This window comes from Nycticebus coucang, chromosome 12, assembly GCF_027406575.1.
Source record: "Nycticebus coucang isolate mNycCou1 chromosome 12, mNycCou1.pri, whole genome shotgun sequence".
Lineage (NCBI taxonomy): Eukaryota > Metazoa > Chordata > Mammalia > Primates > Lorisidae > Nycticebus > Nycticebus coucang.
Window position 1 is genome coordinate 38663643 of NC_069791.1, and position 121896 is coordinate 38785538.

Genomic DNA, 121896 nt, shown 5'->3' on the forward strand with positions numbered 1-121896 from the left:
GCCAACATCTCTGGTCTTGGGATTTTGTGATATGGGCTAATCTTACTGGAGTTAGATGTATCTCAAAGTAGTTTTGATTTGTATTTCTCTGATGATTAAGGATGATGAGCATTTTTTCATATGTCTGTAGGCCGTGCGCCTGTCTTCTTCAGAGAAGTTTCTCTTCAAGTCCCTTGCCCACCCTGTGATGGGATCACTTGTTCTTTTCTTGCTTATACGTTTGAGTTCTCTGTGGATTCTGGTTATTAAACCCTTGTCGGAGATATAACCTGCAAATATCTTCTCCCATTCTGAGGGCTGTCTGCTTGCTTTACTTACTGTGTTCTTGGCTGTGCAGAAGCTTTTTAGTTTGATCAGGTCCCAGTAGTGTATTTTTGAAGCTGCTTCAATTGTCCGGGGGGTCTTCCTCATAAAATATTCGCCCAGACCGATTTCTTCAAGAGTTTTCCCTGCATTTTCTTCTAGTATTTTTATAGTTTCATGTCTTAAGTTTAAATCTTCAATCCAGTGAGAGTCTATCTTAGTTAATGGTGAAAGGTGTGGGTCCAGTTTCAGTCTTCTACAGGTTGCCAGCCAGTTCACCCAGCACCATTTGTTAAATAGGGAATCTTTTCTCCACTGAATGTTTTTAATTAGCTTGTCAAAGATCAAATAACAGTAAGTAGCTGGGTTCATCTCTTGGTTCTCTATTCTGTTCCATACATCCACCTCTCTGTTTCTGAGCCAGTACCATGCTGTTTTGATCACTATCGATTTATAGTATAGTCTGAGGTCCCGTAGCATGATTCCTCCTGCTTTGTTTTTATTTCTTAGTAATGTCTTGGCTATTTGAGGTTTTTTCTGATTCCATATAAAATGAAGTATTGTTTTTTCAAGATGCTTAAAGTATGACAGTGGAGCTTTAATAGGGATTGCATTAAAATTATATATTTCTTTGGGTAGTATGGACATTTTAACAATGTTGATTCTTCCCAGCCACGAGCATGGTATGTTTTTCCATTTGTTAACATTTTCAACTATTTCTTTTCTTAGAGTTTCATAGTTCTCTTTATAGAGATCTTTCATGTCCTTTGTTAGACAAACTCCCAAATATTTTGTCTTCTCTTGCACCACTGTGAATGGAATGGAGTCCTTAACTGTTTTTTCAGCCTGACTATTTTTGGTATATATAAGGGCTATTGATTTATGAATGTTGATTTTGTAACCTGAGATGCTGCTGTATTCCTTGATCACTTCTAAGAGTTTTGTAGTAGAATCCCTGGTGTTTTCCAGATATACAATCATATCATCTGCGAAGAGTGAAAGTTTGCTCTCTTCTGACCCTATGTGGATACCCTTGATCACCTTTTCTTCCCTAATTGCAATGGCTAAAACTTCCATTACAATGTTAATGACAAGTGGAGACAATGGGCAGCCTTGCTTAGTTCCTGATCTGAGTGGAATTGATTTCAATTTAACTCTATTCAATATGATATTGGCTGTGGGTTTGCTGTAGATGGCCTCTATCAGTTTAAGAGATGTCCCTTCTATACCAATTTTCTTAAGTGTTCTGATCATGAAGGGATGCTGGATATTATCAAAAGCTTTTTCTGCATCAGTTGAGAGAATCATACATTCTTTGTTTTTTAATTTGTTTATGTGCTGAATTATATTTATAGATTTACATATATTGAACCAGCCTTGAGACCCTGGGACAAAACCGACTTGGTCATGATGTATAATTTGTTTGATGTGTTGCTGGATTCTGTTTGTTAAGATCTTGTTGAATATTTTTGCATCTATATTCATTAGTGATATTGGTCTATAATTTTCTTTTCTTGTTGGGTCTTTTCCTGATTTGGGGATCAGGGTGATGTTTGCTTCATAGAACGTGTTGGGTAGTCTTCCTTCTTTTTCTATATTTTGGAACAGGTTGAGTAATATAGGTACTAGTTTCTCTTAAAAGGTTTGGTAGAATTCTGACGTGAAGCCATCTGGTCCTGGGCTTTTCTTTTTGGGGAGATTTTGTATGGTTGATGCTATTTCAGGACTTGATATAGGCCTGTCCAATATTTCCACTTGATTCTGGCTAAGTCTTGGAAGGTGACGTGCTTCCAAGTATTGGTCAATTTCCTTCAGATTTTCATATTTCTGAGAATAAAGTTTCTTGTAATATTCATTAAGGATTTTTTGAATTTCTTAGGAGTCTGTTGTTATTTCATCTTTGTAATTTATGATTGATGAAATTAGAGATTTTACTCTTTTTTTCCTGGTTAGATTAGCCAAAGGTTTATATATTTTATTGACCTTTTGGAAAAACTAACTTTTTGATTTATTGATCTTTTGTATAATTCTTTTGTTTTCAATTTCATTTAATTCTGCTCTAATTTTGGTTATTTCTTTTCTTCTACTGGGTTTGGGGTTGGAATGTTCTTCCTTTTCCAGTTGCTTGAGAAGTCCCATTAAGTTGTTAACTTCTTCTCTTTCTGTTCTCTTGAGGAAGGCTTACAATGCTATAAATTTTCCTCTTAGGACTGCCTTTGTGGTATCCCAGAGGTTCTGATAATTCGTGTCTTAATTGTCGTTTTATTCCAAAAAATTGGCAATATCCTTCTTAATCTCATCTATGACCCAGCTATCATTCAGCATAAGGTTATTTAATTTCCATGTTTTTGTATGTGTATGCAGATTCCTGTTGTTACTGAGTTCAATTTTTATTCCATTGTGGTCCGAGAAGATGCAAGGAATAATTTTTATTCCTTTAAATTTACTAAGGTTAGACTTGTGACCTAAGAGGTGATCTGTTTCTGTCCACTGGCCTAGTCAGAGACACGGAGGCAGACACTACAGATGAAATGAATGGTATATTAAGGGATGGCTGGTGCTCGCTCAGGCACAGCAGCAAATGGCTGTCTTTACTCACTTTCTTATATACCCAAAATCATCAGATAGAAATAATCCAAGAACAAGGAAGACAAAAGGTAAAGATTCCTTATCAGAGTTAATCCAGCAGAGTATGTACACACCTTTCTAAACCAAGAATATCTTGTTTAGATATAAACAACAATGGAGATGAACTACAAAGGGCTGGGTTATCTATTCTGTTTGCCTACTTCTCTATATTAACTGAAAGTTTTTGTGTAAATAGAGGTAGGGGATTAAGTGCAATGGTCCCTTGCCCCAGGCAGATGGTCTGTCTGCAGCTATGACTTGGTGAGAGTCCTCTGGGATATTCTTTCCTTTAAGGTGTGACTACCTGCATTTTTCAGCAAAGCCGCGTATGTGAGTTGGGGGAGAATATCCCCCAAAACTCACACTAGCCCAAGTACTGGAAATGTCCCTTCTCAGGGTTTCATGACTTCAAGGAGCACAAATGAGACTGATTCGCCTTCCAAGGGTGCAGTGGACTGTGCCCCTTCATGATTGATTTTGGAGTATGTTCCATGGGCTGATGAGAAGTATGTGTATTCAGTTTTGTTGGGATGAAATGTTCTGTAGATGTCTGCTAAATCCAAATGTTGGATGCTCATCTTCTTATTGGAGGATCTATCCAACACTGCCAAAGAAGTGTTAAAATCTCTGACTATTATGGAGCTAGAGGAAATCAAGTTGCTCATGTCTGTTAGAGTTTCTCTTATAAACTGAGGTGCATTCTGGTTGGGTGCATAAATATTAATAATTGAAATCTCATCATATTATTACCCTTAACAAATGTGAAGTGACCATTCTTATCCTTCCTTACTTTTGTTGATTTAAAGCCTGTTGTATCTGCAAACAGAACTGCAACATCTGTTTTTTTCTGATTTCCATTTGCCTGAAATATGGATGACCATCCTTTCACTCTGAGTCTATATTTATCTTTTAAGGTAAGATGAGATTCTTGTATGCAGCAGATACCTGGCCTGAGTTTTTGTATCCGGTCAGCCAACCTGTGCCTCTTTAGAGGACAGTTTAAGCCGTTCACATTAATGGAGACTATTGATAAACCTGGTAAAATTTTGGGTATTGAGTTTTTTGAAAGTCCAATGGACATTTTAAATCCTTTTGCCACCGTGGAAGTTGGAGTTTGATCAAAAGTTTCTGAGTGAGTTTACTCTTGTGGTAGAGGATTGGGCTGGTCATTATGGAGGATAGGTCTGAGAATATCCTGAAGAGCTGGTTTGGTTATGGCAAATTTCTTCAACATGTGAATGTCATTAAAATATTTAATTTCTCCATCATAAATGAAACTCAGTGTAGCTGGATACAGGATCTGGGGTTGAACGTTATTTTGTTTTAGGAGATTAAAAGTCGCTGACCACCCTCTTCTGGCTTGACAGTTTTCAGCAGAGAGATCTGCAGTCATTCTAATATTCTTCCCTTTGTAGGTTATGGTTTTCTTACGTCTGGCTGCTTTCAGAATTTTCTCCTTCATATCAACTTTAGTGAGGTTAATTATGATGTGCCTAGGGGATGTCTTATTCAGGTTGAGTCATGCTGGGGTTCTGAAACTGTCTGCTATCTGAATTTCAGAATCTCTTGGCATGTCTGGAAAATTCTCTTTCATAATTTCATGGAGAAGAGCTTGTGTGCCTTGTGAAGCTACTTCATCACTTTCATGGATTCCTATGTGGCGAATATTAGCTTTCTTCAAATTATCCCAGAGCTCTCTGAGAGAATGATCCATTTTTGCTCTACATTTCTCTTCCTCTCTGAGAGTTTGGGAGCATTCAAAAGCTTTGTCTTCAATGTCAGAAATCCTTTCTTCTGCTTGCTCCACTCTCTTATTGAGGGATTGTACTGTATTTTTCAGATCTTTGAGGGCTGCAAATTCTTGTCTCAATGTGCCAAAATTTTTGGTAATTTTGTCTTTAAAGTCATTCAATTCTTGAGACAAGTTTTGAATTAATCTTTGAATTACTAATTCTAACTTTTCTCCATTCTATTAATCTTGTTTGCAATTCAAATTCTGAATTTGATTTCTGACATCTTGGCCATCTGTTTATGAATGGGATCGTCAGTTACATCTGCCATATCTTTCCTTGGGGGGGGGGTTGATCTACTCTGGTTATTCATGTTACCAGAGTTTTTCCGCTGATTCCACTCCATGATTATTTTACACTCTTTTATTTGCTAAAAGGAAAATCAAACCTTCCTACAATCACACACCCAGAGTACCACTTGGATAGTCTTTGGTGACTAGCTCAGTTCAAAAGGTCCAAATCAATTGTCTCAGTCAGCACCCGTCTCAGGTGGAAGAGTTTAAATGTGTCTGGCAACTAGATCTCAGGGGTCTGCTGACAACTGAAATATGACTTGCTCCAGTCCTCTGTGAGGTCAGGAGGACCCACCCAGCAAATAGATTAATCTGGGAAGTTTGATGTCTTTTTCCCCACCTTGCACCTCTATCACACCCAGTCACTGATAACCTCGCAGGGCTATGACCCAGTTGCCTCCAATGAGCAGATACTCCAGGGGGTTGCACCTGCCTGAATCACAAGGAGATCTATGTCTCCTCAGCCAGGCTGCTGCTTTCTGCCAGATCTGTTCCGCTGGTGGTTGTCACCTGAGAAGATGCCCAGCCTCCTCTGGTTGCCCAGAGAGACAGGGGGTGTGACTCCGGAATATCCCGGGGTGAGCCCTATTGTTGCCAAATACGCTGCTGCTCTGCGCCTCGGGGCACTGCTGCTCCTGTGTGGTTCCCTCTCAGCCAACCATCCTCTCTTCACTCCCGTGCCACAGAATCAGCACTGGCCAACAGCATTCCAGGCCCTGTCCACACCTCTCGAGAAAACACCCAAGTATCTGGACTCCTGGGGGACAGGCCGCCAGACCTCAGAGTGAGAGTGGATGGTAGTGCTGGGAGCTCAGAATTGCAGGTAGAGTATATATACAGTTTTACAGTATATATACAGTATATATACAGTTTTACAGTATACTAGGGTGCCATGGCCCCCTAGTAGGGGAAGTAGGTCCAGTTTTTAGAGATTTTCTCCCATGGAGTATAATGAGAGGACTTTTGAACTCTACTTGTTTGTTTATGGGGTACTCCGAGATGTTCTCACGGGGGAGGGGACTCCTGTTGGCTTGGTGATGGATTTTGTACCTTTTGTTTGTATCCTTGGGGTTGCAGCTTGCCTCAGGAGGTTTGATGTGCGTTCTTCAACCTTCTCTCTTGGCACAGCTCTAATCTGTCCCAGACACATGGATTTAAACAACTATCCAGGTAAGAAATTACCTTCACAAGAGCTAAGGAAATGTGAACACTTGAGCGAGGCTCTGAAGACTCTTTAGACCACAAAAATAAATAAAATCATAGTTGGATGCTAAGAGACCTTTTCTCTGGACCATGATGCCCCTCACCCCAAACCAGTATGGTGCGATATGTGGAAAATTCCAAGGAGAATTTTCTATACTGGAATAAGTGAGCTGAAGGCAAATATTTGACTTACATATTATCCCAGGACCCTCCACGGGAGACTCACTCCTACATCAGACCAAAAGAATCATGTCAAGAAGGAGTGAAGCTGAATCACCAAAACCCAGCCAAAATAAAAAGAGAGGGTGGAGCTTGTGGCAGCCAGCATGTGGAACTTGGCAGTGGCCGTCTATCCTTGCCAGAGGAGACATCACACCAAAGAGCTTATGTGTGGGGGTGTGTGCTGCAAGAAAAATGGTCCACAGATCCTCTAGACTTCAGGCCCTGGCTGACTCTTTCACTTGGCCTATGTGTCTTATGTGGATCTCCCACAGGCCCATCCAGGTTGGGCAATATGTCAGCAGCAGAACCATCAAGAGACTAGTATCTAACTGGTCTTAGAGCACCCTCTAGTGCTGACATGGAATACAATAATCAGAATGCTTAGATTTTCTAAAAAAGCCCAGTGAAATAGATAACAAGCAAACCTAGATTGTGAAGACTGGAATAAGTGCCTCACTCATCAGTGTATAGCCAGAGATGCCATCTCCAAGCTATAAAAATAGCCTAGGAAAGATGGCTCCACCAAATGGACAAAACAACATGCTAGCAAATGATCCAAAAGACACGAACCACAGATAAAGATTTCAAAATAGCTTTTTAAATGAAATGTGAATAAATCACAGAAAAAACAATTCAGAAATGTATCAGAGAAATTTAACAAAGAAATTGAAATAAAAAATCAAACAAATCTTGGAGCTAAAAATTAGGATAAAATGAAAAAAAAAATGCAGTAGAGGACAAAAGCAGAATTTATGAAGCAGGGGAAATCAGTGAGCTTGAAGCCAGACTGTTTGAAAACATACAGTCAAGGCCAGGTGCAGTGGTTCCTGCCTGTAATCCCAGCACCCTGGAGGCTGAGGAGGGTGGATTGCCTGAGCTCAGGAGTTCAAGACCAGCCTGAGCAAGAGTGAGACCCCATTTCTACTAAAAATAGAAAAACTACCCAGGTATGGTGGTGGGCACCTGTAGTCCCAGCTACTTGGGAGTCTGAGGAAAGAGGATGTCTTAAGCTCAGGAGGTTGAGGTTTCTGTGAGCTTTAGTGTCACCACAGTATTCTACCTGGGGTGACAGAGTGAGGTCTGTCTCAGGAAAAAAAAAAAAGAAAACATACAGTTGGAGAAGAAAAATTGTTTAAAAGTGAGAACACAGGAAGATTTATGAGATCTATGGGACACCATTAAAAGAGCAAATATATGTGTCATTGCCATTAAAGAGAGACTAGGGAATGACAAAGGGTTAGAAAGTTTATTCAAAGAAATAATAACAAAAAGCTTTTCAAGAATAAGGAAAGATACAAATATCCTGGCCCTGGAAGGTCACCAATTAGATCAATCTGAATAAGGCAATGCTTAGACATAACCAAAATTTCAAAGTCAAAAAGAAAAGGGGGATTCTGAGAGTAGCTGGAGAAAAGAAGCAAATAAAACATAAGGGAATTCCAATATGCCTAGAAGTAGATGTCTAAGTGAATACCCTGCAGGCCAAGGAAGAGGGAATAACAAAGCAAAGGGCCAAAGGAAAAGAAATGGGAAAGAAATGGGAATACCCAGCAAAAATACCTTTCAGAAATAAAAGAGAGATAAAAGACATTCCCAGTCAAACAAAAGCTGAGGGAATTTATTGCAACCAGGCTTGCCTGATAAGACATGCTAAGGGGAATTCTCCAAACTGAAAGAAAAAGATGCTAGTATATAAAATGAAAACATGTTGGGTATGTTTGGGGTAAAACAATACCCAGGTAAAAGTAACACCCAGACAAATTCAAAATACTCTAACATGGTAATCAGGGGATTAAATGATGAAATGGATAAAAATAATAGCAACTATAGTAATTTGTTAAGGGATAAGCAACATAAAAAGATGTACTTTGACCACAGAGGACCAAGGCAACAATTAAACAGCTGAGACTGAATTGGACTATCAAAGGGAGAGTTTTGGAGTAATGCATGGAAGTGAAGATGCATCTGTGGTGACTACAAGTTTAGGAGGGCAGGGTAGAGCCATCCAGCCTCTGTAGCCCTGTCTCCCCAGACAGGATCAGATAAGCTCAGAGATAGGGAGGACTTTCCATTGCAGAAAAAAGTAAGCAGTTGATTCTCACCTGTCCCATTATTGCCACAAACACTTACAGTCCTTATAAGAGGATCTCACAGTCCTCACAAGCCCTGAGCCCAGTTTGGAGAGCTTTTGGAAATTCACACACTTCATTGCTCTGGATCAGGAACACCTATGTGCACTTTCTACCACCCAGTCCCCCCCCTCCTCCCCCCAGCCAAGCTGCTGCAGGGCCAATGAGTAAGCCAGGGGCCTGTATGTGGGGTGCTGAAGTGTTGGGACTTGTGCTGTATCTGGAGAGTGCCCTCTTTCTAGGCACCAGTAGCCAGTGAACCTCTCCAGCACTTCAGCTTCATCTTCATTATGCCCAGCTCAAGTAGGTGGCTGAACACCACAATCCCAGCTGCGTGGAGACTGGGCTCAAGATCAGGGAAACTACCCCTTACTGGCACAATTTCAGATGGAGGAATAGGCTGTCAGCCAGTCCCAGAGGGCTTGAGTTCACCCCCTGCATGCCCTCCCTGAAGCAAGAGAAGACCCTTAACGTCTGAGCAGCTGATATATTCCTAGGCCAGTGGAGTGGCAATGTGCCCTCACTCATGATCTGAGAAACAACCCTGCAACACCCCCGCACCCAATACTCATGCCCCTGACTTATTCTATGGCTCTGCATCCCCAATAAAGGCCTGAGAAACAAGCCCAGTCATATCCTCAGGTTAAACCAAGCATCCAAGAGCCCACCTCCTGGACCTGAGAAACAGTCCCACAGACCCCTAGCAGGTATGCCCCTGAGCTGGGCAAGCTGCCCTGCACCTGTGTCCTGGACCTAAGAAAGCCCCTTGGGTTGCCTGTGGCATACATGCTCCCAGGCTGACCGAGAAGATGTGCACACATGCACCAGGCCCCAGAAACAGCCACATGGGCTGCCTCATGTGGGAATGTCCCAAGGCCAACTGAATAGCCCTAAACTTGTGTCCTGGGCCTACAATGTGGTCCTGTCAGCCACCCTGCAGGAACACTCCCAGGCCGACCAAACAGGTATGCAACTGTGGCATGGTCCTGAGAAACAGCACTGAGTCCATTTCTAGCAAACAGGCCTCCAAGCCAGCCAAGCATCTGGCTTCCTGGACCCGAGAAATAGCCTTATGCACCACCCCCCTCCCTGGCAGACATGTCATTGGGCCAGTCTCACAGTCTTACACCCACATGTTGGGCCTGAGAAGCAGCCCTGTAGACTGCCCCTGGCAGACAAGCTCCCTGACCAGCCAATCAACTGTACTTTATGAGTCACAGGAACAGCTTCATGGACTACCCCCAGCAGGCAGGCACCCAAGAGAGCTGAGAAACTGATTCCTGGCCCCCAAGAAACACCCCTGTGGGTTACTCCCAGCAAAGACACCACTAGACCAACTGAACAGCTATGCAGCTATGTGTTGAGTCTGAGAAACAGCCCTGTGGGTCATACAAGCCACATGTGCTTGCAGGGGATTAATACGCAGATTATGCAAGAAACTCAAACAACTCTACAGCAAACAATGGGCAAATTATCTGAACAAATATCTCTCAAAAGAAGGCATATAAGTTTCCAACAAATATATAAAAAGAGCTCTATGTGACTAATCTTTAGGGATATGTAAACCAAAACCATAATGAGGTATACTATCACCCCAGTCAGAATGGCTATTATCACAAGGACGAAAGATAAGAAATGTTGGAGGGAATGCAGAAAAAGGGAACTCATACACTAGTGGTGGTAATGTAAAATAGTACAGCCATGATAGAGAAAGGTATTAAGGTTCAAACAGAACTATATGATCGAGCAATTCCATGACTGGGAGTCTATTCAAGGAAAAGGAAAACATTATATTGAAGAGATATCTGCATCTGCACTCCCATATTTATTGTAGCATTATCCACAATAGCCGAGATATGGAATCAACCTAGTGTATGACAACAGATGAGCAAATAAAGAAAATATGGCCTATGGGCACAATTGAATAATATTCATCTATAAAAAATAATGAAATTCTCTTATTTATGAAAACCTGGGAGGAATCAGAAGATATTATTTTAAGTGAAATAATCCAGGGATGGAATGATAAACACTGCATGTTTCCACTCATATGGGAAGCTAAAACACTGTTGCTCTTGTAGAAATAAAATGTAGAACAGAGGACACAAGAGGTTGGGAAATGTATGGAGAAGAGAGGAATGGCAGAATTTTGCTAAAAGATACAAATTTACATCCATATAGAAGAAATAACTTGTAGCTTTCTGTCCCACTGTAGATGACTATAGTTAACAATAATATATAGTTTTAAATAGCTATTAGAACAATATTAAATACTTCCAACAGGAAGAAATGTTTGAGTTGATTGATAAGCTAATTACTCTGATCTGATTATTTTACATTATATATATCTAAACATCACTATGTATCCCATGAATATGTACAATTATTATTTGTCAATTAAAAAATAAACAAAAAGATGTAAATTATGACTTTAAACATACAAAATGAAGGGATGTAAGGGAATTAGTGTGAGTTTTTCCTTGTTTTTCAATCAAAGTTATCCGTTCAAAATAACTATATGTAAGTTGTCATTGGTAAGTTGTAAGCTTCACAGTAACCACAAATCAAAACTGTTAATAAATATACAATGGAACAAACTAAAGAGCCAGGAAATAAATTCATGCACTGATTTTAACAAAGTGATAAGAACACACTGAGGAAAGAACAGTCTCTTCAATAAATGATGCTGAGAAACTGGATATGAATATACACATACAATAGAATAAAACTCTGCCTCTAACCACATACAAGTCAACTAGAAATGTAATAAGATTTAAATGTAAGACCTGAAACTATTAGAACCAAATATAGGGAAAAGGCTGTAGGACATCATTTGGGCAAGGATTTCTTAGATAAGACCTGAAAAGCACAGGCAACAAAACCAAAAATAAACAAGTGGGATTACATCAAATTAAAAGGTTCTGCATAGCAAAGGAAACAATCAAAAGAGTGAAGAGATGATCTACAGAATGGGAGGAAATATTTCATGTTATACATCTGACAAAGGATTAAAATCCAGAATTTATAAGGCACTCATACAATGCAATAACAAAAGACAAAATAAATAACCTGACTAAAACATAGAAAAAAGACCTGAATAGACATTTCTTCAAAGAAGACATATAAATGGCCAACAGGTGTATGAAAAAATGATCAATACGCTTACAAGTGGGAAATGCAAATGAAAATAAAAATGAGATACCACTTCACTCTAGGTAGAATGGTATTATCAAAAAGACCAAAAATAGCAAATGATGGTTAGGATGTGGAGAAACAAAAACTCTTATATACTATTAGTGAGCATGTAAATTAGTATAGACATTATGGAGAACAGTATAAATGTTCTTCAAAAAAAAAAATAGATCTACCATATGATCTAGCAATCCCACTGATGGGGATATTTCCAAAGGAAATGAAATAAGCATATTGAAGAGTCATTATGCACTCCTGTGTTTATTGCACCATTCACATTATCCAAAGTGTAGAATCAACTTAAATGCCCATCAATGGAAAAGTAGACAAAGACAATGTATTCTATATACACAACAGAATTCTATTCAGCCATAAAAAGGATGAAATTCTGTCACTTGTGACAACACAGATGAATCTGGAGGACATTATGTTAAGTGAAATATGTCAGGTGAAGAAATCCAAGTATTACATGATGTCGCTTATACATGGAATCTAAAAAATAGATCTCACATAAGTTAAGAGCAGAATAATGTTACTAAGGACTGGAGAGAATGGGTTAATGAGGAGAGGTGAGTCAATGAGTATGATATTGCAATTAGGAGGAGGAATAAGCTCTATAAATACTGCACAAGCTCTATAAATACTGCACAGTAGAGTGATTATAGCTAACAATAATGCACTATATATTTCTAAACACTAGGTGAGAAGATTTTGAATGTTCTCAAAGTAAAGAAGCAATACATGTCTAAGGTGATGGATATGCTAATTGTTACAATTTGATCATTACACATTGTACTCTATAAATATGTAGAATTATATATACCATAGGTATCATTATATACATAGTATATAAATATCCATTAAATTAAAAAATGTATATATGATCCTATCACCATCAGATTTGCTATATGATGCTCACTAACTTAGCATGTGGGTGATTTCCCCCCAAATTTCTGTTAGTTTGATTAATGACTCTTTTCTCAGGTCTACAGTCAGGCCAATTCCCAGATTCTAGTAATATCTATGTTGTGTGACTTGGCTATACTCAGGTAATCCTTCTCCTAGCCTGCGGTTTTCTGTCTATCATGGAATCCTACTATCACTTGTGGAATATTTTTTTAAAGAGATATCTAAGCTGTATCACAGATATTTTGACTCAGAATTTCTGGAGCAGATTTAAGATCACATTTCTTTTTTTAAAAAGAAATCATAGTTGATTCTGATGCAAAAAGAATCTTTCAAAACCATTTGAGAATAAAAACTACCAACTCTAGCATTCATTATAACAGAGCTGCTGCCACTAGGAAATGCAATATTTGAATATTTGTTCTCACTCTATTTCTTGGGCTGCTTGTAAAGATATGAAAAATATTTTTTTGTGCACCAAAACCAAACAAATTAAATAAAAAACATGTAATAAGGTGACAGCTGATATATTATCTGGCATAGACTTTATTTCTTCCAGATAATAAACAGATGGAATGAAGACATATCTTTTCAATGAGTATTGCTTTCTAGAGGCAAAGTCAATTTTTCTTACCCCATTTCCATAGGTCCAATAGAAACTTAACACATTCTGTAATATCTTGTCTAACAATCACAGTTTGCAAATATTTGAATATCTCTGTTCCTTTAGCATTTTTTAAATGGGAAGTTGGAAGATATATCAGCATTGCTAGTTAAACACAATTTCAGATTATAAATGTAAAAGTCTGTGAAATATCGCTTCTTGGCCTTTTGGCTAAGATCAAGTATAAAAGTCTGTGAAATATATGATTTAATATAAATAATAGATATCAAAATAGCATAAATTCTGCAGCAGGCTAGATCCCACGCCTGAGTAATATGGTCCAAGTTGGTTTAGAAAAAAAGACATCAGGTTTTTCTCCTTATTTAGACTATTAATCTTTCCTGTTTTTTCTTTTTTTACCCCTACCCATCTTCTAGTCACTGTGACTATTAAGAGTTATAACTACCTGAGCAAATATTTTTACTTCTATTACATATTAATGATGCATCTTGCTTTAAATTTCTATGGATTATATATTTAATCTTAATTTCATAGCTCTACCCTAACAGTGGGCACTCTCATTCCTTTTTATTTATAGTTTATTATAAATTCATAGGCTTATTCACTGTTCCATCATAAGTAAAGAATGTGGGAATTCTCAATGAAAGGAGCAGGAAGTTTCCAATCAACCCAATACAAATACCTAGCAACAGAAGTGGTTTTTTCCCTCAAGCGCATGTTTCAACTTCTGCTACATCAGAAGGTATACAATATTCATTGTTCATTAAAGATTCCTTGTTGGCTTCATTCATGACATTTTTTTCATTTTCTGGTGGCTTGGTATCTTTTCCTTGACATTTTTTCTTCATGAAAAAAATTAATACAATATACAAAAGAAGTGCTGGGCATCTCAAGCTTATAGACAGGCCAATATAGACTTTTCTGTGAAAATAGAATAAAAAGATTATCATTTTATGTTATGTGAAACTTAAACTATTTCTATCCAGTATATAGACCATAAAGGAAAAAAATTAAAATTATACAAAAAATTATTAAGCAGCCACTCTAATGATACTTTTCTTTAGAAAATAAGGAAACTTTTATTATTTTAAAAGGATCATGAAGGCACAAAACCAAACTTCACTTTAAGTCTGTTTCTAAGACCGATTGATATGGTTAAGTGAGGACTTACTGTAGATGAATCTATAACATGTGGATGAATTATGGTTGAATATTTCAACATCCCTCTATGAGAAATGCAAAGTTCTAGCAGTCAAGAATCAGGAAGGACATAGCTGAACTCAATAACACCATCAATCAATAGTATATAATGGACATCTATAGAGTACTTCATCTAAAAACACATTACATTATATTGAGAAGAATACATATTCAAGCTGATATGAAATATTCATCAAGATAAATGACTTTCTATCTTATTTCTAAGATATAAAACGTATCTTAACAAGAGAATAGAAGTAGTACAATGTCTGCTGTCACACAATGGAATTAAACGAGAAGTCGATAAAAGAAAGATAATTGGAAAATCCCCAAATTTGTGATGATGAAACAATACACTTCTAAATAATACCTAAGTCAAAGAAGAAATTTTAAAAAAAAATTTGAAAATATTTTGAACTAAATAAAAATGAAAACTTATCAAAATTTGTGAGATGAAGCAAAAATAGCGCTTACAGGGAAATTTATAAAAAGAGAAATGATCTGAAATCAGTCACCTAAACTTTTACCTTAGAAAATTGGAAATATAAAAGCAAATGAGAACCCAAAATAAGCAGAAAAAAAAAAACAAAGAACAAAAATTAGAGGAAAAAATCAAGGAAATTGAAAACATCAACAGAGAAAATCAACAAAAACTGTTCTTTTGAAAAGATCAATATAATCAATAAGCCTCTTGCCAGGCTAACTATGATAAAAACAGAAGAGACATAATAATAAAAGTAATGAAAAAGGGGACATCACTGCAGATCCCGTAGACATTAAAAGGCTAAGAAAAAGAATATTACGAACACATGATACCCACAATTACAATAATCTAGATGAAATGGACCAAGTACTTAAAAGATTCACACTATTCAAATTCATGTTAGAAAAAATAGACAATGTAAATAGGCCTATATCTATTAAAGAAATTGAATCAATAACTACTAGCATTCTATTAGTCATTACATCTGAAATATCCAATTTGAATAAAAGTTTAGTTTATTATATCTCAAACAAGAAGCAGTGCAATTGGCTCAGCACTTGTAGCACAGTTATTATGGCACCAGCCACATACACTGAGGGTGGTGGGTTTGAATCCGGCCGGGGCCAACTAAACAACTACAACAAAAAATAGCCAGGTGTTGTGGCTGGGTGCCTGTAGTCTCAGCTACTTGGGAGGCTGAGGAAAGAGAATCGTTTAAGCCCAAGAGTTTGAGGTTGCTGTGAACTGTGATGCCAGGGCACTCTACCAAGGGTGACATAGTGAGACTCTGTCTAAAAAAAAAAAAAAAAAAGAGAGAAGCAGTACAATTAATCAAAGTATGCACCTAAACAATCACCACTGATTTGCCATCTTAATAGTAGCTTGTGAATGCCAGAAATGAACAAATCTAGAGACCAAGTGGCAAAGAAATTCTTAAAGGCATTTTTCATAGCTTGTTGAGAATTTAATACTTTTTCTTGCAAGAAGTGGTTCAAAGCCTGGAAGAAATGGTAGTCAATTGGTGCAAGGTATGGTGGATGACAGAGAGTTTTTCTAAATCAAGCTTTTGTAGTTTGAGCAGCATTGTTTGTGCAATAGCATTGTCTTGCAAAAGATCAACCTGTTTCTATTGACCAATATCAGCTGTTTAATCACAAGCATCCTCATCATTTTTACCCATTGGTTGCAGTAGACATTCACTGTAATGGATTGACTAGGTTTCATGAAGCTGCAGCAGATTATGCTAGCCCTGGACAACCAAACCCCATTAGCTTTTTTTGGTGAATATTCAGTTTTGCACTGTGTTTTGACCCTTCATCTTTATCCAACCATTATGCTGGGTGTTTGCAGTTGTCAAAAAGAAGAGTCCATTTTCATCGCATGTAATAATACAGTATAGAAATGGTTCACTTTTATATCATGACAACAAAGAAAAATTGCCTTCTAGGCAATTTCGCTTCTGGTGCTTATTTAATTCATGTGGAACCCATCTATCTGGCTTCTTTATCTTGCTAATTTGTTTCAAATGATCCAATATTACTGAAACAGTAATGCCAAACCTTGCTGCTAATTCACATGAATGTTGAGATGGATTCACTTCCACTATAGCTTTGAGTTCATCATTATCCACATCATTCTCAGGTTACATGAGGCTAATTTTCACGATTAAAATCACCAGAATGGCACTTCGCAGGCCATCAATGTACTGTGAATTCATTAGCCACATCCTTCCCAAACAAATATTTCAACCTGTCTGCACTGCATTGGTTTCATAATGGAACTCATATTAAAAAATAATAACAACTTTTAGGGCGACACCTGTGGCTCAAAGGGGTAGGGTGCTGGCCCCATATGCTGGAGGTGGTGGGTTCAAACCCAGCTGTGGCCAAAAACTGCAAAATAATAATAATAATAATAATAATAACAACAACACAATTTTATAATTTATCCATGGTTTCACAAAAATTACTCTAAAAAAAGTTTGAAATATAATCCCAAGCCAAAATATGCATTCGAAAGAGGATGTACCTTCACAATAAAAATAGAACAAGTGTCAAAGTGAAATATCAAAGATAATCAACTGTCAAACTTAGTACTTAAGGAAATTGGACATTTCATACTTAATAACTTAATAAAATGGGAAGCACCAAGCTCAGATGGGTTCACTGGTGAGTTCTATCAACACTTACAGAAGAAATTATACCAGTTCTCCACAATATCTTTCAGAGGATAGGAGCTGCAAGAAAGCTCCTGTCTCATTCCATGAGGGCAGCACTACCCTAATTCAGAAACCAGACACAGGCTTTACAAGTTAAGAAAACCATAGAGCAATATCCGTTATGAACATAGATGCAAAAAACTAAATGAAATAACAAATTGAATCCAACAATGTAGAAAAATAATTTAAAAATATAATTATACACTATGACCAACTGGGAATCATCTCAACATACAAAAGTCAATTATGTAATTGACTGCAACATACAAAAGTCAATTATGTAATTCATTGCAACAACAGGCTAAGGAAGAAAGAAATCACATGATCACATCCCTAGATGCAAAAGAATGCATTTGATAAAAATCAAACACTCATTTATGATTTAAAACTCTCATTAAAATAGAAACAGAGGAGAACTTCCTTGGTTTGATAAATAAAAAAATTTTCCCCCAACCTACACCTAACATCATACTTAATGGTGAGAAACTCAAAGGTCTCCCAGTAAAGTCAGGAACAATGCAAGAATATCTCCTGCCATCATTATTTTTCAACAGGGTACCAGAAGTCCTAGCTAATGCAATAAAATTATTCTTAAGGGAAAAATAAAACTTTTGTTTTCAGATGACATGAATTTCTATATAGAAAGTTTCAGATAATAGAAAAAAACACTACTGGGACTAAGAAGCAATTATAGCAAGATTGCAGGATAGAAGATAAATATATCAAAGTCAATTTATTCCCATGTGTCACCAATAAGCAAGTGAAATTTGAAATTAAAAACATATTACCATTTACATTGGTACTCCCCTGAATGAAATACTGAGGTATAAATCTAATAAAATATATACAAGAACTATAAGCAGAGAACTATAAAACTCTGATGAGAAGAACTAAATAAAGAGATATTCCAAGTTCACATACGGTGTACAAAGATTCAATATTGTCAGGATGTTAGTTCTTCCCTACTTGACCTATAGACCCCAGGCAAGCCCAGTAAGTTATTTTTTTGGGATATTAACAAACTAATTACAAAGTTTATGGAAAGAAACACAAGAATATCTGAGCGAATACTTAAAGAGAAGACCAAAGTAATAGGACTGATATTACTTGACTTCCAGACTTACTCTAAAGCTGTAGTAATCAAGGCAATGTTATTTTGGTGAATAATAGGAATAGATTGATGGAACAGAATAGACAGCCCAGAAATAGACCCACCCCCATTTAAATATGGGTAACTGATCTTTGATAAAGAACAAGGCAATACAACGGGGAAAAGCTAGGCTTTTCCACAAATGGTGCTGGAACAATTAGACATCCACCTACAAAATGATACGTTTAGACAAGACTCTTCATAGAAATTAAATCAAAATAAATCACAGACTAAATTGTAGAACAAGAAACTATAAAATTCCTATAATCAAGAAGAAAATCTAGATGGCCTAGGGTTTTGTTATGACTTTTCAAGCAATAAAAACACATGGAAGAAACTTAAATACATATTACTAAGTTAAAGAAGCTAGTCTGAAAAGGCCACGTATTGCATAATCCCAACTATGTGACCTGGAAAAAGCAAAACTATAGATACAGTAAAAAGATCAGTAGTTTCCAGGGGAGGGAGGGATAAATAAGCAGAGCATCGAGTAGCTTTACAACAGTGAGACTGTAGTACGGGATACGTGTTGTTATACAATTGCCCAAACCCATAAAAAGTGCAACACCAAGATGGAAGCTATGTACTCTGGGTGATAAAGATGTGACAATACAGGTTTGTCACTTATAACTAATGTATCCCCCTGATGGGAGATACTGATAATGGGGGAGGCTATGCATACATGTGTGGGGGCAGGTGGTTTGGGAAATCACTATACCTTCTCCTCAATGTTGCTATGAACCTAACTGTTCTAAAGAATAAAGCCTACTAAAAAATCATAAGATGATCATTTAATTTTTGTTGCCTTCAGTTGTAAATACACTGCTCTTTTTAAAATTTCCCTTTAGACAATCTAGCAATGAACAAAGATATTCAAAGGAAAGTGATATGGGCCATGAGTGAGGTAGAATGTGCTTTTGAATGTTCTAAAGAGGGGTGGTTATGCAATAGCATACACTTTATGAAAGAAAGGATGTACGCCTGAAGCATGTCCTGGATGTGAAGCCTAAGAGCTGTCTTATTGGGCTGAAATCAAGGTGTTCACAGGGCTCTGTTCCTTTTTGGAAGCTCTAAGAAAGGATCTGTTTCCTTGCCTTTTCCTGCTTCTTAAGGCCACCGACACACTATGACTCCTGGCCACTTTCTGCCATCTTCAAGGCCAGCAACAGGACTGAGTCCTTCTCATGTCCCATCACTCTGACCTCTTCTGCCTCCCTCTTGCATTTGTTAGAATCTCCGTAGTTACATTGGGCCCAACCAAATAATACTCCTATGTTCAAGTCAGCTGATTAGCAACTTTATTCCACAGCATATTGACATGTTAAGACACAGACGACTTTGGGGAGCTGTTTTTCTGCACACTGCATATGTCAATCCACAGATTTCAGAAGCTCACTGATTCTTAAGAAGGATAATTAAGAAGAAATCCATACCTAGACAGCTCATAGTGAAACTGCTGAATACCAAACAGAAAGGGAAGATACTTAAAGAATCAAAATAGAGAAGATAGACTACCTTAAAAGAATAAGAGAAACAGTTAACAGCTAACTTATTACAGCAAAACAGAAATTAGCAGACAATAGAATGATGTCTTCAATATGCCGAGAGAAAACAACTGTCGATTTAGAGTTCTCTACCTTGAATATATGTCTTTTAGATATAAGATTGAAATAAAGACATTTCCCAAATAATTAAAATGGACGATTTGTAACTAAAAGAACACACGAAAAGACATTTTAAAACATCTACTTCGGTCAGAAGGAAAGTAACCCTAGATGGAATATGAGATGCAAGGAGGAATGAAGAGCAAAGAAAGTGGTAAATATGTGAGGAAATGCAGTCACTGATTCTTTAAAGCTTAATAACAATGTTGCAGGGTTGGTCATAACTTAAAGTATACAAGAATAATGTGTGTGTATAATGGTGGCACAAAGGTCTTTGTGTGTAAAAATTTGATTTCATAATATTTGTTCAATGAGAAGAATTAGTTAATAAAAGAATTTAATATTTAAAAAATTCAAATTCTGGCTCAGCACCTATAGCACAGTGGTTACGGCACCAGCCACATACATCAAGGGTGGTGAGTTCGAACTCGGCCTGGGCTAGCTAAAGCAACAATGACAAATGCAACAAAAAAATAGCTGGGTGTTGTGGCGGGTGCCTGTTGTCCCAGCTGCTTGGGAGACTTTGGCAAGAGAATTGCTGAAGTCCAAGAGTTGAGGTTGCTGTGAGCTGTGACACCACAGCACTCTACCGAGGGTGACATAGTGAGACTCTGTTTCAAAAAAAAAGTCAAATTCCATTTTAGTTTTACCTAAGTTTTCACTAGAGAAAAAGGAACTAGTATGGTGAAAAAAATGTTTCTAAGGGTTTATTTTTATTGAAATCAATATAAAGCATCACAAAATGTGTTATGTAAGTGCTTGGACTTGGTGGTAATTGCAGTGAGGAATTTTTAAGGAGCATCTCACCACTTGCCCTGGACACGAGTGATGATTAAAATTAAAAATAAACACTTTCTGAAAATCATTAAGTTAAACTCACTAGGTTTATTTTTGGTAAATTTATTTCCATAATTTTAATTTTAAAAAGTTTTATGGAAAAGTCTGTGAGACAGTGAGTGCTGCCTCAGTAGGAGAACTGCAGAAGAAGCTGGACCTCTATTTGTTGGGGGGTATTAGTGAATTTACACACCAAATAGAAGGATGTATTTTCAGTGAATTCGATCCAGAGGTCCAACCTGAACTGAAAAATTACCACACGTTCACATAAATGATAGCATACTCCCTGGAACTGTTCATGCTTGTATTTCCCGTGACAATATACAGTGAAGAGAGTTCCATATTAATAAGTATTCCTAGAAGTACTGTTGTTGGCTCAAAGTGATATACTTTTGCCAAACGCGGTACATAATCAACATTTTTGTTTGCTGACAATCTGGGTGGGTTTTAATTGTAACCCTGTTGTTATCAATGAATTTGAGCATCTTTTTGTTTGTTTCATAGGCACCAGTCCTTCTTTTTCATTGGAAAATGTTGGATGATTTATCCTTTTCAGATACCTTATTTTTTAAGAGCAATTTTAAGTTTACAGAAAAACTGTACAGCATATGGAGGGCTCCCATATACTCCTTGCCCTACACACATACCCAGTTTCTCCTATTATTAAGATCATGCATTAGTGTGGTACATTCATTACCATTGATAAACAAATATCGATACATTAGTAAATTTATATTATTAAATAAAAATAAATACATATTCTACATTAGAGTTCTCTTATTATGTGGTACAGTCCTGTAGACTTCACAAATACATAATGTTATATGTCTACTATGACTATATATACTATCAGACAGAATAGGTTCAGGCCCTAAAAATGCCCTGTGATCCATGTTTTTGTCTCTTCCTTCTCCCCACTGAGCCACGGAAACCACTGATCTTTTTGTTTTCTTTATAGTTTTGCCTTCTCTAGAAGATCACACAGTTGGAATCACACAGTCTGAAGCTTTTGAAGACTGCCTTCTTTTACCTAGCAATATACATTTTTAAGTTTCCTTCTCATTCTTTTGTAGGTTGATAGCTCATTTATTTTTATTGCTGAATAATATTCTATTGTACGGGTGCACCCTAGTTTGCTTATCCATTCACCTACGGAAGAACACTTTGGATGCTTTCATTTTTTCACATTCAAGTGAAGCTTTTTGTATGGACAAGTTTCTAACCAATTTGGGTAAATACTTAGAAGCATGATTACTTAATCATGTAATAAGTAATAAGCCTATAAGGTTTGACCCATCAGAAACTAACAGATTGTCTGCCAACATGACTGTACCATTTTACATTCCTACTAATGAAACAAGAATTCCTGTTGCTTCATGTCTTTGTCAGATTATGGAAACATTTTTTCCCTTTTATTTCCTTATTGACTTATGACCAGAACCCTTGCTGGTCATTTGGTCATTTTGTATCTTTCCAGAGAAGCCACAGGCAATTCTACCCCCCCACCCCGCCCCACACACACATATTTTAGTATGAGGAAAGGTTTGGAAAGAAAACAGATCCAAGTACAAATCCTAGCTATTTTTCTTTTAGCTGTGTGATTTTTTGGTACAAGTTATTTATTATCCTTGAATCTTAGTTTCTTTATATTTAAGGAAAAAGAAAATATTCATTTCCTACATTTTCTATGAGAATGGAAATGAGATATCAGATTTCCTGATAAAACACTGAATACAAAGTAAGCATTCACTAAATGGTGGTTATCACTATTAATATTATTAAAATGAAAACTTTATCTTTTAGAAATTAATACAGTTGAAGTAAAAAATCAATTAGTGAAATATATTTATGACAACTTACCCAAATAAAGTAGAATTATATATCCTACAAGACCCTTGTTTCCCACAGCTGTTCGTAGACCACTTCATACATGTTCTATCAATCAGAACCCCATAATATATTGGAGCTAGAATTCCTCCTAGAACGTGAGATTAGAAGATGTCAATTCAAGGAACATTTGTCAACTATAACATTTGTCAATTTCATATTGATACATTTTGGAATTTCTTCCATTCTCATAGTCTCATTTCAACCTATCAGAAGGGGTACTAACTACCCAGACTCTATTTTTAGTGTCTGTAGCTTAGGTTCTAGGAGTGAAGTATCTCCATTGAGTATGGAGGTAGACAGCCACCAGCATGTGTACAGGCTGGAAGACGAGAGATACACAAATTGGGAAGAGAGTTGGTGGGAATCTCGAGCACCTCTATCTTCTTCTTTCTTATTTCCTTTTTATTCCTTCATTTCTTACCTTTGAGGATCTGTGATCTTGACCCCAAATACACTTCTTGGACAACCCCTCCATTGTGGTTTTCAAATCTCCATTTGAGTATGGAGTTATATTCTTTTGTTTGCTTGCCAAGAGTCCCAGGGATTGGCTTGCCCTACTTTTCCTTCTGCTACCAGTGGTTGCCTCTGGGTCATAATCAATCCTCTTCCCTAGTCTCAAGATTAAGATACCCTTTTCCTATTTTCCATGAATAAGTATATACTGTTTATTGTTCTTACAAAGGGCATTCACAGGGGCTTGGTTAGAAATTGTTCAACAAGAACAGGCATCTATGTGATATAATTGGCAAATGGCAACAAGAGGGAAAGAATAATTTCCTAAATTCTTTACTTGTCACCTTTGAATATTTGTAAATAGGCCTTTAGCCTCTGGAGTCTTCAGTCCTACCATTTGCCAACATAAACCTCAATCTGCTGAGCTTTCTTTTGTTCAGAACACTCCCTTAATCCAAGATGCCCAGCTGTAGAATCTGAGTTCTCACTGTCTTTTGCATTTTTGATTACTGATAAAGGTTAGCTGCCCAGCCTTCCAGAACTAGTTCATGTCAGCTTCTGTTGTTTTGTACCTCAAACTGGCCAGATTCCCAGGCCTCCCAAGCTGCTTTGGTCCTTCCTTAAATAATATCTTAATTTAGATGGAAGGCCCTTCCCTCTGACAGAGTGGAAGAAACATTCCTCCTATTCATCTGAAAGTGAAAACATTTGGGGAACTGCTTATCTTTCCGTTACAAAGAATATAACACAAATGAGATGATTCCTTGGTCTTTACAGATTGACTTTAACTAGAACTAACAATCAAATTCTCTTTTAGGTCATTCAATCTTTGTTTGTCTCTTACTATTTTGTTTACCACAAAAATAGAAATGATTCTTACTTAGTCTTTTTTCTTTACTTTCTTATAACCAAAACTGAATTACATTTGGTTTTTAAGCTTTGACATGAATATTTATATCTTAAGTTAATAATCTATGTATTTTCCATACCTAGTGATCGTATAACCAGTGCATGGAAACCCATTGCAAGTGATTTCAATTCAGGCTGAACATTCCTGAAATTAGACAAAGGCAAGACAACATTTAACGCTGTTCAAATATCAGACAGAGTTCAATGTTAAAATACTTCTCAGTATTATATTATTGGTCTTCAAAGTAGAATGAAAACCATAAGGTGAATGGTTCATGCTATATAAAGCTATATTTCAATTGTTTTAAAAAGGCAAACACTTTAATGATAATTATTATTCTCTTACGTATTTAATCCATTATGATTTCAAGACACTTTAACATTTTCTCATTTAGTGCTTATGAAAATCCTGTGAGAAAGTATTTGGAATGAACTTGAATAGGGCTGTGAAGAAACTAATTTCATGTGTTCCGTCTGGGCAAGACAGATCATGTCAAAAGAGCAGATTCTGTTACCTACATATACATCTTACTAGACTTCTTTTTACCACCTTATTTCTGTCATCAATGTTAACAAGAAAAGTTTAGTAATATGATTCATAAATTACATAATACAACCAGAGAGCCCCCCCAAATTATCTGTATTTTAGTATCTAGTGCATTTAACTGTGACATCTCTGTGACAACCTAATACATACCAAGTGACATGAATTCATCCCGGCAGTAGTAGCTTGGGTGGGCTGAGACAGGGGAGGTGACTAAGAAGCAGAAACACCACTTTTACTGAAATATTGAATTAACTGATACAAAAGGTGTTTTTGTCTTGAAGATATCTACAGACTGGTACGTTACCACTCCCATAATTCCTTGATGATTTTGGTCCTATGCTCTCTGTCATTTTTTCCAAAACAATTTCTGCCACTTTTTGTCATCACTTTAATATCCACGCAGACCATCCTCCCACTGCTCTGGTCTTCCTGTTTCTTCTCTCCAAGGTCTTACCTGCTCCACCCCCCAGTCAGACCAATCAGGACACACTTTCCTGATTTTTGAGCATGCCCAGCCTCATCAGCACCTCCTGTCTGTTACATGTTCTCACACCTGCTGCAGCACACCTCCGCCCCACAGGGCTCTGCAGGTCCCTGACTCCCCTGATTCCCCACCGGCTATCGCTAGTTTCACCCCTTCTTTTCCTCTCTCACCCTGACCTCATTATAACCACTGCTCTGCACATACTCTGCACTGTTGGTCTCACTCATCCTTCATTATACTAGACAAGCAAAAATCTTTTCATCCAACTCTCTGCCTTCCACATACCTACACCCAAAGAGCTGCACTGCTGAAAGAAGTCACTCGAACGTGCTGACTGCACTCACTTCACATTCACAACCACAAACCTGTGGTGGCCTCCAGTGCAATCCTGATGTATTTTACTAGCCCATTGTCTCATTCAGTGTATTCCTCCAATCTTCAAGTTTACATTTCCTGATCTCCTCTCAAGCCTCTTTCTTTTCTTACTTCTCACACTCAATCGATTACCTTGCTTTCTGTTTAAAAGAGAAAGGAGAATGCAGAAAAGAATTCCAGGGCTCTGATACTACTAAAGCTGCACATTTACCTGCTTTGTACCCACATGGGCAACTTTCCCTTCTACTCCAGGGTAAAGCTCTGTGTACTTGTTATGTACTTGTTCGTTTGTTCCCTTTCCTCTGAAATCACTCCCCTCTTTCCTGCATGATTAACTTCCTTAATCTCTACCTTATCAGTACACAAGCATGCTATTATACTCAGCATTGAACACAGGTACAAGTCTTGATGCTACCACCCTGCTAGCTACCGAATCTCTTCTCTGCTTCCTTTTATAAGTCCCCCAAAGAAGTTTTCCTATTGGCTGTCTGGACTTCCCCTTCTTGATTTGTTCTTGGTTCTTTTCAAAAGAGCCTTTCTTCCCTACCATCTTCTTGCACTACTTTTATTTTGAAATCTAGTGGTCACTTCCTAGTCCCTAAATCCTATGAACTCTCGGGAGCCCTTGACACAAATGATTACTTCCTCCTTCCTGATATAGCCTTCATTTGGCTCTGGGATACCACCCTTCCCTGATTTTTCTCATAACTCAAGGGAATGCTTTCTCAGTTTGCGTCCCTTATTTCTCCTTTTTGATCCTTGATCCCTGAAGTTAGAGTGCCTCCTGGTGTTTAGTTCCAACATCTTGTTTCTATCTGTCTACAGTTCCTAAGAGATCTCATAGTGCCACGGACTTAAATATCATCTGCATGTTCCTGACTCCAAAATTTATGTTTCTGGCTCTGGTTTTTCTCCTGCATGTTGGATTATAGGGTTGATATTGTCACTAGATATCTATTTATAGGAATAGAACAAAGTCTTGCTTCTCTTCCTCCAACCTCCTATTCTTAATCTTTCTCACTTTGTTCAATAGTACTACCATCCTTGTAGAGCTCAGGGCAGAACTTTGAGATCATTCTTAAATTTTCTTCCTCACATGCCACATTCAATCTGTTAGCAAACCCTATTGGCTTTGCCTTGAAAACCAAAAAGATAACAAAACAAAGATCAAGATTCAAATTACTTCCCACTACTACCACCATCGTTAGTCAAGCGCCTATCCTAAACTGATCACAGTCTTCTGTTTTCCCTAATTCCATTCTTGTTCCCCCCAAACAGTTTCCACACATAGCCAGAATGATCTAGTAGGGTGAGTCACTGTGTCGTCCTAATGCATATATCCTTTGAAGTGTCTTAAAACATGTACAATAAACTCCAAAGCCCTTCTTTTGACCCATATGATCAGCACCTTGTAAGCTCTCTGGCTTTGATTCTTACCCCCCTCTTCCTATGCACTTGTTCTGACCATGTACAGCCAGGTGTGCTCCACACCAGAGCCTTTACCCTTGCACTGTTGTCTGGTTTGCTCCTCCAGTTAGCATCACTTGTACCTTCACTCCTTATCTCTTCGTCAGGTCTCTTAACAAATGTAAAATGTCTAAACTGGTATCTCTCACCTATTCCCCCACATGTTTTCTATTTTCTTACTCTGATTTATTTTTTCCTTTTGGTGCTTCATACTTACCCTATTTTACATATTTACTTACTCATTTGCTTATTGTTTCTTCTTCTATATCCATCTATTCCTCCTATTCCCCATTCCCATTAGAAACTAGTGAAGCTTTATCACTTTGTTAATAGTTCCAAACTCAGTGTGCAGAACTGTGTCAGATTAGATAATGAATATATAGAGAATGAGTAAATGTTATCACCCCTGATTAGTCTTGTTTTAACAATAGCTTTATGAGTTCGGTGCCTGTAACACAGTGATTACGGCGCCAGCCACATACACTGAGGGTGGAGGGTTTGAATCCGGCCTGGGCCAGCTAAACAACAACTAAGTAACTGCAATAAAAAATAGCTGGGCATTGTGGGGGACACCTGTAGTCCCAGCTACTTGGGAGGCTGAGGCAAGAGAAAGTTGGAGGTTGTATTATGTTGCCCTTGGTAGAGTGCTGTGGCACTCTACCAAGGGCAACATAATACAACACAAACAAAAAGAACAACAAAAAAATATCCAATAGCTTTATGATGTAAGCATCAGAAAATTATGAATAGACTGAATTTCAAATTTTTACTCCATAGTCAGATTCACAAAAAAGTTTTACTTCAATAAAATAAATGGCTGTGGGAGATTAATAAATGTTCTTGACAAGTGGTAATGTTGATATAACCATTTTCTTAATAAAATAAAATATAATTATCATCAATGATGGAACAGTGTTTTTTTAAATCCCCCATTCTCTTATGAAGGAGCTTAAATTAAGAAGCTAAAACCTGTTGAGAGGCAATCTCATGTGGCATTTGAGGTGATTTTCTAATAGTTAATGCAGCTGTAATTTGGCAAATATGGGAGGCTTCTCCTTTTGAGTAGAAAATAGTTTATATTAAGGTAAAGGTATATCCGTGGGATAAATTCATATGAACAATTTGACAAGATTTGGGGTCACAGTAGAATTTAAACAGCTGTAGACTCAGTTAACAGATCAATAACAAAAGTTAAAAACACATTTGTCCCATTCTATGTCATGCTTTTGGCTGATGAAGCGAACCTGCGATCAACTATGTAGGTTTTAAAAGTATAATTAGATGTTGACCCAGGTCATATGTATACGTGGATACTTTTAAGAGCCACATAAAGTTTTTACATACTTTCATTTTGGGGTGATTGAAGGATTAACTTGCCCTATAGGACTTGTACAATCTATTTTCTCCCTACCTCTCTGACTTTCCAGTGCCATCCCTTCCCCTCTAAGTCAGTATGTTCCAGTCAGCTTGCTTCTGTTGATTCTCAAACACCCTTTCCTTTCTTAAGGCATCAGCACCTAGACCAGTGTTTTCAAGCAGTGTGCCAGAGCACACTGGTGTGGCATGAGAGCATCTTAGGTGTGCTGTGAAAATTTTTAAAGATCATTAATTAAATTATTTTTGAAAGAAGTTCTAAGCACAGGAAGCATATTCATTTTTCACTCTATTTTTTTTTCCTTAATCAACATAACTTAAGTGTGCCACAGAAGTATAACTATAGGTTCAGGTGTGCTGTGAGATATAACAGGTTGAAAAACACTGACCCTAGACTGTGTCCTTGAAAAGCCCTCCATTTTTTAAAATTGTTGTTGTTGTTTGTTTTTCAGTATCTTTTTTTTTTTTTAATTAATGGTTTCAGCTTAATTGGGGGTACAACACATTAGGTTATATTGTTTGTGTTTGTTCAGTAAAGCCCCTCTTATAATTGTGTCCTGTCCCCAAGAGGTATGTCATACACCCTAACATTGTGCCCATTAAGCTGGAACACCCGTCTCCCACCCTCATCCTCTTCCTGCTCCCTCCTTCCTCACCCACCACCTTGTATTGATTAGAGTTTTCCTCTTATGTGCAAAAGCACTTTGTTTGGCTGATTTGTTTTTTAGACCCTTGGTTCCAATGCCATTTCTTTGAGAAGCATTCTCTGAGTCCCCCTTCCCTCACACTTTAGACAGCCGCACATCTCAATCACCAACTTAGGTTTTCCTCCTTTTTTTTCCAGACAAGGTTTTGCTCTGTCAGCCAGGCATTGTAGTGGTGCAATGGTGCAATCATAGACCACTGCTGCAGCCTCAAACTCCTGCAATCATAGATCACTGCTGCAGCCTCAAACCCCTGCAATCATAGATCACTGCTGCAGCCTCAAACCCCTGCAATCATAGATCACTGCTGCAGCCTCAAACTCCTGCAATCATAGACCACTGCTGCAGCCTCAAACTCCTGCAATCATAGATCACTGCTGCAGCCTCAAACCCCTGCAATCATAGATCACTGCTGCAGCCTCAAACCCCTGCAATCATAGATCACTGCTGCAGCCTCAAACCCCTGCAATCATAGATCACTGCTGCAGCCTCAAACTCCTGCAATCATAGACCACTGCTGCAGCCTCAAACTCCTGCAATCATAGATCACTGCTGCAGCCTCAAACCCCTGCAATCATAGATCACTGCTGCAGCCTCAAACCCCTGCAATCATAGATCACTGCTGCAGCCTCAAACTCCTGCAATCATAGATCACTGCTGCAGCCTCAAACTCCTGCAATCATAGATCACTGCTGCAGCCTCAAACCCCTGCAATCATAGATCACTGCTGCAGCCTCAAACTCCTGCAATCATAGATCACTGCTGCAGCCTCAAACTCCTGCAATCATAGATTACTGCTGCAGCGGTGATCCTCCTGCTCTGAGTAACTGGGACTATAGACACATGCCTCCATGCCTGGCAATTTTTTTAGATTATTATTCTTTGTAGAGATGGGGTCTTGCTATATGGCCTTGGCTAGATTCAAACTCCTCCAGGGATCCTCTGTCCTCTCACCTAGGCCTCCCATACAGCTGCCATGAAATACCCTGAACTGCCCTGATATACTTGTCTTGATTACATCCTGGAAGACTAGGCAAAAAGCCAGGCTGTGAGTAGATTAAAAGCTTTGGAGTTTCATTAGAGACTGAAGTTTACATTTTTTTTTTCTTTGTGGAATTTTGTTTTATTTTTATTTTTTTTAATTAAATCATAGCTGTGTACATTGATATAATCATGGGGCATCATTCACTAGCTTCACAGACTATTTACCAACTTTCACATATACCCTTGTAAGATGCACCTTACATTTATGTCTTATTATATCTGACTTTTTTCAATGAAATCAATATATAATTAACCATGACAGGCCCAGCAAGATGCCAGGCAACTTAAATTAAAAGAATCTTAGTAAGAGGAGAAAGGATGGAATCTAGATTTCATGATGGAAGAATCAGAGGCAAAATTATTAATTGTGGCATTAAGTATCACTATAATTCTAAGACAATGCTTTTTCAGTAAATTAAAGTGTAACAAAGTATCAATTTGAGTTCCACGTATGTTATGGAAAAATATGTATAACATTAGGTGTATTTATAATCTAATATACATAAAAATGTTTTAAAAGGTCATACTTACTTAACAGTTAGCAAGATAACTGAGGTGGCTCCAAGTGCAGAGGAAAAAGCATTCAAGACTTGCACTGTTATATAAATGTAAAATTTCTTTGTACAAGCATCCTCTTTTGGGCATTCACCCAAATGGGCAGAGTAATTTTTATTCTGAAAACCAGTTTCTTCCACACAACTACAATTATGAAATACCTAAAAAATAGTTTTTAAAATATCACAGAATACATTTATAAAACACAGCAAGGCTATAAATACATTCCATTATATTTAAGCACATTTTATTCAAACTAAAAGATTTATAGTTCAAACAAATTCTAAAAGTACAGATGATTACTAGTTGAAAGACAAAATAGTCTCATGGATTCTAGAGAAAGTAATTAACTCTTAACATTGAAGTCATTCTCAATTTTAAAATTAGGAATGAAGTGAAGAAATTAAGTGTCTGAAACTCTGTATATAATTTTCATGTTCATATAAATTCTTTTTAGTACTTTTCTCCTACTTATTTTTACTGTCAATAGCACATTTATTTAGCCTTTTAAGCAATGCCTATGAACTGTCAGAGACTGCCCCAGGGAAGGAAAACCCAAAGAATTCAGAAAATATAGCTGTTTAGGAGAGGCTCAAATCTGGAACTAGAGCCACCCATGAGAATAGAACAAACTTTAGGGAAGATAAAGCCAAACAGAGGTGTTGGAGTTCTATTTTAGCAGGCAAAACATTTAAGAGCATGACAGATAATTAAATAGATGCTGTTTTTACCACAGAGTTTCAACAAACAGAGCACCCTGACTAAGGGTTAGATCACAAAAGGGGAAAAACTTATGAACAAGTGATTTTAGAGACTCATCCAGCAGGAAGTTTATGTACATTGGTGGCTTTAATAAAAATGGTGCTTGTTCTAGAACAAATTGAGGTTTAAGAGAAATTCACCTTGAAGCTGTTAGGGCTAAAGATTAATTACTGGGGGGGAATTGTAGAAGAGTTTGAATCCATACTTGTATGGTTCTACCAAGCTTACTTTTTAAATTTTTTACTTTCTTTGTTCACTAAGAATATTATGGAGGAATCCTTTGGTTCCAGCATATGGACTATGAAACCAAACTTTGGTACAAAGAACCTTGTGTTAAGAAGAGATGGTTTATTACTAAAGATTTAGTAAAAAAACTTTGCAGTATCCCCCAAATGGCATTGCCAGTATTAAGAAGATTTCCCCCTAGTAGACAGGGCTCTCCTTGGAAGCCTACATTAGGGGACAGTGTGGGACGTAGATTAAGTGGGAACCCCTCAGTGAAAATTACTACAACCATGAATGTGAAATATGTGCTTTTAATTATAGTTTGGGGGCCATATTTTTGCAAGTTTATTAAAGTTGTGTCCTATCTTCAAAAAACCTAGGGTGTTTTATTCTTCAGAGTTCTCCACACCTATCCATAATACAATTGGTAGGACAATGGGCAAGGGAAAGATGGAAAGTGCTTGAAAATCAAACACGGAATGGTGTGGCAGAGAGCAATAATCAGATCTGATTGTGTCACTAATGTTGGTAATCGGAGAGGAGCCTGACAAGTAGTTACTCAACTTTGTGAGATGTTGAGTGGGCTGAAGGCATGGAAAACACCATATCTGATTCCCAACTATTGGGAATGATTCAGGAGATTGGGAAGAACCTATACTTCACATAGGAAGAAATGTTTGGAGTGAAGATAGAAATAGCATTTTTATGGGATATGTTGACAATAGGTGAAGCAGGATATTAAATTATCTTGGTGGGAGAAATGGCAGCTTTGGGGAAATGAAAATTGGCAGTCAAGAGTTAGGGAGTATGCAAGGTGCGGTGGCTCATGCCTGTAATCCTAGCAATCTGGGAGGCTGAGGTAGGTGGATTGCCTGAGCTAAGAGGTTTGAGACCAGCCTTAGCCAGAGCGAGACACTGCCTCTAAAAACAGCCAGGCATTGTGGTGGGCGCCTGTAGTCCCAGCTACTTGGGAGGCTGAATCAAGAGAATCACTTGAGCCAAAGAGTTAGAGGTTGCTGTGAACTATGATGCCATGGCAATCTACTGAGGGTGACAAAGTGAGACTCTGTCTCAAAAAAGAAAAAAAAAAAAAAAAAAAGAATTTGGCAATGAAGTGAACATGAAGCTTTGATTCATTTCCCGGAAAGTCAAAAGGGTACAGAGCTTAGCGTTACAGCCATCCAAATCTATATATAAATCTGCACATAGATTGTTATAGTGAGGTAGGTAGTGTTGACAAAGGATTAACTCAGAACTTTCCACTAACATCTGATAGGTAAATAATACCAACTTAGTAGAAATCATATTCTTCAGTCAAGTGAGGGGCTTCTTAGAAAGCCGACAAGCATTCAAATGTTAAAAGGTCATATTCTTACAATCTCAAGGTCAAAAGGTGGGGTAATCTCAACATAGAATTTAAGTAACAGAAAAACCTGATTGTATCCTAGGTAGGATTTTGTATGAATCTTTGTTTATATTGTACAACATCACAGCCACGGCAGCAACAGATAATACTGGGATCCTTTTCTTTTATCTTTTTTACTGGGTATCTTAGTTATAGAAAGATTTTTAGGTAATTGTTAAATCTAATCTGTGACTTTGATTAAGAAGACAGAAAGTAAAAACTAATACTCACCATAGACTTTTTATTGCCACTTGAAGACTTACATCCAGCTAGACAAGGTGATAGGTAAGTTACTCCATTGTTCCCACAGACTGGTTCCCATTGACTTTTATCACAATTGCAATCTGAGTTGCAGTTAGAAGGTGGTACATCCAAATGAGATGTCACTGGGTTATTTCTGGAAATATACAATCGACACATATCAAAGAGAGGAGGAGGATGAGAAAGAGGACGAGGAGGAGAAGCAGATGAAGCAGAAGACAGCAGAGGAGGAGAGGGAGGAGAAGTGAAAGAAGAGGTGGGATGGGAAAAGAGAAGGGAAAGAGAAAAGACATAAGAGGAAGTGTTTCCCTTTCATTAGAAAAGTAGATTCTCCAAGGACTAATATATATTTATATATATTTCTTAATTCTACTTTCAATGAGGACAATACCAGAAGAAATAATATGAGCTTGCAGAAAAGGTAAATTGTGTGTGAACGTGTCCCTTTATAAAGATAGTTGGCAAACATTAAAATGAACTACAGATAAAAGTTGTTCAGTCACTTTTGGAGAATGTCCTTTATTACCCTTAAGATCCATTAATGATGGCGATAGTTAATACTGAGTTTTAGAGTCAAAAACACCTAATTTAAATGAAGATCTTAATATTATTAGCCTTATTATTTATTTCCCTAAGTCCCACGTTCCCATCATAAAATGGGGATAAAAGTATCTACCACTCATTATATGTACCCAAGAAATCATAGTTATATTCTTACAACCTGTTTTACTTTTGTAAGGGAAGGAATAGAAGCACTTTTTGAGGTCTTCAGAAATAGACATTTTAAGAATTTATAAATTTCTCCCAGTTAAAAAAGTTTAGTAAAATTGTTTTCTGCCCTATTGTACTAGCACAGTCTTCTAATTGGATAGTTAACATGTTACGCAATTGATATAGTGATATATACATACCCATCATAGGTCAAGGTCAGGCCGGCAACTGATTTGTTTTCACAGATTAGAATAAAATTTAATGCGTAAAAGAGACAGGATACCAAAGAACTAAAAAATGCAAATTTGCCAATTCCAACTAAGGTAAGTTTGAATTTTCTAATGATATATCCTCCTAAAAACATTCCAGTTGCCATGGTAGGTATGGTTATGAATCCTAAAAATAAGAGAAAAAAAAGTTATAATTATATAAATATAGTTTTTCTGATATGGCTTTATATATGAACTACAGTACATATTAACCAAATTCATCTATTCTTGTTACTTCTTAAGTAGAAGGGTCATAGGCCAGGATAGAGATAAGGGACCAATGTAACAAAAAATGGACAAAAGTACTTTGTTCCTGACAATGGTGAAGGTTTGGTTTCCTCAATAGAAAAAGGAAGTTAGTGAGAATAATTTGTGTCCAAACAGATGATTTCTCTGAGGCACCTCTCCCCCATCTTGAAAACAACAACAACAAAAAAAACCATCTTTCTGCTTATGAGACTTTGATCCTATCATCCAAAATCTCTTACATTGCTTCTCAGCCTTTTGGCTAAGATTAAGTGTAAAATCCTTTATGCTTAGTTTTAATATTACGTCTAGTTTTGACTCCCAGTAACTTAATCTTAATTATCAAATTCAGTTATTGGGAGTCAAAACTAATCTTTAGAGTTTAAACCTTTATCTTAAGTTTAAGATAAGGTTTAAGATAAAGGTTTAAACAAGGAGATTATACAGAAGGCTGGCCCATGGCTTCAATACATTCATGTTCTAATTAATATTTTCTTGTTTATATTTAATTTCTAGTCATATACTATTTGATAAATTGTTAATTCTTCTAATATTTATTAGATTTCTACAATATTGGATTTATGGAAAGAAAATTTTTTCTTTAAAAAGCAGGTCTCAATATGCCATTGAATACAGATATGGTAGCAAAATGTATCCTCTAAAATATGCTTTTTTTGAATTATGCATGTTTTAACAATATATTTAAATCAATTCTCCTTTTGCAAACATTGATGTTATATTTTTGTAAGTCACTGGGTCCTGATTTTAAAGTTCATGAACTGTAAGATTATCATGATTATATTATAAAAGGATTTGTCTCAGAATCTCAGCACTAAATTATACAATCCAATTATGCAGATACCAGGTCCACACATTTCATTCGCATGCAACTTTTCCTTTAGGAACTCGTACTTTGTGTAGCACATGATGCAACTTCAAATGCGGAACAATGATGCCACAAGATTGGCCAATTTGATAAAGTTTGAGAAAGAATGAAAGGAAATTATGCTTACGAAGCCATGAAATTGTCATCACCCTACACTATCACTTGGAACACAATTATTCAGTAGTCTGAATAATAGTTCATAGTCTGAACAGTTTATCAAACAAACAAGTAAAAACCTATGTCTTACCCAACAAAACGTTAGTGTGAGATGCTGACTGCCCATACTGTTGCTCGATGTATTTGAAGACATAAGTAAAGGAACCAATAAAGCTGCTTACTTGTAACAATGTCAAAATTACATATAGAACATACAGGGGATTGGTTAGGATGCTTTTCAAAGACTGGAAAAAACCTATAAAATTATAAAAATGAATGAAACATTATAATTTGACATAAATATATATCAATATCTGAATCTTACAAATATGTTAAAATTGCACAAAGACATAACACAGAAATGAATAGCAATCTCTCTTTTAACAGCTTTATAATAATCCTTCAATATTTTCCACAAGTACCTTAATATTTCTCTATTTAGTTCATTTTACCCTCAAATAGGATCACACATAAATGCTATTTTGGAACACGCTTTGTATTCACTTAATACTATTTAGTTACCCTTGCACTTTACCATACTATTGCATACATATTAAATCACTCATTTATTCATTCAACAAATATTTGGCTTTTAATTGACTACCAGGCAACGTGCTAAATGTTCAAGAAACAAAATTGAGTGAGCCATATGATGCCCCTTATCATTAGTATTTAATAATGTAATTATTATAGCAATAATATAATTATTAAATGTAAAGTTAAGAAAGATAGCATATCTAACACTCACAGAAATAAGAACATACGGGTTCAAAAATCTTAAATATCAATTTAGTATGAGGACTCAGACCTTTTGTTTCCGGTTGTACAGCTTTTCTGTCATAAAATACAGCGTCGTTAAATCCTGGTAGTAGTATACATCAGCTGTTTAAGACGCATGAAGGAGAGACTGGAGATAATGATGCTGTGTCTCGATAGCATGACGGTTATTACAACTAACTGCTATGCAGTTAGTGCAAGAATCAATGCCTACAACCTTTTTCTTCTCACTGTATTTTTTAGTTATTTTATCCATTCCCAGTAGGCACATAACTAAGGTTCTCTCTACTAAGCAGGTCACTATCCTACAAACACAGTTGATAATATAGATGATTTTTACAGTTGTCCTATTTTTACATCTTCCTTATCTTCTCCATTTTTGGTGGACTCACAGTCAACCCTGGCCCTTATAAACTTAGACAATCCATTAAATTTTGTAGTTTTATTTGGTAGAGTGGAAGCATAGTATACACAAAACAAAAATTTCTTGGTACGCTATTTTTAGTGTGACTGTTAAATTATAAAAACTTTTAATCCAGTTGTGTGCTGATAAACATTTAACTGACTCTTGTGGAAACATGCCCCCATTTGTAGTATTTCCTAATGTTCATGGTAATAAATGGTGACAAATTCTCTTGTTATGGACAATTTCAAGCTACCAGTATAGCTGAAATTTAACAATCCTCTCTCACGAGCTCCAGTACACTATTACTCTTGAGTTAGCACGATGGAGTAGAAAAAAATAATAAAATGGGTAACTGGAAGAACTAATGAAAGAAAAACCTTGGGCTACACATGAAAATTTGTAATCTTACTTCGAAGAAAACTTGAAAATTTTGCCTAGAGTGTAGGGGTTGCACTGCTTTGGCCTTGACTATTTCATCACTTCTTTCAATCTGAAAACTGCTGTTAAAGCATCATTGTTTAAAAATGAAAAAAGACACTACTACTGATGCCACCAAAATATAAAAGGTCATCAGAAACTATTATAAACAACTATATGCCCACAAACTAGAAATAGATGTATTCTTGGAAACATAAATCCTATCAGGATTGAACCAGAAAGAAATAGAACTCCAGGACAAAGCTACAATAAATCTCCCAACAACGTCAAAAACATTCCCAAGGACAGATGAATTCAAAACTGAATTCTATTAAACATATAAAGAACTAATACCAATCCTCTTGAAACTGTTCCAGAATATTGAGTAGTAGGAGGAAAGTACTTACAATTCATTCTATGAGACTAATGTTAGCCTGATACCCAAACCACACAAAGACACCCAGAAAAAGAAAACTGTACATCAATATCCTGCTGAATATATACACACAAACCCTCAAAAAAAAAAATGCTAGCAAATCAACCCAACAACATATTAAAAAGATAATATGTCATTATCAAGTGGGTTTTATAGCAAGGATATAAGTAGGAATCAACGTACACAAATCAATAAATGTAATACATCACATAAACAGAATTAAGGATAAAATCACATGACCATCTCAATAGACAGAAAAAACGTTTGATAAAATACAAAGGTCAGTAGCATCTCTACATGCTAACACCTGTCTAGCCAAGAAAAGAATCAAGATGGCAATCTCATTTATAATAGCTACAAAAAAATAAAATAAAGAATGGAGAAGCATGAATCCTATGTACTCAATCTTGATATGAGGACAATTAATGACAATTAAGGTTATGGGGGGGGAAGCAGAAAGAGAGAGGGAGGGAGTGGGGTGGGGCCTTAGTGTGTGTCACACTTTATGGGGGCAGGACATGATTGCAAGAGGGACTTTACCTAGCAATTGCAATCAGTGTAACTGGCTTATTGTACCCTCAATGAATCCCCAACAATAAAAAAAAAAAGAAAAAAAAAATAAAAATAAAATAAAATGCCTAGAAATGTATTTAACCAAGGAGGTAAAAGATCTCTAGAAGGAAAACTACAAAATGGTGATGAAAAAAGATTATAGATGACACAAATAAATGGAAAAATATCCTATGCTCATGGATAGGAAAAAGTTAATTTCATTAAAATGACCATACTACCTAAAAAAAGGTATAACTTCCATGCAATCCCTGTCAAAATACTAATGTCATTTTTCACAGAATAGGAAAGAAAAATTCTAAAGTTTATTTGGAATCAAAAACCCCAAAAGCCAAAGCTATCTTGAGCAAAAGGAAGAAGCTGGAGGCATCACCTTGTCTGATTTCAAATTACACTAGAAGGCTATCACAACAAAAACACATGGTACTGGTATAAAAAGAGACACATAAATCAATGGAACAAAATGGAACAAAATAGATAACCCAGAACTAAAACCACATAGTAACATCCAACTATTCTGATTATTTACAAAGTTGAAAGAACATAAATGGGGAAAGGACACCCTTTTCAATAAGTGTTGGCAGGAAAATGGATTGTCAATTTTCTTCTATGAAGAAGAATAAAGAAACTGAACCCCTATCTCTCACCATATACAAAAATTAACTCAAGCTGGATTTGAGCTGAAATTATAAAAGTATTGCAGTCTATGGGCCACATGCAGATTTTCTGAGAACTATTTTATCTGTGTTGTTGTATATTACAAAAAAAAATGCATGGACTTTTTGGTTTTTTGCTCATCAGCTTTTGTATTGTGTATTTAATATATATCCCAAGACAATTCTTATTAAATGTGTGGCAGAAAAGAAAAGAGTTGGACACCCTGGTAGGTTTGGGCAGATATTTCATGATTAAGACCTAAAACTTAAGGGCAACAAAACAAAAATAAACAAATAAGACTTTATTAAACTACATAGCTTCTGTACATCTAAAGAAATAATCAACAGAGTAAACAGAAAACATGAAGAATGGGAATAAATATTTACAAACTATACATCTGACTCAAGACTAATGTCTTGAATTTATAAGAAAATCAAACATCTCGACAACAAAACCTACAATTAAGCCCATAAAAAGTAGGCTAACGACATGAGTAGACATTTTTCAAAAGAAGACCTATTAGTTGCCAAAAAGTATATGAAAAAATGTTCAACATCACTAATCATCAGAGAAATGTAAATTAAAACCACAATGAAATATTATCTTACATCGATCATAATGACTATTTTTAAAAAGATAAAAAATAAGAAGATGCTGGTTGGTAAGGATATGGGAAAAAGGGAATTTATATACTCTGGTGGAAATGCAGATTAGTGTAACCTCTCTTTCACATAGAACTAAAAATAGAACTACCATACAATGCAGCAATTCCACTACTAGGTAGTTACCAAAGGGGGAAAAAATCTGTATAGAAATAAGATATCTATACTAAAATGTTTGTTGCAGCACTATCATAATAGGAAAGCTGTGGAGTCAACCTAAATGTCCATCAACAGAGGATTGGATAAAGAAAGTGTGGTGCATATATGTGTATAAATATATATATGCAATATTCTCAGCTATAAAAAAAAGAATGAAATAACATCTTTTGCATCAACATTCATGGAACTGGAGACCATTATCTTAAGTGAAACTACTCAGATATAGAAAGACAAATACTGCACGTTCTCACTTGTAAGTGGGAGCTAAACAATATGTACACATGGAAGCAGAATGTGTAACGACAATGGAGATTCAAAGGGTTTGGATAATGGGAGGTTACTTGGTGAATACAACACCAGTTCCTTCAGTGATGAATGCACTCAAGGCTCTGACTTCACCATAATGTAATACACCAATGCAACAAAATTCAACTTGTATTCCATGAATATATACAAATAAAGATTAATGATGCGGAGACCCCCCTCTGTTTCAATTATCTTGCTCTTGCTGCTTCTGGATCATTCTCCTGGTCGTTGCTTATTAATGCTTTTTCATTAGCCCCTTGGGCTTATTTTAGAAAGAGAAGGCACTATCAGATGGTGGAGGATCCTAATTTACATTACGGGCTCCAATTCTCTTAATTACCGCTACTATTAACATTTCATTATTGACTCTTTAAGTAAGAAATATATTTATACATATATATGCATAGAGATATGCATTTGATTATGAATAAAAATAATCTTAGCTTATTAGTTATTAGGTAAACTTAAAGTAAGGTGTAATTAAAGTTTACCTAGAGAGAAATGTCTCCTGATGTCCTACTTTTTACTCTATCTCTCCATATGAAAATTTTTAAATGTAATCTTACTGTAGTACCTAAGACACTTTATTGCCATTAACTCTATACTTCTCAGTATCACCCGCTAGGTAGTAAATTCTTGAGAAATAGAGGCATTGTCCTATCACCAGGGCAAAGTATGGTGGCTGGTATCATTTGTTGAATAAATGAATTAATTAACTATTACAATTATTTTAACCCTATATTATTAAACTTTGATAATACATTATATTATATCAAAATAAATACACATTCTTTGGCTTATAAAGAATAGATGGTTTTAGCTTTTGGTTATTTTCTCCCTGCTAAAGAGCACAAACTTCATCCTCATCAGTTTTTTATGTTATCAGGAAATATTTCCTAATTTTAATAGGAGTTCTAGAAAAATAATTCAGCCAAATTTAGTGCAGATGAAAGTTAATTTTATATGTTTTGGGTAAGATTTATTATGGTGGAGTACATAGTCTCCCTTTTCATTAAAATTAACAATTTCAAGTTGACTATGAATATAAAATACTTACCAGTCACACTATTGGTAACACTGTTTTTAAGGTTGGGCAAATTAGCAGACTGATTCCTTTCTTCTTCTGTTTTGAGCAAATGCGAAGATGTTGAAATTCTCCTTTCTTTCTGTGGTGTATGTGGACTTTTGGGCAAGAAAAAGAATGGTATGGAAGAAGTAATGGATATTAGTCCAGACACTAGGAAACCAAGCCACCAAGCACCAACCCAACGAGAGTCTTTAGGAGTTATTCTGATAGTGCCTAGAATAAACAATTAGAAAAAAACAATCAACAATCATTGTGAAAATAGTAAGCTCTGAGAAACAATGGCCACAATTGCTGTTCTCCATAGATGAAGAAAATAAATTATATTTCTAAGACATTTCTTTCTTGTCATATTTTTCCATCTCTGAATCCAAGATAAGTCTAACGTTGGATAACACCTTGCAACTAGTATTGTTAAGGAATCAGTCATAACATTGTTGTCATTGCTTGAGATTGTGGAAATTGGTGACTTTTCTGAATACATAATTGGACAACTGACATCATTAGACACTTAAGCCTATAGAGCATTTAAGAACTATTTATGGAAAGAGTATCAATCCTCACCTCATTCTTGTCTGAAAATGTTTATGGCACTGTCTGTGAAGTCAAGAAAGCACTTTTTGTTGAATAAAATATGAATGAAATAACACAATCCTGTTAACTCTCATTGTTTACATTATATAATATTGAGATGAATATACATTCTTTGGCTTACAAAGAACTGATATTTTTAGTCTTTGGTTTAAACAAAGGTAGTTTGCAAAAAAATCCACCATTAAAGGTCCTCCCACAGAACACCTGCATCTCCATCTCTCTAGACAGTGCAGAGGATGAAAAAAATACACACAATAAAAATTTATGTTTAAAAGTAACCTAGAGGAGTTGAACTCTAAATGTCAGGGATGATGTAACCATTTTATTTCAAATACACTTTCTTTTAAAGCATGCATAAGAGTAATATGTAAATGCTGCATCTCAAGTATAAATGAGCTATTTTAGTAGGTATAAAATAAACATTCTAAGTAAGAAGAAAGTATACCTATCAGCAAGATAGCAGAATAGGAAGCTATCTGCTTCCTATTCTGGACTCCCTCCTCCCACCACCAACACACTGATTAAATAGCAATACGCATATCTATTGCATTTGTGAGAAATCCAGAAACTAGTTGAGAGGTTCCTGTACTTCAGGCAAGTGAAAAATCAGACACATTGAGACTGGGAAATAAATCAGTGACACCCTCTTGCCACAATTCTCCACTCAGCATAGGACCATATAATCAGAAGAACTAGCAATTTGAACTAGTGTGTGGGCACTTGCCACAGCACTTTCCACTGGCTAAACACAGAGTGAGTGGGAAAGAACAAAACAACTCCCAGCTTCTTCCTGGGGAGGGAAAGAGTTGAACTATAATCCAACATTTCAACTTTTACAGGTATTACCCAAGGGACAGGCTCCTATCTCTAAGGACCCAGCATATCCTAGACCTCTGGGGGCTACAGAGAAAAAATGTGGCAGTTGGAACTTGTATGTGGGCACTCAACATAGCTCCTCCCCTCAACTTCTTGTCAAGTTAGCAGGCAACAAAACAAAACAAAGAAACTTAGCTCTCAGTTTCTCTGTGGGTGGGGAAAGATTTTATGTTTTCTAAGTTTTACTCAAGGAACTGGCTTTATCTTGCCTTTTGGGGGCTAGGTGTATGCTGGACCCTTATGGGGGATCCAAAGAACAAAAAGGGTAAACTAGTTATGCGCATTTGTCATATCTCCTCCCAGATCCCAGATCTATGTATGTTAAGGAGGTAAAAACCCTTGGTTCCTAAATTATCCCTGGGAAGGAAAAGAATTGAATGGTATGCCAAAAGTCCAAACTGTTCTGGGAATTGATCATGGGAATGGCTTCCGTCTTAACTGTGTAAAAGTGCTGATAGGATCCTGCACATTCTAGCTGTCTTGGGGCTCCTAAGAAAAAGACTGCAGCTTGGACAAGCATGAAGATTTGAGAGGCCCAGAGAAACTCTGGCTGGGTTGATGAATTAATGTTTTCTACTGTATAAGGCCATTCCATGAAGAGTATTGTTGGGGTGTGTGTGTGTGAATCATTTTAATTCTAATATAAAAATTAAAAGGTGAAATCCTTAAAAGTAAGTATATCTAAAAATACATTAGTGGGTACACAGTATAAATAGATGTAAATGTAAATTCATTAAGATAACTTATGTTAGTAAATATAAAGTTTTTGTATGCAATTGATGTTATTATCAGCTTAAAATAGACTTGTATTTTAAGTGAGTCTCAAGTTAGCCACAAAACAATCTATAGAAGTTATAAAAAAAGGGGGAAAAAAAGAATTAAAGCAACTCGATACAAAAAAATCATGAAATTGTAAAGGAAGACAGCCAAAGAGGGAAGAAAGTACTACAATAAATAGAAACAAACAATTAACAAAATGACAATAGTTAATCCTTTCCCATCAATAATCAGCCTAAATGTAAAGGAATTAAACTCTCTTAAAAAATTCAGTAAAGCTGCAGATACAAAATCACCATAAGAAACAGTGGCATCTCCATACTAATCAGGAGATAGGTGGTTACAGTATATGGCACACCTCTTAGAGGTAGGACATAATTATAAGAGGGACTTTACCTAACAAATGCAATTAGTGTGAACTAATTCTTTGTACCCTCCATGAAATGAAAGATTTATGCACCGAAAACTTCAAAACGTTGGTGAAAGAAATTAAAGAAGCCACAAGCAATTGGAAACACATCCCACATTCATGGACTGAAAAACTTGATAATGCTAAATTTCTATACTATCCAAACATATCTACAGATTCAATGTGACACCTATCAAAATCCTCATGCAAGATGAATAAATTCTAGAAATCTGCTGTACAACATTTTGGCTACAATTCAACATACTGTATCATATGGTTGACCTTTGAACTGTGAGGGGTTTTGTGCCATATCTACAATCTCTTTCATAATTTCCTTGATTGGCTCCATTGTGAATACTGTGAAGTCAAGCACAACTTCCAGACACAGTTTTCCAGAAGAAATTTATTATGTGGGGCCTAATCGTTTTCGTGTTTTTTCTACACAATGCTGCATCTTCAATGGTGTAATCCTTCTAGGCTTTTATGATGTTGTCTCTATCAGTGTTCTCTTCTATAGCATTGACAATCCTTTCAATAAATCTCCTCAATAAATGAAGGGATATGTTAAAGTTCCATATTCCTTCATCCCTGATCTAGAGACTGAATTAGAGATATTGTGTTTGGGGGAAATGCCCTTGGTGTTGAATTGATGGGGCTTTGGGTGATCAGGGGAATTTTCCAATATAAAATACTTTTAAAAGACAGTCCTGTTGGGCAGTGCCTGTGGCTCAGTGAGTAGGGTGTTGGCCCCATGTACTGACGGTGGCAGGTTCAAAACCAGCCCTGGCCAAACTGAATAAAAAAAAAAAAAAAAAAAGACAATCCTGTTTATTTTTGTTGTTGCTGTAATTGCCTTTGGGGGTCTTAGTCATAAATTCTTTGCCTACACTGATATTTAGAAGAACTTTTCTTGTATTTTCTTCTAGAACTGTTGTGGTTTCATGCATTGCATTCAAATATTTTATTTATCTTGAATTAATTTTTGTAAGTGGTAGGAGATAGGGGTCTTGCCTCATTTTACTACATGTGGCTGTCCAAGTCTCCCAGTACTATTGACTGAATAGGGCCTCTTTCCCCCAGTGTATGTTGTTATGCACTTTGTCAAAGATAAGTTGGTTGTAGGTAGATGGTTTTAAATCTAGGGGTTTTTTTTGCTTTTTTTTTTTTGTCTTCCATTGGTCTGTGTCTCAATTTTTGTACCAAAATCATACTGTTTTGGTTATTGAAGCTTTGTAGTATAGTTTGAAGTCTGATAAGATGCTGCCTCCAGATTTTTTCTTTTTGTTTAAGATTGATTTGGCTATTTAGACTCTTTTTTGATTCCAAACATAGACTAGAATTATTTTCCTATAATATTGCATCTTTATATTAGTTTGTATTTCTCTTATTGCCAATGGCATCGTGCATATCAGTATTTTCTGTGTATATATATTGATAAGTTTCTGTATATAATATGGTAGTAAATGGTGAAATAGACTAATGCCCAATATACCCCGTTTCCCCAAAAATAAGACATCCTCCGAATATAAGACCTACTTATAGGAAAGATAAGATGTCCCCTGAAAATAAGACCTAGCGCATCTTCGGGAGCACACCTTAAAATAAGACACTGTCTTATTTTCGGGAAAACAGGGTATTTATTTTTTTAAATCTCTCTATATGTGTCCATGTATAGTTCAAATCTGTGTTGTTCTGAGGTCACTTGTACCTTTGAAATCTGTCAAGAGGTTAGATCTTATGTTAATTGTTCTTCCTACAATAAAATAAAAATCATAAGAAAATATATGCACACAGAAATACACACATACATACACACACCGTCAAAGTTTGGAGCACAATTTAATGGTGCCATTACTCTTTAATCTGTAAGAAAACTCATTAACATGAGAAAACACTGACTTGATTTAAAACTATATAGAAGTAAATTATTATTTTTAAGTATGCACATATCTGTGTTTAAGATTTATTAACATGATTATATATTTAATAATCAACAACAGAGACAGACTTCAGGAAATAAGTGGTTAAATTGGTGACTTTCTCAATGTGCTAAATATTTATTCATCACCTGTCAGAAATGTAATTTTGATGCTATTTTTTTCTGTTCTTTTACTGATCTACACATAAGAACTAAAGATCATAACCTAACTAGATATGATCTGCCAAAATATTTTCCTTTGCTCACACACATCTTAATCATTGGAAAATTCTACATCAAAATATTGGTTTCTGAGTTTTCTTAAAAACTATTCTGAAGAGCTTGTCAATAGTGCCTAAATTTCTGCCTAATATTCTGAAAAGAATATGCCAGGGCTGAGGAGCATACGTGCTTTAGGGTGAACAGGGAAAGCAATGTACTACCACTAATTCTTTCCAGTCTAACCATCACATCCTAATTTCCTATACCTGACACTCTTTACTCATTTATGTTATCTTCGTCATAACATAACAAAGTATAATTTATACTTTTTGTCAAAGTATACTTTATAATAAGTTTGCTTCATATTCATCACTGAATAACAGAAGATGTAATACTGTCTGAAGATTCAGTGGTAGAAACGGAATCATCATGAGTTATAAAATACTGTGATTAATTATTTCTGAACAGAGTAGAGAAGTTACAAAACTATTAACCACCATTTATTTCTACATTCTTAGGGCTAAAAATAATGATTAAATTGGAGGTGAACGAGTAAAAATCTTGTTCATAATGTGTATCCTCTCTACATCACATGTCTAAAACAGAAGACATAAAAGATTTCAACAGGTACTGGCTACTGGCTTTAATTTTGTATCAGCAAACAATTTCAAACTTGTGACTACTGTTGGCCTACCATGAGGTCTACTTCATTTTGGAAATGAATCCTTTGGTATATCTGGAGTGATCTATTGACATCCTGGTGAGATAGAAAATCATATTTGTACTTTCACAAACACTGATCAGTTATCGTATGTTAGGACAAAAACCATTCTGTGATGTTCTAGAAGAGCTGGCAGGTAAGTCCACAAATGTTTATGGCTCATTGTGATAAGGGCTGCTACAAAGCCACACTCTTGGTGATTAATAGGAATACCTAGTTTGGGGCTGATGGGGCTAAAGGTGAGGTAAGGCTTCTCTGAAAAGGAGCCACATTTTGGAAGAGAATTTAGGAAGTATGCAAATGAAAAAGAGAGAAAACAAAAAAGTGTAAGTAAATGTAGAGAAGTGCGAGATTAGAGGGCACATCAAAAGACCTGGGCGGTATGGCTGGGGCCTAAGGTATGTTGTATATTGTCAACATATACAACAGGAGAGAGGTCAATAGTGAAAAAGGGTGAAAAAGATCATAGAGTCACATTGTATATTGTCAACATATACCAACAGGAGAGAGGGCAATAGTAAAAAAGGGTGAGAAAGATCATAGAGTCATGTGTGTCATTCTTAGGAGTTTGGCTCTTATCCTTACACACAGCATGAAGCCATTGAAAGATCTTAAACAAGAAATGACATGGATCAGATTTGCTTAGAAAGATTATTCTGGAAGCAATATGAATAAGAATGGGTAAAACTGGAGGCAGAGAGTTGGGTGAAAGGTTATGCAGTAATTTAGTCAATAATTGAATTAAGGTAAAGATATTCATCTAGAGAGGGAATATAGAGAATAATGTAGGTTTGTGGGTAAAACGATAAGCCCAGAGTTTGACCTGTTGAGTTCCAAGTACTAATAAGACATGTAAGAAGAAAAAATAAGCTAGAACTAGAAATACCATTTAAAACAAATTATAAAAAAGTATCCATTAGGATTAGTAAATCTAGATAGAAATGGATTATGTTTCATCGGGGGTAAATGAAAGATTATAGTGGAATGAGAACTGGATGGGAGGTAAGAAGATGAGATATTTAATTTAAATTATTTTCTTCTAGGTGCTTGGCTCTGGAGAGAAATAGAACAACAGAAGTTTATCCAGAAAGTTGTTTGGAGGTCATAAAAAATTGTCCTAATATTAAAAAAAAAAGATTGAAGGGACTTGAGTGTGTTTGCTTCTGCAACAGAGAAGAGCAGAGATATAGGGGTTGAAGATGCAGGATGTATCAGGCCAAGAATGAACGGCACCAGCTCTTGGAAGAGGCAGGAAGAGGGAGTCTAAACCCCGGGTGTACCTATGAATATTGAGTGAAGATAAATACCTTTTCACTGAGGCAGGAAAAAGAAATATAGATATGACACAGGAATATTTGTCAGAGGAAGGACTGAAGTTAATGATCTTTATTTCTTCTATGAATTAAGAAGGAAAACATGCTCTGAGAGTGAGGAGGAAGATCTGGATGTCATTTTGTGTCCGCTCCTTCTTTCATTTGTGCAATGAGCACTTATTAAATGTTGCCATATGCCATGCCCTCTGCAAGGACCTGATCACAACCGAGGGACACAGTGGAGTCTCTCAAACCACGCCAGACATAAAATGCAGAAGCCACAAGAAGGCTTTAGTAAAGCAGTCTTTGAAGTTCAACATTCAAACCACCAGGAACTGAAAAATAAATTTTACCCGATGGGGCAGTCAGTTATAGGAGAGGGGAATTTTAAATTTGGTTATTTTGGAATGAGTAATCTAAAATAAGTTTGTTAAAATTCACTCATTTTATGCTTATAAAAGCAAGATATGAATAGGAGCTGAATTTTATTTTTTATTCTACTTACTAATGCATTTATTTCCTGCTTGTAACGTTTGAAAGATATTGAGCAAAGGACTATTGAAAGAGTGAATTCAATTATTTGGAAGAATTGTGTCCTGTACTAGATAACTTGTTCTGATTGTACTTACTCAGATCTACAAATCCAACATCCACGTACAGTTTAGCACACAGAGATCCCAGTATAAAGCCAATGATTGGACCAATCATTGCTATTGAATGCAAACAACCTGAAAATATTAACAGAACAACTTTTGACAGATGACAGGGATTCATGAGTCTTATTCAACATGTTTTATATAGTAGTATTACACAATACATGTCTCCAAATAATTGTTCTATTAAGTAAAAGAATGAATTTAGTAACAATGTCATTTCAATGCTACACCAGGGAAAATAATCACATAATATGAGATTTTCTGTACATTACCTATATAGAAAGAAGAATGTCCTTCCCTAGCAAAATCATCAAGGTAGGAAATCCCCAGTGGAGAGATGGGGGTTTCCCCTATTCCACGAAGCATATTCCCCATTAAGACATAGATCCACATGTACGACCCTGATTCCTTTACACAACCTATACAGACAAGAGAGTGTTTTATTTTAAACACTGATTTTAGCATTCCTATTAGAAATCCAGCTAACTTAAATCCTTAATTATTTCATTTAGTTTTTTTTCTAATTATACTTGATTCACATTTACTTGGCAAAGTTTGAAAATACAGAGAAGCACACACCAAAAAAACAATTAAAAATTATCTGCAATCCCATTACATACAGAAGTTGGCTTCAAATGTTGTTAAACATCTTGCACATTGTTACAGCCCAAAAATATGCATCATATTTATCATGTACATTATATACTTAACTATCCCATTCACATTATAATGTGCTTATATAGTTATCAGTATATTATAAAATTTCCCTGTTCAGATTTATTTTATATCAAAAATATTTTTAAATTTTCATTCTGTTAAATAAGGATGTCATGGCTATCATTATAAATAACTCTTTAGCACCCTCCTGGTTGTTTCTTTAAAATAATCAATAAAAGTAGAACTGATAAGTAGGTCGATATATTTTTGTTCTTTTATATTAGAAATTTTAATCTCCAGGAAAGATTATAAAGTTATGCATGTCCAGCAATATATAATACAGGATGGATGTAAAGTTTCTGTGTAATTTACTGTTTTAAACTATTTTAAATTACACATGAACTTAATGTCTACCCTATATTTCTTCTCCACCTGATTTCTTTGTTTTTAATCTTTTCTTATCTAATAGGTAGAAAAAATTTTACATTATACTTTGTAATAATTATTTATGACTTGTGTTAGAATAGGTATAAGATTTTTAGTTGGTATAATATTTTGCGTTGTTCATAAAGGGCAAATTTTACACTATTTACCTATTCCATGTTGCACTTTTCTATTTTAAGTACATGCTATTAGACAATTTTCTACTAAAATCATTCTCCTTTTCGATCTACTCTTTATATAAAATACAGTTATCCCTCCATATGCATTAGAAATTTGTTCCAGGACCACCCATGTGTATCCAAATTCAGACAAAGCCAAATCCTACATTTGGTCTTGTGGAACCCATGTAACAGAAAATAGGCCCTCAGAGTACCCAGGTGGCTTCTGGGGAGTTTGGGTTTTTTTTTTCTGAGACAGTCTCACCTTGTTGCCCAGGCTACACTGCCATGGTATTATCATAGCTTATAGCAACCTTAAACTCCTTGGTTCAAGCCATGCTCCTGTCTCAGCTGCCCGAGTAGCTGTAACTACAGTTGCCTGCCACCATGCACCGCTAGTCTTTTCTATTTTTAGTAGAGAGGGATATTGCTCTTTCTTGGGCTGGTTTTGAACTTTTGAGTTAAAGTCATCCTCCTATCCTGACTTCACAAAGTGCTAGCATTACAGGTATGAGCCACCTTGACTGGTTTGCAGGTTTTGTATCCTGTGAATACGACATTTTTGATTCATGTTTAATTGAAAAATATCTGCATATAAATGGAAGCACACAGTTCAAACTTGTGTTGTTCAAGGGTCAACTGTATTTATTATTACCACTATGATTTGTATGCATGGAAGGGTCAAATGCCTTTCCTATTTTTCAAATCAATTTTGCTAATACATATTACAATAATTTTATAGACATAATTAAATTTATAAATTTTAGAATATTTTTTACTATCACTGTTAATTCTTACCTTTTCCCAGTATCTCAGGTGAGGTTGCATTGAATGGTAAAGTTTGATTAATTAAACAGGTTGCTAAGCTTGATGCTGAATTTTCTGATGTGTCAATATGAGTTTCTCTAGAATACCTGTAACTATAAGAACATCACCGGTTTAACATTTTGCTTATCTACTGAATATTTCCACTTTTTCTAGAAATACCAAGAGATTTTCCCTTTTATCTGTACCATTCTTTTCTCCCAGTTACCAGAATCCTCTTTGTCAGTTTGTCAGCCTATATTTTGAGAAAGGCAAGAGGCAAAAGTGAAAAGGGAGTGTCCACTTAGAAATCTCATTCAATATTCCCCTGATGAGGTGGGTCATCACTTTGTGCTTATATTCTGGCCAAGATATGAAATATCCTTATTTCCTCTACTTTGATTAAAACCATTAACTGTTTCTATTCATCTCTTTGGATTATCTTCAGAGATAGCCAGTCCATCTGATTTTCTTTCTTAGACATTGTTTCTTTCTGATATTCAACTCTTTGAAACTTATTTTTAAAATTCTAAGCTTTTTCCACTTGATGAGGCAGAACTTAATGGAAACAACAGAGACGGAGTCAGAATGGAGACAAATATTGACACTCCCCCAAACACTGAGATATCCTGTGAGCTTCAAAGGCAGCCTACTGTATGTCAGGTGTTAAGTTCAGTTTCAAAGAGCTAGAAATAAAACACATAGTGTTGTACCTAGGGAATTTCATGCTCTCTAAGATAAATGAATATGATAACAGATATAATAGGTTCAATAAATAAGGTACTGAGTTATCATCAAGGAAAAAGAAATATTTATCTGTGCTTGGAGGGGAAGGAGGGTAGATCAGAGAAGACTTCACACTGAGAATGAGTTGTAAAATGAAACATGAAGACGAATAGGAGTTTAATGGGTAGACAAAGGAAGAAAAGCATTCAAGACTGTAGAAACAGCGGGGCAAAGGTGTAACATGGTATGGCACATGTAGAGAACGGTAGGCCTAAAATATGGTCCTCAGTTGTATGAAGTCACAGAAGATGAAGCTGTGGTGGCTGCATTTATAGCATGTTCTACATCTGAACCATGAAGAATAAGAAGGGGATTTAAGGGTCTCTCACCTTATGGTGTCAACAGCAAAAGCAAAAGGTGGACATGAAGAGAAGAGGCCACGAAAACAGGAAATGAATCCAGAGCATTACGATGATGAAAATAAGAAGTACCACAGAAAAGAACATTTTTGTAAGAGTCAAATGTAGGGAAAACATAGAATTTATATTGTGATGAAAAGGTGTGATTGCCGGATTTGGCAAGGAGTAAGTAATTGGTATCTCTGGTAGGAACTGCTCATTGTTCCTCAATATCCCTATTTCTCTCCTTCATAGTATTTTAAGTTGGGATTTTTAACTAGGAACATGGCAACTTGGAAAAAAGTCTTTTTTTTTTTTTATTTAATTAATCCTTGTGTAAAATGCAACTAACATTTGGTCAGTGTGAAGTCTGCAGAGTGTTATGCTTTTGAAAATGTTTCTTAAGCCTCAGGCTGGGTGCACTCTTTGTTTTTTCTTTTTCTCTTTCTCCTTCTCTCCTGTTACCTGGAGACACTTTGCCATAATTCAGACCTCGAGGGCAAGGCCGTGCATGGGAGATCAATATGATGAAAAGAAACCGTATTGTATAACCTTTGGACTGGCTACATTAACTTTTATATGAAAAATATGCATCTATCTTATTTAAGCCATTAAATAAGATAGTTTAATTTTTCTCTCCTGATCATTTGACTCTAATCATAACTACACAGTAACACTAAGAACAACCTCAGTGAAATGGTGGTGGGAAAACCTATGCCAGTGGGTTAGCTGGTGAAATCTTACTGAGTATAATCAAAATCTTATAGGCAAAGACATGAAGTATATTATGTTATACCAAAAAGTGATAAAGAACCTATTTACTCCATATGAAACTGTATACCTTGTCTAGTGTTATTCTTATTTGAAAATCTGTGAAAACCATAATGAATAAAGCAATAACTTACTATTATGTAGAAAATATTCTCCATTTCTATACATACTTAGTATATATAAATATATTTAAATAGGTAGTCAACTTTTGAGAAGAATAGTTGACTGCCTATTTAAAAGGAAAAAATGAAATTCTACTACTGTTTTATAAACAAATGATAATTAATGACACAAAGTTAATTAACACTTACTATCCCATGAAGAAATGTGGTAAGGCAGTCAAAATACTTCCAGTTCCCATAACTAAACAACCAATTCCAATTAACTTGGGTCTGTGCAGTCTGGATCCAAAGTAACTTACAAACACAATGACAAGCAAATTTCCTAGAAAAAGAAGAAAATTATGTTGATCTGATTTAGTCCAATTTTGTGTCTAGTATCTTTGAAAGCCCCACAATGAATGCAAATAGAGCTCAAGACCTTCCCTCAAAAATCATGTAATTTAATTGAGAATTTGAATTCATCTGCATTAAACCACTCACTGAAAAGTTGCACAATCATAGTAAGTAAAATAGGTTTCATGAACAAGAGAAAGTGCTTGAATTATTTGACAATATTAGTGAAATAAATTTTATTGAAGATTTTGGACTTAACTGGGTTGCAATAATTGGAATGGAGAAAAATTGGGAAAAATCTTTATGATATGAAGGAAAGGTAGTCATTCAAACTACCTTATTTATTTATTCTTGCCACTCGTTAAATTTCTATTATTGTAGGTACCTACCATGGTGCTCAGAGCAAGAAATACTAAAACAGAAAACAAAAACATGGTACCTGTCCTCAAGAAACTTACATACTAGTGATGAAAAGTAATAGATACACAGAAAGGGATAGCTTACATTAATTATGGGATTTCAGGAAAGTTCCTTAGATGAGAGTCCACTTATGATTTAATGATGATTATAAATTTTTTAGGTTATAAAGAGGAAGAAGAGGAGGAATCACAACCAGTTCTGATCCATCTGGAGCCTCATGTGTAACCACGAGAGATAGCAATCAAAAATTACTGAATAATTATGGAAGTAATAGCATGAAAAGTACCAAAATGAATCAGCAAATAAATTAACACAAGAAATACTTCAATAAGGATTAAACTAAAAAAAAAGTAGAAAATCAAAAACAAATCCAGTTAGTATTAATATCTGTAGAGGTACAGTAGTATGTTGAATTTCATAAAATCAGAATGGCAGACTGAAAATAACAAGAAAACAATAAAGTATTGTTGTAAATTTAAAATATTATAGAAAAATGTACAAATTAGAACTTGATATAATAAGATGGAATGTGGCATCTGAGAAGATAAATGAAACATAAAGAAAAAAGGTAAAAATTTAGAAGAAAAAAATTAAAGGGAAAAATGACTCCCATACAATATTCAATTCATATTATGTTTCTGAAGGAAAGAAATTAAAAAGGGAGGGCTAAAACAAATAAGAAATAGAAAATAAGTTCACATAGAAGTTTCTACATGTAATGTAAAAGACAATAGTCTTCGATATATACCAGTAAATTTTCTGAGATTCAGAAACAAAGAAGAGATGGTTATTAATGCATGAGAATCATACTTGTAATAATTTCTTATGCACAACCTTGAATGTAATAAAACAGCAGATACATGTTCTGGAAAAAAGATTGAATTTTAATTCTATGCTCAAATTATCACTTGAACATGATAGTAAAGTAAACACTCTTTCCAATAAGCAAGGGCTTATAAAATACGCCATATTTTTTCTTTCTGGAAAAAATAATTACCATTATCCCTCCCTGTCCACAAAGGACTGGTTTTAGGATGCTCAGAAGATATGGAGATTGCAGAAGCTCCAGTGCCTTCTATAAAATGGCATGAGTATACATATATAATCTAAACACATCCTTTTGTACATTTGAAATTACTTCTAAATTACTTACATGCTTATAACACTAATACAATGTAAATGCTATAAATACTATAAATAGTTGTTATGCTGTATTGTTTTTTAATTTGTATTATGTTTATTGTTATATTGCAATTTTTTATTTTTATGTTTTTTGAATATTTTCATCTGTGGTGGCTGAATGACAGATATGGAACCCACAGATAGAGAAGGCTAACTCTACTTGGAGATAGACTCCAAGAAAACCAAAGATGAGACTAAAGTAACAAGATTCAGGAACACAGGTAAGCAAAGAAATCAGTTAAACATAATGCTGTTCAAATAATTGGTTAAAACAATCATGAAATTTTGTAAAGCTATTAAGAATAAATTTCTCAATAAAAAGAGATGTCCAATGAATTAAAATTTAAAATGAATAACATTCTAATTCTAAAATTCTAGATGCTTTCATTAAGCCTGCGTGATGGGAGAGTGAATGCAATATTTTTTGAATCACAAAAATTCAGGATTCATAAGGAAAAGATACAAAGGTCTTCCTTTAAACAATTACTTTTAAAATGCTTATTACTTAAGAATATTTTAAATGAAGTTAAAAGATAAACAGAAAATTTATAGAAAAAATTTGGTGAGTAAACACTAGGCACAATTATGGGGTCCCTCAAATAATTAAAAAGTGAAAAAAAAGAAAAATGGGCAGAGAAAATAAGCTATCAATTCATAAAGAAAAATAATTTTGAATAATTATGTAAAATCTCACTTTTGTTGGAGAAATCCAAATTAAAATGAACACAAGTTTTTCTTAAAAAAAAAAAAAAAAGACTTTAACCCCAGAAGCCTGTACCCCATTTAAAACAGCAGAAATCTAATGTAGGTTGCTTCGAAGTGATTCCTTCCTCCTCAAATCCAAGAATTATAGTCATCTCTCAACCTTTTCTTCACACCAGGGCATCTGAAGAGGGGGAAGGTAAAGCCTCACAAACTGTTAGACTGAAAGCAATGAGTTCATGTCAAATCAAAATTTTCCGACATCTTTGCTATCAACATTTTGGACTAGATGATTCTTTGTTATTGGGTCAGCCCTGTGCATTAAAAAATGTTTAGCAGCATTCCTAGCCTCTAGCTTTAGATACCAGTATCATTTTCTCCCATCCCCTACCCAGTTATGATAACCAAAAATGTCTTCATATATTGCCAAATTGTCTTCAAGAGACAAATTTACCATAATTCAGAACCATAGGTGTAAAGCATTTATGAGGAGGGCTTTTTTAACCTTTGAAAGTTTGGTTATTAAAATAGGAAAAAATATAAATTACCAATTTCAAAGCTTCCATCAATTAAGCCAGCAACAGAAGAGGATATGTCAAATCTCCTTTCTATTTGAGTAATGGAACTTTTCATAACGATTCCACCTAGTGCTTTAGCAATAAAGCTGAATGACAGGGCTGAGAAAAACATCTGGAAAAAAAAAGAGAAAGAAAAGGGAAAATGGTTAATCAAAGAACTGAATAATGTTTATAGTGTATGGATGTAAAGTAGCTTTCCTTCTTTACTTAAAAGAGTTCTTTTTATCATAAAAAGAATACAAAATTTTACCCTATACCAATTGATACTTTTCAGCCCTTTAACATTATTAGCACTGCACTAATAAAACATCATTTTCTAACTTGGTTACATCAGATTATTATAGCAGTACATTTTAGTTTGTTATTTTAAAATTGATGTCATTAACTAATTTCTAGAAGTTAGACATAGTTCCTAGGTAGCCATGATGGCGAGACATTCTTTGTTTGCAAGTGAGTAGCATAGCCTGTGAGGGGAGTGGAAGTATATTCTTAGGGGTAGCATTTCTAGGAACTCACCTGAAAAATTAACTTTAAGGAGGCAAAGGGAAATCCTATGATCAACAAAAAGTGAGTGACATTCAGTCTATGATGCATTGGTTAGAGATTTTCAATTTAATTTTAACAAAATTTATTGATTCATCCTTTCCCCTCCAGCTTACTTCCACATCCATTAGTAAATTTCTTTTGGTTCCACTATTAAAATTTTACCCGGTATGGACTGCATGTTTGTGCCCCTCCTAGACTTATATATTGAAATCTAATTTCCATAGTGATGGTGTCTGTATACGGGGCCCTTGGGAAGTAATTAGGTCAAGAGAGTGGCGCCCTCATGATGAGATTAGTGCCCTTAGAAGAAGAAAATTGAGATCTCTCTCCTCCTCCTCCAGTGCCTCCTCTACTTCTCTCTGTCATGTGAGGAAACAAAAGGAAGATAGCTGTCTGCAAACCAGAAGAAGGCCCTCACCAGAACTCAACCATGCTGGAACCCTGATCTTAGACTTTCCAGCCCGTAGAATAAATTTCTGTTAAGTCACCAAGCCTATGTTGTTCTAGCAGCCTGGATTAACTAGGACACCACTTTTCACTACCTTCTGCACCTCTAGTGGTCTCCACCATCATTTGTAGCCTCGGTTGTTGCAACAGCCTTCTGATACAACTTTCTACTTCTGCTCCAGTCTGCTTACCAGTCTCTTCTCAGCACATTGACTAAAGAAATCCTGTCAAAGTGAAAATTAGATCATGCTGCCACAGAAGCCACGTGTGCCTTCTTACATGCCTTACAGTAATATCAAATCTTTCCAATAACCTACAAGACCCTAAATGATCTATACTAGCCTCTGAATCTCTTTACCCACCAATATTCCTTTTTACCTTTCTAATCTCATCTTCTGTTATTCTTGTCCTGCTCATTATTCTTCAACTACATTAGATCCTCTTGCTGTACTTTGAGAGCATTCCGTGATTATTACATTGCTTCATATTCTTTGTTCTTGCTTTTCGTTTTTCCTTTCTTTTCCTTTTTTCTTTTGTTGAGACAGAGTCTCACTGTGTTGCCCAGACTACAGTGCCATGGCATCAGCCTAGCTCAGAGCAACCTCAAACTTCTAGGTTCAAGCAATCCTCCTGACTCAACCTCCTTAAGTAGCTAGGATTACAGGCACCAGCCACAATGCCCAGCTCATTTTTCTATTTTTAGTAGAGACAGGGTCTTGCTCTTGCTCAGGTTGGTCTCAAACACCTGAGCTCAAGTGATCCTCCCACTGGGCCTGCCACAGTGCTAGAATTACAAACATGACCCATCATTCCTGGCCTGTTTTTGGTTTTTGATTTGTAGGAAAAAAAGTCCTTCCAAATACTATATTCCTATTACCCACTTATTCATGTACTTAAGGTTTTTGCTTAATGTAACATTCACAATGAGGCTTTCTTTGACCTCTATATTTTAAATTGTACCACTTTCTGCTCACATTACACTTTGTTTCCTTATATATTTATTTTCCTTTATATATATTCCTTATATATTTATGAGTATATTGCCCTCAATAGGATGTCAGCTTCATCAGGGCAGCAGTTTTTGTCCATTTTGTTCATTGCTATATCTACAGTGCTTAGACAAATGTCTACATACAATAACTAAGAAAATGCCATGAAGGCTACGTTGAACAGTTTGATGAGAATATTTAAGATTGTATATGAAACCAGCATATTGTACCCCTTGATTGCATAATGTACACAGCTATGATTTAACAAGAAAAAAAAGAAAAAAAGAAAAATAAATAAATGACAATAAAATGGAAAAAAAAAAAAGAATAGTGTCTGGCATAAACATGTTCAAGAAATATTCATTTAACTTTTATCCAACCAGAATTTTTCATGTATCTTACACTAGGCCAGGCTTAGGAGACAGATATGAAAGACCCAACAAAGTTTTTCAATAGCTCTCAAGATGTGAACATGTTCCTTTCTGCATAAGGACCTGTAAAATGACATATGCTATCAAAGTAGGTAAAAGAATTGGGAAGAGCTATTAAATGATAAAATTTTAGAGATGACAAAAAAATTTTTGATAAAATACAGTAAGTCATCTAAGAATAAATCATATAAGGTAGAGAATGTCAAAATTAGTTTTACTACATTGGTGGTGGGAAGAACAAGCATCATATTAAAAAGATATTGAATTGTCCATAGGAGTGAGAAAAAATTATGAAGATTTTATTTAAGAAAAGTCAATTCTGACACCTTGTACAAGTATATGTAGCCTTTTGTTATAGAACAGTAATGAAAACTGTTCAATTCCTAATCATTTTAAAAAATCATGTTATTTAAATGACATGTGGGAGGAAGTAACATCAGCCAGATGATGGAACAGGGAGCCCTGGACCTTTTCCCCCAATAAGACACACATTTTCAGACAACAAATGGCCAGATCAGTGGTTCATGCCTATAATCTTAGCACTCTGAGAAACCGAGATGGGAGGATTGCTTGAGTTCAGGTGTTCAAGACCAGACTGAGCAAAACCAAGACCCCATGGCTAGTAAAAATAGAAAGATTAGTTGGGCACTGGGGCAGGTATCTGTAGTCTCAGCTACTCAGAAGGTTGAGGCAGGAGGATTACTTGAACCCAGGAGCTTGAGGTTGCTATAAGATAAGCTGATGCCATGCACTCTAGCCTGTCTCCAAATAAATAAATAAGTAAATACAAGTGCTCTAAATGTTTCTGTGAGAAGTTCAGGAAACCAATTACAAGGTTCTTGTACTTCCAGGCTACAATAAAGACAATCACATAGAAACCTAGAATGAAAAGTAAAGATTTTTTTCCACCCTTTCTAAGCAGAATCCTTCCCCCTCACACACACTGTGCAATGTAATTGGGAGGGAACATCTAAATCCCCTACATCCAATGTTTTGACAACTAGGGAAGCTACCCAAGGACTAGTTTCTGTCTTACCTTTATCCAAGTACTGATAGAAATTGGGTATAGGTTGAGTGTCTCTCAGGAGAAAGGCAATCAAGTATGTACCAGAATCTGCAGTACCACTAAAAGACACTGGGGACAGTAGGTGGAGCTGCCATGCCATAATTTAGAACAGCACAAGTGAGGCTGCAGTACGGTAGGCACCAGGAAAGGGTCCTGAGTAGAAACAAGTACAAATTTTTAAATAGAAAATTACACACACAAAGCCCCGAGGAGACAGGAAGTAATGCATACTCAAAAGAGCATGAGAGAGCTCCAGAATCTCTAGCCAGGATGGTGGAAAAAGGCCTCCCTGTAGAAAACCAAACTACAAAGTTTGAGAGATATGACCAATGTTCAAAGGCTGAAATTCCAACAACAATAATACACACACACACACACACACACAAACAGGGAAACCTGAGACATTTAAAGGAACAAATTAAATATCCAGAAACTAAACCAAAAGAAATGGAGCTATAGGAATTGCCAAAGAATTCAAAATTACTATCAAGTATGCTCAATGAATTAAGAGGGCACAATTGGACAACTAACTGAAATCTGGGTTGGATGTAGTGGCTTGTGTCTCTAATCCCAGCACTTTAAGAGGCTAAGGTAGAAGGACCACTTGAGGTCAAGAGTTCTAGAACAGCCTGAGAAAGAATGAGATCCTATCTCCAGAAAAATTTAAAAAAAATTAACCAGATGCAGTAGCATTACTTGAGATGCTGAGGTAGGAGGATTGCTTGAGCTCAGAAGTTTGAGGTTGCAGTGAGCTATAAAATATGATTATGTCATTATACTCTAGCCTGGAGAAGAAAGGGAGACTGTGTCTTAAAAAAACCCCAACAAAACAAAATAAAACAAAATAAAAATCATGAATAAACAAAATGAGAATATGAGCAAAGATATAGAAACTGTGAGGAACCAAACAGAAATTTTAGAATTGAAGACTATAACTGAATTATAAAATTCAATAGCAGTTTGGAAAAAAATAGAAGAAAGAAACAGCAAAAACAAACAAACAAACAAAAAAAAAACTTAAGGGCAGTGTCTGTGGCTCAAAGGAGTAGGGCACTGCCCCCATTTACCGGAGGTGGTGGGTTCAAACCCGGCCCTGGCCAAAAACTGCAAACAAACAAACAACAACAACAAAAAAAACCTTAAAATTACTGGGACAGAGGAGCAAAAAGGAAAATAAAATATGAAGAATAATGAAAAGTACAAAGGAATTATTGGACACCATCAAGCAGAAAAACATACGCATTATGGAAGTGCCAGAGGAGAAGGAAAAGGAAGAAGCACAAGAACTTATTTGAACTAACAACTGTCACTACCAAAACTGTATTATAAATAAATAAAAAACATGAACAGATTTATAACTAGTGATAACATTGAAAAATAAATCAAACACTTCTCAATATAGAGAAGCTCAAAATCAGTTATCTTCTCTGGAGGATTCTCCCAAACTCTTAAGGACGAATTAACACCAATTCTTTTCAAAATCTTCCAAAGAATTGCAGAGAACAGTACACTGTCAAACTCATTCTATGTGGCTTGTATTATGCTGATATTGAAATGAAATACATGCAAGAAAGAAAACTACAGGCAAATATTTCTGATAAATATTGATGCAAAAAATTCTAAACACAATATATCAGACTCAATCCAATGAATCATTAAAAAGATAGTAGACCATGACCATGTGGAATTTATACCTGGAATACAAGGATGGTTCACCATACAAAAACAGATCTGCATAATACATCAAGTTAACAAAATGCAAGGCAAATACTACATGATCATCTTAACACAGAAAAACATTTGACAAGATACCCACTCTTGCAACTATTTTCAGCAAGTGCAGGACATTCTAGCTAGAGTTATTAGACAGGAAAAAGAAATAAAAGACTTTCAAATTAGAAAAGTAAAAACATGTCTGTTCACGGATGACATAACATTGTATGTAAAGACTCCACAAAATCTTTTAGAATTAATGAATAAATTCAGCAAAATTGCAGGATGCAAATCAACGTTTAAAAATAGGTTATGCCCCTATGCATTAATAATGAACGTTTCAAAAGAAAAATGAATAAAATAATCTTTTATCCCAAGATAAAAAAGAATTAAGTACTTAGGGCTAAACTTAATCAAGGAAGCAAAATATTTGTATACTTAAAACTATAAAACATTGATGAAAGAAATAAAATGCAAGTAAATGGGAAAACATTCCAGCCTTATAGATTGGAAGACATAATATTGTTAAAACATCCATATCCAAAGCCATATCCAGATTCAATGCAATCCCTATCAAAATCCCAATAGCTGTTTTTTATAGAAATAGAAAAAAAAAAACAAAAAACTCCAAAACTTGTATGGAATCCAAAGGCACCCCAAATAGCCAAAACAATCTTGAAGAAGGACATAATTGGATGTTTCATGTTTCCTGATTTCAAAATATGCTACAAAGCAGCAGTTAATAAGATAGTGTTGCACTGGCATAAACGTGGATACATGGACCAATGAAACAAAATACAGAATTAAGAAATAAACCTTTGCATATATGGCTGCATGATTTTTTTTTTTTATAAAGGATTTTTTTTTTTAAAGAGTTCACTGCTAATTAAAAGGGTGCCAAGACTGCACAATGGGGAAAGGACAATTTTTTGACAAATGATGTTTGGAAAACTAAATGTCTACATATAAAAGAATAATGTTGGGCCCTTGCTTCACACCATATACAAAAATTAACTCCAAAGGGATCAAATACCTAAATGCAAGACCTAAAATTACCAAACTGACAGAAGAAAACACTGGAGGAAAGCTTCAGGGTATGGATTGGGCAATAATTTTTTGGATGTGACACAAAAGCACAGGCAATAAAGTTAAAAATAGATAAATGGGACTACATTAAACTTAAAAACTTCTGCAAATTAAAGGGAACAACAGGGTGAAAAGATAACCTATGGAATTGTAGAAAATAGTTACAAACTATGTATGTGTATCCTTTAAGGAATTATGTCCTTCCTACTATAATATAAGGTTCTTCCTACAATACAAGAATAACAAAATCAAATAACTCAACTAAGAAATGGGCAAAGGATATTCTCCAAAGAATATATACAAATGAGCAATAAGCACAGGAAAAGATGCTCAACATCATTAATGTGGGGGAAATTCAAATCAAAACCACAATGAGATATCATCTCATACCCATCAGGATAGCCACTCTGCAAAGAACAGAAATACGGTTAAGTGGTGGTGAGAATTTGTGAAGTTGGACCCCTCATGCTTATTGATGGAAATGTAAAATGGTGCAGCCATTCTGCAAAAGGGTATGGAGGTGGCCCAAGAAATCGAAAATAGAATTAGCATATGAGACATCAATCCTTGTTATGGGTACATATTGGAAAGAATTCAAAACAGGATCTCAAAGCGATATTTGCATACCCATATTCATTGCAGCTTTATTTACAATAGCTAAGAGGTAGAAGCAATCCAAATATCCATTGACAGACAAATAGATAGAGAAACTATAATAATAGGATATACATACAATGAACCTTCATGCAGCCTTAAATATAAAGAAATTCTATCACATGCTACAACATGAACGACCTTCAAGGATATTATGCAGTCAGAAAAGGACAATGCTAAATGTATATGATTTGACCCATATGAAGTCTGTGAAGTAGTCAAAAAGATCGAAACAGAAGGTAGAAAGGCATTTATAATACCAAGAACTTGGGATGGGGCAAAGGAAAACCAACATTTAGCGGATATGGAGTCTCGGCGTTGGAAGATTAAAAGGTTCTATAGATCTAGTGCACATCATGTGACTGCATTTAATGTTATTGAATTTTATACGTAAAAACTGGTTAAATGATAAGTTTAATGTTATATTCTATTTAGCATCAGAACCAAAAAAGTACATTTTTCTCATAGGAAAAAAATAAATGTGGATGGCCTTCTGCTGAGAGAATTAGCTTATCCCACAGGTGGCTGGTAATAGCAAGGTGGCTGCAGATTGCACTCTACTGCAATGTTTTCATTTGTTTCCCAACTGCTCTTCATCATGCTGTCATTCCCTGATTTATGACATTTCGTACAGATGTACAACTTCTTGATATTCCATTCCACTCCCTTACTCTATAATAATTTAGGTTTCTTATGCAAAAGCTACTTTTTCATTTTCACATGTCGCGTTTTATCAGATGTGACAGATTTCACCAATTTGTAATTAAAATCATATATTCTTGCATTTAAACTGCCTAGATCTCTTAGGTTATAACCCTCATCAAGGGGACTGGTCTACAAAACCATAAACATAATCTTCACAGTGAAAATTTGTTGGGGTTTTTGGTGTTTTCAAACCTTTTTAAACATTATTTTTGTTGTTAATTACTTATAAAATAAAATTTGCCATTTTAACTGTTTGACGTATACAATTCATTGGCATTATTTACATTCACAATGATGTGCAAACATCATTGCTGTTTCCAAGACTCTTTTTGACACTGTAATCATTCATCAATAATTCCCCATTCCCTGAACCTATTTTAGTTTCAAATCTACTATCTGTCTCAATGAATTTGCCATTCCAGATTTGTAATATGCTTGAAATAATACAATGCTTGTTCTTTTGTGTCATATTTATTTCACTTAGTATAAAATTTTAAGTTCATCAATATTGTAGCATACATCAGAACTGTATTCATTTTTATATCTGATTAGTATCACCTTGCATATACATACACATTTTGTTTATCCATTTACCTGTTGTAGAAGACTTGGGTTGTTTCCACCTGTTATGAATAACCCTATAATGAACATTGTGTACAAGTATTTGTTGAGTCCATAGTTTCAATTCCTTTGAGTGTATGCCGAAGAGTTGAATTGATGGCAATATGATAATTCTATGTTTAGCTTTATGTTGAACCTCCAAATTTTTTCCTTATCAGCTACTCTATTTAACATTCCTATCAGCAATATATGAGAGATCCCCCAACACACATTCACCAACATATCAACACATTTTTCCCATTAAAAATTATTACATATTTATCCCAGGAGGTATTAAGTGGTATCTCCTTGTGGTTTTGATTTGCATTTCCCTAATGCCTAAGAACGTTAAACATCTTTTCATGTACTTATTGGCTATTTGCATACATTTTTAGGGAAATGTCTATTCAAATCTTTTATTCAGTTTTAAATTAGGTTGTTTGTCTTACTGTTGTTGAGTCACAAGGGTTCTTTATATAGTGTGGATGTTAAACATATACCAATATGTGATTTGCAAGTATTGTATCCATTCTGTCAGTTGTCTTTTCTAAATGTCTTTTCTAATGTCCTTTAATAAACAAAAGTTTTTCAAATTTGATGAAATCCAATATATCTATTTTTTATTTTGTTGCTCATGCTTTTGATATCATATCTCAAACTATATTACCAAGGTCATGTAAATTTACCCTATATTTTCTTCTATGAGTTTTCTGGTGTTAGTTCTTACATTTAGGTCTATGATCTATTTTGATGTAATTGTATATAAGAGGTCCAACTTCATTCTTTTCATATGAAAATCTATTTATCCCAGCCCTATTTATTGAATAGACTATTATTTCTTGCATGAAAGAACTTGCTGCCTTTTCAAATATCAATGCATGTGCTTATTTTGGACTCTGTATTCCATTACTTTATATGTCAGTTCGTACACCAATACCACCCAGTTTTGACTATTTCCTGCTTTCAAGAAAGTTTGAGATAAAAATGTTAGTCTTCTAACCTTGTTCTTCTTTTTTACATATTATTTTGGCGATTTGAGAACTCTTACAATTCTATAGAAATTTGAGAATTGGCTTTTCTATGTCTACAAAAAATGGCTTCCAGAATTTTGATAAGAATTATGGTGAATCTGTAGAACAGTTTGGATAGTAGTGACATTTGTAGTAAGTCACCAAATCCATGAATACTGAATGTTTTTTCATTTACTTAGGTCTTGGTTAATTTCTTTCAGCAATGTTTTATGGTTTACAGTGTGCATTTTTTTTTTTTTACCTCATTTATGTTTCTATAGGTTTTTTTTTTCTTTAAGATGCTATTGTAAATGGATTTACTCTCTTAATTATGTTTTTGAACATTCATTGCTGGTGTACAGAAAAACAAATGATACTGTATGTGATCTTGCACCAGGCAACTTTGCTCAATTTATTTATTAGCTCTAGTAGTTTTATTGTGGGTTCTCTGGGAGTTTTCTATCTATAAGATTTATGTCATCTATAAATAGAGAAACCATTTCCTCATTCTTTCTAAATTGAATGTCTCTTATTTTTTCTTCTTGTCTAAATTCCCTGGCTAGAATTTTTAGTATAATCTTGAAAAGCATAAGTGAAAGTGGATGTTCTTGTCTTGATCTTAGGGAAAAAACTGCAATCTTTTAATATTTTAATATGATGTCAGCTGTAACTTTATCATAAATGTCCTTTATCATATTGATAAAAGTCCCTTCTAGTTCTGGGTTTTCTAGTGTTTTAATCATGAAACAGTGTTGGAATTTTGTCAAATGCTTTTTTGCATCAATTGAAATGGTCAAGTGGGCTTGATTAATATATTCCATTACATTGATCGATTTTCTTATATTTAACTATTCTTGCACTTGTAGGACAAATTCCACTTTTTTGCAGTGTACTTTGCTTTGCTAGTATTTTATTGAAGATTGTTTTTTAATTTAACTAATAGACTACTTTTTTAAGGGAAATTTCAGGGTTACAGAAAAATTGAACATAAAGTACAGAGTGCCCACACATTTTTTTCTCTACACACATAAAGTTTCGCCCATCATTTATATCTTGTATTGGTTTGGTACATTCATTTATATAAATAAATCAGTATAGATACATTATTCTTCATTGAAGTAAATAATATTTTACATTAGGATTTACTTCATGTGTTGAATTTTGTATGGATTTTGACAAATGTAGTATAATAATATATGTTTTTCATTACTGTATTATACAGAATAGATTCGCTTCCCTAAAAATCCTCTGTATGTGTTTGTCTGTCTCTTCCACTCTCCTTCAAACCCTTAGCAATCACTGATCTCTTTTCTCTTTATGTATGTTAATAGTGTTGCCATTTCCAGAATGTAATATAGTTGGAATAATATAGTATGTAGCATTCTAATATTGGCTTCTTTCACTTAAAAACTATGTTTTTAATGTTTTCCCATGTATTTTTATGTATTGCTGTCACATTCCTTTTTAATCGCTGAAAAATATTCTTTTGCATACATATTAATGGACCACACTTTATTTACCCATTCACCTATTGAAGGACATCGTGATTACTCTCCCAGGTTTTGGCAATTGTGAATAAAGTTGCTACAAACTGTATGCAGGCTTTTTTGTGAATATAAATTTTCATCTTATTTGGGTAAATACCAAGGACTGTGGCTGCTAAATTGTATGGTAAGTCTGCCTTTAAATTTGAAAAACGCTGTCAGAATGTTTTGCAATGGTGACTGGATAAATCTGCATTCTTACTAACAAAAATTGGGACTCTTATTCCTGCACATGCTTGCCAGCATTTGTCTTGTTCTATGTTTGGAATTTTAGTAATTTTAATAAGGATGTTGCAATAGTTCATTATTTTAATTTGCAGTTCTCTAATGACATGTGATATTGGACATCTTTTCATATGCTCATTTGCCATCTGTGTATGTTCTTCAGTGAGGAATCTATTCAGATCTTTCCCCCATTTTATAATTGAGTCGATCTCTTTCTAAGTATTCTTTGTTTATTTTTCATATTAGTATATTAGATATATCACCCATTGTCTTCTGGTCTTCCTGGTTTCTGATGAGAAATCAGCTGTAAGTCTTACGGAAGAGCTCTTACAGCAGATGATTTCTTGCTCTTGCTGCTTTCAAGATTCTGTTTCTCTTTGGCTCTTGATAGCTTGATTATATGATTATAACAGGCCTCAGAAAAGACCTCTTTGAGTTTATTCTAGTTGAAGTTCCTTGAGCTTATGAGATGTTAAGATTTATGTTTGTTTGTTTGTTTATCAAATTTGGGATGTTTCAGCCACATTTTTTTCAAATATTCTTTCTTTACTTCTCCCTCTCTATTCTCCTCTGGAACTCCCATAATTTGTATGGAATGTTGTAAGCATTGTTCACTTTCTTCATTCTTTTCTCGGACCAATAATTTCAATGGTCCTATGTTCAAATTTGTTGATTCTATGTTCTGCCTGCTCAAATGTGCAGTTGAACCCTTATCTAAGTCGGTTCCAGCTGCTCCAATGAACTACCATAGAATGGATGGCTCAAACAACAAAAATTTATTTCTCACAGTTTTGAAGGCTGGGAAGTCTCTGATCATGGTATTAGCATAATCTAGTGAGGACCCTCTTTCAGGATGCAGACAACAAACTCCTTGAATCCTTGCATGGAGGAAAGAAAGCTAGTTAGCTCCTTGGCATTTTCTAACAAGGGCACTAATCCCACATGATGAGAGTACATCTCATCATGATCTCTTTACTTCCCAACAGTCTCCAAATACCATCAATATATGATTTGAGGAGGAACACAAATATTCAGTCCATAATACCCTTCTTTCACATTTTTATTTCAGTTACTTTATTTTTAGCTTTTATGACCTTTAGCTAACCTCATTGGGATTAGCCTGAAGTGACACCTTATGGTCTCCTCGGGTCTTTTATGAGCATGTGTCTTGCCCTGGGCACGTGTCTCTTTCTAAACATCTCCATGTACGCAGAGTGTTAGCTACATGGTAAACTTAGTATATGTCTATTTATGCTGTCCTCTGCCCAGTTTGCTGCAAGCTCATTCAAACAAAAACAAAACAAAGATACAAATTTTGACATTATCAGACTTTAAACTGTCACTGGCAAAAAAATACAACTGGCATTGAGATAAAAGGTGAGGTCTGTATTTGCTTGCCAAGATGCTAGGTTAGTCATTAATTTATTATGGCAAGAGTTCTGGACTTAAAAACAGAAAACAGTTTGAAGCTTCTGCTTGATCACATGTACAGCTTTGATTAAGTCATCAAACCTCAAGTGATTTACTCAACAAACATTTGTTGAGCAACAGCTATATGAAAGTTTTCTTGCTAAGCCGTGGAATTGAGACAGATATAAAGGAATAAGAGCAGTAAAAACAAATAAAACATAATAAATGCCCTAAAAAAGCTAATAATCTCCCAAGAGCAATAAACAAATAACGTCAATGTAATGTGTATTGAGCACCACGGTTGCCATAGGTTTCTAATGTAATGAGTACATAGAGAAAAATGATTAATTCTGTTTTTTTTTTTATTTTTTTATTAAATCATAGCTGTGTACATTAGTATGATCATGGGGCACCATACACTTGGTTCATAGACCGTTTGACACATTTTCCTCACACTAGTTAACATAGCTTTCCTGGCATTTTCTTAGTTATTTTGTTAAGACCTTTACATTCCACATTTACTAAGATTCACATATACCCTTGTAAGATGCACCGCAGGTGTAATCCCCCTCCCTCCACTTCCCTCTCCCCTCCCTCCCCCCCTTTCCCCCTTTTCCCTATTCTTAGGTTGTAACTGGGTTATAGCTTTCATGTGGAGGTCCTACATTAGTTTCATAATAAGGGTGAGTACATTGGGTACTTTTTCTTCCATTCTTGAGACACTTTACTAAGAAGAATATGTTCTAGCTCCATCCATGTAAACATGAAAGAGGTAAAGTCTCCATCTTTCTTTAAGGCTGCATAATATTCCATGGTGTACATATACCACAATTTATTAATCCATTCGTGGATCGATGGGCACTTGGGCTTTTTCCATGAGTTAGCAATTATGAATAGGGCTGCAATAAATATTCTGATACAAATATCTTTGTTGTGATGTGATTTTTGGTCTTCTGGGTATATGCCCAGTAGAGGGATTACAGGATTGAATGGCAGATCTATTTTTAGATCTCTAAGTGTTCTCCATATCTCTTTCCAAAAGGAATGTATTAATTTGCATTCCCACCAGCAGTGCAAAAGTGTTCCCTTTTCTCCACATCCGTGCCAACATCTCTGGTCTTGGATTTTGTGATGTAGATTAATTCTGTTTTTAAAGATGTGGTAACATTTGAGGCACATCTTTAGGGGACAATAGAAGCTTAAAAATTGAAGAATAAATACAACATTTTAAACAATATAGGAAGTACATGAAAAATCCTTGAGTAGTGAAAGAACACAGATCAATTGAAAAACAGAAAGAATGTCTTAGCAAAATAACTAAGAAAATGCCAGGAAAGCTATGTTAACTAGTGTGATGAAAATGTGTCAAACAGTCTATGAACCAAGTATATGGTGCCCCATGATCATACTAATGTACACAGCTATGATTTAATAAAAAAATAAATTGGAAAAAAAAGAATAAATGAATAGGAAAAAAAAAAGAAAGAATGTCTGTATAGGTGAAGCGTAAGGATAGAAATATGACAAAAACATTTGGTGGCCAACTTGCATTTTTTATAATGTGACATGAAGAGATTAAATTTTAGAGGGTTAATTCTGGTGGCCATGAGGAAGATGAACTTGTGGCAAAGAAATCTACTAGAAAGCTGTGCTGCAAGAAAAAAATGAGTGAGATGGCAAAAAGAAAACAAGGTTACAGACACACTAGGAAGTAGTTTACGAGAAGAAACGACAGGAGATGGGGAAAATAAAGGTGCTGGTTTTGTTTTTTGGTTTTCGGTTTGGATAACTCTGTGTAATAATATTTTTATTTGGAGTGAGAAATCCAGGCGAAAGAGAAGACATGGTATTAAAGGCAATAAAATAATCTTTTCACGAGTCAAATTTGAGATACCTAGAAATAAACTTGTATCCACTAGATGCAACTAAGGCAGTTCAGATGCTGGAGAGAGAGAGATTTGCCTGAAGGCGGTTTTGATATTTACTTACATGAATCAAATCTTATGTTTTGCTTAATTTTTCCCATGTATCCTTAGCTTATATTATCCTAGCTATTCCTTTTCTTATTTTCTGAGCATTGTTATAGACCTTCTCTTTTTACTCTACAAACTCATCCATTGTTGTTTTCATTACCATCTATTAGGGGCTGAATCTGTATGTCTCCCTCAAATTCATTCATATGGTGAAATCTTAATCCCCACGTAATGTTACTAGATGGTGGGGACTTTGGGAGGTAATTAAGTTGTGGCAGTGGTACTTTCATGAATGATTTTATCCCTGATAAAAAGAGATAGAGAGCTTGTTTCAATCTTCTTCATTCTTTTTCTGTCTTCCTGCCATGTGAGGAAACCAGGAAGAGAACACTTACCAGAACCTGACATGCTGGCAGGTTCTGCAGCCACCCTGATCTTGGATTTCCGGCCTCCATAACTGTGAGAAAAAAGTGTTTGTTATATGAGCTACCCAGTCTATGGTAGTTTTGCTATAGCAGCCTGAATTAATTAATACACCCGGAGATAAATTTTGCAGTTTCAAGTCAACAAAGTTAACTACCTTATAATACAACCAACTGAACAAACCAATAGCACTCTTTGTAAGAATATAATAATGTTTGAAATTATTGGTCTATGAAGACCCATGAAAATATACAACATATTCTTATGAGTAATGACAATCAATCAAGACCAATCCAGGCACATATGTTGGAATCACTGGACAAGAATTTAAAAACAACTATTCTAAATATTCTCTTTTATAGAAAGGAAAATAATCTCATAATGAATGAGAAGATAGGAAATGTTACCCAAAATAAGGAGCTATAAAAATGAAAAAAATTATAGTATCTGAAATAAATATGTATAACTAAGACATTACCTTATCTGCATGCTCTGGGTAAATATTGTATTATGTACACTCCGTAATCCAGACTTTTCTGTGATGTATATTTTAGCACTTCTCTAAATTTTCCTAATGAATTTACTCACAAAAACATTAATGGCAAATACAGCTTTCAAAAAATATTTGATAGAAGGGAGAAAGGAGAAGTACTACATCAGGAATCCAATAGAAAACAACTTAGAACCTCCTTTCTCCACTTGACATTTTTATTCCCAGTTAATAGAAGATCATAAACATAATTCACCTTATTATGTGGAACCTACTGTTTTCCAGAAGCTATTCAAAGTATTCTGTGAATCTTATGTCTAGTGCCCACAAAATCCTTCCATGGCATGATCATATACTTCATTACACAAAAAAAGACTAATAAGTTTAGGGTCACAAAGTTATTCTAGGGAAGTGAAACGAAAAGTGGAGCAGAACTGGGATTTGAGTATAAGGATCATACATGAGAAAGAACAGCTCTTGGATCTGATATAATAACCCACCCTGTTTTTCATCTCTTTATTATCCTAAGTCAGATTTTTGTTACATCTTACTTTGTTCATTTGTAGTAGACAGTCTTCTTTTTATTTGCAGCAATGGAATTCTTGCATGAATTATAATGCCTGACTCAAAGCCAGCTGTTTAGGGAAGCTTTATTTCTCCTAGTAGCAATTTGGTTTGTATTTCTTTCATACCAAGGCTAAATACATAATTTATCATACAAACTGGAACTTTTTAAAAATGAAAACAGTTGATAAAATATTAAGTTTGGACAAATTTTTGGAATATTTATTCATCAATGAATAAATTGTTATGGCTTTTTTTTATTCTTTTGCAGTATTTGAATTTTATTTTTGTAGAGGTCAGTATGCATTATTAAGGAATGTGTTCCTCATCACTATAGGATTTGGTTGTAATTCATATCTTAGTATTATAGAACAATGAACAGCAGTGTTTTACTTTGAGCTACTAAATACCATTTTTAAGACTGTAATGAGCATTTATTGATAGTAATTCTTCTTTTTAATTAAATGAAGCATTTGGATTAAAAAGTAATTCAATAATAATTAACTTTCTGGTTAAGTTAGGAATAAAATCTCCACAAAACTGATGAATATTTTCTTGACTAAAATTATTATTCTTGGTAATGAATAATGTTCTACCAAAATGATAATATATAAATAATTAGTAAAACAGTTAAGTCAATTATCAAACACAATTTTACATGTTAAACATTAATTAAAATCTGGAGTATTTTTTATTCAGTTCAATATAGAAAAAGTGAATTTAAGGAAAAGGTCAATTTAACCAATTAATCAAATTAGAGTTTATTATCTCATATATACATATTATTTTCAGAATATTGGGGGTACACATATTTTGTTTATATGCTTTGTTTTTGGACAGATTGGGTGAAAGTCATAACTGTGCCCTTCACCCAGATAATGTGCACTGTACCCAGTGGGAGTGAATTTACATATTCCCTGTTCCTCACCCCCAGTTTGATTTTCATTGAGCTTTCCTTCCAAATGTGCATTTAAGTGATGATCGATTAGTTCCAATTTGGTATTGAGTACATGCATTTGTTTCTCTATTCTTGTGATATTTTACTTAAAAGAATGGTTTCCAGTTCCCTCTAGATTGTCCAAATAGATCACTATTTTTATATGGCTAGATTGTACTCTATAGCATGCATATATCACATTTTATTAATCCATTCATGTAGTGGTGGGCAGTTGGGTTGTTTCCATGTCTTTGGAACTGTCAATTGTGGTGCTCTAAACATTCTAGTGCAGGTGTCCCTTTTATAAAATGACTTGCATGTGTTTTTTACCTCCATTCTTGTGATGAAACACCTAGAAGAATGGTTTCTAGTTCTATCCAGGCTGTCACAAAAGACATTAGATCACCATTTCTTTAATAGCTGAGTAGTACTCTTAGGATGCATATACCAAATTTTATTAATCCATTTATTTATTGGTGGGAATTGGAATTATTTCCACATTTTTGTGATTATGAATTGTGCTGCTATAAACATTTGAGTGCAGGTGTCCTTTTTATAAAATAATGTTTTTTTTTCCTTTGAATATAAACCCAGAAGTGGGATTACAGGATGAAATGATAGTTTAAGTTCTTTGAGGTCTCTCCATACAATTTTCCATACAGGTTGTACTAGTTTGTAGTTCCACCAACAGTGCATAAGAGCATCCACACCAACATCTGTTGTTTTTAGACTTTTTAATATAAGCCATTCTCATTGGAGCTAGGTGATATTTAATTGTTGTTTTGATTTCTATTTCATAATAATTAGAGACATCAATCACTTTTCATGAGTTTATTGGGCACAGTATATCTTCCCTTGAAAAGTTTTTGTTCATGTATTTTGCCTACTTTTTAATGGGATTGTTTTGTCATTTCTTGCTGATTTGCTTGAGTTCTTTGTACATTCTGGTATCAGCCCTTCCATGGGCAGTCTACTGTTCTTAGATTGTGTCCTTGACTGTGCAGAAGCTTTCTAATTTGATTAGGTCCCATTTTTTTTATTTTTGCTGTTGCTGTGATTGCTTTTAAGGACTTCTTCATGAATTCTTTGCCTAAGCCTATATCTACACATATGAATCTTTCCAACATTTTCTTCTAGGATCTACCTTTATGCCTTAGGTTTAAATCTTTCATTCATTGTAAGTTAATCTTTGGGAGTGGTGAGAGTCTTTTACACGTGGCCACCGTCTTTTACATGTGGCTATCCAGTTTTCCCAGCACCATTTATTAAACAGGGATTCTTCTCCCCAACAACTGTAAATCAGGTTGGATAGTATAGCCATTTTAACAATGTTTATTCTGTCGATGCATAAGCATGGTATATTTTTCCATCTGTTTACTTCTTATGCAATTTCTTTCCTCAGTATTTCATATTTTTCCCTGTAGAGGTCTTTTACCTCCTTTGTGTACTAACTACAGACTTCTCAACTGAAACTTTACAAGCCAGAAGGGAGTGGAGACACAATCTCAGCCTTTCCCAACATTATAATGGCCATCCTAGAATCTTGTATACTGTAAAACTATATCTCTTACACAAGGGACTAATGAAGACTCCCTGAGACAAGCATTTGCTGAGAGAATTTGCAAAGACCAGACCTGCCATGCAGAAAGTACTCAGATCTACTTCATATGATGATTAGCACAATAGACACCTACCAGTGTAAAACCATCCAAATACTAAAGTTCAGAACTCAGATATCACAAGGGCTCAAGGATAAAACAAGATAGTAAGGCTCTGCCTGGGATGAACAGATGTCTACCACAAGTAACAATATTTCCAATAAACCTGAGTGTCCTGCACTCCAAACTGAAGAGACATAGGTTGTCTGAATGGATATAAAAATATAATCTAAGCATCTTCTTTCTCCCCAAAACACATCTAATCCACAAAGAGTCAAGGTGAAAGGATGGAAAACAATATTTCATGCAAATGGAAATCCAAGGAAAGCTGGTGTAGCCATTCTCATATCACGTAATACAGATTTCAAATCAATGAAAGTAAAGAAAGACAAAGATGCTAGTATAGAATGGTGAAGAGAACAATTCAATATGAATTCTTAACATTCCTAAATATTTATGCACCTAACACAAGAGTGCCCAGATTCATAAACCAAATTCTTCTTGATCTAAACAAAATAGTAAGCAGCAGTCCCATGATTGCTTGGAACTTCAACAAAACTCACTGACAGAATTAGACATATTGTCCAAACAGAAAACAAGCAAAGAAACAATGGACTTAAACAGAACTCTAGAACAAATGGGCTTAACAGACATTACTGACCCCCAAAACCATATACACTTTTTTCTCATCAGCTCATGGAATATTTTCCAAGAATGATCACATCCTAGGCCATAAGACATGCCTCAGCAAGTTAAAAAAATATATAAATTATATTATGTATCTTCTCAGACCATAGTGGACTAAAATTAGAAATCAATTCCAACAGAAACACAAAGTCATAGAAACTAAACACCATGTTGTTGAATTATAGTTGAGTCAATGAATAGATAAAGGTGGAAATCAAAAGATTCTTCAAACTAAATGATAACAGGGACACAGTTATTAAAATCTGTGGGATACGGCAAAAGCAGTCCTTAGAGGAAATCTTACTGCCTTAATCACCCACATCCAAATATAGAAAGATCACAAATCAGAAATCTCTTTAATTATCTAAAGGAGCTGGATAAGGAGGAGCAAACCAATCCCAAAACCAGCAGAAGAAAGGAAATAAACAAGATCCGAGTAAAACTAAGTGAAACCACCAACAAATGATTTATACAGAATATTAAGGAAGCCAAAAGTTTGTTCTTTGAAAAGATAAACAAAATCGACAAGCCTCTTGTGCTAGATTAACCAGAAACAGAAAAGAAAGGACCTTAATAAGCTCAATTAAAAATAAAAACAGGAGAAATCACAATAGATATCGTAGAAATACAAACATTTTTTGTTGCAGTTTGTCTGGGGCCCAGGTTTGAACCTCCCACCCTCGATATATGGGGCCAGTGCCCTACCCACTGAGCCACAAGCACCGCCCAAAACATCATAATATTTTTAATGAAGAGAATATTCTCTTGGAAAACTCAACAACAAATTATAATAGGTGAAATATTCTTAATTTCTTCGTATTCATATTCACCTATGTATATTGTTTCTTACACTTTTTTTGATACTTTTTACATTATCTTTCTTAAAGTGATCTATATAAAAAATGTTTTTTAATGTTTGTCATTTTAGGGGGGCTTGCTTTAAACTCATAAGTATTCTTAATTACTTTTTATTCAGGGAGAAAATACAAATTTATCTAATTCAATTAGGACCTATATTAAAATAATTTTTCCATGTCAAGGTATTCTAAAACACAATTTTAGAATGTAAAAATCATATTTTTATAATATTAGTTCTCTAACCAGTTGATTTCTTGAGCTCTTTTCCTTGCATCCTATTTATAAGTTTTGTTTCTAATAATTAAAACATACTATAATGTTCAAAAATGGAAGTTTTGGATCTTCATTATTTCAACTAACTCCAACTCATTTTGAGAAAAATAAAATGAAAATTTGTAGAATTAGTTTATAAACATGTTTAATATCATTGAGGAACCTTTTTTTTCTGATCCAGATTAGCTTTTTTCCTAAAACATTTGTAATTCAATTTTCATATATATGTAAATGTTGACAATAACGCTTTAATTCAAATGATGGAATATCACAGATTCGACCCATTTATGGATTATGTGCCCTACAATTATTTATGAGGATATTTTGTTACATTGTTATTTTTTAAAAGAGAAGAATATGTTTCTTTTTTAGCTTTATTGAGGTATGATTAACAAATAAAATTCTACATATTTAAGGTATACAAGCCTTTTTTTTAATAAATTATTTTTGCATTATACCACCAATGGTCCAGTAAAATGTAAATTTGTATGGCCACCACAAAAAGCGTATTTTATTATTGATGTTGAATTTTTAATTTAAATATACAATAGTATCTATAATAATATGGGAAATTTTACTTTTCAGGAATGAATTTTCAAAAGCTATATTTTGATTCTATGCATTGAGTTAAAAACAAAATTACATTGTTATTAATTGATTTTCCATTTGAAATATCTTATAAAACTGATGCAAACTGTCACAACTGTCAAACTGTCTATAGAACTATTTTTCTGCTAATGACATCAACATATTAATAACTATCACTTCAGTTAGTATGCTTGGGCTAATAAGAAGTCAGGTAAACTGCAACATAAAATAAATGTATGCACTCATTAAATGTCTGTTGAAATTTAAATAAATTTCTTTGTTTTCAAAACTTGTTCATTTTCACATCAATTTTGTGACATGGGGCATCACTTAGCTTGTTTTATTGAAAAGCAAAACTATTTCAGTTAAATAATACAAATTGTTTGGCCTCCCTTGGCTTACAAATAACTCTCAAAAATGCCTGTTAACATTTTCCCTACCCTTTAGACACACGTTTCACTCATCTAATTAATTTTGACTTCTGAATATTTATAATCTAAACTTTGTGTTCTTTGCTTTGCTGAAATAAATTTAATTTTTCTTGTCTTCTCATCTTCAAATTGTACAATTGCTCAGATGATTTCTAGTTGGAATATTTTGTGTAGGTGCTTATTATTAGATCTCAACTTCTAAAGTTTTAATTTTGAATTGAACGGAAATATTATAGATTTATTACACAAGATTGGCACACATTTTACTGGTGCATTTCATAAAAACTAGGTTCTAGATACATTATTTCTCTCTTTACCTGGTTTTATTTCACATATGGGTTCTATACTTACTATTTTCTTCTTTTTTCCTTATTGGTGCATAATAGTGTTTTATAATCCTAAATGTCTCAAAATGGACTCACGACAAATGACTCAGCTTACAGTGAAATGGCCGGCTGACCCCTCAGAGAGACAAGTACATGTGTGATGGACTAAGATGGTAACAACTGCTGTAGCAAAGCATCCCCAAGACCTAACAAGTACGTGAAGCCAAAAGGGGTCTAAAGATAATGGCTATGGGGACTCTTGTGGAGGGCCATAAAAGCCACAAACTGACCACAGCCCAGACACCTGCAGGCTTTGGCTCGATGCCCGTGGCTCAAATGGCTAAGGTGCCAGCCACATACACCTGAGCTGGAGGGTTCGAATCCAGCCCGGCCTGCCAAACAACAATGACAGCGTAACCAAAAAATAGCTGGGCATTGTGGTGGGCACCTGTAGTCCCAGTTACTTGGGAGGCGAAGGCAAGAGAATAGCTTGAGCCCAGGAGCTGGAGGTTGCTGTGAGCTATGATGCCACAGCACTCTACCCAGGGTGACAGCTTGAGGCTCTGTCTCAAAAAAAAAAAAAAAAAAAACCTCTGGCCTTGAGAACTCAGAGGCCTCTTTTCCCTCGTGGTTGCTAGTGAAGCTCTGCTGGGAGAACTGGGAGAACAGCGATCCTAGGCTGGTCCATGTTGAGTGGGAAACCAGACCTGCTGGTTAGTTGGTCAGTATGCTGGTTTCCTGTGCTACTTACTGCCCGTGTGTGTTGACTATGTTTGCATGATTGTTGGTATGTGACAACCCTGTAATAAATTGTGAATTTTTAAGTATTTAATTGGCCACTGAGTCACTGTGAAACCTCCTGCACATGGTTGCACAGCCAGGCTGATTGGAATTTGACAGGAGAACTCTACTTCCCACTTACAGCACTATTTTCTTCTTGGCAGAAGAATAAAACCATCTGTGGACTTGGTGGTATGTGATGCAAGAAAAGAGAATGTACTTGAAAATCAATCAGATTTATTTATTTTGCTTATTAACCTAACAAGACAGAAAATTCACAGTTCACTAAACTGTAGTTTCTTCATCCACAAGAAGATAAGAGAGAATATTTGTTTACTGTAATTATTTGTTTAATAGGGTCAATAAAATTCAAAGGAAATTACAGGCTGGGCTATGTGGCTTTCGCCTGTAATCCAAGCATTCTGGAAGGCCTGAGGTGGGAGGATCATGTGATGTCAGGAGTTCCAGATCAGCCCAAGCAAGAGGAAGACTCTATCTCTACTAAAAATAGAAAAAATTACCCAGGCAAGGTAATGCACATTTGTAGTCCCAGCTATTTGGGACGCTGCAGCAGAAGGATAGCTTGAGCTCAAGAATTTGAGGTTGCAGTGAGTTATGATAATCCTACTGCACTCTACCCCAGGTAACAGAGCAAGACTCTGTCTCAAAAAAGGTGGGGGGAGAATTATGTTTATGAGTTGATAATATGAACGTGTTTGTGAATATTTTTCAATTCATTAAATGTGTATGGACTTTGGAAGGGCACATTTGATTTATTCTTTTCCTCCTCTTTTTTTTCATTAACATAAGATTATTTCTGAAACTTAATTCCATTCACACTCTCCATTTACACAAATTATTTTTAATGCTAGAGGAGAAACAGGAAGAGCATTGAGGACCAAGGCCCTTCCTACTGGAAACGGTAAGTTACATTACTGTTGGAGTGAAAAGTTCTAAAATATTTATCTGATGCATAAATTGGGTGGTATACCCTCAATCAAAAGTTTCAAATCTGTATTGAGCAACTGTATGCTTTTTTTTAGAGTTCTTATCTTTCAAAATCTACATTTCTTTTATTTAATTTTGCTTAGTATATTATATATTAAGAGTCACTTTTCAAAATGTTTTATGCTATTTTTCAACTAATTAAAGCCAATCCTATCTGTGCTAGTAGTTCCTTTGGCCAAATTAACTTCATATGGTTAATTCCTTTATGTTTTTACAGTGTTCATCATTTTTATTCTCTGTTAATTTCTAAAATTTCTGAATTATTTCATTTCAGCCAAATTTTATGAATTCATGATCGTAATCTCTATCTTTTTATACATTCCAGCAGTTGCCTATGTAAACTTTAATTGCTTACAAATTTTACATGGCTTTAGTTAAAAGATCAGTTTCTTCCGTTACAATTGCTACTTTACTATCACCATTTTAATATAATGTTTTAAAACATACTACAATTTCAAATGACAAACTTTGACAATTTTTTAATCATTAACATGTACTTTGCTTTAAGAAAGGAAGGAGAAAATTTCAAGGACTCAAAGACCTGCCCTGAAATTTTCACAAATCTATCTTCAACTTTACCTTTGTCCCTTGGAGTGAATACTTTTTGGTATTGATCCTGGTTTACTTCTTCGGCTGTTATATACTCACCCTATTAAAATACACAGGTATTACATAATTTTTGGTTGCCTTCAACTCAATTGCACCATCCAAGTCAGTCTCTGACAACTGGTAACCTCGATGCAAGGATTGAGGACATTTCGTACATTGCTTGTAAGTGCCCTTCAGAGTAGAGTCTGAACACTCAGAAGTTTTAATCAACACAACAGCAGAGCAAAGGAAGTGAGGCTTACATGTCTTGGGCATTCTCTATCAGGTAATTCCCTCAATAACCCCATAGTACTAGGTCACAATCTCCCCAAAGAAGCTCCTCCCCAGTTCCTCCTCCATCACTCTAAAGAAATGTTTGGTCAAGAGCAAAGTAACATGTGATTTACCAGTGACCTTTGCCCACAAGCTTGTCTATTTCCCTTCTTCTTGAGCTCTTGGGCCTCACACTGACAAGAATCCTTCCTTTAGTTCTCTCCCTGTTCCAATTACCAAGAAGAGCAATCGTCACAACCAGAGTAATCTGAACTTAGAGGGAAAAATGGCAACTAAGACACTCCTGGAACTGATAAATAAATTCAGTAAAGTTTAAGGTTACAAAATCAATGTATACAAATTAGTAGCTTTCATGTATGTCAACAATAGTCAAACTGAGAATCAAATCAAAGATGTAATACCTTTCACAGTAGCAGTAAAACAAATAAAATACTGAGGAATATACTTAACAAAGGAGGAGAAAGACCTCTATACGGAGAGTTATTATGAAACACCAAGGAAAGAAATTGCAGAGGATATAAACAGATAGAAAAATATACCGTGTTCATGGATCAGCACAAAGAACGTTGTTAAAATAGCTGTACTACCCAACCAGATTTACATACAGATTAAACGCAATTTTCATTAAAATACCAATGTTCTTTTTTTGCAGATATAGAAAAAATATTTCTGCACTTCTTACAGATCCAGAAAAGACCCTGAATAGCCAATGCAACCTTATGTAATAAGAACAAAACAGGAGGTATCATCTAAAAGTCATAAAGATAACAAATAAGCATATTGAAAAAGATGCCTCGGGTGTAGGGCACTGTTCCCATATGCTGGAGGTGGCAGGTTCAAACCCAGCCCTGGCCATAAACTGCAAAAAAAAAAAAAAAAAAAGAAAGAAAAAGAAAAAGATGCCTCACATTCTATGTTATCAGGGAAATTCAAATTAAAATGACAATGAAATACAACTACACAACTATCAGAATGGCCAAAATCATTCTCATTCATTGTTAATGATACTGCAAAAGGGATAGCCCCCCTATTAGAAGATAGTTTGACAACTTCTTATACAACTAAACATCCTTTACCTTAAGATTCAGTAATCACAGAATCCTTGATAAGTATCCAAAGGAGTTGAAAATGTTATGTCCACACAAAACTTAGCACATGGATGTTTATGGCAGTTTTGTGTATAATTGCCAAATTGAGGAGCACTCAAGAGGTCCTTCAGCATATGTATGAATATAAAAAAACAACTGTAATGTATTCCAGCAATGAAATAGTATACAGTGCTAACATAAATAGATTATCAAACCATGGAAAAACATGTAGGACACAAATGCATATCACTAAGCGAAAAAAGTCAGTCTGAAAAATGCTGCATGGTCTATGATTTCAATTATATAACATGCTGGAAGAGGCACAACTATAGAAATGGCAAAACCTTGGTGGTGCCAAGTGTTGGGTGAGTAGATGAGCAGGTTGAGCAGAGAGGAAATGTAGGGCGGTGAAACTACTGTCTATAATACTGTAATGACAAATACATGCCATTGTACATCGGTCTAACCCCACAGCAGGTACAACACCCAGAGCTAACCCTAATGTAAACTATGAGCTTTGGGTGATTTGATGTGACATTGTAGATTCATTAAGTTGAAGAGTCTACTACTCTGGTGGGGGATGTTGGATGTCGAGGATGGGAGAAACTATGCATGTGTAAGGGAAAGGGTCATATAAAAATATCTGTGTCTTCCTTTCAATTTTGCTATAAACCTGACACTGCTCCAATAAAATAAAATTCTTTTAAATGTCAACAAGTTGAACAGTTAAACTTAATAAACATATGTCTACGAAAATATAACTTTCCAAAATACACCCAAGAAGAAATCAAGAGTCAGGCAACTTTTCCAGAATTTCAAAGAAAAGACCATTAAAATGTCATCAAAGACTTTCACAGACTATAAAAATTGTACTCCCAAATTTATTCTTCAAAGCCAACATAATCGTAATATCAATACCAAGCAAACGACATTATGAATATAAAAAAGCAGGTATGCTCCACTTATGAATATGCAAAAACTATAATTAGATATTTGCAAACCCAATTTAGTGATGTATATAAAGGGGGATAAGATTCCATCACCAGATTAAGTTCAGAGTTCAAAAACGACTAGTTATGTAGCTCTTCAACATTATCAGACTAAAGGAAATATATGTTGAACAAAATTCAGAGTAAATTCATGATTTAAAACAACTTCTAATGGTTAGGCACATAAGAGAATACCTAAAACTGATAAAATATATTTCAAAAATAAACGTGCCAAAGTCTGGATCTAGGGGACTGTAAAGAACACCACTTGCATTCAGTATTGGACTTTACAACATTATAATATGCATAAGGGCTGGAAAATATTAAATAAAACTATAATTTTAAGGGATATAAAATGTATTTTATTTTTTCAAGTTATTAAAGGATTTATACATAAACTGTTAGAAATAATAGGTGAGTCCGTGACTAGATATATGAAAAGTATTTCAATTATTTTTCTATATACCACTAACACTAGACAACTTGATTTAAAAAGAGGACACCATTTAAAATAGTCTTAAAGAACGCCACGTATTCAGAAATAAATCAAACAAAAAAATACATATATATAAGATGTTTTTGAGAATTCTAAACTGTTTTTTGATGACCATTTTTAAAAGTTGAAATAAATGGAGAATTACACCAGATCCATGGGCAGTAGGCTTAATACTTAAAAGATTTTTAATTATCCCCAAACCAATTTACAAATTCATTGAGTTCAATCAAATTCTCATTAAGGTTTTTCCTCAAGCTATTCATAAAATTTGGAAGGCCAAGAATGCTGAGGACATATCTGAAGAAGAGTAAAAAGAGATTGCCCTCAGTAATAGATGACAATTCATATAAAGTTCTAGACAATATCCAGCCCTAGTGTAGGACGAGACAAATTACCCAAATAATAGGAAATAGACCCGAGACAGGTTCATACCTATAGGAAACTTTGATATAGGACAGAAGAGTCATGACAGATAAGTGAGGAAAGGAGGTACAGAGCTGGAAAAATGTGTTTTTACATGGGGAAAAGTTGAAATTAAGTTTTTACTACATATCTGATACAAAAATTATATAAATCAAAGATTTTCATTTCAAGAGAAAAGTGTACAGATATAAATCTTTCTCAACTTAAAATAGAAATGTTAAATGCTTAATTATAAAATTACTTGATAAGCTCAAACATGTTAAAATTAAGAATTTTGTCAAAAAAATTCCATTTAGAAAGTGAAAAACTAGTTACAAACTAGAAAATATTGTTCTCACCAATAATAACAAGTTAACTTTAAAATACTCTTTGCTGCCAATATGAATTTATACTTAGAAAACCCCAGGAACTTGGGCGGCGCCTGTGGCTCAGTGAGTAGGGCACCGGCCCCATATGCCGAGGGTAGCGGGTTCAAACCCAGCCCCAGCCAAACTGCAACAACAAAAAAAATAGCCGGGCACTGTGGCGGGAGCCTGTAGTTCCAGCTCCTCGGGAGGCTGAGGCAAGAGAATCGCTTAAGCCCAGGAGTTGGAGGTTGCTGTGAGCTGTGTGAGGCCACGGCACTCTACCGAGGGCCATAAAGTGAGACTCTGTCTCTACAAAAAAAAAAAAAAAAGAAAGAAAGAAAACCCCAGGAACTCAACCTTAAGGCTGAGGAAGTGATCAACAAATTCAGTAACATCTTGAGATACAAAATGAATATCCACAAATCAGTAGCTTTCATATACACCAATAACAGTCTAGCTAAGCATCAAATCAAAGGAACAATACTCTTCACAGTAGCTTCAAAGAAAGTGAAGGATCTGGGAATGTACCTAGCAAAAGATGTGAAGGACTTCTACAGAGACAACTGTGTAACCCTGAGAAAAGAAATAGCAGAAGATGTCAACAAATGGAAGAGCATTCCACGCTCATGGATGGGAGGAATCAACATTGTAAAACTGTCCATACCACCTAAAATGATCATGTAATTCAACATGTAATTCAAGCCCCATAAAAGCATCATACTTTAAAGAACTTGAAAAAATAGTATTTTGTTTCATATGGAACCAGGAAAAATCCAAATAGTTAACGTAATTCTAAGAAATAAAAACAAATCTGGAGGCATCACATTACCAGACGTCATGTTATACTACAAGGATACAGTGATCAAAATAGCATGGTACTGGCACAAAAATAGAGACATAATTCTATGGAATAGAATAGAAAACCTAGAGATGAAACCAGCCACATGTTACCATCTGATGTTTGATAGACCAAACCAAAACAGGCACTGGGCAAAAGAATGTCTATTTAATAAATGGTGCTGGGAGAACTGGTTACCCACATGTAGAAAAGTGAAACTGGACCCACACCTCTCACCGCTTACAAAAACTGACTTACAGTGTATAAAATATTCAAATTTAAGGCATGAAATGATAAAACCTCTAGAAGAAAGTGTGTGGAAAACACTTGATGATACTGGCCTGGGAAAAGATTTTATGAAGATTTTATGCAATTGAAGCAACGGCCAAAATAAATACATGGGGCATGATCTAGCTAAAAAGATTCTGCACAGCTAAGGGCCCATCAACTATAGCAAACAGACAACCTTCAGAATGGGAGGAGATATTTTTATACTTTTAATCTGACAAAGGACTGATAACTAGAATCTACAGAGAACTCAAACTAATCAACACGAAAAGAGTAGCTGGATTCATCTCTTGGTTCTCTATTCTGTTCCAGATATCTACTTCTCTGTTTTTGTGCCAATACCATGCTGTTTTGATCACTATTGATTTGTAGTAAAGTCTGAGGTCTGGTAGTGTGATTCATCCTGTTTTGTTTTTATTTCTGAGTAATGTCTTGGCTATTCGAGGTTTTTTCTGGTTCCATAAGCCCAAGTGCCCATTGATCCACGAATGGATTAATAAATTGTGGTATATGTACACCACGGAATACTATGCAGCCTTAAAGAAAGATGGAGACTTTACCTCTTTCATGTTTACATGGATGGAGCTGGAACATATTCTTCTTAGTAAAGTATCTCAAGAACGGAAGAAAAAGTACCCAATGTACTCAGCCCTACTATGAAACTAATTTGGGGCTCTCACATGAAAGCTATAACCCAGTTACAACTTAACAATAGGGGGATGTGGGAAAGGGGGGGGGGAGTGGTGGGTAGAGGGAGGGGGATCGGTGGGATCACATCTGTGGTGCATCTTACAGGGGTATTTGCGAAACTTGGTAAATGTAGAATGTAAATGTTTTGGCACAGTAACTGAGATAACGCCGGAAAGGCTATGTTAACCATTGTGATAAAAATGTGTCAAATGGTCTATGAAGCGAGTGTATGATGCCCCATGATCATATCAATGTATACAGTTATGATTTAATAAAAAAAAAAAGGAAAAGAAAAAAAAATGATAAGAAATTAAAATAAAATGTAGAGGGCGGCGCCTGTGGCTCAGCGGGTAGGGCGCTGGTCCCATATGCCGGAGGTGGTGGGTTCAAACCCAGCCCCGGCCAAATTAAAAAAAAAAAAAAAATGTAGAGGAGAGATTTATTTAAAAAAAGAAAAGAAAAGAAAAGAAAAGAGCAAGCAATCCTATTTATTTGTCGGCAAGCGACACGAACAGAACCTTCTCCAAAGAAGTAGAGTGAATACCTACACAATATTTGAGTTAGTCTTTACCTCAGATAAATAGAAACAGAAGCCAGGAAACTAGAAAACACATAGGTATAGATTAATTTCTGTCTTGAATTAGTTTCTGTGCTAAGTAGTGATTTCATGGGTGTTTGCTATATTATTACGAATACTGAAACACATAGACAAGTAAATAAATGAGTGTATGGACAAATGAATAAATTAAGATGCCCCTCAGTAGACCATTGATGAAAGTCTATCAGCATTAATGCTTTGCTTCTGGTGCCCAAAAGGGAAAAAAGTAAATAAAAAGGAGCATATAAGACTTTTTGTGTTTTGCTGTTTTTCTCTCCGTTAAGGATAATGAGACTAGATTTTAATCTGCTAGGTTTCAAAATGTATGAAATCCATAGTAAATAAACCAAGGTAACACTAACACAATTGCAAAAGAAGAGGAAGAGGAGGCAGAGGGGCAGAGTTGCAGCAACAGTAACCACCATGAAATAGGATATTGAGCATGAAAATGTTTAAATACCCATACTTTCACATATATGATGGGTTCTCACTCTGTGACCCAGGGGCTGGAGTGCAGTGGAGCAGTCATAGCTCCCTGCAGTCTCTCCAACTCCTAGGCTCAAGCGATCCTCCTGCCTTAGCCTCCTAAATTGCTGGTATTACAGGCACCATCCACTGTGCCCAGCTCTCAGCTCATCATGTCTGAGGCAGAAAGCAGTGACCATCGTATCATAAGGACACTAATATTATGGAAATCGAGTTACTTTAACAATGTGGAGTTGGAAGAACTATGACCCTTAAAGACACCCAGGCCTTCATCTCTAGAACTTGTGACTGTGTTAGGTAACATGGCAAATAAGTTTGCTAATCAGATGACCTTAAAGAGATTGACCTGGCTTATTCCGGTGAACCCAATGTAATCACAAGCCTCCTTTAAATGCAGAAGAATGAGGCAGAAGAGATAGTTTCCATGTGATACAATGTGAGAAAGACTTGTCAGACCATCACTAGCTTTGAACATAGAAGGGAGCCATAAGCCAAAGAATTCAGATAGCTTCCAGAAGTTGGAGAAGGCAAGGGAATTTCCAGAAAGAAACAGTCTTGCCAACACCCTGAGTTTCATACGCTGAGATCTCTTAGTCTTCTGAATGTCAGGGATTTAAGATAATAAATTTATGTTGTTTGAAGCCATTAAGTACACATGGGTGTGCACACACACACTTACACACATGTGTGTTTTGGAGTGTCAGTATCAGCCGATGATAATTGTTACAAAAATCAACCTGGTTAAATAGTTCTGGATGAGGAATGCTATGTTACATGGGGTAGTCAGGGGTGAAGCGATGTTTAAACAGAGATCGGAATGAGATGAAGGCACAAGATACCTGGAAGCAAAACATTTCAGATGAAGGAACAGAAAGTGCAAAATTTGCCAAGTCACAAGGGTGCTCGGCATGTTAGAGGAATAGCAAAAGGCCCCTCACTGTGTCTGGGGAAAAGTGAGCCAGAATGGAGACCGTGGGTCATGGATACTATTGCAGGTTGCATTTGGGGATGGTTGTACTGCAATGGATGTGGTAACGAAGGCAGAAAGGGGGACGGTTTACTTTCATGCCATCTATTTTTGATGTTTTTTAATGATAATGCATCACTTTTGTGTTGGGAAAGAGTTTTCATTACAATATGGAGGAACAAGAAATCCAAAGACTGGAGATGACAGGTATAAAAGTGAAGGGTAGACTGGAAGGTTCTGTGTGGTCTAGTTGGTTCAGTAGAAAACATGAGAGGAAGAGAGTTTTAAAAAAGGATGAAATTATGGTGATTTGATTTAAATGTGTTCAGTATCTATTTGCACTTTTACACATTTCCACCGACTGTGTCTGTGTGTGCACATTAGTAACAACACATGTCCTTGTCTGTGTCCGTGCATGTAAAAAAGCGGAAGAATCCTGTGGTTGCTTAACACTGGATGATTTGGTCTGAAGGTGAATTTTGAGAAATTCGGAATGGGGAGGCTCTTTAAATAGTTCACTTGCAAATCCCTGCTTGCCATGATATCATAAGGACACTAATAAGGAAATCCAATTATTTTAACAGTGTGGAGTAGAGCTGAGAGCGTGGGATTTGGAATCAGACTGTCTGAATTCAGAACTTGGCTCTACCACTTACCAGCTTCGAGACCTATGGGAAGTCATTTGCTCTGTCTATACCCAGGGTTTTCGGGTGTTTTTTTTTTTTCTCATAAACAGGAAAAAGTACTCTTAAGCACAGTGCTACATGAGGAAACCAAGGAAAAGATAATAGCATCTGCTTGATGGAACTGGGGTAAGCAATAAATCTATTAATGGAAGTAAAACACAAGACCAAGACCTGGCATAGAGTAAATACTTAATTAAAGGTTACCTACTAGCATAGTTTCTCCATTCTTCTTCTTTATTGGGCTGCAGGTAAGTTCTTTTACATACACTACTAACTCCCTAACCACCTATCTCTTTGTCAAGTGTGCTTTAAGGGACCACTTTGAAAAATCTCATTTGCTTCAGTCAATTTGTGGTCACATTCCTATGTGTGTGCCAGCGAAATCACTGTAACACTATGTAATTAAAAGCAGAAATAATTCAGCACATTGTATTACCCCTAGACAATAATTCAGCACATTACATTACCCCTAGACAATTGCATTAGCCCATAATTTTTCCTTGTGACTGCCATTCTGCTTAAATATTATTCAAATATTTCATCACAACAGATCTTACCAGTTATCTCTGAAAACAAACATACTTCATGTTCCCTGGACAAAGTTAAAAGGAACTTTATATAACATCATTGCAAATTAATCTGACCTCTGTGGTCTTTATTCTGGTAGATAAAACTAAAGTTATGACTAAGTAAAAATCTTAAAATACTGATAGTAGGTGGTTGTGATCTTTTTTTTTTTTTTTATTTCCTCAAGACTTTTCTATAGGGGTTTTGTCCAAGCTTCCTCATCTAGCACTGCACTTAGGAGTACTTTTTCCTGTTTATGAAAATGCCAGGATCATTAAATGCCCTTGATTTTTGTGACAAAACCAAGAGGCAGAACTAGTCCTTCTGTCAGCTTGTGGAAGACCTGGTTTTGGGGCCAGGTCTTTCGATTGCCACAGATCTCTTTTCCGCCAGACTGCATTACTTGAGTTATCAGAATAAAAAAAGTGTTGTTCTTTAAAAAGCGAATAATTAAATAAGTCAAGACCACAAAGTGGTTCACAAGACATTAATCTGCTAGATTTATTGGTTAATTCTAAGAATGTTTTTTACCTGTTATTCATTACACAGTATTTTCTTTTATTTTAACCATTTTTACAAGTTATCTCTTGGTATCTCAAGAATGAAAGAGAATATATCAAAATATTTCTAAATATCTATATTAATAAACTCTTAAGCACTAGAAATTTCACTGAAGAACTACTGCTCGGCCATAAAAAGGAATGAAATAATGTCTTCTGCACCAACTTAAATGGGAACTGGAATCCATTATCCTAAGTGAAGTATCTCTGAATGGAAAACAAAATGCCACATGTGCACTTTAATAATTGGGAGCTAATCGATGGGCATACACAGGGACAAAAAGATGTAAAAGTCATAGGAAATCAAGAAGAAAGGAAGGAGGGGAGGCCTAAAAACCTACCTGTCAGGTACAATGAGCACTACTGAATGATCACATGATATCACATAAATGATAGTGTGATACGCACACTAAAAGCCTTAACTTAAGTATTATAAAAGGTATCTATGTAACAAAAACATTTGTACCCACCTAAAATTTGAAATAAATAAAATAAACTTCACCAAGGAAATACCATAATCAGATTCAAAGGTGGATTTAAATGAAGGTATAGGTCATTTGTATGTAAATGTATGGTTCAATTAAAAATTATAATTTGAAATATGTTGTTCTTTTTTACAACTGATTACCTATCTATAAATAAAAACTCCCCCATTTACTCATATAATTTGAAAATGTGGAACTCATTCTACCTTGAATCCATCACAGCATCTAGTTGTCTTTTTCTCTGAAGATGTTGCCTCTGTTGTCTTATTCGAATGCTGATTTTGGTCCATGTTTGAACTACAGATTCATCAATGTTCTTAATTGTCGTTGATGCTTGGTTCAAAATGATCACCTATTCAAAGAAGAAAATGCATAATTTATTTTACTTTAATGATATACAATTTAGTAATAAAAAAGCCACAAGGTCAACATCAATCAAATAAGTTAATATTGGACACGAGAGGAAACCCACGCACAAAGTCCTAGCCCAATGAGGTTATAATTTAGTTAGGGAAATAAATTTCTGGAAAGGAATTTAAAACAAGTAAACAAGATAATATAGAATCACACAATAGATTATAGGTGTATGAACAAAGAATTTGAATTAGAGAAATTAAAATTTTGGTGTTTTTTACGTATTTAGATTATACGATTTATAGAAGCAAATTCTGTGTGTATTTAACTAATCCTTATAGTTTTATGATGTGGCAAGCAGTGCTTTGCACATAGTAGATTCTTAAAACAGGCAGAAAAACAATGTAATGAACTGTAATTTGAGTGGCCTAACACAGTTTCAGAGAGGAGATACTTCTGGAACCATGCTTGAAAAACATACAGACTTTGGTTTTGTTAAAAAGAGCAAAGGATACTGCAAGTACCTCTCAGAGAGACTCTGATCATGTGTGGTCTTATCATCATTCTGGCCTTTAATTTTGTTCATTTATCTTTATTTATCTTTCAAGAGAAAATGCATGCATGTAGTTGAAAATGCAAATAAAAAAGACAAATATTGTTCCTCTGATCTTGATTCCCTTACTTAGGAATGGGATATGCATTTTACATTGAATACATAAGATTTTCAATTTTTTTTTTTTAATGCAGTGATATATATATATATTTTTTATTGTTGGGGATTCATTGAGGGTACAATAAGCCAGGTTACACTGATTGCAATTGTTAGGTAAAGTCCCTCTTGCAATCATGTCTTGACCCCATAAAGTGTGACACACACCAAGGCCCCACCCACCTCCCTCCTTCCCTCTTTCTGCTTCCCCCCCCCATAACCATAATTGTCATTAATTGTCCTCATATCAAAATTGAGTACATAGGATTCATGCTTCTCCATTCTTGTGATGCTTTACTAACAATAATATCTTCCACGTCCATCCAGGTTAATACGAAGGATGTAAAGTCTCCATTTTTTTTAATGGCTGAATAGTATTCCATGGTATACATATACCACAGCTTGTTAATCCATTCCTGGGTTGGTGGGCATTTAGGCTGTTTCCACATTTTGGCGATTGTAAATTGAGCTGCAATAAACAGTCTAGTACAAGTGTCCTTATGATAAAGGGATTTTTTTCCTTCTGGGTAGATGCCCAGTAATGGGATTGCAGGATCAAATGGGAGGTCTAGCTTGAGTGCTTTGAGGTTTCTCCATACTTCCTTCCAGAAAGGTTGTACTAGTTTGCAGTCCCACCAGCAGTGTAAAAGTGTTCCCTTCTCTCCACATCCACGCCAGCATCTGCAGTTTAGAGATTTTGTGATGTGGGCCATTCTCACTGGGGTTAGATGATATCTCAGGGTTGTTTTGATTTGCAGTTCTCTAATATATAGAGATGATGAACATTTTTTCATGTGTTTTTTTGACACATGTGGCAGCATGCAACCAACTCTGTTCTCTCTTTACCCTGTTGTATATCCTTAACGTCATATTGATTAAGAACGTCCTCATTTTTCTTATGGCGGTAGGGCATTTTGTCATCCATAATATATGTAAGTATTTCTATGTTGATAAGATTTAGGTTGTTATTTCACATTAGCAAATTTTCTTACCATATAATGTTTTATTTATACGCGATCGTATCTGTAGGATAAATTCCTGCGAGCAAAATTTGGGGTTCAAAATATGAGAGAAATTATAACTTTGATAGTGAGGAATCCCTTATTTTAAGATTAGTAAAATGAGTCAACTTTTTACCTTCATTCATTCCTGTATGGAATAGTGGGTTCTTCACTGAGGTTTAAAAATGTGTCCTAGTTCATATCTATGTGCAGAATCCGTAAGTATGTGTCTAACATATCCGTATAGGCAGATACACACAAGTACAGATATATGATTTTTAATAGGACACTAATTACATAATATATGTAATATATGTCATGTATACACTTAATTCTCACTATTTGCTATAGTTATGTTCTATAAAACTTCTGGGAACACCGAATTGGCAAATACTGAATTATTTTTCCTAGGGAAGAGAGAGGGTTAAATGTTTCACGCCTCTGGTCGCAATATTATCCCCAACTAATCAATACACAACCTTGTTGTGTATGTTTCTATTTAAAGACACTTTATTTAATATATGCTGTTGAGTCGCTATCATTGAATTCGTGACCAATAGCACCATAGTTCATCCCTCGGGGAGGCTGACATAGCCCAGGCGTGTTTCTCTGCCTGGCGCTCTCTGGTGTAGGAACATTAGAGCACTGCAGCACTATGCTCGGGGGCTATTTAAAACAGTAAACTCGGCAGCACAAACGCAAAGTAAACAACATGGCACCAAGTAGACTGTAAAAGGGACATTTGTTTGCAGTGTGTAAACTGAAACACAAAGGGGGAGCGTCACCTCAGCTTGGGAACCCGGCAGCCCAAATTCTGTACCACTCAGGGCGTGCCCATAGATGACCACGAAAGCTCCCCCAGTGTGGATGTCGTTCCAAATGCATTTGCGTGAGCAAGCAAATTCGTTAATATAGAAATCTGTGCATAATGGACATCAACTGTGTATTTTATTCATTAATTTCTTTGACAAGGATTTAATTACATTATAAATATATAAAACATGAATATAGGGTGCATATTTCATGCATAATGTATAAGCATGGAAATAATAAATATCTGAGCATATTTTCACTTCTGTATACACGAGTATATATAAACATATGCATGAACGTAGAAAGCCATACCTACATACAGCTAATTATTCTACAATAACTCCAATTATTCCACATTGTGTGTGTGTGTGATATACACCTGTATCTGAGATGCTCCATTCCTAGGTAGGATGGAATGAAGAGAAAATCAATAGTTTGGCAGTCTCCAGGTCCTAAGCAGCACTTTGAAAAATGTCAGACCATTTTTTCCACGAAGACCTCTTTCTGTTTCTTTCCCCAGAATTTAAATGTTAGGAGATCTTTCTTTTTAAGTAATAAATCCTATAACTGCAAATCTCTGAATGATTTGCAATCTGGATCGTACTCCTTTGGCTTTAGTCTTTTATTTTCCTTTCTACTAAAAATAATTCTTGAAAGTCTGAAGACTATTCCCACCACTCCTAGCCTTGTTTGTTTCAACTGATTAACTTGTGGTTGTCCTGACTTCTGGCTTTCTTTCTATCGTATGTAGATCATATCCATTCTCAGAAGTGTTCAAAGATCTCTCATAATATACAAAATAAGATTTATCCTTCCTCATTGAACATTTTCACAACCTAAACACCATGCTTGTTGTAACCTGATTTACCAATAAGCAGCTTCAGACACACGGAACCGCTCTTCCAAGAAGAAAACTGTCCTCTGATGTTTCCTTTCAACCTGTAACGTGCTTCCTCATCTCTTTGTCGTAATGCTGCTCCAAATCTTACCTTTCCATATTTTCCCATTTACCCCAGTTGAAATAACCTCTCCCACACTACTACACCTCTGAGAATATACCTGTGTACTTTTCTCTGTATTTCCCCTGGTCTTGGAATAAAAAAAAAAATAGAAATGTGACCACTTTGTTTAAAATTGTGACAAGTAACTACAAACTAATGAGATAATTGAAGTGTCAACTTAAGCTTGACTTAATACCACACTTTGTACTTTATCATGGCATTGTAATTAAGCGTGTTTGTAGGCATTTAACATATTTGTCTCTGGGTTCCAAATAATTGATATATAAATAAATTGGGGGACACAATATACTTATAAGATAGAGCCACAAGCATTTAGATAGAGAATTGTAACTCTTAACTCTTCCCTGAACAGAACAGGTAGGATTTTCCTAGTTTGATTTGGGTGAAGTGGAGAACAGAATTTTACGTCTCTGCCTATCTGTATTAAAACTTTTTCTACTCAAGGGGATCGCAGAAAATCACTGCAGATCAAGTGACCCAATCTCTCTATGTGACTATGGATCTGAGGAGGAAAAAGGAAAAACAGCTTTTACTCATTTCTCAGACCTTTGGTCATCCCCATCTTACTTTGACAATTAAAATAATTATTTTATAAGCACAGACCTCTCCTGAATAATAGAAGGAAACTAGTATTTTTTGAGCCCTTAATTCATGCCAACAACTGTGTGGAGAGTTTTTTTTTAAATCTATTCCTTTTAATTAATATCATTTGATGTAACCATTCCAAAATGTATAAAAAATAAACACATTGTACCCCACAAATGCATAAATGTATTCATGATCTATGTGTATATGACTTAATAAAAGGAAAAAAAATTTGAGTCAAACTTGAGTTGAAACAAGGAAAGTAAAGATAGACTTTGAAGCATATTCTATTTATTTACGTTTGTCAAATAACTCCTTCCCTTGGTCCCTGTTATCCAGTAACGTAAAATCAAAGAAATAGGTAGCTTAGTCTAATCATTCTATGTAGCTGATGAAAATAACTGTCTCACAGCATATTTTAAGATGGTAACTAGAGGTCCATTTTTTCGTCCTTGAGGTTCCATTTGTCTAGGAAGTAATAGGGATAGAATTTCAAACTTTATTTTTAAATTTACAAATCCATGATTGTAATTTCTCTTTAAAAGTATATTAACGTAAGGCTCTTCTATCTCCAGAATGGATAGTTACTAGGTTTTAAAGGCTAAGAACATAAATGTGAGAAAGACAAAGCATAATATTAATATTTATAATATTTAGCATGATAATCAAATCATTTTCTCCCCAAATTTATGAAAATTTCTTACATAGAACTGTTGAAATTAGAGGCTCTCCAAGGTTCTTACCTGAACTTAGAATCCTATAGCAACTGCGACAGGCCCATCCTTTATCTGTTGTTTAAGTCTCTCTTTAAATAGTTATTTGGCTTTTTTAAAATCAGTTCACTGATGATTAACCATCTTATTAGGTCATTGTCCTAGGCAAACAGGAAGATATTGCCTAGTTAATTCTGGGCATCCACTCCATACTTCTATATTTTAAAGGTTATTTAATAATTTCTCAGAGTTTACACATTATTTGGTTAGTATTTAAAACAAACTGTATTTCTGAGAATGACTTGTACTTATTTATTCAATTAAATTGGTTGCATGCAATTGTTTTCTTTGGTCATGCAAATAGAACACATTATCCAAGGCATTTAAAAGTCTTCCAAATGGAAAAGAATTCAAACCATTTATAAAGTGTGGCTACAAGTTACAATTGCATTCAAAGACACAATATCTTTGTTTGGTAAATGGGTTCAGTTCTAATATGATGTGTGTGGGATACTGGAGGTTTACATGGAATAGTAAAGTACCAATTAACTACATGGCAGATCTTCTAAATAGCAAAAGTCTAGAATGCTTTGAATGGTATATTTCTTTCATCATGCCTGGGGAAAGAAAGGTCATGAAATTTCCTTTTATTGACTTCAGTTAGAGGGACCCAGTTGAAAATTTTCTTGAGCAGGGATGAAGTTTAGTCAATACAACAACTCAAAAATTTTCAACTCTCTATCATGCCTCAGGTTTTGGGCTCCGTTCTGAAAGTGTCCTCATGTAAATAAAATACACAGCCTTCTTTCACCTGAATATTTGTATATATACATATATATATGGCAAAGTGAGGATGTATATATGAAAACACTGTTGCCTTTTATCACTCACTGGACAATTATCGATACAGTTTAATGTATTTTTTAATTTCTGTGTCTCAGTTATTTGGCAGAGTAGTTCTATTCCTGGTTAATTCTTAAAACATTCTGAGAAGAGCCAAGGCGTATAGAAGGGGAGAAGGATTAGGAAATGTAGGGACATGTAGACCCAGGGCAGAGGCCCCCAATCCTCTTCTGCTGAATCGGAACTACTGACTTGTCTTTGTCAATCCAGCCCCAGACATGGGAGATTCTTAGTAGGCTTTATATGAGAACCATTGTAGCAGAGATATAGAACATTTCCGATCACTTTTTATGGATTTTCTTTTATTCGGGGTGGGAATACAATTTGAGTGTTCTCAAATGGTTTCCCCTTAAAATATCCATTTATGACACATTAACTTGTTTTAAGATAAATATATACTTAGAATGAAGACAAAACAGTACAAATTAACCAAGCAGCTTTCTATTCCCTGAAACACAGTTGTCAGCGGAAAAATTCTGGAATGTTTTGAGAGGTCAAAGTGCATTTTCTGTGTCCTTTTTTCTTCCTAAGTAAATTAGACTACTTTTCTTGTACAGCTTATGGGAGAACGAAAGTGGTCAGAGGGAAGATATTGCAACAGTTGTTTGGGGATCAATATTATGCTAACAACCCTGGATCAGTAGAATTGCAAAATTTGCAATTGATCCATGTTTCAATACTTATTCCAAGGATAATCATTATAGTTCTGATGAAAAATATCATGGTTTTTGAAGTCTGATAAACTTTGATGCGAACATGTCTTTGTTATCTGCCAGCAGTGTGAATTTCAGTAAGTTATTTAACCCCTCTGAGTGTCAATATTGATATCCATAAAGCTAGAAGTCAACATTTGGGATAAGAATTTAGTGTATGTAGAGTATGCTGCCTGGCACATTACAAATTCAGTACCCAATTAAATTCACTGTATAATATTTGCATACTAAACTTTTTTTTTTTTTTTCCAGTTTTTGGCTGGGGCTGGATTTGAACCCACCCCTTCCGGGCATATGGGGCTGGCGCCCTTCTGCTTTGAGCCACAGGTGCCACCCCATACTAAGTATTTTTGAAGAAGTTACTTCATATTCAGTAGAAATAAACTCTTAAATATATGCCCAGCAATTTTTTCCAATAGATTTTTTGGCCCATGGTACTGAGGTGGGTGCCACAGCTACACCTCCAGAAGGTGCTTTCAGGCTCAGAGCAAGCTTGCCTTTGCCTGCCCATCACACTTCTCCTGGTGGTGGTCAAGAGGTAGCTCCCGCAAGATGTGTGCTTATGGAAAGGACTCTCATGGCTCTGTACTCACCAATGCTCAGAACTCCCATAATTATGACTATTTTTTTTTATAAAATTTCAATGGATTTAGAGATTATAAGTGCAAGTTTTTTACATGGATATATTGTGAAGTCTTAGCTTTTACTGTGCCTATTACCTGAAAGGTGTACATTGAATTCATTAGGTAATTTTTATCCCTCTCTCCTCTCCCACCTTTTATCATCTCCAAGGTCTATAATTTCACTCTAAAGAAACATACATCCCCTTAGTTTAGCTCCCACTTGTAAGTGAGATTATGTGATATGTGTCTTTCTTTTTCTGAAGAATGAGTCTTTCTTTTTCTGCGTCAAGTTAATGGCTTCTAGACATTATTTAATTTTTTTCTTTTTTGTGGCCAAGTAGTATTCCATGGTGTATAGAGAACACATTTTCTTTATCCACTCATTAGTTGATGGGCACTTTCATTTTGTATTTTTGCTATTGTGAAGCGTGCTGTGATACACATAGTAGTGCAGGTATCTTTTTGATATAATGATTTCTTTTTTCCTTTTAGTAGATAACCAGTATTGCAATTGCAGGATCAAATGGTAAGTCTACTTTTAGTTTTATGTGGTATCTCCACACTGTTTTCCATAGAGATTAGAAATTTACATCCCCACCAACAGTGAGTAAGTTTCCTTTTACCAACGCCATACCAATGTCAATTGTTCTTTGACTTTTAAATTACAGACATTCTGATTGGAGTAAGGTAGTATCTCATTGTGGTTTTAATTTACATCTCTCTGATGATAATAAGTAATATTTATCAATTTTTCATATGTTTGTTGGCCATTCTTGCTAAAAAAAAAAAATCTGTTTATGTTGTTTGCCCACTTTTTAATAGGGTTGTTTCATTTTTTTGCTGAGTACTTTGAATTCCTAATAGTGCCTGGATAGTAGCCCTTCATTGGATCATAGTTTATGAGTATTTTCTCCCATGTGTAAGTTGTCTGTTTGCGCTGTTGATTATTTATTTTGTTATGTAGAAGTATTTTTAGTTTAATTAAATCCCATTTGTTTATTTTTATTTTTGTTGCGTCTGCTTTTGTGTCCTGGTTATAAATTCTTTGCCTAGGCCAATGTCAAGAAGAGTTTTTCCCAGGTTTTCGTCTATAATTTTTGTGGTTTCAGGTCTTTCAAAGTCTTTTAATACATATTTTTTGAGTTAAATTTGTATACGGTGGAAGGTAGGGGTCTAGTTTAATTCTTCTGCATATCTTTATTCAATTTTCCCAAAACCATGTATAAAATCAGGTACCTCTTTTCCTCAGCGTATGTTTTTGTCTGCTTCATCAAAGATCAGTTGGTTATGGGTTTATGCTCTCCTTCTGGATTCTCTATCCTGTTCCACCCATCTACGTACCTGTTTTTATATCACGCTGCTTTAGTTGCTGTATCCTTTCAATATAATTTGAAGTCAGGCAATTTGATGCCTCTAGTTTGGCTTTTCTTATTTAGGATGGCTTTGGCTATGCAGGCTCTTTTTTGGACCCATATAAATGTTAGGATTGTTTTCTCTAATTCCTTGAAAAATGACATTTGTATTTTGATAGGTATTGCGTCGACTCTGTAGATTGCTTTGGGCAGTGTGGCATTTTAACAATATTGACTCTTCCAGTCCTTGAGCATGGGAGGTTTTCCCATTTGTGATTTATGATTTCTTTCATCAGTGTTTTGTAGTTCTCCTGGTAGAGATCATTCATCTCTTTTGTTAAATATATTCGAAGGTTGTTTTTCTTTTTTCTTTTTTGCAGCTATTATAAATGAAATTGGGTTATTGATTTGATTCTCAGTTCAGTTGTTATTATGGTACAGAAATGCTATTGATTTATGTATATTGATCTGTAGCCTGAGAATTTACTGAATTCATTTATCAAATATGCAAGCCTTCTGAAGAATTTTTTAGGGTTTTCTAGGGACAAGATCATATCCTCGGCAAACAGAAATCATTTGACTTCCTTTTTTCTAATTGGATGCCCTTGATTGATTTCCTTGCCTAAATCTTCTGGCTAGAGCTTCCAGTACGGAACTGAAGAGAAATTGTGAAAATAGGCATCCTTGTCTTATTTCAGTTCTTAGGAGAATCTTTTTAGCTTTTCCCTATTCAGCATGATATTAGCTGTGGATTTGTCATAGATGGCTTTTATTATCTTGAAATACGTTCCTTTTATGCTTAGTTTGTTGAGGGATTTAATCAAGAATGGATGCTAGAGTTTATTGATGCTTTTCCTACAATGCATTTCTGCATTGAAATGATCACGTGTTTTTTGTCTTTTATTCACATTTATTGACTTGTTTATGTTTAACTATCCTTGCATCCTTAGGATAAAACCTATTTGATAATGGTTTATTATCTCTAATCTGCTGTCGGATTTGTTGTGTCAGTATTTTGTTGAGAATTTTTGCATCTATGTTAATCAGTGATATTTGACTGTAATTTTTTTTTTTTTTTTTGTCACATCCTTCCCTGGCTTTGGCATCAGGGTGAAATTGGCTTCATATAATGAATTAAAGGAAAATTTTCTCTTTCTTAACCTTTCGGAAAAGTTTCAGTACGATGAATACCAGTTATTTGTATGTCTGATAGAATTTATCTGTGAATTTACCTAGTGCTGGGCTGTTTCTGTTCTTGTTCTTTTTTTTTTAATTAAATCATAACTGTGTACATTAACATAATCATGGGGTACAATGTACTGGTTTTATATACAATTTGAAATATTTTCATCAAACTGGTTGGGAAATTTTTTATTATTGATTTAAACTCATCACCCATTATTGGTCTATTCAGTATAATGCTGTATTGGCAGAAAAAAGAGGGAAAAACCTTAAATTTATATTGCCATCTCAAAAGATGCAGAAAAAGATATTTTGAAAAAATTCATCCACTCATGATAAAAACACTTGCAAACTATGGGTAGAAAAAACTTCCTTAAGGTGAACACTTACAGAATCATCTTATTTCATTACATTTCTATTGAGCATCCATATCTTAATGAATAGAGTGAAAATGGAGAAGTTAACTAATTGGAGGTCCAATGAAGTAGAAAAAAGTGTACACTGAGGGTAATTGAGGAAATGAAATAGAAGAGAGTGGGGAGAAAGGTGGAGATTTAATTTATTCTTTTGGAACAGTTTTAGGTGAAAACAGATACCAAATAGTGGCACTAGGATGGGTTAATTAAGGTAAAATGGAGAAGTTTTTCCATTGCTCAACAAGGCATAACAATTCTAGTCAAGTCTATCTTGCGTTGTCTTTTATTTTTTTCTTTGAAAAGTAAATTTATTTCAGGTTCATGTGTGGGTACAATCAACCAGATCAAAATATTTGATTTTGTTAGGTAGATTCCCTCTTGTGGTTATGTCCCATACAGAAAAAGTGTGCCAAACACCCGCACCCTGTGCCCATTCGCTGAGAGCACCCCAAGCCCTCCCCCTTTCCCTCTGTTGTTACCCCTCCCCTGAACTTGAATTGAAATGCGTTTTCTCCTATGTGGGCATGCATCAGATCATCTACTGGCTACATATTAGTATTGAGTACATTGGATAATTGCTTTTCCTTTCTTGTAATACTTTACTAAGAACAATGTGTTTCAATTCAATGTAGGATATTACAAAGATGTGCAGTCACCATCTTTGTATGGCCGAATGGTATTCCTGGTATGCATATACCAAAATTTGTTAATCCATTCTTGAGTTGATGGGCATTTAGTTTGTTTCCAAATCTCGGCAACTGTAAATTGAGCTGCGTTAAACAATCTGGTGAAAATGTCTCTATGATAAAATGATTTTTTTCTTCCTAGGTAGATGCCTAGTTGTGGGATTGTGGGGTCAAATAGGAGGTCTAATTTAAGATCTTTGAAGATTCTCCATACTTCTTTCCAAGAGGCTACATCAGTTTGCGGTCCCACCAACAGTGTAAGAGTATTCCCCTCTCTCCACATCCGTGCCACCATCTGCAGTTTGGGGACTTTGTGATGTGGGCTATTCTTACTGGGTTTAGGTGATATCTCAGGGTGGTTTTGATTTGCATTTCTCTGATTATTAAAATGATGAGCATTTTTTCATATGTTTGTTAGCCATTTGTCTGTCTTCCTTAAAGAAAGCTCTATTCATGACTCTTGCCCAGTGATGTATGGGATTGTTAGCTCTTTTATTGTTGATTAATTTGAGTTTTCTGTGTGCTGTGTCTTTAAGGCCCTGCTGTGCAGCAGCACTTTCTGTGATGAAAGTGTTCTACGAGGGAACCCTCAAATGCCGTATGAACTAGCTCCATGTACCATTTGAGCACTTTGATGTGGCTAGTGTGACTGAGGAACTAAGATTTGTAGGTTGAGTTTATTTACTTAGTTTAGATTCATATAGTCATGTGTGTCTAGCGGCTACCATACTGCCCAGAATGACGTCAGGTTGTCAATCTGCACCGTGGCCGAGATGAAGCCTTTTCCAAGTGTCACAAATCTCACTTAAATCATTCCTAAGTCTTTCACCTTTAATCTAACTTCTTCCAAGTTCTGAAATACCAAATCATTAGGCTGTTAGAAAATAGAGAGAGTAGGCAATTATTTATTACTTCCATTTTCTTATATTATCTTTCCCCTCTTTTATCTTTCCTTCATTTCTTCATCTCAGGACCAACCACCAACCATGATGTCAGAAACATTATAATCACTCAATATATTGCGGCTATTACAACATATTTTTTTCAAATTATAGACAATATTGTAATGAACATCATTAGATATAAATATTTGAATACATCTATGATTATTTCTACATTAAACCATCTTAGAATTGAAATTACTGATTCAAATAGTATAAATCATTTAAAGTTCATTTTTCAAATTGCTTTTCAGAAATAATTTATCACTAACAGTCCTTTCATGTGAATTGCAACTCTTAACTCATATCTACCAGCCACATAAAATGTTAAACAATTAGTTGCAAAATTAGTTGTTCCATTTTGCACTTACTTGATTTTAGACAGCATTCATGCTAATTTCATAGGACCCTATCCTTGACAGAGTCCTCTCCTATATTTCACATAATACAGTTTTTCTTTCCTCAATTCTTTTTAGTTCTCCTGAGCTCAAACCCAGAATAATGTTTTTTCACACTCAAATGGCAAAAAAATACCAGTTGAATAACACTGGTATCATACTGCTTTCCTCTAATAGAAATTCTAATAAGCTATAGTTTTCTGATATAGTCTGAATGCTACAGATGACAAACTAAAAACTCTTTTCTGGGAATGACAACTTTCCTAGAAAATTCTCAAGTTATTTCTCTTACATGATACAACAAAGATCAATCTGAATTCCCAAAATTGTCTTTGGAGCAACAGAATCCTCCTGTCTTCAACTACTGCTAATCAGGTGTCTCCTGAAATTCTGGTTGTGATCACACCTCATTGGATCATCTTGCCTGTTTTCCTTAGGTCTTTCTCAGTGTGTTTTGCATCCCATGCCCTTCTTTAAGCCTTTTAATGTCACCTTGAGTACACTGGATATCTATAGCTGCCCAATAATGTTATAACACAATGTACTGGCTAGATTAATGAATCACTCTGGAAGCTAGGACTGCAGAGAGCTGGTAAGTCTTGGAGTAACGGAGAAGGCCTAGGTGAAAAGGAGTTAATGTTATGCCTACAGATCAGAAGCAAATATAAAGATTCAAATAGAAATTACCTGTATAAAATACTGATGATTGTGAAATTGTCCAGCTGGTGGGTGAAAGTAGACTCCTGTCTGTAGAGATGAATGCTATAATATAAGCAGTTCACACATCAGTGTATGCTAAGTTATTTAGAACTTTGCAGCAAAGAAACTTTTGATTCTTCAGCAATCAGGAATTAGCTCTTTACAGGGGCAATATTTATGCAACCAGTAATCTCTATTCAAAGGAGATTAGAGTCCTAAGCTAATTTAACCCATGCCTAGGTTCTTATAATTTTTTAATGAAATTTTACATTAAGTGAAGTAAACATAATAATTAAGGAATAAATTATCATCTGAGCAGGGTCGTACTGTTAATAAATTGTGTTACTGAGGTTTCATGGTAAAATGAATTCTGTTCTTTCATCCTCTCTGAAGAATAGTCTTACTTGGCTTCAGATGAAAGAGATAGGACTGGACTAAAAAAGGCAAGTCCACAGCAACAAGGAAGGGAGTGACCAGGGAGGCCTCCTTGATTTAATAAAAAGGACATTTCAGCTTGTGAACTCCATTAAGGGCAGGGCTATATCTATGGAGTTTGCATCAAAAGCTAAAAAGTTCTGTATTATTAGAGAATATTCATCAAATTATTGTTGAATAAAAGAATGAGTGATAAAATAGAAATTCAAGTGTTGTCTATTCTTGATTTCTTTTTGAAAATTAAGTAATCTATAAAAGAAATTTGAAAGGAATGGAAGGATGGTGGTGTGGTAGGTGGAATAATGGCTCTCAAAGATACTTATGCCCTAATTTCTAGAACCTGTAAATGTTCATTTATATGGGAAAAGGAACTTTGTAGATGTGATTAAGTTGAGAATCTTAACATAAGGAGAGTATCCTGGGTTATCTAGATGAGCCTTAAATATAATCTAAAGTGTCTTTATAAAAGTGCAAGGGGAGATTTGACTACAGCAGCAGTTCTCAACCTGTGGGTCACAACCCACAGGAACTGTATTAAAGGGTTGCAGCATTAGGAAGGTTGAGAACCACTGGACTACAGTCAAAAGAGAAGGTAATGTGATGACAGAAGCGGAGACTGGAGCTATGTACTTTGAACAATAGAGGGAGAAACCATTGGACTACAGTCAAAAGAGGTGATAATGATGATAGAAGCAGAGATTGGAACTATGTACTTTGGACAATAGAGGGAGGAGCCATATTGGAGGCTACTAGTTTCTGAGAGCAGCTTCTTCCCAGAACTTTAATCTGCTCTTTTCACTATCACTTCAGATTGAGATCCTGCTCCACACTGGAATATCCCAATGATATCATTCACTCAACCATATAGAGATTAGATTTTCTCACAGACCCTGGTCACAATTCTTATCACCTTATCACCAGCCTTAATCACCTTGGAGATAAAGTCTGATGAATCTCCCTGGATGAGAGAGAACATTATGTTAAGGTTCAGATCATAGCCTGAATACATATTTCCTGAGCATAAATGCCAGCCAGCTCTTCCACTTAGAGCTGACATAGTTATAATCAGGTCTCAGTTTTTCTCATCTTCAGTATGATGAAAATAATAATACCTCCTGCTTTATAGAATTGTTGCGAAGATTCAATAAGTGACTTAAAGCATTTAAAACAATTGCGACCACAAAAGGTCACACACTTGATCATTCCATTTTATGAAAAGTCCAGAATAGGCAAAAGTAATAGAGACAGAAAGTAGATTGTGGTTGGTTGCCATGGGCTAGTAGAAAGACAGAGAGGTTACTGTTAAACAGTACTGAGTTTCTAAATGAGGTAGGGGTGATGGTTGCACAATTCCATGAATACATTAAAATACCACTGCATTGTATGCTTTTAAAGGGTGAATTTTATAGTATGTTGAGTATATATCAATAACAAAAACACTTGCATCTCACATGGCTATTACTTTAAATTAGTATTGAGATCACTGTTTTCGGTCATCTTCAAAAGATACATCAAAATGGGTGCTGTGCACTGATTGAAGCCTCATATTGAAGCCCTAATCCCAATGTGACTGTAATTAGAGATAGGGCATTTAGGAAGTAATTAAGATTAAATGATGCCATAAGGGTTGGCTCTTAACTAATAGGCCTGGTGGTCCCTCTCTCCTCATGAACACAAAAGAAAAGACATGTCAGGATTCAGCAAGAAAGTAGCTACCCACAGCTAAGGAGAGGAACTGAATCAGCCAACAGCATGATTTTGGATTTCCCAGCCCATAGGATGTGAAAAATAAATTTCTGTTGTTTAAGCCATGTAGTCTGTGGTATTTTGTTATAGTGGCCCAAGTGAACTAACACAGATTCTTTTTAAATGTAGAAATGACTTTGGAACTGAGTAATGGGTAGAGGCTAGAAGAGTTGTGAGGTACACACTAGGAAAAGCTGAGATTGCTGGAAAGGGAGAGTTGGTAGAAATGTGGACATTAGATGCCATTCTGGTGAGGGTGCAGAAAGGGGAAAAAAGGAAGCTGAACACTCCATCTTCTTACAAAATGTATATATAACCATGAATAGAAGGTTGATAGAAATATGAGTATTAAGTGCCACTCTAGGGAAGTTTCAGACTGTAACAAAAAGCATGTTATTGAATAATGGAGGAAAGGCAATTCTTGTTATACAAAGTTTAAGAATTTGGCTGAATTGTGTTCTAATGTCTTGTGGAAGACAGAACTTGAAAGCAATAAAATTGGATATTTAGTTTAGGAGTTTTCTAAGCAAAGTGTTGAAGGAGTAGCTTAGTTTCTCTTGGCTTGAAGGATTAGCTTGGTTTCTCCTGGCTACTTTAAGTAAAATGCAACAGAAGAGAGATGAATTGAAGAAAAAATTGTTAAAAAAAAGAACCCAAACTTAAATATTTGAAAAATATTTATAAAATAAATATAATAGCCTAACATGTTTATTATTTATAAAATAAATAAAAATAGCCTATACATGTTGTAAAAGATGAGAAAGCTTATTCTCATATGATTCTCATGAGATCACTAAGGGGAAACCATTTGATAAGGAGACTAGTATACATATGAAGCACAAATTTAATTATTTACCACATCAGAATCTAGGAAGAGAGGTGAGACTATGCCGGAAAAACATTGCCAGATGTCCCCCACATGGGACAGAAAAAAATGGAATCACATGAAAGAAGGATGCTGGACTTCTTTGATTCTATAGAATAAGACAATAGAAGTATTGGGCTGCCATCAGGCTTTATCATTCCATAAAAGGGAAGAATGACACTCAAGGAAATTCAGAGATCATGGGGATGCCACTTTCCCATAATCCCAGGGGGCATAGCTCATTCCTCCTTGGCTTCAAAGAGTGGGACTTTAAAACTTCCTCAGTTTGGGAGTGTCAGAATGCTACCATCTAGTACCTCGGGGGTGGACTTATCCTTCCAGAGAGCCCCAGCCAAGGGGGTAACACTGTTGTCCCAGTGGGCCTGGAGGGAACAACTGTGAACCAGAGAATTATTTCAAAGCCTTCAGATCTAACGAAATTTGCCTTACTAGGTTTTGGGCTAGTTCAGAATTGTCATCCTTTCTTTGAATTTCCTTCTTTTGAAATGTGAATGTCTATCCTATGTTAGTTCCACCACTGTATTTTGGAAGCACATAACTTGTCTGTCTTTACAATTTCACAGCTGGATATGGATTTTTGCCTCAGGATGAACCATATCTTAAGTGTCTTCCATATCGAATTTAGATAATATGTAAATGAAACTTTGAACTTTAGATTTTAGAGTTGATGCTGGAATGGTTATGATTTTTGGGCTGTTGAGATAGAACAAACTTATTTTCCATGCAAAAATAACATAAATTTGGGGGGCAGGGCTGCAATCATAACAAATTTCTTGCCTGGTGCACAGTAAGTCAACACACGGAGGCACTGAGGGTTGCTGCAAAGAAAGTTTCATCATAGAGAAGCTGAATGAGTAGATGGGAGGAAACCTCAAATCCACCTCCCCAGAGAGTGTGGGAGTAAGAATCTTAAGGCATTGGGATGAGCAGTGGGCTGAAATATGGGGATTGCTGATTTGTCAAAAAACTTAGGTTGAAGTCAAAAAATGGGGGAATGAAGAAACTGCATTTTTGCACTGAGTTGGTGGCCTGTGGAGAGTCTTCTGACTGGTTGGAATTCTTCTGAAATTTGGGATCTGAAAAAAAGTTTTTTTTTTTTTTTTTTTTGAGGAGAAGGAAAAGAAGGCTATTAATTTGCTGGTGAATGTTGAGGCTATTAGTCTCCCATCTCTTTTTTTTTTTTTTTTTGTGATTTTTGGCTGGGGCTGGGTTTGAACCCACCACCTCCAGCATATGGGACCGGCGCCCTACTCCTTGAGCCACAGGCGCCGCCCCTAGTCTCCCATCTCAAAGTACCAGTGTCCTTCTAAGCAGGAGTATAGAACTTTTAAAGTTTCTGATAAATTTCATCTTCAGCTAAAACAATCTCAGTCTCCACTTGGATTCATTCCATCTACTTCGGCACAAAGGACAAAGGGGACTTCCCTGCCCCTCCCAACCACTGGCCTAAGGCAGGGATGTAGGTTTTACTCAAAAGGATAAGGGGATTTTTAGGGAAATATTCTCAGTTACGTATTCCCTACTGTTAATTTTACCTTTCCTTGTCTATGGGAAGAGGTAACCATAGTCATGAAGCTACTTTCTGCCAAACTGGGACCATGTTTTAAGTGGAAGGTACATATTATCAGGTGAGAAAGGGCATAAGCAAAAACTACAACTGTGAGAACTGACAAGGTGAAAGAGACTGTCAGCTTGCACTCAATGCCCAGGATAGGATTGGATTAGAAAATAACAAGACCTCTGAGTGCAGAGCTATTACATGTACCCTGTAGGTGATCCAAGAGACCAGCTTTGGCAAACTCAGAAATCATGTACAGAAATACTTGTACCAAATGAAGCTTTGAACAACATACCCAGCAGCAAGATAGATCAACAGAAGAAGCAATAGCTCAGCAAAGTCCTCCCTGAGGAGTCATCCCTCTATCCTACAAACTGATCAAATAACCAAAAAGATTAATGAAAACATCAATACTTTCATTTTTTTTTTCTTTATTTCAAACAAATACTTTAGATCACCTAAGGCTGGCCTTTCCCCCAGGGGCTATACTTCTTTACTGTGGTATGAGGGATTCAGGGTTTCCCTTCTGATTATTTTAATGAGGTATGAGTTGTTAGAGGCACTCCATAGGCTCCCTTCCTCCTCTCTGCTTCCCAACTGGGGCAGAGGGACCTGAAAGAGGAAACCTCAGTGATGGTGGCTAGCACCTGACCCACTCATTTGACATATTGTTTTGTTGTTGTTGTTGTTTATATTTTTTTGAGACAGAGCCTCAAGCTGTCACCCTGAGTAGAGTGCTGTGACATCATAGCTCATAGCAACCTCAAACTCCTGGGCTCAAGTGATTCTCCTGCCTCTCCCTCCAAAGTAGCTGGGACCACAGGTGCCCACCACAACACCCAGCTATTTCTTGGTTGCAGCTGTCATTGTTGTTTGGTGGGCCTGGGCTGGATTCGAACACACCAGCTCAGGTGCATGTGGCTGGCACCTTAGACTCTTGAGCCACAGGCACCAAGCCTGACATATTATTTTACTCTATTTTCTTTTCCTCATGGATATTAAAAACTTACGGTGGGGTGCTGGGAAGGGTCTCTCATAAACTATTTCTTAGGGGCTTAATTTAAGACTGCCTTTAAAGGGCTACCTCTATCCAGAGGAGGGCAACAGCAATAACTTTGTAATTTTGCGTTCTAGATAAAGGGTTTTGTTTACTTGTTGGTTTATCACTACTACAAAGGAGGGTATCATCTTAATGACCTATGGGATTATTTGATTTATTATGTCCAATTCCTTGGAAAAATGGTTCCCTAGCTTTCTGCTGGGGGTTTATTCAAAGAAGCTCCTGGGTGACCACAGGACACTGTGTAGCATATCCAGGTGCAGATGGCAGGAAGCGTGGTTTCCCCCAATGGACACCACCATAAAGTAACACATGGTGACTCCTTACGGAGGAACTGCTGAGCTGCCTCTGAAAAGCTGCCTTCCCCAGGCATCCGTCACCAGCATGCCATCCTCCAACTGTCAGGGCTGCTGCCACCCATCGTCCTGTCATCCTCTGAGGCCTATTCCTGCTCTGGGCTGATATACAGGCACTGGAACTTGGTGAAGGCCCTATCTCTTGGTAGAAGCCCATAGAGTGAGAATCCAGAATGATTCCTTTTTTGTTATAAGACAAACCTCTGTTCTGCCTGAAAAGGTATCCACCATATAAGCCTGGGTATCTGACAAAAGCTGCCAATCATCAAAAGGATGGACCTCCTCACGTTGGGCTTCTGGTATAGTGGATCGCCTTTCTGTCCCAGGACTGCTCCAAGCACATCAACAGCTGCAAACAGGGTCCTCTCAATGAGGTCCCAGCAAACCCATCTGGTATCCTTCTCCCAATGTGCTCTCCTGCAGGCGCCTCAGAAGAGGCTGAACCAAAGCTTTGGGTGGGAGACAAGTCTATGAAAATGGTCTCTATTCGGCTATGTCATCTCAAATGTCAGAGCACCAGTCTTTAGTAGTAAAAGGATCTTCAGTAGTCAAGGACACCCCTTGACTGGGGTGTCAAGGCTGAGGAACAGAGTGGACTCCTCAGCAGCTCTGCCAAAGTCCCGATTTCTGTGATCTGGATGAGGGGCTCTGCATTTGTTAGTGAAAGGGCTCTGTACGAAGGCTTTGCTATTAGTCCATCTGTTTGTCAACTGTAGGTTCTGCAAGTCCCCTGCTAAGCCCTCACCGAACAGGGCAGGAGAGCCCTTTTAAACCCCTGAGGAAATGCAGTCCAGCAGTGCCACGAGGCCACTGCAGTCCCAGAATCATGTCCCTCAAAGGTAACTGGGCATCACTCTTAGTATTCTGTCTAATGTCATTAGTGGCATCACAATCCTGCATGTATCCATACCCGCTGAAAGGGAGAATTGAAATTTTCTCTGGCCTTACTCACTTTTGGTAGCTTTCTCCTTGCCAGTGTTGTAATGATGTGCAGGTGTGTTGGGGCCGGAACTTTAAAGCAAACTGCCCTGCAGTGGCAGTCCCCCATGCGCTTCACCTGCTATTTATCCCTCAGGAGGAGCTTAGTGCCCTCAGAGGTGAGTTTCTGTTGTTCTGGAACATCTCCTGCTACTCTAGCTGCCTGCGCCTTCTGTGGGGGGTCCTGAGCTGCCGCCAGCAGCAGCGGATGACTCACTCATTCCTACCTGGCTTGCAGCGTGCCGTGTGCAGCTGCTGATGGGGGCCAGGGCCGTAGGAGGAAGTTAGGCAGCCTCTCCTCCAGACCTCTTCTTCCCACGTGGCTTGGCACCAGGTGAACCTCTACTGTCAATTTGCACCTGGGCCTTCTATGGGGATCATTAGGTTGAGGCTACTAGTGAGGTAGGGGTCCCTGGGACCTTTTGACTATCTCAAAAGATCCTTGGTTGGCATAGCCAGCAGAACACACAGTTTTCAGTTTATGTCAAAGGCCGTATTAACTAGCTGTGAAAGATTCATACTAACTGCCATGCCCTGGCTATGGGTACCCTCTGGCCAAATCGAGTTCACTGTTGGGTAGGGAGAGACCATTTCTGACCCTGAGTCATAAGCTAACGACCATGGGTTGAAGATTTAGTCTGGGTGACGCCCGCCCAGCCCTTCCCATGGTGCCCAGATGGCAGTGGCTCAGGTGTTCCTTCCCCCTGCTGGTCCTTCCTCCTACTGGTCTTCCCTCCCACCAGGTCTGCTCCCAGGCTGTGGCCCATCTGGTGTCTCACCCTGACTGGCTGTGGAGTTCTGTCAAGAGAGGAAGGCCTCATCTATCAAAAATCTTACAAGCAAAGATCACTTCATGTAACACACAAAATAATAAGCTTATTTCAAGCAGAGAGTTTGGGGCTCAATATTCCAAGTCTGTAGTGGCAGGTTGACCATTTGAGCTCTGCATTGTCCTTTGATATAATTTTCCCTTTAGTTAAAACTTGTGCATTTGAATTGGACATCCTAGAAAACCTGTCATGCCTTTGACCCTTATACAAATACTTGCAAGTAGAGGCATCCTAAACCACCTAAGGTGCCCAAAGGGGGTCATTCTCCTGATTTTATTTTTATTTTATTTTAATTTATTTTTTAATTGAGACAGAGTCTCACTTTGTTGCCCTTGGTAGAGTGCCATGGCATCACAGCTCACAGCAACCTCCAACTCTTGGGCTCAACTGATTCTCTTGCCTTAGCCTCCCGAGTAACTGGGGCTACAGGTGCCTGCCACAATGCCTGGCTATTTTGTTTGTTTTAGCAGGCCCTGGCTGGGTTCGAACCCACCAGCCTTGGGGCATGTGGCCAGCACCCTATTCACTGAGCTACAGGCTTTATTTTTAAAGAATTTATCTTTCATTCTTCTTGAAAGCTCATTTATCTACAAAAAAGATAGTTCAATTTCCCATTTTGCAAAAGCACAGAAAGGCCATTTGAGGTTAATTTGGGGAGAAAGAGACAATGAATAAGACCCTTGAGAATGTATCTCCAAATAAAACTAGGAATCCAAACAACAAATTATTGGGGAAAGAGCCAGCAGCTCAGAACAAACCAAGGACCATCAACCACTGCTTTTCCTCACACCCTATACAAGTGGTACCAGCCAGCACTTTTTCTCACACTCCAGGTAAGTGGTATCACAATACAAAAACTCACCAGACAAGTAGTAGGAAAAATCACAAACAATAAAACACAAACAATGTAGGTATTTCCCAACATAAACCATCAACTTTTCCATAGTCTATCAATCAAATGGGAATTTTCATTTAACAGCCACAATTCCTCACTCCAGCATGTATGTTAAATTACAATAACACCATTCCCTTTATTATAAGTGGACCAGTTAGCCACTAGTGATACAAAAATTTGCAAAGATTAAATACAAACAATATAGGGAATTTCCAACACAATCTAAAATGCCCCAGCTTATCAATCAAATAGAAATTTTCATTTAACAGAACTCCATTCTCTTTACACATAGGTTCATATCTATAAGTTCAACATTCAGCCAAATTTTTTCCAAGGGAATTTGAGATAGAGCTTCTTTACACTGCAGCAAAACTCACAAATAATGAACAGACAATACAGTTGATCCTCAACACAAAAATGCCAGCGCCTATCAAACAAATGGGAATCCACAGAGGACAAAGTACCCCTCAGATGGCACATTGGATATGCCTCAGCTACCCTACCACAGGGCTGGAAGGAATCCAAAGGAGAGAAATGGCCCTTCAAACAGTGATGGGAATCAAAGGGGATGAACACCAACCCACTGGAAAGTTCAAAACTTCCCAAATGGACAACCTAATCCCCTCATTCCCTGGGCTTCAACAAAACCTCAGCCACTTTCAGGACTGAAAGGTTCAAAATCTTCCCCCAATGGGTAGCCCAATCCTCCTGTTTCCCAGGAAACCCTTCCCAGGTGGCAGCCTAGTCTCCCCAGTCCCTGGAAATTGCAAATGAGCTCTGAATTCAGATCATGTTCACTAGTTCCACTCAATCCCAAGACTTCCACCTCAAATGGTGCCTCTAAACAAAGAAAACCAACAGAAAGGTCTGAGTCCCCTCTCCCCCGTAGGTGTGGAATAGAGTCTTGTTACACACCAGGGAACTTACCCTACAAATGGCCTTGTATCTGAACACTTTCCAAATCCAATTCCTTCTTCTCAACTCAGTTCAGGTTGTGAGGAGCTGCATTTACCTTGGGGAGACAAAAACAGGAATTCTCTGGGGCTAAAAGAGGCTCTGGGAGCTTGTGGGGCTCCCTTCTTTCTCACCTATAAAGAAGATGTTCCTTCCAACAAAAATGCCTGGCTTTAACATGTGGCTTCTCCCTGACTCTTCCAGCAGTTATGGGGTGCCAATGGGCCCACCCACAAATGCTAAACTTTGTAACCAAAAGTTTGGCACTAGTCCCCAAGCCACGTCTGAAGTATGAGGATAAGTAGTTTGAGGAGAAGGAAAGAGAAGTTTATTAATTTGCTGGCAAATGAGGAGGCTGGCAGATTCTTGTTTCAAAGTACCAGCATCTTCTGAAAAACATCATAAGCAATTCTTGAGCCAAAAGTGTTATAGTCCTCGAGTCATATATCCTATCTATGGGAACAAGGTGAAGCCAGGGTCTAGTATTATATGACTCTTATAACCAATTAATGTCTAACTAAAATTTTGCCTAAAAGCCTGCCTTGTAACTCTTGTTAACCCTGTGAGGATAGTTTCAGCACCATCCCACCCAGAAGTCTCCCTTTCCCCAATCTTGAGGTCTTCCTTCCCCCATTCCCCCCACTGAAGTCTTCCTTTCTTCAATCATTAAAAGGGAACAGAGCGATTACTGCTTTATCTTGTTTCTTCTGATAGGCGTACAGAAGGGGGTACCATGATTAGGACTGGAGAAATGATTCTGTTTGGCAGTATTAAGCATGACAAAATCATTAGTGTTCTTATCTATGGTTCTAACATAGCATTTGATTGAGCATTAAATCACGAGTTAAATTATAAGCCCTATTAGTAGAAGGGAAAGTCCTAATTTCAGGAGCTCTTACAGAACTACAAAAAGCCTTGAATTATCCAGGAGAAAAGTCCAGAAAACCAGTCAGATAGTCCCAAGAGAAACTTATTACCTGAGAGCTGTTGTCTGATTTTGTCAAAGGTGGTCTTACGAACCTCAACTGAGGAGTCGATATGCAAACAGCAAGTTTTATTGGTTATTACACAGACTCTACCCTATTTTGTTTTGATACAGTCAAGGACAGTCCTGTTATCTAAGACAATCTGGGCAAAAGTCTATTTCTTTTTGCTGGGCAGCCAGTGCCAGGATCATCTAATTTGTCAAGATCCCTAAGGTAATAGGTGAATTTTTAATCATGTGTTCATGGGTTACAACATCCCACCAGGGAAATAAAATTCATCTAAGAAGTGCCCAGTATAGTCCATAATCCATCCAACTGGAACTTGGCCAGCTTTCCCCAAGTAGAGTCACTGTTGAAAATGGACCTCCCAGAATTTTGGTGAACTGGTCCAGTGCTGACTCTCAGAATTGTTATATGTATAGATAGGAGTGACCAAATATTCTAGCAAACAAACCCCTCCTATGTGACAGCTGCCAAGGCATTTATAGACTCTTAGATTTCATTTTCTCTGCAGATAAAGATGTATCCCAAGAGGGCACACAGGACACAAGATAAATTAAGGAATTGAGGTAAGTGTCGTGAAGAAGGGCCTTGATAATAGGATCAAACCATTTTGGGAAAGCTTCATGGTTCAGTCTTGTTTAGTTTTGTGAGTTGTTTAATTTACTGGGAGTGAGGCCATGGGACTGCTGATGTGTCGAGACAGTAGGCCTGTATGGAGGCATATTTGACAATAATGGAATTCTCTTGCCCGGTATTGTTTGTTGCCTGAGCCCTCAGAATATCACAATTTAATGAACTGATGTATTATTATTCTGTTTTCTGGGTTGGGATAGTTTATTTGTATAGAGTAAGTTTGAGATAACGCACCTCAGGATTTCCTGCCTTTGCCAATGTCTGAGAACTTGTTAACGTTGCTTTTAGACTTGGAAGTCGAAGTTATCAAGGAAGGTTAAGAAGAAAGGAAAAGGAAAATTATGTTTATAGGTCTATATGAGCACCTGAAGTAATTAAGGTGCCAGGATAGCACACGGAATCTGCTTAACCAACGGTGGATAGAAACACCAAGAAAAGTGATGGCAAATAACAGTGTAAGCACAACAGTATCTTTCATTATTTTTCTTTAGGAGAATTTGAGGTCTGTCGTGGGTATTCTGGGCCACTTGGAGAAGTCAGTCGTAGGACTGTGCTATCACACTAGGTTCATCTGGTTAGAACTGTGGCGTTTTTCTTACATAGCATGGTTCCTGTTTCCTGTCGTGTTTGGGTAGCCTGAGTTAGACAACTCTTGGGGAACCAGCTTTGCCTGGGTTTGATGGCTCCAGGATTTGACTCCTTTCAATTATAATGAGGACGGAATCCCCAGCAGCACCTCATATGGTCCCATCCAGTGAGGTTTAAGTTGATTTTTAATAAGTTTTCCCAGAGTGTGCAGGACAATCAGTTGAGTTGCTAACATGATAGCCTCAAAGAACCTCCATGGCCACGTTTTTGTCACCTGTGATTTGTATGTCACACGTATAAGTTTCAACTTGTAGAGCCTTGATAAAGAGGTAGCAATTTTATTGAGTCCAGGTCAGAAAAATGAAAGAAACATTAGTTGGGAGATGTGAAGCTGGGAAAGAATCCAAGATTTCAGTTCAAATTGTAGGAACATAATGAAAACTCAAAAACAATAAAAAGGCCAGAATCTAATAATGGGTATGCTATAGCTTTCTTATGAAACATAATTTTTCTCCTTCTATTCCCCTATTTTTACTAAATACAAATCAAGGAGAAGGAATTTATTTAAAAAAATAAGTTTTAGTCTTATTATACTTGGCCTGTTTGCACAGAGTGCCCTAAGAATGAAGATTGGCCCCAGAGGCTCTTGCTGGAACTTTTTTGGTAAGGAATGGGTTTTGCTGGAACTTTTTTGGTAAGGAATCTATACTTAGAGACTTTTTAAAAACCCTGAGTCTATCTCAGCCAGAGATTTTCTTGCAGACTTGCCTATAATCCCTGTGTGAATAAACGTATTCCTTTTTTCTCAAGGTCCCAAAATATCTTGTGGTTCCTGAGCCTGTTAGAAAGTGATAATCGTTGCTTAAGACAAGAACAGAAAGCTTTTTAGGAAGGATGTATATGAGGTACCAGGCCAGACTTTTCAAGAGACAGTTTATCAGTTCTGTCAAGTCAACTTCTATTCTTCAAAGCCACCAGGGCATATCTGAAAATATGCTGTTCTACTCAAAACCTTGATAAAATAACCAGTGTCTTTAATTGTGTCCTGGTACAAAAGAGGATTGATTCTTATTGAATCTGCAAGTAACTATGTTGTCATAAATTAAAAATACTTACCAATACTTACCAAATTCTAGAGAAATCAGATAGAGAGAAAGAAAAATGCTTAACATTTTGCCCACAAACATGTCCTTTGCCCAAAATAAAAATGTTTTCTTGACATCTAGAAAACAAAATGGAAAAAGAATCAGAAAGTTTCAAGCAGAAAGTCATAGATGTAAAAGTATTTCTGTCCTCTGTTAGTTTAGCCCACGAACTTAATTGTTGTTCCATTTGATGTTGGGTTAGTAATCTTCATGAACATATCAGATTTTTAAGTAGAGTCCCCAATTTTTTCCTAGTCCAAAGGCATAATTTCCACTGTTATGAGAAAAACTGTATTTACTTGTAAGAGACCTTACCATCCATTTCCTTAAAGATGAAGCAAATCATAGACTGTAAATGATTATAAACTACTTTTGAGAAGAATAAAAGTAAAAAAAAAGATTGTCTGTGGACACAAACATTCTTAGAATGGCCATGGCTAAAGACATAATTGGTAAGGAAATCTGGTTCTGTGGCATACAACAATTAAACATGATAATCATAATAATTACTGATAAAATATAAGACATGTCAGAATTTTAGGAATCTCAGATATTTATGGAGATCTCAAAGGAAGTTAAACACAATTTTCACATTTCACAAGGATTCTTGCAGGAATTCAACATACCAAATAACAAAGGTTTAAAACACTTCTTCAAAATAGGATCGCATGTCACTGTAATAGAACAGTCATTTATCTGGCAAAAGTGATCATTTAAAGACTTTAGAAAGCAGAGACTTTTCACTTTGGTAAAGAGGTGACTCAATTTCCTAATCAAAAGACCTAATAAAGCTACCATGAGACAAATTGAATCTGTGTCTTTTTTCCTCTCTTTTATTTTTATATTTTCAGCTCCCTGGGAAGAACAAAGGCACATAATGGGTGAAGAAGCACTATGGCACCTGCCATCTCAGCTCAGGTCAGTGGTGACAAGGAGGCTGGCGACCCAGGGCTTTGTTTTCAAGAATCTCTCAGCTCATGATGGCAGCAACTTTACAGCTGGGAAGGTATAGAAGCTTTCTAGCAGTTTAGAACCAGAGGTGTGAGGGACAAAATTCCCACCTATCCTTTCCATAGGACTCCAAGTTTCTCTAAGGGTTGATCTCTGCTGAAATCTTGTTCCTCCTTGTTCTGCTGTGTAACCTCTTCTCAAGGAATCTCCAGTACGTTCTGGCACTTTTCTCTCTGAATTACACCTGAGTTTTTTTTGTTTTTTTCCATCTAAAACTTTTTCTTTTCTTCCAGGATGATCTGACAAATGACATCTCTCTTACCCCACCCCTCATTTTACCAATGATGTAAAAATTACCTGCATTTACCAAATATTCTTAAAGTCATGTGAACTTGGAAAGCATTTAGATTTGTTTGTTTGATATACGAGTACTTCTTAATAAAGTAAAAGCCAGTTTGGTTAAAATCCAGGCTGTAGAATCTTTGTGCCAGTTTGTGTGTTTTTATATATTGTCTATGATACCAAATTGCCGTATGCCAGAAGGGACAAAGTAATAATCCACAGCTCAAAGCATAAAGAGAGGGAAAATCTAATCCCTTAGGAGGGCATGCTAGAAAATGCCCAACCGTGGATGCCGTAGCAACACAAAATTACAGTGATTGAGCAGAATTTCACAAGGAGACCAACTTCATTTGAATAGGTTTCTTGTAATGGACTCTGTTTCTTCCACTGAGCTCAGAGCAGCGGCACACTCAAAGAACAGTCAGTAGTGTCAACAAAATACTTGAAGCTCTTAGGACCTAATCAGCTAAATATGTGAAAAGAACACAATACAAAAGAGAACAGAGTTTTATATCGGAGAGCAATGTGTCCACTTACAACTCTTGGGATGTGCTGAGGAACAACAGAGGCTCTATCCCAAAGAGGAGTCCAGAGTATCTTTTCTGTTTTCCTTAAGGGATCCCTGTTAGAATATATTTTTAATAATTTTTTGATCCCCTCATGGGACATCAAGGGTGGGAAGAGGAAGGAGGAACAGACAGAGGTAAATAGAGAAATCTCCTTAGGGAGTGCATAAGGTTAACAGAGTTTTTTTTTTCCTTTTCAATAGACTTCATATATATACAAGGTGGACATAAAGTTTGTGTGCAATGTAAAATGGTTTCACATTGTAAACTGCACACAAACTTTATGTCCACCCTGTGTGTGTCTATATATACACAAATATGTGTGTGTGTATATATAAAATCTGATATTTATATCAGATTAATATGAGGGTATAGATGATTAGGTTACATTGTTTACATGTGTTAAGTTCAAGTTGCAATTGAGCCATTCACCTGGGGGGTGGTGGTGCTGTATACCCTACATGGTGCCGATCAGGTGAACACACATGCCAAATCCCCTCTCCTCCCCTCTCACCTGTCCTTCCTCCCCCTTCTCCCCCAGTTGAATTTAATTGTGTTTTTCTCTCATGTGGGGGTGTAGTTGCTTATCTATTGGTTTCACAGTAATACTGTTAATAGGGTTTTAATAAGAGTATTAGTATTATTAATAGGATTTTATAAAGAGAGGAATTTAGGAGGCTGAGTAGTTTTTACCTAAAGAGAAAAATGGCTTTAAACTATATATATACTTGTATGTGTATATGTTATAAAAACTGGTTTTAATTAAGTTGACTTTTAAAATCCTTTTACATTTCTTATTATCAAATTTTAGCCAGAATCAACACTTGAGATTTCTGGGTTCTGAACTTTTAACCAAAGACACTTTCCCAAGTGAAACTTAAAAGCCTTATGTCATCAAAGGGGTTTAATGCAAACCTCAGAAGTCAAAAAAGCAAGACAAATTTCTGGGAACCTGATGAAAGTACAAAACTTTAACTGCTGGGGGTAAGGCAGTTGTCTCCCCTAGTCTCAGAGAGGATCTAAACTAAGCATCTGAGTTTACAAAGGATTTTAATTTTGTTTTAGATCAGATGTTTGTTCTTTAATTTGGTCAAGATGATTTTTAAGACTAATCATGGCACTATTGTGTTTCTTTTTTTAAAAAAAATCTTATTGATTTTTTTAGAAGAAGAGATCTCTAAATTATTATTTTTTTATTTAGTAATCTAATTTAAAGGATTCGTTACAAAGCCATTCATCTCATAATACTAATGGGTACTTTGGCCAGGTTGTATAAAAAAAAATCATCTTTTTTCTTTTCATGAGTTCATAGCAAGGCCGCCCAATATCATAAGAGGCCGCCCAATATCATAAGGCACCCAAACAGACTGCCTATGAGAAATTAATTAGCATTTCCCTCACTGGTCAAGGCAAACTTACACACTACATGTAACAAAGACACAACTTCTGTTAATGGTTAGCTCAGTATCCAAGTGTAACCTGGCAAAGTCAAACTTGACACCATTGGCAACTTTGATGGACTCTTAAAAGCCTCTGGCCAGTAATTAGCAGATGGTAACCCAGTAGGAAGGAAAGGAACTGGATGGTCACCGTGAGTCTGACCACTGAGCTGCTGCTGACCATTCTTTTAAGGCTTACTGGCCATAACTGGTGAGGCAGACAGAGTGAGTTCTCTGAGTTAGGCCTGCTGAGCTTGTGAGTGATTCCTTCAGCGTTCCCACATACAAGTCAACAGCACACAACAAAGACAAAAACAAGGCCTTATTAGTCAAAGTTTGAGAACCAAATTCAGACCCACACCTGCAAGGGCCCAAGAGTACATGTCCCAGCTAGTGTCCTTTACTTTCCTTTCAGCTGTGGAAAGTCTCCTCAAATAAAGCCTTTCCTAAAGATTTGGGAGGTCAACATGACCTCCAGAGGGGCCACAAGACCCATCCCCAAGTAATCAGGAGACAAAAAAGGGCATCAGGTGCACTTGTTTCCAGATCCGGGAACCATCTCTGTGCTGCTGCAAGCAAGCATGTGAGCTGGAGGTCCGCAATGCTCCACCAGCAAGGAAGGTGGGGGAAGGCTCCAGAGATGGGCTTGGCTCAAAGCAGCCAGCGACCACTGAGGCTTATCTCTAAGCCTACCAAAATGGTGAGGGAGGTACCAAGCTATGAGCAAATATTGACAAGGGGCCTTCTGGCTAACTAGCTACTAAATTGTAACCATAACTGGTTCATTGCTTGTTACATCATAAGTTAATACACCAAGACACCAAAGGCTGTAGCAGAGAAAGGGTTTCCTCCTAGGGTCCCCAAATGAGAAGATAGGAGGAAACTTCAAATCTGCCTTTCTGAGGAATTTTGAGTTAGAGATTTTAAGAGATTTGCATAAGTAATGGATACAAATGTGGGAACTGCTAAATTGTTTAAAAATTGTAGGAAGAAGTCATAGCATGAGAGAGGAGGAAACTGCAGCCTCATGCTGAATCAGTTCCTGTAAGCAGGTCTTCAAGTTGGCTGACATCAGCCATTCTGCTGGAATTCAGGATCTGAAAAATATCTTAAGCAATTCTTGAGCCAAAAGTTCTATGATTCTCACATCAAGGATTCTAGCACCTCTTAGCAGATAGCCGATAGAAACAATAAAGTTAGATATCACTAGTAGTGTGTGACTTAGTAAGCGGCTGCAAGGAGTGGGTTGGAGTATAACCCAATTAATATCTAAGCATAACTTTGTCTATAGGCCTGAATCATAGCTCTTCTTAACACCATGAGGGCCAACCTAGGGACAGAATTCTATAGATTCAATTGTGCTCCTCTCAAAATTTCTATGTTGAAGTCCTAACTCCCAATATAACTATATTTGGAGATAGAGTCTTTGGGAGGTAAAGATAAATGAGGCCATTAGCATGGGGCCCTGATGCAACAGGATTAGTGTCCTTATAAGAGACACTGGAGAGCTTTCTCTTTGTGTATGTGCACAAGGAGAGGTCGTATGAACACTTAGTGGGAAAATGTCTGCACATATGCCATGAGAAAAGACCTCAGAATGAAACCTACCTTGCAGGTATCTTGACCTTGAACTCTCTGATTTCCAGAACTGGGAGAAATAAATTTCTGTTGCTGAAGTCATCCCATTTGTGGTATTTTATTATGACGGCCTGAACAGACTAATACAGGAGGGGGTTCCCTAATCATTCGCCCTTTCTATTCTCTCCACCGTTTTTTCCCTAAGGAACGTGTAACTATCCCGAACACACAGATTGTGAAAGAATATTAAGGTTTTATTTTATTTTTTTGTTTAATAAAGATAGTAATATCTAATAAAATTTAAGAGCAAAATGTTTAGGGAATAGACAAAGTAGATTGTGGTAGTTTTCCATATGTTTATGAAACATGTTAGCATTCTGATCGACTGAAGTCAAAACACAGAACTATGGCCTCAAGTTTTCTAGAAAACAGTAAGGTTAGATATCACTAGTAAAATATAATGCGAAGGCCACCTAGGCAACATTGTCCTAGGATGAAAGACTTAGCCATTAGGAAAGATAATATCAAAGGAAAGACTGATAGTTAATACACAACCAACTCACCCTTAAAATGGAGAAGTAGAGTTCTTCGAAAGAGAATTGCATTTTGAAAAAACCTTACAAACATATTAGTGATGTAAAAGGTGGGGAAATTCAACTTTATTTCCATACATTCAGAAACATAGGCTTAAGTTGATCTTTAATCATGTGTAACCTCTTATATTAGAGTCATTTTCATCAAACCTGGAACCATGGAAAATAGCTGAAAGTAGGAGACTGAATGCAACACACCAGCTCTGAAGACCTCAGATCATTCAATGGAGACATTTCTTGAGACATACGATGGACATCTGCAGTAAGAAGTAAGCTATGGTGGGCGGCGCCTGTGGCTCAAGGAGTAGGGCACCGGTCCCATATGCCGCAGGTGGCGGGTTCAAACCCAGCCCCGGCCAAAAAAAAAACCACACAAAAAAGAAGTAAGCTATGCCTCCTGTCCTCAAGAAGCACACAGATTAGCTGCAGATAAAATTAATTTCCTTGGCTGTGCTATCCCTTCAGTAATAATCTTGTTTACACATGGACAAACTATCAACCCTTACATGTCTTTTAACCTAGCTTAAGAGTCACTAAAATATTTAAATATTTTACCAAATGCTAGGGCATTAAGAAAAGCAGGAGTACAGAACTGGTCTGGTGATAATAGCTTATTGATCTTTGTTTCCT

The 121896-nt window shown here is 36.1% G+C and overlaps 1 protein-coding gene and 1 long non-coding RNA gene across 5 annotated transcripts; one reads left to right on the forward strand and one right to left on the reverse strand.

Moving 5' to 3' along the window:
- Nucleotides 1-13851: 13851 nt before the first annotated feature.
- On the reverse strand, nt 13852-113522 carry LOC128560742 (solute carrier organic anion transporter family member 1B3-like). Of its 4 annotated transcripts, XM_053554112.1 has the most exons (18): nt 113420-113522; nt 112416-112500; nt 102733-102807; nt 94862-94992; nt 89841-89986; nt 55793-55934; nt 52797-52929; nt 50585-50706; nt 48800-48946; nt 48501-48599; nt 41015-41257; nt 35659-35823; nt 34211-34406; nt 33270-33435; nt 30623-30807; nt 24177-24241; nt 22705-22822; nt 13852-14212 (listed from the first exon to the last, which is right to left on the reverse strand). In XM_053554112.1, the coding sequence occupies exons 5-18, from the start codon at nt 89922-89924 to the stop codon at nt 13999-14001; spliced, it is 2079 nt and encodes a 692-aa protein (XP_053410087.1). In that variant the 5' UTR covers nt 89925-89986; nt 94862-94992; nt 102733-102807; nt 112416-112500; nt 113420-113522; the 3' UTR covers nt 13852-13998. The 4 variants fall into 4 exon arrangements, with proteins under 4 accessions (XP_053410087.1, XP_053410088.1, XP_053410090.1 ...); XM_053554113.1 differs by lacking the exon at nt 94862-94992; XM_053554115.1 differs by lacking the exons at nt 94862-94992; nt 102733-102807; nt 112416-112500; nt 113420-113522 and adding an exon at nt 70617-70678 and having other exon boundaries at nt 89841-89935.
- Nucleotides 113523-113952: 430 nt separating this feature from the next.
- Nucleotides 113953-117172, forward strand: LOC128560744 (uncharacterized). Its single transcript, XR_008373148.1, has 3 exons — nt 113953-113997; nt 114353-114519; nt 116649-117172. It is a non-coding gene; the product is annotated as an uncharacterized LOC128560744 (long non-coding RNA).
- Nucleotides 117173-121896: the final 4724 nt, after the last annotated feature.

Bases quoted from the DNA above. Each gene is read 5' to 3' on its own strand.
- LOC128560742 (XM_053554113.1), bottom strand. From the start codon at position 89,924: ATGGACCAAAATCAGCATTCGAATAAGACAACAGAGGCAACATCTTCA. The intron at 22,823-24,176 runs GTATGGAAAATA...CTCACGTTCTAG, and splicing joins ACTGGTTATACGATCACTAG to GAGGAATTCTAGCTCCAATA. The intron at 14,213-22,704 runs GTAAGTTGTCAT...CTATTTTCACAG, and splicing joins TATAATTCTACTTTATTTGG to AAAAGTCTATATTGGCCTGT.